This window comes from Anser brachyrhynchus (assembly GCF_964034855.1).
Source record: "Anser brachyrhynchus genome assembly, chromosome: 1".
NCBI classification, from domain to species: domain Eukaryota; kingdom Metazoa; phylum Chordata; class Aves; order Anseriformes; family Anatidae; genus Anser; species Anser brachyrhynchus.
The window spans coordinates 124,574,541-124,718,719 of NC_137694.1; the positions used below are offsets into that span (position 1 = coordinate 124,574,541).

The 144,179-nt window shown below is 39.4% G+C and overlaps 2 protein-coding genes across 15 annotated transcripts; one reads left to right on the forward strand and one right to left on the reverse strand.

The window, feature by feature from the left end:
• The first annotated feature begins 24,124 nt into the window (after positions 1-24,124).
• TAB3 (TGF-beta activated kinase 1 (MAP3K7) binding protein 3) lies at positions 24,125-70,370 on the forward strand. Of its 10 annotated transcripts, none has more exons than XM_080576270.1 (8): positions 24,129-24,397; positions 50,296-50,484; positions 52,080-53,214; positions 53,359-53,532; positions 57,260-57,420; positions 59,848-59,968; positions 60,680-60,763; positions 65,822-70,370. In XM_080576270.1, exons 2-8 carry the CDS (start codon positions 50,383-50,385, stop codon positions 65,968-65,970), a joined length of 1,926 nt encoding a protein of 641 aa, XP_080432396.1. In that variant the 5' UTR covers positions 24,129-24,397; positions 50,296-50,382; the 3' UTR covers positions 65,971-70,370. The 10 variants fall into 10 exon arrangements, 9 of the variants coding, with proteins under 9 accessions (XP_080432396.1, XP_080432397.1, XP_080432399.1 ...); XM_080576271.1 differs by having other exon boundaries at positions 24,130-24,397; positions 53,395-53,532; XM_080576273.1 differs by having other exon boundaries at positions 24,132-24,397; positions 53,455-53,532.
• A 27,521-nt stretch (positions 70,371-97,891) lies between these two features.
• GK (glycerol kinase) lies at positions 97,892-132,602 on the reverse strand. 5 transcript variants are annotated; one of them, XM_080589554.1, is made up of 21 exons: positions 132,374-132,602; positions 126,599-126,672; positions 125,864-125,970; positions 125,219-125,296; positions 124,131-124,210; positions 122,993-123,130; positions 122,147-122,256; positions 121,512-121,578; positions 120,354-120,371; positions 118,131-118,166; positions 117,399-117,466; positions 115,769-115,811; positions 114,821-114,901; positions 113,018-113,096; positions 111,112-111,208; positions 110,515-110,599; positions 107,500-107,620; positions 106,102-106,245; positions 105,071-105,151; positions 103,475-103,561; positions 100,191-100,351 (listed from the first exon to the last, which is right to left on the reverse strand). In XM_080589554.1, the coding sequence occupies exons 1-21, from the start codon at positions 132,449-132,451 to the stop codon at positions 100,338-100,340; spliced, it is 1,686 nt and encodes a 561-aa protein (XP_080445680.1). In that variant the 5' UTR covers positions 132,452-132,602; the 3' UTR covers positions 100,191-100,337. The 5 variants fall into 5 exon arrangements, with proteins under 5 accessions (XP_080445681.1, XP_080445683.1, XP_080445684.1 ...); XM_080589556.1 differs by lacking the exon at positions 132,374-132,602 and adding an exon at positions 128,821-128,840; XM_080589555.1 differs by lacking the exon at positions 120,354-120,371 and having other exon boundaries at positions 97,892-100,351.
• Between the last annotated feature and the right edge of the window lie 11,577 nt (positions 132,603-144,179).

Sequence of the window (144,179 nt, forward strand, 5' to 3'; positions counted from 1 at the left end):
GCTAATCTAATCACCATTATTCATTTATAATAGTATTCATGCTAGAGGCTACATAGTATACCTGTTTGTATTTTAATAGCTACAACAATACCTAAAATGATACAAAACTTGTTTTAGATGGACCTAGAAGCATCCAAAATCAGCACGTGATACAAAAGGAGCCAGTCTGATGTAAAACATATTGTAGATGCTTTGCCGGGATCTACCTCTTGAATCTCATCATCTGTAATTATGGAATAAATGCTTCATCCCAAAGTCTGCTTTCTACTTATCTTTCAGAGCCCTCTTTGAGAAGAAAAAAATCATAATCCGAATAGAACTAATTTGTGTTCTCTGTCTCCAAGGAAAAAGAATCTACGCTCTCCCACTTTTGCCACTTGGTGACAAAACTGAAGATGCCCTGCTTGCTAGGTCTGCTCATAAGCATCCAGTAACAGGCATTGTCACAGCTGCCCTCAAGTGTGACAAAGCTTGTTTGTTGTTTTCCTTTACCAAAATCGCAGTTTTACATTTGTAGTTAAAAATTTATGAAAAAAAAAAAACCCCTCTCCTCTCTTCAATCTTTTTATCTGTTTAAATCTTATGCAAATGACAGAGGTAATTACATAAATTACCAAGAGTGAAAACCGATGTATTCATTTACTCAGGGCTGAAAATGAAGGGAATGAATATTCAGAGCAGTGTGATCTAGCACAGTGTGAGGGGAAAAGGCTTCAGATAATCTGAATTAACTGTTTATAGGCAGCATCTTCTAGCTGGATCTTGCTTTTATGAGCAACAAGGTCAACTATTAGGTAGTTCTCACTGAGCCCAGCAATCAGAAGAACCAGTGAAGCACCAGCACCTGCCTTTCACCATAAGAAAAATCCTGCAATCCCCCTCCTAAATTCAGAGGATCTGGACAGCCTTTCCAGGAGTGAATAGCATTTCTTGCAGGAAACCCAGTTTCTGCCAAATTGGGTTTGGAAGCACTTCACTTCTACCTCCCCCCCAGATATTAAACATTATATTGATGAAAAAAAGCACCATTCAGAATCCTGCAGTTGAGAAGCTTTAGTGGTTTGGTTTTTTGTTTGTTTTTCATTGCATCTTTGCCTCTTGTCACAGTACTCAATGTTTTTCTTAGCTTGGGAGATCATTGTGGAACCGCCTTTGATGGAAAGGTGAATTCCCCTGCCTGATCCTACACAAACAGTGTTCAGGATTTGTGATGACTGATGTGGTATTCAAAAAAAGGCAAGGCCAGCTAAGTCATGAGTGAGCTTTATACTCCTGAAACAGTTTAGATTGGAAACCCTCTGCAAACAGACCTTTTCTATCTCAGAAGAAGGGTCTGTTGCTTTTTTCTTCTCATGCAATGCTTTGTGGTTTTGCTCCAGGGAAGATGCAGAGGTGAGCTGGAGCTGGCTGAATGATTTCAGTTGACTGGTTTCCATGTTTCCATGTTTCCTGTGTCATTACCAGGAGCCTGCCAGTATGTATTACCAACTGTAAGCACTTCAAGTGGCAAGGTAGATGAGATCTGGGTGAGAATTTGCGTGAATTTCCTACTACTGCATAAACTAGCTGTACAAAGCACTGTGCAAATACACAGAGGTGCAGCAGGTGGACTCCATTCCCATTTCCATCCCTTTAAAGCTCTCTGCAAGGACCCTTCTTTGGCATAGTAGCAAAGTTTTACTCACAGAAATACTTTTAAAGTTTATTTCATAGTAATACCAATGGGTTCATTTACATTCCAACAATTATATCAGGAACTTTAAAATACTGTTAATGTCTCTGACAAGGAGCAGGAAAAAGCATCATTTATTTGTATTCACTTGCTACTCCTCCCTTAATTCAAGGTGTCATCTACAGATAAAAACTGTTGCCACTGATTTCAGTCCTTCTATGACGCAGTAGACATTTACAGAGATCTTTATGCTGATAATCTTCTCTACATCCCACGTAAATTATAGCTTTTTATTGTTTCTGAATGCCATTCACTTACTACTGTGGATGCAATCTCTGAAAATGCATTGGTGTTGGCTATGCCTGTATTGTTGTAAATTAGGAAATAAACCTTGTATCTGAAATGAGGTGTTATTTGAACAAAATGTCACTAGAAACCTCTATTCCCCTGTTGCAAACTGCAAAATATTTTTCTGCTTATAATTTGAAAGAGTTCATCCAAAATTCCATGCTACCAAACATTAATTTCCTACATAGCCTGGTTTACTTCCCACCATGATAATTTGCTCAGTCATTATAATGCATGTTTATATTCTTGCCATTATATTAATACAGCCCTGTATTCTCACTACTAATGCTGTGACTACCATATTCAGAATACGTATTGTCACTAATAAGAAATATTTCTTACTTTGCTTTGTTTAAAATTTTTGTGCTTGAAGTTGTGCTAGACCACTTCAAGATTATCAGAATTAGCCACTAATCTGCCTTCTTATCTGTTCTGTCTAGAAACGTTTGTAAAGTCCAGGTCAATTTTATTCTTTTGTAGGTTTTCCCTAGTATAAAATTCAAAGTAGCAGACCAGAGTGTGCAGCCTGTTCTGTAGCTTCTCCTGCCCTCTGCTGGATGCAATGTTACAACAACTCCAATTTATTATCTTTATAGTTTGTGCTTGGTAAATGTGAGGAATTTAACCCCCTCTTTCTGCTTCTCAAGTGACTCCTACTATTTATGCACTCTCTTTCATTTGATCATTTATATTTGTGTAAAGAAAAAAAATAAATAGCTACTCTTTAACAGGAAAAATTAATTAGATTTGAGGGATTAGATTTCAGCTTTAACACACTTCTTGCTCATATTGCAGTTTCAGGAAGCGTGTGATCTCTCTTGTGTAAGCATAAGAGTACCATGAGGATAAAAATTGCATGTTTGCTGCCCACTTAATCGTAGAATAGCTTATGGAGGTCATCTTCTCTAAGTCCCTGCTTGAAGCAGGTCCAAAATGTTGCCGTGTCCCGTGGAGTTTTGAGTACCTCCTGAAGTGGAGATCCCACCACCCATCTGGTCATCTCTTCCAGCGTTTGACCACCACCCTCACAGTGAAAAAGGTTTTCCTTGTATCTGACTGAATTTTCCCATGTTCTAGTTTGTTCCCACTGCCTCATGTGCTTCCACCGTGCATCTCTGAGAACATTCTGGTTTTATTTTCTCTATACCCTCCCACGAGGTAGCTGAAGAGAGCAATGAGATTTTCCTTGAGCCTTCTGTTTAAGGCTGGACAAACTCATTTCTCTCAGCCCCTCCTTGTCTATCAAGTACTCCACTAGACTTTCCCCAGTACATGAATATCATTCTTGTACTAGGGACCTGAAAACTGGCCAGTGCTCCAGGTATGGTCTGACAAGTACTGAATAAAAAAACCTCTCCTGGCTCTGCTGGCTGCAATCCTGCTAAAACAGCCCAGGATACTATGTCTGGCTCACATTCAATTTGGTGTCTGTCGGGACCCTCGGATCCTTTTCTGCAAAACTTTCTTCCAGCCAGTTGGGCACCAGCCTGTGTTGGATCCCGAGGTTATTTCTCCCCAGATGAAGGACTGGGCAATTCCATCTGTTGAAATTCCCATCAGTCCATTTGTGTAAACTTGGTGGGGATGCACACTGCCCATTGCCCAGGTCACTAAAGAAGATCCTAAATAGTATTGGCCCCATGTTGAGATGGAGGTGCAACAGGGGCCGCACTTCATGCCACTGATCGCAACACCCTAAACTCATCAGTTCAGCAGTTTTCAATCCACCTCACTGTCTACTTATCTACAGCTGGCCCTGAGTGTATCAACCAGCCCCTCCAATTTTATACAGCCAATAAACATGCTGAGATTATCCTCCACCCTCTCATCCAGGTCTTTAATAAAGACATTGAGCATTACTGGTCACAGTAAGGTCCCTGAGGAATGCCATCAGTGACCTTTGATCAAAACCTACTGAGCCAAGCAGTCCAGCCTATTTTCCACTCATCTTGTCTGCTACTTATCCAGTCCATAACTCATCAGTTTGACTATAAGGATACTACATCAAGGTAAACATACCAATGTCTCTCTCCTCTTCCACACTACCAGTCATCTCTTCAGACAAGGCACTCAGGTCAATCAGACAAAATTTGCCATGAGCATTGATCTCAATCACCTTCTTGCCCTTCTTGTGGCTGGAGCTGGTCTTCAGGAGGATTTGCTAGATAATATTTCCAAGGATTGAGGTCAGGCTGACGAGCCTGTAGTTCTCTGGATTCCCCTTTTGCCCTTCTTGAATATGTGTATGACATTTGCCATTTTCCAGTTTTTCCAAACCTCTCCTTTACACCATGACCTTTCAACTGATAGACAACAGCCTTGAAATGATACCAGCAAGCTTCCTTAACAGTCTTGGATGCATCCAATCGGGTCCAGTGGACCTGTATACATTGAGCTGGGTTAAGTATTCCCTAATGTGACTTTATTCTACAGATTTTCTTCTAATGCTTTGCTTCCATAAACTGCTAGTAGGCCTGGGAAAAAGGGAGGCCTGAGGGTGGACCTCACCAGTAAAAATTAAGGTAAGCAAGGCATTGAATACCTCAGCCTTTTCCATGTCTCATGTCTCTAGTTCTCCTACCCCAGAGAGCAGTGGGCTCATGCTTGATTTTTATGTCAGTGCATTTTTAGAAGCTCCTCCTGTTGCCAGTCAAATCACTTCCAATTTTCATCACCAGCTGAGATTTAATTTTCTTATTTCCCTCCCTCCATGTTCAGCAAAACCTCTGAATGCTTCTCTCATGATTTTTAACACTACAGTCTCACAGTCACTACAGCCAAGGTTGCCGTCCATGTCTTCAGTCAGTTCTCACCGGTTTGTGTTTAGCAGGTCCAGCAGAGTATCTTCTTACTCAGCCCCTTGATCACTTGCATCAAGAAGCTACCTTCAACACACTCCAGAAATTCCCTGTACTGCTTGTGTCTCCTATGAATGCCACTATCCACCACTGATAGAATCAACACCAGTTGCCTAAAGGAGGTTTGAGTTACATCCTGTTCTTGATCACCAGATAAAGATGTTGCAGGTGTCTACCACAATCTCTCTCCTCATGCTGGTCTGTCCTTTAATCACTGCTCATAGCTCATCACCCAGCCACCCATCACACATAGCACAAACCTCCCTCACTGCATTTCTGTCTTGTCTTTCCTGAAGGGCTTCCTATACCCACCTGTGCAGCACTCCAGCCATTTCAGCTGTCTCACTAATGAGGTCATACCTCTCCAATGTGCATAATCTTCTAGTTTCTTTTCCCCTTTGCTTCCCCTGCAATACATATTTATGTATAGACACTTGTAATGGATCCCCAGTCATGCTGCTTTCACTGGGAAGTACAAGACTCTTCCCATCATGCTGCCACTTCCCCTCGCTCCCTGTGCATTCACTTCTCTATAGGTCATGATAAGCATCTGCCATCTTACTTAATTTCAAGCCCTCCTCACTAGGTTCGAAGCCTGGCTGACACTCTTGCTACACTTGGATGATCCAGATGGATCCTGTTCCTGCTTTGAAGTCCTTGATCCTCCAGAATGATTTCATGGGTACAGATGCCAAACTCCTGGCTGTGACACCAGCCATGCATCGAGTGTTCATCCACTGAAGGTACCCAATCCTGTCCCGGCCCTTCCCTTTCACTGGAAGGACTGAGAACACCATCTGTGCCCTATCCCATGCCATATCAACTGTTAATAACTGCTGGAAAACAAACCAAAACAGAACAAAAAACAGCAACAAAAAACAAACAAACAAATTTTTTTCGAGGGTCCATTATTCTGTACCCTTGACCAAGTCATAAACCTATGCTTTGCCATGAAAATGTTGGGCACAAAAAGGAAAAAAAAAGTTGTAACATCAGTGTCAAATTTTATAAGCATCAGCAAAGACAGAACTATGTTAAACATGATCTCAATTTGTGACATGCCTTTGAAGCTATGCTGCACGCTGAGAATGCTGACACCATATAAGTGGCATGTTCTATGCCCTTATCTGCACTGCTTCGCATACAGAATGAACAGGCAAACTCTTCCAGATAGATAATCCAAATCAAAAAGGAGTAAAAATATACCTACTTATAACCATGACATAAATTATCAAGGTTGTAAAGTTAAAAATGGCAAGAAGATTGCCTTTGAACTGAGTAAAACAAATCAATGTACTTTCCTCTTAATGTGTTTCCAGTTCTCTTAAAAGATGAGAATTTCCAGGGAAATCTCCTGTTTATTCTCATGTCACACATAGACTTGACAACACAAAGTCAAAATTCCATACTGTGACTCATTGCTGTAGTCAAGACTTACCAAAGCATCAATTCTAACTGTGACAAGTAGAGTCTTCGCTACCGATATGTCTTTTTGCCTATTTGCATTTCTGTTGAAGTCACTGTCAAGGATGTTATTTATTTAATTAACTGTCTACAGTTCATTTTCATCCATGTAAATGTGATTAATTTAATCTGGACTAAGTACATACCCACAGAATTTACTAAAACATTATTTCTGTCTGATGTCTGCTCTTCCATATGACACTTTGTCCTCTAATCTATATATTATTCTTCATTGTGCTGTTGCTTCTATTAAATTTTGTTTATTAAGTTTCTTTATTATGGTTACAGGTATTTAAGGTTACAAAATTAAATTGTCCCGCCACTAAGGTACTTCTAATATGATAGGCATGTAGAGAAGAGAGGATACAATGGGAACCAACCATAGGAATGATTCTGTTCTCAGTAGATTAGTAAAAATATTTACTGCTTTTCTAGCATTTAATTTGGATTTTCCACCCATGAAAGTACAATCACATCAAGCACATTTGCATAAACCAAACAATCCTTCATGTTGCCCACACTTTGATGGTAAAAGATTCATTATATTCACAAATGTGAAAAAAAAATGATGAAGGCTTTGACTCAAAGTTGAACGGGTATTTGTCAGAAACCGCGCATTATCAGGAGGTAAGAGAAAAGTGAAGTGAGGTACTTTCTGTGAAGGAAGAAGATATGAGGTGATGCTAGACATGGAAAATTCTGGCAGCGGGGAGTTGAGACATATGCTTTAACTAAACAGGACACTCAAAGCAGCACGTTCAGGATTTCTAGAAAACTTCAGAATACAAAAGCATACAAAACAGGTGAAAGACCCTTCTTAGCCTCCTGAAAAGGAGGTGGTTACTGAAGGATCACAGTTGCACAGACATAACCCTCTTTAAAAATGCTTGGGGTGGAGCTGGGAAATTATAGACCAGTTTGACCTTGGTGGTAGGCAAGATCCTGAAGATATTAATAAGAGATGAGATCACAAGGAACACAGACTGGGCAAAGTGATTAAAGGACATAATCTACTTGGATTTCAAAAAGGTATTTGACATAAAACTGCAAAGTAGATTAATGTACAATGTCATCAAGCATAACACAGAACGTGTCATCCTCGTATGAATAACGAGAATCACAGGTACACTGATGTTATCTGCAACTGCACTCTTGTAGGTAGTATGTTAACAAGTCAGATTCATTTCACATATAGGCTGCAGATTTATTACGAACACACGTTAAGGCTAATTTGCTGTCCTAAGGCTGCTGGTGTCTTTTAAAGATATACTGGACATATTTTGCTCTCAGTTACACTAGTGAAATCAGTAGAGTTGCCTGTCACCACATATGGTGACAGGATAGACTGGAATCCACCCTAGGTCACTTGCCTTTGCTTAGCAGGCATGTTTCCCATATTACTGGGTTAGAACCATTTTGTCTATTCTTTTTTTTTTCCCCAGTGCATTGCATGATTTTTATATTTTTTTTTACTGTTGTGTCTCATCAACACAGGTGGGCTGTTTGCTAGCATAGATCTACCACTGTGTGTGCTGAAGGCTATATGCATTCTGTATTACGTATTGAATTTTCCTCTCTGTCAAACTAGATTATTTTGATTTGTCAGTGACACTTTGGATTTACAGCAGTGTAGATGAGAGAAGAGTTTAGCTTACCCTCTGCAGCACTAAGTACTTGGATGGTCACTTTAGGAACCTGATTCTATATCCTTTGTATATTTATATCAATATAAATCCAGGACAAACCAGGGAAAACTGTTTCACTAATATAAATAATAATTTAAAAAACCCTAGCACTGAAAGGATTAAGTGTGTACTTTGGTCCACATCCCCTGAAAAGTCAATTGCATCAATTACAGCACGGGAGAATTTGGCTTATGCAGCTTCTTTACTGCTGATCCCTTGTAATGCCAAAAGGGAATTCCAGCTGTTACAAGTTGATGTATACAATATGTGAATCCAGTGTAAGTCTCCTTTGGAAACCTTGTCAACATCAATAGTTCAGGCCAGTATCAGCAACTGCAGCGATAGCTGTTCAGAACGGTCACTCCTTTTTCCACGTGTATAGTTGAAATGAGAAGATAAAGTTGCTGCTTACACTCGTGTTGTTACTTCAGTCGGTTATATTTATCTCATTACTACTAGAGAGCTTGGCAGTCTGCTGAAGCATGGTGATGAACGAACGTTAATGATAGCCGGGAAGCCTGTCCTGCTCCAGGTCTGTCATGTGAGCTTGAGGTCATGTGCAGCGGGCTGTAACATCAATGGAAGAACCAGAACGGAGCCAGCTGACCACTGCAGCCTCTTACTAAAAAATACTAGACAGCCACAGCCTACAGTCTCCCTACAGCAAGAGGCAACCTTATCGCTACTTCTGGTACTAGCAGAGGCTGTTGGAAGGAAACAGGGTGGAAGTGTATATACCAAAGTGGGGATGAATCTCTAAGTTTATGGGGGTAACGGAGAACCAAATCTGACTCAAATTTATTGACAGTCAGGTATGTGCAAGTTAAAATGCCATTCAGATGTGTTGTGTTGGCAACCGGGTTTATTTAAGCAGGGGTGATGTTGCACTGAAAGATGTTCTGAATTTGTTTTTGGAACCTGTAAGTCTTATCAGCATTTGGCAGTAAAAATGCTCAATTAAATTCTCTGTACATCGTAGACCTCATACAATACCACATCCTCTGGTTTAGCAAAACCCCACAACATGGGTTGGGAAAATGCACATTTCAGCTATTTGCATTTATCTTTTAGCAAATGATACTCCCCTTTTGTTGGATCTCCACCATCTGAGAATTTCTCAAAGGAAAAAGAAAGACAAAGAAACTATGTACTGGTGCTGCTTCTTGCCCTTGACACAGATTTCTTACAAAACTGGTCAAAGGTAGCCTTAGGGCTTACAGTTTGTGGCCAAATGACCTCTTTTGTGTGGATGAAATGCACTATAAAGGAGAACCTAACATTTATTATTATTATTATTCCAATCTTTCTGTTTGTCAGAATAGTTATAAGCTGTTATAAGTCAAAATAAGGGAATCTAGTTGCTAAGAGACTCTTGGAGATGACAAATAAACAAAAACCGATCCTTCCTCCATACACACACTTAAACAAGATTTTAAAATAACCTCTCTGACAACGTCTCTTTCTGACAATGTATTCAGACTGGCATTTCAGCCTTTTCCTATTCACTGGAAACCTGGCTTATTTCTTGGCTACTGTTCCTCTTAATCCTCTCCAACACCTTCTTGACAGGTACTTCTAGTTTTTGGTCATTCAGCTATGGTGGATTAGAAAGAACGTGGAAAGAAATGTGTGTGTAGGAAGTAATGGGACAGATGAACTCAAAAAAGATGTAATTATGTTACTGAAGAAAGATACAAACACTTCACAACCTAACAGAAGAGAAAACTAAATTCACTGATTCCCCAAAGCAGTGAGAAAATGACCACAGGTCAAAGAAATGGCACAACTTTTAACCTAGGACAGAAAAATTGAGTGGAGACAGGAAGAATAAGGTTTGCTGCAATGATCAGTCAGCTTCAAAGGCATGGGGAATTGTCTCCTGTGCCAGGAGGTGAATAAGACATTTTCAGAGAGCTGTGGCAGGAACAGCTTTCTTTTCCCAGGCATGAATGGCCTTTTCTCCCCTTCTGGGCAGCACAGTTCACCTCAATGAGTTATCAGAAATATAACCCAAAGTGATTTTGACCCCATCACAAAAACATTTTACATTAGTGCCAAGCTTTGCTGAGTTTTATTTCTTCTTACACGGACCTTGAATTTTATACAGTTATGACTTTAAACCCATGAGCTTTTTGACCTGAAGCATACAGACCCAGTCAAGCCCAGAATTCAGACAGCACAGAGACAGCATGAAATTACTTTTGTCCACCTTACTCTCTGCTGAAGCCTCCTGCAAGACGAAATACAGAATATGACCATTGTTCTACATTATTGGAATTTGAATTGCTAACCAAGCTGATGGTCACTTAGGAAGTCATTCTACAAGAATATTTGTTAAAAAGAAATATGAAGCCAGCAACAATATAAATATGCTAACATAAGAACTTTTTGCCTGTGTTCACCTTACAATTGCATGAGAAAATGGGTGCTAATTTCTAAATAGCTTACATGTAAAACTTTGTTTCATGGCAATGACCAAACTGCATTTTTTTTTTCACTTAACGCTTCTGTGCATGCTTAAGTGTAGTGGCTGCTTGTTCCTTTGAAGTCAGTACTGCCAAGCCAAGCCTGCCCTCTGTTTCAGATTGATGCTGCACCACCGCTGCTACCCCACAGTGGAAGCGAGTTCTCAGAGAACATACAGAAGCCCACGGTGGGGAGAGCTGCCCCCTGTGTTTTCTGTAAAGCTGTGGGAAAAGATGCATAGAGCTAGCAGATCACTCCCTCCTCATGACACTTGCTTCCCTGCGATGCAAAGTATTGTCCATGGAATTGCTCCCCTCTGGTGTGCTATCTATAAGCTGAGGGCTATGCTGCTGCACTGCAGGTTGAGCCCTAAGGATAGCACATTTTCTAAGTCCTGTAAAGGATTGCATTGAGGAAAGAGAACTTAAATAAAGCTGTGAATCTGCTTGAATCTATCTGTTTAGCCCTATGTGACTAATTGAGCATCTCAGAGAATGAAGGCAACCGAGGGAAGGAGGTACCAACTAGGCATGCAAATTAAATTGTTACAAAGATATGTGTTGAACAACTTTAGATAAAATGAATCAAATTACTATGAAAAATTATAGGCTGTACAATTACACAGACTAAAGATGCTTCTAATTACCCAGTGTTAATTATCTACTTAAAATACTTAGGGGAGGATGAGCGACTAGGAGATCTGTTAGGAACTATTTTACTGCTGTTTATTGTTCAGGAAGCAATTGCAGTATACGAGCTAAATTATCTGTTTTAAATGAACACTTGGAGAGCAAAATAAAGGTGTTTTGCATCTTCATGAGAAAATCTCTCAACAGAGCTACATTTTAACTGTACTGAAAAAATCACATATATGAGAAAACTTGAACTGCCTCCCAATTTATAGGCCAAATTCAGGACCTGGCGACATATATTGAAAATGCTCTGGTATCACTGAAATTGCAGAGTATGTAACTGAGGCAGGCCATTGACACACTGCTCAAAGAAAATCAGCCCATGCAGTTATTGTTGCCAGTGTGCAGTGGCTATGAAATTCTACAATTTCAGCTCAGAGTGTGTGTGTGTGTGTGTGTGCCCTACACACACCTTAACCCTGCCCTTTGTGGTTATAAATTATTCAGTATGGTTCAAGGTAGCAAGTGCTTACATGCAGACGCATGGCAGTGTAAGGACACAGAATTATTCCACAGCATTGTTAAATCACTATATTTACCTTAGAAATAGTTGCAGAACAAACAGAACTGGGATCTAACAAACCTAGTGAGAGGCTCAGGCTCACTGACACCAGCCAGGACCATGTGGGACCAGCAGTGCCCAGGAGCGGTGCTTCCTACACCGTGGTGGCAGCGTAGCACGGCCAAAGAGGAGACAGATGAAGACATAATTCAGACCAAAAAAAAAAAAAAAAGTTTGGAGAAAGGTACATATATGGAAAGAAGGTACTGGACAATACTAGACAATTTTAATGACAGAGCTCATCCAGCAAACACACACATAAACTGAGCCGACAAAGCCTTCATTTCAGGTAGGACTCCAGGTTGCTGTACTGCACGTGTGATGGTGAAAGGCCACTAACCTACACAGATCTCGTTATAGAGACTTTTCCTGTTCTTAGGCTACGTGCAATCAAACTTCAAATAAATCAGCCTCTGGTAAGCTTGACCTGGAAAGGTGCCGCTGTTGTGGTCAATTAATAATCTTCAATGAGCGTATTGCTCTTGTAAGAGATCCTCTGTGGTCACTCAGTTTCGGGGGCATTTGCCTGCCATAGTAAAATCTAGATAAATCTAGTAAAAGTGAGCCTGCTATCTAGTAAAATCTAGACTCTCAGCCTGATGACAACTGTTCCTGAGAGAACTGAAATGGAAATTAACAGTACAGTCATCTCTGAATTCTTCACTCAGAAGGTGGTGAGGCACTGGAACAGGTTGCCCAGAGAAGCTGTGGATGCCCCATCCCTGGAGGTGTTCGAGGCCAGGCTGGACGGGGCCGTGGGCAACCTGATCTAGTGGGTGGCGTCCCTGTATATGGCAGGGGGTTTGGAACTGGATGATCCCGAAGGCCCCTTCCAACCCAAGCCATTCTATGATGCTTCTATGATCCTGTCATTGACAACTAAAAACCATGTGGCAAATTTGCATTGTCATCAGGCATGGAAGAGAAAGCCCAGAAAAAAAGTTAGGAAGAAAGGTATGCACGTATATTCTCAGTGTGTCTTGCTTTTGATTCTCTTCTCAGATACCAAAAGTCAGAGCCTATGTACACCAGCTCTGTGGGAAATCTTCGAGCTATGTTTTGTGTAAATGTGCTCCTTAAAAATCTAAAAATAAAACTGGAGGTGACAGTTTTAAGAGTTAAACTCTGGAGACCGCATATTTTTCTGTAGTTTCCTAAAAAATAAAAATAACAAATGCTGGTTTGATTATTGTCGCCAAACCTGCCTCACCCTGAGACAGAATGGAACAACAAATCTCACAGCTTTTCCGAGTTATTGCAAGCTTATTGACTCCAGTAGCAAAGTCTGAGTGAAGCCGCAGGGCTGACAGAATTCAATAGGACAAATTCTCTCCTGGAACTGTCCCAGCTCCCTCTCTGTATACCTTGGCAGGCGCATCTTCTGGCCACAAGACTGGGTGAACAGAAGAGGTAAAAATCAGCCTCAGCCTCCCATCTGCTGATGGGTCCCAGAAGATTTATGGTGTTGCTAAGAGAGGCACGGGGCCAGGAGTCCTGCAAAGCCTCCGCTCCGGGGATACGAGTGGAGTTTTGTCTGCACTTTGAAGCTGGCTGCCTTCCCATGCAAATGATGCATGAGGATTAGCTTCTGGGCCAAAGTAAGTGCAAATAATTTTGCCTTGACTTGAATGTTAACAAATATTAGTCTCTCTGTGAGGTTTGAAAGGCAATTTTGAGAAGCAGCTATTTAGGAACCTTTGTAAGAGATCTAATAAATACAGTCAGTTTTCAAAATTTCCCATTGTAAATATATAGGTTGCAGCTCGGTTGTTCTCCCTTCAGATTTTTTATTTTTATTTTTTAATTGTAAACCTTTGCTTATTTATCCTCCTTGGAATTTTTTTCCCTCGGAATATATTTCTTATAGAATATATATAAGTTTCTTTAAACTGGACTGTACTTTCCAATTACCGTAAAACTGAATGGCCCTCTCTCGAAACCAGGCCCAGTATAGCCTGATGACTCGGGTGACAGTTTTGGAGTGGGGTCCCTGTTAACAAAGGTGAAGAGCATAATTCCAGCTATTATATCACCAGAGGTGCATTTTCAAAGGGGTAAGTAGCCTAAAAACAAACAGAACATTTTCTTGGGTACAAGGTAGACAGAAAAGTGACTTTCTATACACAAAGACATTTAAATCACAGTCTTCAATGGCGGTTCCATCAGCCACCATCTAATGTGAAAAATGTAACCCGTGTCAAGATCATCCTTTTGTGTTTTATTGCAATAAAGAATCGTGTGGCTCCCTTGTGGCAATTAATGTTAACAATGCAGAGCTCTCTGTGTTTGGAAATAAATAGCCACTTCTTTTTACAAAAAATTAAAATTATACTGAGAAAACAATTCTAGGGAGGGGTTGAAAAATGTGATTCGTTACAGCATCACTATCATTAATAACAAGTGAAATATTTACTCTAATTTATTTACTGTTTCACTTACTCTCCTGATATTATTTCTCTGAAATACAGAGAAATCACTTTCTCTTTTCTATTAATTGCAATGCAATAATAAACATTTTCACCATTTTAATTTGCATTCACTCTGTTTACTATTGTGCTGGCACAGACTTTGACACAAGGGAAAATATATTGCTTGGAAAGGACATTCCATTTCTCCAGTGGAAAGTTGCATGTCAGATTAAAAGGTTATTTAAAAGGTATTAGTTTCCTGAATTATATCTCTGTGATACTCAACATTCATTCTTTCTTTTCCCCCTGTGAACTTTGCTTAGTTTTTCAAACCACTGGACTGAAGGAAACTATCCACCTTAATTTTACCTGGTTATACAACTCATCAGAATTGTTACAGATTTCTTTCCTTTCTTTTGCTTGCTCTTATTCCTGGAATACCTGACAGAAGATTAATCAGAACCAGTTTCTACGCTCTGATAACCTATGTAGAGAAAACTACACAAGGCTGGACTGTGACAACCTTGAATAGTACACTATGTTTGCATCTAAGCTATGTATTTTAGAATAGTTCCCCAATTCCATAAAATTTGAGTCTGCCATACAAAACCAGTAGCAATAAATTCTTCCCTGTCTTCAGAGATTTTACTTCTTTTTGTTAAGGGGGAAAATGGCCTACTAAGTTTGAGGAGTGTTTTGTTTTAGAGAGAGGAAGGAGATGAATATTTTTATTACGAGTGTCTTAGTGAAAAAATTGTGACAGCGGTGTGTGTTTACATCTTTAATATTCTTTATATCAGGTCCTGTAACCAGCTTTTCCAAAACAAACAGTGGTCCATTGACCAAAGCAGTATCATAGATGCTTGATTCATTAAGAGCTTTGAGATTATGACCGAGGAATGTGTAGCAGCTAGAGAAAGGACCTCAGCCAAGAGATGGTCGTAAGAAATGGAGATGGTTTTTGCATCGGCTGTCTTCACGTTTCACTTCAATCAGGGTAAACCATATTGGAAGTGGTGGAAACATCTGCTGCTACTGATCCATTATCAGGAAGAAAGTGAGGATGCTTTTCCGCTAGCTGGAGATGAAAGACGTCCCACTTGGAAAGAAACACAACTCAGCAAGCAAGTTTGCTAACAAGTCAAATACAACGTATGACCTGGCATAACTTCGACAAATAGAAGCTACGTGCTTTCAGCTCTGCATGGCGAGGTTGCAAATGACTCTGCAAACTCCCACTGGCACATACCAGTCTGCAATGCCAAAGCTGCAGAAGGAAATAGTGCTATAAGCACAGAGATCATGTTGTGTGCAGTCCTTAAGAACCACCAATGCTGTCTCATGCCCTGCTCTTACCTCAGATTGTCATTAGACTTTTACAACATTCACAGATGTCACAGGCTGCTGGGAGTTTAGTGCTTTACTGATTATTCTCCTGAGGTGGGTGATTGGAACAGGGAACACAGTCACAGATGTCTTCAAAGTTAAGTGTTAGTTTATGCAAAACCAAGAGAACTATTTCAATAAAATGTTACACCACAAGCCAGGATCTTTAAAAATGTCTCAACTCTTCCTGAACTACCAGTATTCAAGAACCTCAGCCCTTCTCTACAAGCAGTCCTACCGACTTATGCAACTACTCTGGCTGTAAGGTGGTTCTCAGTACTAGAAAGGTAATCATGAACTGAAACCAACGCTCATGAAATTTTAACTGTTCAGTTACGGGGATCTACCTTGAAGTGTCCTTTGCAAGCTCCAAGAAGTTAAACGCTTTGTCCAGTGACTTGAGACAAATCCTCCATATTACCTAGCGGCACACGCAGGACATAAATTACATTCATCTCTGGCTGCTAACCCCGGCTATGCACTGACACCTCTGCAGCCTCTGCGTGGATGTCTCTACCACACAGCTGGCAGCACTGCAGTTGGCAACGCTCACATGAGCTTTAATCTAGTCAAAATCAGCAACAGGAGTAACGCAGACACAGCAGCACGCACTTTGTCATGGGCTGTACAAACCTCACAAAATGCGGCATGCATACATAGACGATGCTTGTAAACCCTCACCGAAGCCTGTAGTAATATGTTTTTATGACTGCTAAATTGCATGCTAGAGAGATTAAAGCTGGTTTGGTTATGCCTGATCATTTAATTTGCTTTTTAAAGTTACTGCAAGTGCCAGCTCAATAGATGGAATGTTGAAAGTGTTTTCTGGACATCTAATGCCCTCCCAATGCATTCTTGCTGCTGTCCTAAAATATTTTAGTAGAGACAAAGCCAATACATTCCACAGCAGACTGTAAAACACAATCAAAGCAATCACAGAACCAGACATATGATATATGAGTAGGAAATCCCCCAAACCTCATGTAAATACTTACATTTTTACTCTTATTCTGCAGCTTGGTTGCAACTTTCTGTAGTATTTTTGAGTATGGTTCAAAAATCATTTTCTATTATAACTGTGTATCTTTCCGGGAATATAACAACAAATATCAGAAGCACTTGCAACAGAGCCTGAGCACACTGCTCCTCCCCTCTAGAACAAAACACGCAGCTCTAACACCCCTTTGGTCTCTCTTGCCTGACAGATACGCATAGGAAAGAAGGAAAGAACATAAGAAACACTCAACTGTCAGGCAGTTGCACGTATGTTACACAGAACTTATGCATTCCTATAAGGACTCCATCATTTATCAGCAGCCCTGGCTACCAGGGGAGGCCCCAGTCATCTGGCAACTAGCAAATGTGATGCCCATCTACAAGAAGAGCCAGAAGGAGGATCCGGGAAACTACAGGCCTGTCAGTCTGACCTCAGTGTCAGAGAAGCTCATGGAGCAGATTATCTCGAGTGCCATCATGCAGCACTTACAGGACAACCAGGTGATTGGGCCCAGTCAGCATGGACTTATGAAAGGCAGGTCCTGCTTGACAAACCTGATCTTCTACCACAAGGTGACGTGCTCTGTGGATGAGGGAAAGACTGTGGATGTGGTCTACCTAGACCTCAGTAAGGCTTTTGACACTATTTCCCACAGCATTCTTCTCGAGAAGTTGGCTGCTCAAGGCATGTTGGGTTAAAAACTGGCTGGGTGGTTGGGCCCAAGGAGTTGTGGTGAATGGAGTTAAATCCAGCTGGAGGCCACTCACTGGTGGTGTCCTTCGGGGCTCAGTAGCAGGGCCAGTTCTCTGCAATATCTTTATCAATGATCTGGACCAGGGGATTGAGTGCACCCTCAGTAAGTCTGCAGACAACACCAAGTTATGCATGAGTGTAGATCTGTTTGAGGTAGGAGCGCTCAGTAGAGAGATCTGCATAAGCTGGACTGATGGGCTATGGCCACCTGTATGAAGTTCAACGAGGCTAAGTTCTGGGTCCTGCACTTGGGGCACAACAACCCCATGCAAAGCTACATGCTGGGGAATAGTGGCTGGAAGCTGCCCGTCCAAAAGGGACCTGGGGGTATTGGTCAATAGCCAGCTGAATATGAGCCAGCAGTGTGCTCAGGTGGCCAAGAAGGCCAACAGCATCCTGGCTTGCATAAGAAACAGTGTGGCCAGCAGGGCTAGGGAAGTGATTGTCCTCTGTACTTTGCTCTGGTGAGGCTGCAACTCGAATACCATGTTCTGTTTTGGGCCCCTCAGTATGAAAAGGACATTGAGGTGCTGGAGCATGTCCAGAGAAGGGCAACGAAGCTGGTGAAGGGTCTAGAGAACAAGTCTTATGACAAGTGGCTGAGGGAACTGTGGTTATTTAGCCTAGAGAAAAGGAGGCTCAGGGGAGACCTTATTGTGCTCTACAATTACCTTAAAGGAGGCTATAGCGAGGTGGGGGTCGAGCTCTTCTCCCAAGGGCCGAGTGATAAGATGAGGGGTAATGGCCTCAGGTTTCACCAGAGGAGGTTTAGGTTGGATATTAGGAGAAATTTCTTTACTGAAAGGGTTGTGTGGCATTGGAGTAGGCTGTCCTGCGAAGTGGTTGAGTCACCATCCCTGGGGATCTTCAAGAAACTTGTAGATGCAGAACTTAGTAGGATGGTTTAGTGGTGGACTTCAGTACAAGGTTAAGGGTTGCACCAGATGATCTTAGAGGTCTTTTCCAACCTGAATGATTCTGTGATTTTATGACTGGTATTTCATTTCTACAGTTGGGTTTTTCTGACCCAATCACTCTGACTGTACTTACTATCAACCATATCTGATATGATGTGGTAATCTGCTATCTGTCCATGTTTAGTTCACAGGATAAACTGGCATTGAGCAATGACTGGGCCACTGACAGGATGTGATGATGAGTTTAGACAAGCAGTCAGTGCAATTCAAAAGTACTAGCTGTGTTTCAAATGTCACACCTCAGTGAAAAACACGGGAACTGGAAATACCTCTCTGACACAACCAGATCACAGCAAAAATGTTACTCCCAGGTTGAATGGCCTGCAATCCACCAAATCATCCTAAGTTAAGAAATGCACGTGCAATCTTCTATCATGGTAATTTAATAATGTATCTTTTTATCTGTAAGAATTTCAAAATCCTTTACTAGCAATTTTCACATATCGCGTACTCACCAACCTATGTGTATCTATATAGTGTATATAGATAATAAATGATAAAATGGACTTATGCAACAGTCATTGTGTCCACTGCAAAAGTACAACCACATCTAAGATAAGAAAGGAGAGCTAAATTTATAGGATACTGTAGTCCTACACAATAGCACTGGCACAGAAGGAGAAAATGACACCAGTTTAAATTCCTGCTACTACAGTGGGAACTCCACGTGTTTCAAAACTGGAACTGAACAGAGCACCAAAGTTAATTACAATCAAAAATACCTCTAAAGAAATTAATCGTGTGTCACCCAAAGGATAAGTATATCCTTTTGTAGCTTTAGAATAAATATCACAAATCCTCTTTGAATTGCATTGTTTAAGCCTAACATAAATAAATGAACGATTGTGAAGGCGTATATGCAAACACCTCTCTTCACTTTTTTCACATTATATCCCGTTCAAATACCCGGAAAACACCTATGCTGCAACACTGACTTTATATATTTTATTGACTCGATTCTTCAGTGTTTCAGCACCAAGCAGTTCTCATGACAGTGACCATGTAAGAACTGCAGCTGTTGTAGAAGACTGTAGAAAGGAAGCCTTGAAACTTCCATGTGTATTTGAGCACACTTACAGAGAAGCTGTATTTCTGCAGAATCTACTTGCAAGCCACGGGCTAGAAATTTATAAAACAGTACAAACTCATTATGGAAATTGCAAAGAGAAAAATGGAGGCTGTGCTGCAGCTTTTCTTAGACAAGAACGCAAGCCAACTCTAAGGTGTGTCCTGGCACTAGCTCTAATTCTCTCTGCACTGTTGCTGCTGTACCCTGCGACAAAAGACTGTTCTCAGAACAGCGGCAGAGCTCTGTCCCGGCTTGCTAGCTGTCCTGGGTAATCAGCCACCGTGCTTGAGAATACCGAGATGCCTTGAAAACTTTCCAGCGTGTATGCAATTGTGACATAGTGTTGTACCTTAAAAGTGGAGAAGAGAGACAGAAAAGATCGTAAGGAGGCATAACCCCTTCTCATCTATTGGACAGAAGCCCATTTGCCCATGCACCAACAGTTTCACCCAGCACCGTTAGTCAGCCCTTCAGAGGGTGTAACAAATGACAGTGGCTTGGATTTGTACTTATTAAGGTAGAAAAAAAGTCCACAGTCCAACTTAAGACAAAGTAATGCAATTTTTGAGTGCTCTTATCAATCTCTCCCGTCTTTCTCACAGATTTTGATTCCTCAACTATAGTGTTGTTGTGTTTACTCAAACTCCATGATATCTTTGTTTGTAATGAAATTCTTGATCCCTTATCACTGTTAAAACAATAAACATTTTATATTGTTCTTTCAGGATCACATGGCTGACACAAATTTGAAATGGAAAAGCAACCAGAGTACCTAGTGAAGTCAAAACACTGTTATTGCAAAAGGGAAAGTACAAAGGGTGATGCATAGGTCCAAAAAGTTTTAATTCAATTTGAAACCTAGCAGATGAATTTTGTTCTACATGTGTTTTCAGGGAATAGAATTCACCTTTAGATGAGGATACATTCCTTAAAACATAAGGAAAGGTGGAGAAGTGAGGCGATCTTACAAACCTATGATGTGGGATTTATTACTGAATAGCTAGATGGTTTGTGAACTAAATGACATATCAGGACTATAATTGTCTATTTAATTCCATAGGCTGAATTAGAATTATTATATAATGGATGTCCTCCATTCTGAGCTCTCTTTCTACAGGCTTCCAGCTAAATTATTTTGTTTAGTCCCTTAAGTCTGTAACTGCATGCATGCAAGTAAACTGTCCCAGGGGTCACCAGGATTACTTCTAGTATACAAGGTATTATTTCAGGCCTACAGATTACTCTGCTTAGACTTGATCCCAAGCCAACGATACCAAAAACAGTAGCTTCTTACTCCTTACACACCTTCTTGCCCATTTCCATAGTGAGGTCTACTTCTGTACCTACAAAGACAGAAAATGTTGTTTCTTTTTGTAACTAAAAATATGACAAATGTATTTAAGGTTCGTTCTATTTATGCATCAACAAATAAAACCATTATATATCAGCATATTTCAGTGAGAACATGTATGTTACTGACCACAGTTTAACAGGGAGAAAGAACTTGCTTTGACTTTTTAGAACCAAGACTCAGTTTATAGCGCTTACATTAAAAAATCACTCTTTTGATTTGTAAATGGAACTAATTCAGCATAGGAACTATTCAGACAGAAAAATATGGAATACTACAGGTACATTTTATCACGATATTTTTCTGGCTGCAATTCTTAGGCACAAACATGCAGAAAATTGCTTTCTTCCAAAATAGGAAAAGGTATCTCTTAGATTTCTGTTCATAAAAAGGAAAGGGGAGCAGAACTAACTATGTTTTTGTTCTGCTTAAAATGAATGTAGCATAGAATTTAAATCCCAACCTGAGGCTTTTCAAAGATTATAGTAATAAATGCCACAAGCATTAAATTAAAAAACAAAACAAACAAACAAAAAACACCGTAAAGCCCAGGTGCATTTTCATCTACAAGTTATTATAGAATTGGATTTAACAATGAATTCAATTCTACTTTGAGTTACTGTTTTAGCAGCAAGAATCAAGGTCTATTTTTCAAAATTTTCACCTCATATACTGCATTTTTTGGATGGTGATGTATTTCAGGGCACTGGTGCACTGGTTCCCACACAGCTGTCTAAGAACTGCCCTGATTACTCAGTGCCAGCTCTCCTTGTTTCCAGCTGCTAAATCCCATTAGAAGTAGCTAAAAATACATTAAATACTTTCCTAATATTACTTTTTCATATAATCAGTTGTCACACGGATAACAGGAAACAGAAGAAATGGATCAGCAATAAAATGAACTACTTTGAGAGGTGTGTTCAGCAAAGCTAAAACACATAAAATCTTTGATTTCTTGGGTTACCAGGTACCTAATAGCCGTAAGGATTTTTCCCTAAATCCTTAAGCAGAGCCAGTGCTTCGCTCAAGATTTTAAGAAAAAATCCTTATGGCTATTATTATGATTAATTGTGAACTTTCAAAGCTGATTTATTTCCTGGAAGTACAATTCCACCATCAAATCTATGAACAGCTAAAGGCAGATTAAAAACACGATACCAAGTCTCTGCAATTCTGTAGGAAAACTGTTTTGAAAGTGACATGTGTGAACATAAACAAAGCACTTGCTAATGGATGTCTTCCATTACAGTCCATTGCAGAGGAAAATCATCATTTCCTAACAATTATAAAGGACTGGTGGCTGCTAAACTGAAAGGGAGCTGTGGAGCTTAGTCTTATGATTATGCAGTGGCTAGGCAAAACAAGATCCCCAGGAGCTGTAGTACAGGGAGCTTACAGACAGACAGTAAGGAACAGTAGCGAAAATGTTTGATTCAGATGTGGATCTGAAGGATCTGGAAGCAACAGAAGACAGGACGAATTAAGGCAGGAGCTGTACAACACAAAAAGCGCTCAACAAAGAAGGGTCAGTGCAGGGGCACAAAGACTCATCAAGGATCAACAGTTATGCACAGGGTTTTTTCTTACATATCAAGAAAGAGAACGGATAGACCTTCTAGTGCTATTAATTAGGTCCAAAAGCACCAATTTATACTTAGAAATTATGCATTTTTGCTGAGGAATGTGCACTTTAAGACTTTGATAATAGTTTCAAACATAGGATAAGAACTGATCTCTGTTAGATAACAGCACTGTTGCACTGAGATCTTGCTTCCTTCTGGTTTTGCATCTCATCTCTCCAAAAACACTAGTCAGGCTTGGCTGGCTTCCGATGTAGGGATTAGAATACAGGAATTCCTTAATTAACTTTACACAATCTCTGACACAGGAGCCAAGGCCTCAGCCTAAGGAAGATGACGTGAACAGTCGGTAATGACAATACAAGATGCATGCCGCCTCCTTTCACCGCTTCACCGTGCACTCCCCAGATTTTTACCAGCGAGGTAGAAGGTGGTTACAGGAGCTCTGCATCTGCTCTGAGTAATTTCAGCGCAGTGGTGTTCTGTGGCTCTGATGGTGATAAGTAAGAGAAAGGACTATGTAAGAGAGATGCTAACTAAATAAATAAAAACATTTGAAGGAGAAAAAAAAAAAGCGCAAATCATGGTTTTTATATTTATCGATCTTTATCATTCAGAAGCAGGCATGTTAGACCAGCTTACACAGGCACACAAACGGAACATAATCTCAAACTAAGGCCCAGTTTACGGATGAAAAATAAGCGTACACCCACTAAACCATCTGCAGTGCTCTGCCTGAACAGAGATTTCAGGCTCCACTGACGTCAATGAAAAGTCCATCCATCAGTCACAGCTGCCTGAAGCCTGTCCTCGGAGCAGAGGGATGCAGAACCGCTGCTCACAACAGCAGAGGATGACAAGAGTTTCGGGCAGGAGCACAGGGCATGGGCATTTTTATACTAACATTTATCCCCTGTTACATGGAAGAATTATTAAGAAATGTATTCAGAACTGTAATACAGCTGTTGTGTCCACACAGCTTATTGCTGGTGGTATTCACAAAACGATGCCCAATGTTTTGGTGACCGCGTGGAGCAGGCACTGATTTTAACCACGCTCATGAGGAAGTTTCTGAGAATGGAAAGTGGAGGGCGCCAAGGCCGCCCCTCACAAAGCCTCCAGCCACGTGAGGAGCCAGCACCGGGTTCCCAAAACCTCTTTTTGAGGAGAAAGCCATTCCCCTGCACTCTGCTCTGGTGAGGCTGCGCCTCGAGTACTGTGTTCAGCTTTGGGCCCCTCAGTACAAGGAGGACATCGAGGCCCTGGAACGTGTCCAGAGAAGGGCTACGAAGCTGGTGAAGGGCCCGGAGCACAAGTTCTGTGAAGAGCGGCTGAGGGAACTGGGGTTGTTTAGTCTGGAGAAGAGGAGGCTCAGGGGAGACCTCATTGCTCTCTGCAACTGCCTGAAAGGAAGGTGTGGGGAGCTGGGGGCCAGCCTCTTCTCACAGATAACTAGTGACAGGACTAAAGGGAATGGCCTCACGTTGCTCCAGGGGAGGTTCAGGTTGGAAATGAGGAGACATTTCTTCTCAGGAAGAGCGGTCAGGTGTTGGGACGGGTTGCCAGGGAGGTGGTGGAGTCACCGTCCCTGGGGCTGTTCAAGGCAAGGTTGGACGTGCTGCTTAGGGACGTGGTTTAGTGAGTGGCATTGGCAGTAAGGCGATGGTTGGACCAGACGACCTTGGAGGTCCCTCGCTTTAACGATTCCTTTCCGATGAAGTGCCCCCAGCTCCACAGCCGTTTTTTTTTTACCCGCGGCCACCCCGCCCCGCCCCTCCCGCTCTCGCGATGCCGGGCGCCATGCCGGAGCCGGGCGGGCGCAGGCCGGGCCCTCCCCTCGTCGCGCGGCCTCAGCGCCGCGCACTGAGCGTGCGGCGCCGCCCGCAGCCCGGAAGCGCTTCGCGGCGGCGCTCCAGGCCCCCCCCTTCCCCCTTCCCTTCCCTCCCTCCCCCCCCTCCCCGCTCGGAGACCCGGAGCGCGCCCCCCCCTCCCCAGCCGCCTCCAACGGCCGGCGCGTGCCGCCCCCCCCCCCCCCACCTCCAACGGCCGCCGTGGCGGAGGCCCGGCGGGGCGCCCAGGGGCCGGGCATGCGGCCGGCGGCGGCGGAGCCGAGCCCCCAGCGCAGCACGGTGAGGGGCGGCGGGGCCGGGGGGCGCACCGGGAGTAAGGGGGGGTCGTCCCCGGCCTTGGGGAGGGGGGGGAACGCGGCCTGTGAGGGAAGGGGGGGCAAAACTCGGGGCTTGGAGACCTCCCCGGGGGTCCTGGCGGGGCCGGTCCGCCATGGGAAGGGAAGGAAGGGAAGGGGGAGCAGCCACCGTGGTGCTGCTGGGGGTGGGAGGGCCCCAAAGGTATCGAGGCCGTAGGTGTGCTCTGCCCGGGCTCCTGTCCTGAGGGCAGGTCCTGCCGGTTGTGGGGGCTGCTGGGGGGAGAACAGCCCGGTTTGTGTGGGGCTGCTTTATCGTTATATCTGGGCATGCTAGGCAGATGCTACCCTCTGCCTTGGTGCTATACCCCTGCTGGGTGTTTGGCCCTGCGGTTAGTGCGTTTCACCACCGTTCAGACGTGACTTGTGATCTGGCATTGGCAGTTCTTTCCCCTGCTTTAGCAAGGAGAAAACAAGGCGAGGAAAGGCGGTTTCTCAAATGGTCTGGGAGCAACTGCGCTTTGGAGCTTGAGGGAGAGTCCCTGTCAACCAAAAAATAGCATGGCCCAGGTGTGCTGCGCTGCAAGGTGATGCAAACTGTAAAGCAAGGCGCTCTGCTCAGATAGATATGCATGGACATAGTTGTCTTTGAAGGCTTAATTAGTTTCAAGATGCCATTAGTAATGATTAATATTTATTGTATTGATTCTGACTTTGAAAATTAGCTAGAAAGTTGGCTATTCCTAATGTTTTTTCCATTGCTTTTATAGTTACTGAACATTATAGTTTGTCAACATGATGTTCTACAGCAGTTATCCTCTTCCCTTCTTTGTCCATTCCAAATAAATACTGCGAGTGGATAGGCTGACTGTTCCTGGTGGTGCACTGAGAGGTGTCTGGTATTTTGAGTGCTGCTGTTCACCGTTACTGAAATTGGGAACTGATTGTTTGTAGGCTTGTGTTCTGTAAGAGGTCCTCTTAGAATCACAGAATGGTTGGTCAGTTCTGTTTTCAGAAGGCAAAGCATAAAAGAACTCTTAAAATTGCAGGTAAAGTCTGTGTGGGCCAAGGTCCATGTTCTGGTAGCTTTAGTTTGGTCTTCAGACTTGTGGGAAGAGCACTGCTTTCCCCTGCCCCTTGTCAAGTATATTTTCTGTTAACAATTCTTCTTTTTATACAAAATATGTTAAATTCATTTCCTCTTAGCAATGAGAGAGGAACAGGATTCTTAAAAATAAAGTATTTCACAACATTTGTTAAAGTCAGCCCTTTGTCCTGACCTGCCAATGGTGTCAGTTGAGAGTAGCAGTCGTAAGAATAATCTAACAACTTGTATCAGTGTGTACATTCGGACTGTCTCAGTTCACTCATAAGACAGTTAATGTATCAATTTTTACACACGTTAGTAGAGGGTAATAAAATCAGCATCTAAAATCAGCAAAGTCTACCTTTAGTCTTAGGCCTTTTGGTTCAGGTACAGTGAGATGGGTAAGGGTGACGGATGCACACTCTACTTTATGATCTATTTTATTCTGGTTCGTGTTGTAACTTTTGATGTAGGTGACTGCAGATATATGTAAAGAGGATATGGTGAGATCTGTGTCCATTCTTTCTTGTTTTGTGTGTCTCATGGAGGCTCCTTTTTCTTTCTGTTAGTCATCATCTTGAAGTAGATAAAATGAATAGGTGTTGTGAAAATGGGCTGCCTTTTCCACCAGATTTTGGCGGTATGCCTGTACTGATACCTATCCGCTGAGTTGCAGAGGAATAGCAGTTTCTAATGGTAAATGATTCCTTTGAATTGTTCCAAGTGAATACATTAACGCGATTCTCAGTGTTATCGGGTAATAGCTTGTCTCTGTCCCCTCTCAGAAATCAGGTGGCACTTAAAGAATGTTTATACAGTTGTACTAGTCTGTAGATGCTTTCTCCTCATTTTGATCCTGTGATGATTTGTTTTGTATGTAGTTTTAAGTAGCATAAGTAGCCCCAAAGGATGGTCTGTAAAAGTATAAAGTGTTCTTGGTTGGGGTCAGAGTTGCATATTTCTATTATGCCTGCTTAGTCATCCAAGTTGACGACAGCACGGCATGTTTTGCCCTCGGTGTGTCTCTTTCCACAACTGTGAGCTGAAGCAGGTGTACGTAAGTATCTGTGCACGCATAAATGTAAGTAAAGGTATCTACAGTGACAGACTTACTTTTGTTACTTGGCACGTGTAAAGACAGGTGACAGAGGGAGAGTGAAACTAAGGGTTTGTATAAAGCCTCAGACTTCTTCATAAGCAACTTTTGGACTACTTTTGAATTCATGTGTTTCGAGTTACAAGGTAGAAATATCTGTGACTTGTGTTCTTGCAATGTGTTTTCCTGTCCTTATTACTGTTTTTACACAAATTGGGGGCGTAGGAGGGACGACACCCCGTAAACTTGAAACTGGTAGTGCTGTCTAGCACTGTAAACTGATATTAGGGGATTAATTTCAAATCTCTGCCAAACTTTTCTGCTGATACCTGTCTTTTTTTTTTTTTTTTTACAAGTTGGAGTTTCATTCAGTTATCTATAATAAGGTAGACTTTCTGTAGACTTATTTCTGTAGAGGCATAACAGAATAAAATATTGTCTGAAGGGTGACATTAGCTGTCTTGTGAAAGACCAAGACTCATATTGTTGAGTTTGTGTGTGGTGATGTCATGGCGGCAGTTTGCACATGTAAGCAATCTTCCACATGGGAAGATAAGAGTTCAGAAATGCTTGTTTAGTATTTTCTATGCAAATGTCAAAGGTGTTGGTTCAAAACATTTCCAGAATAGGTTCTTGTATCCTGGCAAACCTTAAAGTATCACTCGGTTATCCTTGTGAAAGGCTTTCAAACTGGATATGTTAATAATATGTCACAAATTTGTCTCCAGCTTAAGACAAAAGATGTTAGACCTGATACTGTTCTTGCAGAAGGTTCTGTAGTACCGAGTATCTTTTATGGCCTCCTACTCTGTATGAGGTGGAGGGTTTGTTGTCAACTTCTGTGCCGTGTCAGTCAGTGCTTCGGAGATGGCACTGTAGGACTAGTATCCAGGAGACTCATCTGCACAGCCACCAGAAAAGGAATCACTGAAGCCTTTTTATTGGCATGAGAAGCTGAAAACATCTGTCAAAATTCAGCATGCAATAAGATGGTGAGACAAATTACAGTGTTGCTAATAAACCATACAGATCAAGATAGAAAGAAACATTTTTTTTCTTGTTCTTTTTCTCCTTTTAAAGATGAATTATACAGGATAGATCACACGCAGTTGCTCAGTTTCATGTCAGAGCGGATCTAACACTTCAGTGTCCGTGCATCCCCTTGATTACTACTTCAAATGTCTGTTCTCCTCCAAGTGCTGCTTCATTACAGCCAGCATAGCAATATAGTACAAAAGTGAAGAATTTCATCTCCGTTAAGGTTATATACCGCTCTGTGTTCTTAAGAAGCCATAGTTCTTGGATTCCAGGTAGGCTTTTTTTTTTCTCAGGGCCTGAATTTAAAGCAGTGGTGTTCTAAAAGCATCTTCAATGCATTACTGGGTTCTGCCATGACCTAACTCTATCATAAGTAAAGTTACTTCTCCTTTTTCTCTTTTCAGAGGTTGTATAAAGCAGGATGGCTTTGTAAGGGAACAGTGAAGCTACAGACTAGAGTTAAAGGTCATTGTGCTGTAGCAGTGTTCAGTAGCCTATCACAGCTTAAGTATAGGTGTTTTGCTACTTACGTGTGGGCTTGCTGATGGATAGTTAAGAATGTTTTCTTAAAACGCACTTTTCAGCAGGTTGCTTGCAGTCAGTCACGTTCCGCACTTGATGTGCTTAATAAAATGCTCGCATTCCAATGAAATTGTATGTCCGCTAAAGTGTATATTAATTTGAAAAGTGGGTCAGTTTCTGTGAAATCATGGTAGAGTTAGGGATGCTTTTAGGAAAAAACAAACAAACAAACACTATCAGCATTTGTCTCAGATGTCGTGGCAGAAAAAAGTATGGATACTTTTCTAAACTGTTTTCAGTGTTGACTCTTCAAGTTTGATCATGAGATCCGCAGCATTGCTAGCATTTTAATCTGGTTGTAGCTTTAAGCTTTCCTTTTTCCCTTCCTTGGTTGTGTTCAAAGTTTTTTGGCCCAAAGTCCCATCTGTTTGAGAAATCTTTACTGGTTTACAATGTTATAGGCTATTGAAAATAGCTGATGAAAGGCTTCTTTTATTCTTTGTATGTGATTGCATTTGTCACACAGTACATAAATCCTCAAGTATAATTCTTTCTGTTTTGTGGGGAGCTTGTACACTGTGGCTTAACTCAAGCCATGGACACTTACTGCTGACACTTGGAAGAGTCAGGGATTTGTGTTCTGCCTGGGGTTATGGTATTGGGCATGCCATCAGCAATAGTTCGGAAAGGTGTAAGGGGTTCTCTGTTTACCCAGACTTCGTGCAAGTTCTGAAAGGAACTTAAAATTTGCCTTTCCCATTGATGTCTTTGAAGATCAGCTTGCAGGAGCAGTGGGCTGTGCGCTAGGTCGCTTGTGGAGCATTGCTGTTGAAATGTGCCTGCTTCGCTTTTCTGAAACTGTTAAGATTGTGTTGATGGAGTAGTGACTCTCACTGTAATGCTGCTAACATCAGGTCAAAAGTGACATATCCAGATAAGGCAAAGTGTTCATTTGGTACAATTTTACTCTGTTCCTTCATACTTGTTCAAAACAGTATGTTAATAGGATAAATTTATACTAACGAGCATTTCTCTATCAAATGTTATCCTTTTCTTCCCCCTGCTGACTTGAAGGTGGTTTAAAAAAACAAAACAAAACAAGACAAAAAAAACCCACTTCATTTTCTGGGTAATTCTACAAGAGTGCCACTTGTACAAAATCAAGTTGTTGCTTCTAAGTGGTCTGATAGTGTACAGATATGACTTTAGTAACCCTGAAATTGCTGAGTAAGTATTGTAACTGAACTCAGAACGCTTGTATGAGACTTAGATTTTTAAAAAGAGACCTTTTAATGCTTTTGTAGGTCGGCGTGAGTTTTGCAACTCACTACTAAGTTTCAAATGGACAGTGCAGGGCAACAGTTATTGTAGTCTGGAGCTCTGCTTTGTTTCTTGCTGCTAGAGCAGCATTTTGAAAAACGTAGTTGTAGAAGTTTGCTTACTGTTCCTTCTATATGAGCAGCAGTGTTCTGTGCAGGTATTTCAAAACAGGTCTCTCCGTCAGTCTACAAATGGGTCGTGTGTTGCGAGCTTCTGAGTAATTTATTGGAGTGATGTATGTGGTTTTGTACTTTCTCTTGCTTCTGTGTTGAAGACATTAGTCTGCAGTGTGTACCTGTGCCACTAGCAGGTAGCAGTGGTGAGATATCTCTGTTCATGTCCAGCTTCCTTTTGGTTTATTTTAGCTTTTTTTTGGTAACAAACCTGTTCTTTTTTTTTTTTTTCTTGGAATATCCAGTTTAAAGGAATAGGGTGTAACTGTCTCTGCCGTATCTGTTACAGTGCAATGAAGTTTAAAATGTCAGAATACAGACCCTCTTAACTGCAGTCTGCCTCTTTGCTTTTGAAGCCCTTGCTAGATACAGTAAATGCTGCTTCTGCTTTAGAGAAAGTTCCAAGTCAACTAAGTGTTCTACCTGCCAGTCCTTTTTCAGGCTTGGGAGTTGAGGTAAACAAGGCTGAAGGGAGCATTAGGCCTAAGAGACCTAAGTCAGATCAGGTTCTTTATCTGTCTTTAGAAAAGACCATCTACGGTATTTTAGAGAGAGGAAAAAAAATAAAGGGTCAGCAAAGTTACGTGTTGAAACAGAGTTCCTTCATCTAGGAGGAAGGGGTCTGTGAGAGGGAGATGAATGAGCAGCTTCTGTAAAGAACAACTTGGTCAAGTTTTCCAAATACAGGAAAGAAACCTGCTCTTCTAGCAACTCTGTAGAGCGAGCCTGGGTGTCTAGTTTTAAGTGGATGGCATCTCCCTGTACTGACATGGACATTGAGGGATCTTCACTGATCTTTGCTGTTGTTAGGCAGCAAGGCAGCAGAACCAACAACACAGACACTGCTAGTACTGTGACAAGCAGTACTTCTATTTCTGGAGGAACACACAGTCACTTGAAAGCTGCTTTTCCCGAACTGAGACTGCTTTCTGTAAAAGTTGTAACAAAAATGCATGACGGGTCTCCGAAGAGCATATGTTACCCAAGATGTGATCGGGGCAGGGAGGCAGCAGCTTGCATTGTTCCGTTTGTATCCACGCAGCTCCTGGGCTTTTCGTTTGCAGAAGCCATCGTGCAGTTTGTTCTCATGTATGTCTGCCTGCAGGTCAAAGGAAAGCTTTATTGGGTAGGTGTCTGATGTCTGGTGGAGGATTCTCCTCTTGGAAACAATGGAAAAGATGACAGAAGAGCTTCTGCTTCTCTCATATTTTAAGGAGTCCATACATTCTCAGAGAACATTCTGCATACTTTTTAAGGTAGAGGGAGAAAACTTTCTTTTTATTGCTGGTCTTGGACGCATTGAAACAATCCCTGTGGAAATTACTCTGTATGGACTTAATTATTGCAAGAACTGGATGGGGGGGAGAGGTAGTGTTAAGGAACTGGCAGAAAAGGACCAAAAGAAGTTGCAGCTATTCTTGCATGAATTCAATTTAAAATGAAATAAACAAAAACCCCCACCAAAGTTCTCTTCTTTTTTCCCCTCTATTGATTCCTGTTAAAATCTACGTGATACTTTTAGTCCCTCTTTCTATAAAGAAGTCTGAAGAAGTGTCCTAATATCTCATGGTTTTTGAAAGGTCTGAAAGGTAAAGCTTTTGTAAGAATATACAGAGTGCTAGAAGAAGGGCAAGGGGAAGAAAAAGGCCTAAGCTTTTATGATGGTCTTTGATTAAGGAGGGAAAAAAGTTATGAAATTAACATTTTAGTTTCTCTTTTTCTTGTTTTTTCGTTATGTGATAGAATACAGATTTGAGAGAGTACAGATGTGTCTTACAGTAAAAGCTGTGCTCTCATGACTGTCAAAAATTTCTTTGGGGCTACTCTGAATGAATTTGCTTGAGCAGGGACATTGGTATATTCTTTGGTGATCGTTCTATTCTCTTGTTCATTCAGAGGATGAACATTTGATGTTAAGATTTGTTAGTAGTAGTTCATAGTAAACCCTACTGGTATTTCAAATTAGTTTCTAAATGCTACTTTCTGAATAGAGCATGTTTATATACTTTATTTGCCACCGTTTGTTGTATTGCTGTCAGTAAGAATGCTTATGATGACTGCCACATGCTTACATAAGCTGCACTCATTTTTAACTGAAACTATTTATGGCACAGGCTATTTAGTCTGTTCAGAAAATGAAAACTCCACATGCTTAGGGGGAATGCACTTAGACTTGCTAAGACCTTTTTTTGTCTGTTTTCCTGTTTGTTTTGTTGTTGTTTTTTACTGATTTTTTTCCTTTTTTCTTCTTTTTCCCAGCAAGTATGGGGTAGGCTTAAATGTTTAGGGCAAGTTATTTCTGAGTATAGTAGAATATGTGAATTACGTAAACATGTTATATAATCGTAAATAGTCTTAATTTTTATTAAACTATAAGAAATCACAAGCAGTCAGAGAAACATGATGGTTTTCCTTATTTGTTCAGTGGGTCCTGTGTTGTGTAGCATGAAGATCCTAGCTGCTGGTTACCCCACGGTGAGTACAGCATGACACAATGCCACTAGAAGGCTGCCCTGCAGTCAGGCACTCCACAGAACATTTTTTGGAGTGGTGGTGGTGGTTTCAGCAGCATCTTCCTGAAAAGCAGTAAAATAGTTGTATGGCAATTGTATTAGTATTTAGCTGGGATTCCATTAACCGTTATTTAAATTGCTAGCTATAAAAAAAGTAATGCTTAAAAATTAAACGAGTTTACCAAGGTACAAACCTCAAAATTGAATTATAAGTTGTTATTAAAGATATATTTGAGTACATTAAGTTTGTTAGTTTTATTAAATAAGTTACAAACCCAAGATGATTAAAATACTGAGGAATTACTCATATAACTTTAAAATTTTCTGTTGATTAACTTTTCAGGAAGGATCTGTGAGGCTTGCAAACTTGGGTTTAGGTGTTTGACTTAATTCTTTCATGACTCCAGATTAAAGTCATATCACTGCTATGTATCTCATTGAAATACTAACATTTTTTTTTCCAGCATCATACAGGTATGCATCGCTTGCCCCCTGTTTAAGTTTTCTCTGTTCAGTGATTCTTGCTTGCTGAAATTCCTTCACAGCTCATCTGGATGGATAGGATAGCTTTGTTTTTTTTTCTGTGGTCCTGGCTAAGAACTTTTCCTGATTCTTGCAAACAAACAGACAAACAAACAAAAAAAGATGACTCAGGAGGGATTTCAGGGATGCTGAAACAGCCACCACCCTCTCCAAGGCTTGGGTTCCTGGCTTGCTTTAATGTAGGTCATTTGGATGTTACAGGGTACTGTACTGAACTGATTGCCATATCACTTAACCTTGTAAACAAGATTTCTAGTTTCCCATTTTCTCCAGTGGTCATACTGAGCATTTGAGACTTCCAGATACATTGGTCTCTTGAAAGCAGGCTGCAGCTATGAGGTGGCTCTACTATCCCAGACAGGCAGAAAGCTGCTAAAAGTGCGCACAGGTGTATGGGTTAGACTAATAACAAAACAGTCTAATTTGTAGCAATTTTTTGTCTTTACCTAAAGGAAGAGTCTGCTCCAGAGATACTCCTGGTGAGATCTCGTGATCATTTTGGTCTGACGCTGCTCTCCCCCTTGGCTGCCTGCTTCTGGCCCAGTGTCTTTCATTTATCCTGGCACAAGGCTTCACGTGGTTTTGAGGTGAATCAGAGAAGTGATCAGGGTTGAGCTAGTATTTGGTGGTTGTAAATAAGAGTTCAGCTTTAATAATCCATTCGCTGTTTGGTCCCTAAACATTTGTTCTAGTGCCCTCGGGAGGAGCAAGCAGACTAGGAAAAGGAGAAGCAAATTGCTGTATTTTTGTTGGATTAAAGTGATTATGAAACAGACCAGACTGCCTATGTGATAGTTTGCTCTTGTGGAAACACCCAATACAGCTGATGGTTTGCACCGTATCATTTTATGTTGATAAATATTTCCTAGGACAAAGGTTTTTTTGTTCCTCCAGAACTTAATTCCTCAAGTTAGAGGTTGTTTTGTAGCTAATGCTCACTTGTTTCAATTTTAAATGTTTTCAGAGTTCAACAACAGGAAAAGCCCATCTCCTTTTTGGGGATTGTTCTGTTGTGGTTTTTGTTGTTTGTTTCAGTGTTCTCAGCTGTGACTGACACCCTATGCTGCAGAGAAAGTTACAGCATTTGGATGTTCAGTATTCCTTTTCCCTTATAGCTGCCTATTTCTCTCTCTCTTCATGGAAGGGAAGTAGACTGCAGCTCTCAAATAAGCAGAGGCAATCTTAAGCTCCCTGTTCAAGAAAGTTTGTAAGAAGCTTGATATTTGAGTGTAGTTAGGTTAAATTTTTTTTCCCTGCTGTTAATTATTTTGCACTTCTGGCATTTGAGCAATTCTTTTCTTCTCCTTTCTTTCTGGAAATAGCATTCATAGTTGGAAGTTCTAATATTACAGATATTGCTAGTAAGTTAAGTTTTTAAGACTCCCAGATTTGTCCAGATTATATCTATTCTGTTATATAATGTTCTCTGTAGAGACATATTTGTTAACACCACTAATTGATAAAATAACTTAAAATATAAAGTAATAAAATTGAATTTTCAAATTTAAGAGCAGTTATATGAACAATTCTATAGATTGGGATGCATCATTTAGAATTCTTGTAGTGAGATTTCCTTTAATTCTTTGGCCCTCATTTGTAAAAGGTAATCATATGAATTTAATAAGCTGTTTGTTGTAATACGTGATTACAAATTCTCACCCTGCATGTAGTTTAAACATGCATGTTACAATTCTTTCATGATGGTGTTCAGTTATTGGCAGCTGTGATGTATGTACTAAATACTTTGCTGTGTAGTCGATACTACAGTGTTTGAACTTGCAGCCTTTTTTTTCATGTGCAGTCTGTTTTCTGGAACATGTTCAGTTAATCTGGGAATGTATAACTACATAAAGAATGTCTTTACTCTTCTACATACTTGGAAATTTGTTGATTAAGGCAGTGACTCATTAGGGTATTTTATCTGTGTCTCCAGTTAACTTACTTTTTAAGTATGTAGGAAGTTGCTCTTCTGATCAAAGTGAATGGCTGGGCGTGGAAACATGACAAATTATCAGGCAAAGTAATTGGTATCGGAGCATGTATGTACCAGGAGCTCAGTATGCCTTTTTTTTATAGGAGAACACTTACAAGTGTTCAAATTTCTGTGATTTTTGTTTTTAATTAACTTGAAAATCAGACAAAATCAGTAGTGAGAAGATAGATGAATTAACGGTAACCCCATAGGTTGAGTTGTTCACACAGCAGTGGAGAATTAGTGGGCCCTGAGAGCCCAAGGTCTGGTAACCAAAGTCTGAAGAAGTCACTGGGGCTGTTTGGCTAAGCAGAGGGTGTGACTACTCACACTGTGACTGCGGATTCAAAGCATCAGATTACAGTGTTATTTTAATGTATCTGGGCTTCTGAAATCTACACATCTGTAAGTGATAGGACAAGGGGTAATGGCTAAACTAAAAGAGGTGTAATGGCTAAACTAAATTTAAGATGAGATATCAGGAGGAAATTCTTCCCTGCGAGGGCGGTGAGGCACTGGCACAGGCTGCCCAGAGAAGCTGTGGATGCCCCATCCCCGGAAGTGTTCGAGGCCAGGTCAGACAAGGCCCTTGGCAACCTGGTTTAGTGTGTGGCATCCCTGCCCATGACAGGGGGGTTGGAACCAGGTGGTCTTTCAACCCAAACCATTCTGTGATTCATGCTGATTCGTGTCCTTCATGTGTGTAGGGCAGATGTTGTCTGTTGGTCATTGGCTGCAGGGGAATACTCAGGTGGCAGTGTGTTCGACTGATGGGGGGTGACTGCAATTTATTTTAAACCTTAGATTTTTCTGCTATGTAACCTTTTGTATACAGGACTACATTTGATTTGTGGGATGGTATGACCTTTGTTTTTTTCCCCTTTGTGTTCTCAGCAGATGATGTTTTTCTAAGGCTCCTGGGAGTTAGACCAAGAGACCTGTGTTTCAGATTCAAATTCGTTGTGTCTAAGTGGAGAGCTGGATGTGTTCCATGTTGTTTTGCTCTACAAACCATATGCATACTGCCAAAGCTGAACAGTAAAGAAATTGGAGATTCATTAAAGAACTAGCTGAACACTGTTATGCTTCTTTGCTGCAGCATCTAAGCAAAAAAAAAATGTGGTACTCTTACTAGGTGAAAGACAAAAGCTCTTGTAGCTTGCATCTGCAGCCACTCAGATTATTGGGTATCTGTTGCACCCTTTCATTTTTGTGAAGGTGAATAGCATTGAGTACAGCACAAATACCAGGGTAATTTTAGAGTAGTGTAAAGAACATTTCAGGCAGTTCTTTTGCTACTGTATTACCAAGTTATCCACAGGACCCTACATAAGGCAGTGGAGAAGTCTACTAAAAAGGGCTTCGCTTGTGGAGGATGCACCTACCTTGAGCTGCTGGACAGCATCTTGTTTTAGGCATGTGAAATAATCCAAATGTCTTGAAGAGTAGAGTGAGTTAGTAACTATTTTAAGTTTGGGCTGTCTTTGAGCCTTTTTTTTTTCCTCTAAAGCAGGATTATGTGGGTAGCTTCCTAAAAGGGAAATGAAATGAAAGCAGTTTATCCTACCAGGCTTAATGGAATACAGTAGGGCAGATCAGTGTGGAAATGATCTGGCTTTAGAGAGATACTGATTGCTTTAAGTTTTTAACATGCATGTTTAACTTGTGTTTGGAAGGATATTCTTGATACAGCATAAAAATAATGTTTTAAAAGCTGAAATTGTGGATCTAGACTGTTTGGGATGAAATGCCTTAAAGTCATACTTATTATTCTTGCAAGTTTCAGAAAATGTGCCTTGTTCATTTGCAGTGTGGTCAGATTTATACCATTTTTTTTCCTATAACTGGATCTGATGGAAGTGAAACCTGCTCGTAACTTTTTAGCATCAGACAGCCATGCAAAGTCAACTGTGGAAAGATTAGCTACTAGCAAAAGGTCTCTTTACCTTTATTTTTTTCTCCTGTAACCCAGTTTTATGGAGCCACAGACTTGTTTTAACATGTTCCTGCTAAAACTTGTGATTGCAGGCAAGGAGGGCTATAGCTCCATCTTCAGAAAATTGGTCTTTTTATACTCCATTCTACATTAAAAAGTCATGCACCATGAATTGTGTTAATCTCATCATCTGGCTCTGAAACTTTCTGGCCTGGTACCAGACCAACAAAAATAAACAAATGTGACTTGACTACTGTAACTTTCCTTTGCATACATACAATGTTAGGGAGTAATCAAGGTGTCGGGACTGTAAGTACAGTTTTCCTTAACCTACTGAAGTCATGACTTAAAGGTCTTTAAAGACAGGTAAAGCATGGTCTTTAGCATCAATTCGTGCTGGTATATAGCAAAGTGATTGAAACTCATAAAGCTTCTAATTTGGAGATTAATAAAATGTCAGAAAAATCAGTTTTCGATCCTGTCATCTGTCCAGGGCTCATGGAAAAGCATGAAAGTTACCTGCAGTGTGAAGTAGAAGTCAATATTATTGTGGAAAAGCTCAGTGTTGGTAGCTGTGCTTTTACTGCTGCTATCTGTGGTCTCTCAGCGTGCTCACTTTGGTATTAAAATACCTGATTTAGTGCCAGATTCTCTGTAAGGAAGAGAACACTCTGAAGCTTATATCAGGTAAAGCTGCTGGTTACTGCTCAAGTCCTCTGAAGCTGTGCAGGAATTTTGGCAGGAATGCATCAGTGCATCTTAGGATGAACAATTGTATTCGTATTCTGGTCTTTCCATTATCTATTTTGGCTGTCCTATTTCTGGCCTAAGATTATGGAACAAGTGGGTCCGAAATATCTAGACTTCCTCATGGAGATTTGCCATTGAAGCAATGCCACAGACAGGACAGCTACAGCTTTATCTGAGTGTTGATTATTTAACCATTACCCTACACCACCCAGGGTTCTCTCCATCAGCTGTAGCATAGAACTTGATTATGGAAGCTGCTTAGGAAAAGTCACAGCTTTCCTTCCACTGGACTTAACTGTCAAAAACAAAAATTGTATTGAATAAACAAAGATCTAATTTTAAGGTATTCTTCCCCCCCTTGCCTAAAGCGAAATAAAGTTTGATCTAGAGTTTATGTCACATACATATATGATGCCTGGTTATATCTATATAGACATATATATATGGTGGCAGATTAACCTTATTTTAACGTATCTTTTCTGTTTCACTAGGAAATTGGGTACAGGAGTTCCTCACGTGCAACGTGCCCTCAAGCATCTATGTTTCTATATTTGTGTATAAATAATATATACACATATTATTTATATATCTTAATATATTATATGAAAGTAAACATATATAGATAATATAATTAATGCTGTATGTCACCTCTTGTTGTGGTCTCTCCTTGTGACAGTCTTATGGTTATTCATGCAAAGAGTTGTTGGAATATATCACAGAATAGGCAAAGTCCATGTTACAGTTTGGTAATAAATTCTCCTGGCCTGACACAAGAGATGGGCGTGCTGCGTCACTTGTCTGCCATATTTTATAGCAATTAGTCATATCAGCGAAATGTAGGCAGTTGGTATATGAAAACATAATTCAAAACATCAAAAATGGAAATTAGTGTTTTCTGGTGATTAGAGAGCATTTGGTTCATATTTCTCTGCACTTTGTAATCTTTGCACTGCTCTGTATTGACTCCTGTCTCTTCTGTGTTTTTTCTGTGTTGGCCTCCTCCCTATTTCTGTCGTATTTTTTTGTTCCTGTTTATGTGCCTCTCCACTTCCCTCCTCTGTTTCCTCTGTGTAGTCATATCCTCCATTAGTGTGTGTTTGCTGTGGATCCTGAAAGCGGGTTTTCTCGTCGCTCAGCTCCTTGTTTTTCTAGTCTAGTGTTTTTCTTTTAGTTTAAGGTGGCCATAGTGAGGAGAGGCTGGTAGCGCTCAGGCCAGAAACAGTTGTGTAGGTGCCTGTGCTTCCCAGGACCCCTTTATTCTTTCTGCTTTGTAATCTCTCAGCTTGTTGTTTTGGGTGTAAGTGTTCCAGCACATGCAGTGCAGGGGCAGCCTTTACAATAGATGTTGCTTTTGGCACTACTGTCAGTTACATGGGCTGCTAATAAATTTACATAAATCATTTAAATTTAAACTAATTCTAGTTAGTTTCTCCTTTTTATCTCTGCATTAAAAGGAATGCTTCTTTACAAGTAGAAATATGTTATGCAATTGCTTTCTTTGTGGTGCAGCAAAATTTGAAAGTTTGAGACAGGTGCTGTTACAGAAATTGTCTGCATCATATCCTGTAGTGCTCTTCTACATATGCAGTTTTCAACAAAACAGAAATCTTTGGTTTCAGCCAGCGTACTTACCACAGAATATTTTCAAGGTTTGTCATATGAAAACTCATGGGATACATATCAGGAATCCTACTTGTATTGTTATTTTTAACTTTCATTTATGACATTATTGCTATTAGCCATCATAAAATTGTTGGAGGTATTTCAGAAGCAGGAAACCCGTTCATTTATTTGAAATGATTGGCTTAGAACTCTTTCTCTTCTTTCTACCTACTTTAATTTAAAAATAGTTTAATTCAAGCTTATTTAACAATGAAACTTTATTTTGGAAAGTTTCTGTTGCCATTAATTACCCATCCTATTGCTTATTCATAGCATGGTTAACTCAAAAGAGTGAATTTACATCTTGTAGTTCTTGTAGCTTCAGCTGACTCAGAGAGATGGCCGAACTCTTATTTCATTGTGAAATTGTTTGCTCTGAGCCACCCAAGTAAATCAAATAGCTGGTTCAAAATTGGGATGGTATACCACTGAATGCATGAAGTGCAGCTGTGTGCCTGTACGGAAATATCAGCCGTCTCAGATGACTAACCTGATTATGCTGCTTCTGCCCTGCAAATGGACAATAGTTTCTTTCAGTTTTATTGCTAGCAACCCATTTATTTAGAGCAAACATTTTAACAGGGAGAAGCCTGAATCAAAGGGTGAAGGTGAACAGAAGTGAGGGAGATGTTGAAGCTAATTATGTGAATAACAACATGCATGTGTAACAGTGGATTTGTGAGTGTAGTTAACTCTAATATTTTATTACTTTTATATGACAAGCCAAGTGACACATTTATATTCTTAGATCATGACTGTTGCCTTCAGTCTTCCTGAAACCTCTGGCTTGAGTGAATAGTAACTAGTCCGTACCTACTTTTGCAGGAGTTCAGTGTTTCAATTTGTGGAAGTCTCTTGTGGGAGGACTCGCTGTATTCTGACCAGTGTAAATGCATCTTACAACAGAGCCTGTTCTGAATGTCTTGCAAGTGAATGCCAAGTGTGGCAGTGAATTTGTGATCTAGGAGCAAGAGCTGATGCTGAGGATCACTTACATTGTGTAGGAGCTGCCAGACGTCTCCTTGGCTGGGACAGCGTTAAATTCCTGGTAGGGACTCAAGCTGGTGACCTGCAGACACCTCTGCCTCCGTAGCAATGCTCAGAGACAGGTATCCTACGAGGAAATTTAATGTCACTTTTGAGAAGGAAGCTTACTTTCTGGAGCAGTTATGTATTAAACAGTGTTCCAGTGGCTTTGCAGTTTGTTGGGCCTTGGCTTTTAGTAACTGTTAAACATGGAAATACAGATGGGCTGTACCATGGATATGCAGTAGACGTTTTCTGATACTGTTAGTACATGTTTAGTTTTATATATTCTTGGAAGGGAATATGTATCCTTTCTGGCTCACTTTGACTCCTAAAATAGGATGTAACAGCCACTTCCCCACCCCCCCACCCCATATAATTTTTACACTGCATTTAGTAGGGCCAACATTTGGAGTTTGTGAATTGGGAAATCTGAGAGCGAGCTGGTTTACTGCAGGATTTTTTCCAGCCGCAGCCTGTAGTTCACAGCTATTCAGTCAGCAATTGCATGTCCTGGCAAGCAGGACAATTCATCGTCCTTATAAATTTTGGTATGAACGTGATACTTGTGATATAATCTCATGATTATCTCTGTGACATACAAACTCAGTTGTTCTTACAACTTTGTTTGACCTGGTACTCTGCAGAACTGTTGTGGAAACTATTACTTGCTGTTTAGTAGCATTATTCCAGAACTGTCTCAGTGCCTTGTAAACCTACTGGGTTGTAACTGTTGTGTAGCAAGAGCTGCTTCTAGTTGCTTGGGGGAGTGAGAGAACCATACATTTCTAATGAAGCATTTCATTATAAACACGAGAAGGTTACTAGTATCTTCTTGGTAGTGGAATTACTAGCCAAGTACTTCTTAGCCACTTGCTAAAAGGATTATTATTTTTCCAGTTAAGTAGCCTTCTCATTATCCTTCAGTTCTTACTGTGAAGTAATTAAAAGTACTCTTTATTTTATGAAGATTTGACTGTATTTAGGGTTAAGATGATTTTGACTCCTCTCCTTTTGTTTCCAAAGCAGTGGAATAAATAAGTTTTCTTAGTGCCACATATAGATGCTACCTTAAAGGACAGAAATTTAATCAAGACCAAGGCCATAGAATAATGTATGACTTGTTTGGGAAACAAGATCTTTGTACTCTACATACTAAATCCTTTTCCACCTGGTAACATGCTGTCTCGGTGCCTGATGTTTTTGTTTAATTGGTGTCAACACTGTGACATTTTTGATGTCTTTTATCATAGATGGAAGAGGAGGAACAGTAGATAGATAATTCTAGTCCATTTAGATGCTGACAGCTTACAAGGGTGACAGACTATAATGAAAGGGAGAAAAGCAAAGCAAATACTAAAGCACACAAAGCAACACAAAATAGGTTCCTAAGAGGGAACAGTGATTGACTATAACTTCTGACTTTTTTCCTAGCAACAGCTGTCACTGAAATTCTTGCCCACAGACCACAGAAGAAACCTAATTATGCTTTAGTCCCATCCCCAGGCAGTGTCCCTGTTGTGCGAAAAATGGATTTCCTTCTTCCAGGTTTCTCTTGCCTTGGAATTACATGTTGCCTTTTGTGTGATGAAGACAAACCACATTGTATTTCCCCATTCCTCATTTATTGAATTTGTCAAAATAGTTTTCAAACATGGACAAAATTGATCATTGCATAAATGAATAAAAACAAGAGAAGGAATGTCTTCATTGTTTGACACTCCCGTTTTATCAGTGTGAGCTAATGGTATTGTTGTTGTGCTCGCTTTGATGAATTATGCTCCATTTCGGTACTCTGAGCTGTTCTAGGCCATCAGGTGACGCACCTGTGAAGCTGTTGTATGCCATATGTACAGGGAAATTGCGTCAAGAATTGGCAAGTGAGATTGTGTAACTTTACCAAAATTTAAGAGACCAATTGGTCAGCGATTTGTCAGCTTTATTTTTAGTTTTATTTTGCCATATACTTCTTTACTATGTTTCCCTTTGCCTTCCTGCCATCCAGGAGCTTTTTGAAGCTGTTGGCCTTCTTTCATACAAATGAATGAATGTTCATCATAAAACAGCTTGCCAAACCACTCAGTTGTGGTTTTTAGTGACTTAGCCAGTCATTCACTTCAGAGCAAGTGACAGCAGCAAGCTGAGCTCGGCTTTAAACATTGACTGCTTTTCTTTTTTTGCTCTGTGGAACTTACTATGTCTGTATGAACTGACAAGATAAGTTCAATTTTGTATTCCTTTCTAGCTCCGTTTCCAGGCTGTGAAGCAATGTACTCCAAAAGCTATGGGATATGTCACCCTGTAAATAAAAAGGCTTCTGTAGCAAATGGTCATTGTGATATATGTGGTGTGAGAGAAGTTTTTAGCTATATATAATCCTAAAAATTACCTGGACTGTTGCAGAGAAAAGTAATTCCTGTTTTTTGTGATACAACATGTTTAAATAGTGTGATTGTGGGCCTAAAAACAGGTGTGAGGAAAAACTGTTGTCTTGGAAATGCTGTAATAGCTTAGCTTCTTGTATTTGAGATTTTTTTAAAGATGTTTCAGCTACAAAGCTTTATAAAGTTGTCACATGGCAGTGAAAGTGTTTGCTTTCCTCTGCTGCAAGAGCAATCCAAAGTTGTAGCTGGATTGGTGAGTGTTCTGACACCTGTGGGATGGATTGGTTATTTGGTTTTATTTATTTGAATGGTTCAATAAATGGAAACTTAATGTACAAAACTGTTTGTTTTATTATTCCTTGTATCATTATAGTGTGACTTTAAACCATTTACAGCCAGTTGAATATTCTTCTGCAGGCACCTTTGAATTGAAGCCAACAGTGGTTCCAGAGGCTACTTAAGGATTAGAGGTGTGATTATGTGATTGCATCTGCAGCCAGGTCACATGCCAGGCGTGTTTACAAGGCTATAATTGGGTGTAGATGCCTATTAAACAGTAGGTATGTGTGGGATGGGATGTTAAAAACCCAACTTTTTGCTCAGTTGATCCTCAGTGCAAAGAAACTCAGTTTGAATCATCTTAAAACTTTAAGGTCTTATGCAAAATGTTACTTTTAAAAAAGTGCTTTTTGACACCTTAGCTGTGGTGTGTTTGCAGCCATTGTTAGAAGCACCACAGTAATTACACATCTCAACATCTTCTTGAGTATTGAAATACAGAAGTGGAATTGGGATGTGATCACATAGCATTGTAGACTTCCCTGGCCAAAACCACATTTATTTGTTAACACCACAATGTTAGTTATATCTATATATATATTTACCATGTCTAATTCAAAGTCAGTGCTTCCTAAATCTGTTGGCTGAGCTAATTCCTTTCTTGTTTTCTCATGTTTTACTACTGGCATGCAGTGTGTGTGGAGTATCCTAGCATTTGGAAGCATGTAACCAGTACAGTAGCAGAGGTAAAGAAAGTCTGAGTGTAATCATGGCAGAAGTACAGAGTGGGCTGCCTATATTCAGTTGCTCCTTTGTAGTTTTCAGAGAAACTTTCTATACAGAGTAATATTGTGGGCAGGTGACATGGAGTTTTAAGTAGTTTCTTTGGTTCTAGCCTCTTGCTGGTGGTGCCTCGCCTGCGCTCAGCTGTCCATCAGCTGTCTCACAGTGCCACAGCCGTGTGCTCTGATTCCACTGTGGACAGAAAGCTGTTGTGTGTGGGTTGTAACTTGCTACAACAGAACTCATCTCGCTGCTTTTTCATGCTGCCTCATATGCAGTGAAGTTTGGCATCCCTGGGGGACTGTAGCCAAAGCTCTGGAGGACTTGGGGATAACTGGTTTGCTCACCACTATTCTAGGAGCTCAAGTGGCTTTACCCCTAAGCACTCCTTGTAAATAGAGTAATTTATTGCAAGAAACTGTACTGAATGTGTTACCAATTCTTTACCAGTAACATAGTTTCCAGGGACCTAACTTGCCCATTTTTTAGTTCTCTAATAGTAATAAATGTTTTGGAGTAGATGTTGCATTTGAGTGCTGAAGGTGGAACAGGTGATACTTTGCCATTGGGAGAGGTGGGTAGTTTTTCACTCTTTCTTTTGCCATGGCTTTTAATAAAGAAACTTCTACTAAGTAGGCTAATCTCTTCAATGCACCTTGAATATCTTTGTTTATGCTAACGTAGCACAATGAAATCGCTTCTGCTGTTGGGAAGATAATAGATTACTTGGAAAAGGTGTTACGTGGTGTTCCACTTCCACAGGGGCAGCACATAGTTCAGAATGTGGATGACTTTTTTGTAGGATTATTTCCATACTATCTGATATCTTGAATTTAGCAATCTGGAAGGAAGTAGTCATGAAACATGAATGTAGTTGTTTTTAACAAGCAGTTACGGTTTTCAATTATATAGATAAAGGCATTTCTTTTATAAAATATTTTTTAGTTCTTAAGCACTCCGTGTACTGTGTTCTTCTAAACAGCTTTTCAGATTAGAAGTTTTTTTTAAATGGAGTAACTTCTTTCAACAAAATAAGTGAAAGTAAGTAGGAGAAATGCAATAACAAAGGTAACTTGAAGAACTCTTACTCTGTTACCATGACCAGAGAAACACAGTTTGTAATTGTCTCTCAGAGAGAGAATGATTCATAGCACATGTTACCAACTTCTTTCATTTAATAAATTGTGGGGGGTTGAGTTTGCCAAGATGCCAGGTGCCCACCATGCTGCGTTCTCATTCCCTTTCCTCAGCTAGAGAGGGGCTGAAAATACAAAGCAGCTCCTGGGCTGAGATAAGGACAGCGAGATCACTCAACGATTACTGTCATGGGCAAAACAGACTTGGCTTGGGGAAGATTAATTTATTTCAGTTATTTATTTCAATAATAACAATAGTGAGCAGTGCAAACTTAAAAAAACACTGAAAAGCCCTTCCCCCCAGTCATCTGCTTCTACATCCTCCCCCCGAGTAGTGCAGGGGAATAGGGACTTGGGGCTGCAGTCAGTCCCTGACACTTCATCTCTCTGCCACTCTTTCACGGTCCCTCCCTGCCCCTGCTCCACGCGGGGTCCCTCCCACGGGATGCCGTCCTTCCCGAACTGAGCCTGCGGGGGCTGCCCACAGGCAGCAGCTCTTCCAGCACTGCTCCCACACGGCTCCGTACCACGGGGTCCATCCATCCCCCAGGAGCAAACTGCTCCAGCACGGGTCCCCCACGGGCGGGCGGCAGCTCCCCCCAGACCCCCTGCTCCTGCGTGGGCTCCTCTCCACGGCCTGCAGCTCCGGCCCGGGGCCTGCTCCTGCGGGGGCTCTCCATGGGCCGCAGCCTCCTCCAGGCCACATCCACCTGCTCCACGTGGGCTCCTCCACGGGCTGCGGCGTGGAGATCTGCTCCGTGTGGGACCCATGGGCTGCAGGGGGACAGCCTGCTCCACCGGGGGCCTCTCCCTGCACAGGCCGCAGGGGAACTGCTGCTGCCTGCCTGGAGCACCTCCTGCCCTCCTGCTGCACTGACCTTGGGGTCTGCGGGGCTGCTTCTCACTCCTCACTCTCCCAGCTGCTGTTGTGCAGAAGGTTTTTTTCCCCTTCCTTAAATCTGCTCTCCCAGAGGCGCAAACATTGCTTATTGGCTCAGTTCTGGCCAGCGGCAGGTCCCTTTGGAGCCAGCTGGAGCTGGCCCTTATCTAACATGGGGCAGCTGCTGGACTCTTCTCACAGAGGCCACCCCTGCAGTCCCCCTGCTACCAAAACCTTGCCGTGTAAACCCAATACATAAATAAATTTAGCACATAAGACCGAGATACGTTTAGAATCTTATAATTCAAAGTAATAGAACTTATACTGTGCAGCCAGTATAAAGTTAGTTTAGCATAGCTTTGAAAACAAAATGCATGTTTTGGTAAAGTGATTACAAATGAGTGTTAAACTTTGTTCTTTTGTTTAAAGAAAACACCATATTTTTCTTTTCAGTATGATCTCGTTTTTATTTACACTGCCATTTTTTTGGTGAAAATATATTTATGTACTTAATCCAGATTAATGAAATTGTATTTTAGAATTTCACATTTTTCTGCTACATCAATTCCTGGCTTCACTCCTCAGTTCTCCCTCAGTCCACTACATGAGAAACAAGTAAAATTCCTTTTCGGGGAGAGTACTGAGACTGTTTTTGCTCTTCTGTGTGGCCCAGAACAGGAATAAAGGTCTTAAAATGCTGGCATCACTGTTACTTAGAAGTCTTACACCTAAATGCCAGAAGCGAATATGAAGAGGTATGACTTGTTGGTATGGGCAAATGATATTTTGGTAGATCACGATTAGAAATTACTGTCACAAATTTGGATTGTATAACTGTTTATTGGATTTGCTACTTTGCTACTGGAAATGAGTTTAAATGTCACTAAAATCCAAGTCGCTTTTGCTTGGCGAAGATGTTATGTATGCTCACTTCATTTTTGCTCCCTGATTTGTATCTAATATTATTTGGTTTTATTCTGAAGTTTCTATAAGTAAGATGTTGGTCATGCTCTACTGTTTTGTCCAGCGAAATTTCATGGTACATCCACACTGAAGTTCCAGCGGTGTTTAGACAGAGTATCCAGTGCAGGTGTTTGAAGGAAGTGCCCAATGAGCACTGAAAGGGGAAAAAAAGTCTCTCTCACACACACGTGCTGCATTCATGAATCTGAATTTTTTCCTCAACACTTTGAACAGCAATGGTGAACAAGTGAACAAAAGAGGAAAAGAACATTAATTTACAAAGGTTGGGTTGAGTTCATCTATATGTCATTCAATAAATCCATTTCTTGTCTGTAAGTGTCAGCATGCATTAGATTAGAAGTCAGGACAATAAAATGTAAGAATTACATTTGTGTAGTATGCTGAGGAAAAATTGAGGCTCTTTACCTGTTTGTACTTAATCCATCTGTTTTCTCATCCTTCTAATCTAAATATTAAAATAACCTTTTAAGATGAAGGAATTTGCTTAAAAGGTACAATAGCAGGGTGTCTTTTGAAGAGTTGATTTTTCTATAAACTGATTTGCTTACTGTTGTGGTTTGGTTTGGGTGGGGTTTTCCTCTTATCCTTCAAGGCACAACTACTGTTACACAACTCATAATTCATTTTAAATTGATGAGGCTTTGTGAGAAGCTGTCTCCTGGATAGCCTTTTGTGGGAATTTACTCAGGAATCGTTTCAGTTGTTGCATATATTGTAATTGCATGGTGCAATTGCATTGCAAGCACACACCATTACATAACTTATAAACTTTCACATTGTATGTATTTACCTCATTTGTTTTTCAATTGGTTCTTATTTTTGATGATTCATTTATCTTTATTTTAAGTGACTTAGTGTTTAAAAATAACAGTAGTAAAATAGATTTCCTTCTGAACACACTGTGGGGGAGTAACAAGATTATAGTAATTCTGGTTTATATTCATTCTTTTTGGTGAGAGATATCAGTTGTTTGGTGGAAGTGTGGACTCCAGTTTATTTTCTTAACTTACAAAGTTCATAAGTGACTTTTAGGGAGGAAGATACAGATACTGTTTTCCCGTCCATACAATTTAGTCATGTAAAAGGTGTGAAAAAATGACTGGTGGAATTGTTTAGGACTGGAGTAATGCTGTACATAATGCCCAAGTTTCACTAATGGCTGCCAAGGTCATTTCTGTGTCTTATCACAGCAGGACCAATTCTGCAACAATATCCTTTAATGCCTTTGTTACTACAGCTTCAGTGTGCATAGCAATGTTAATTTATTTCATCCTTGTGAGTTACTTTTCGGCTAGGATTTGGGTAACCTCTGCTCACTTTTGAAAGTTGCAGATGAAGTGACTTTTGCTTTCACTGCAATTTTGGGTTGTTTTTTTTTTTGATGTGAACTGCACTGTGAACTTTCAGTAATGATAAGGCACCTTAAATGTAGCGTGCCTCAGCGTGTCCCTCAGCACGTGCATGCCATGAAAGAGAATCGGAGAGTTGCTTTCCTAGTCTCTTGCGGCTCAGCAGGAGCTCCTGTCCTGTCTGCTCGTGTCTGTTGCAGCTCCCTCGTCTGCACTCATCTGCTGTTGTCTCACTGCTCTGCTTGCCTGGTGCTGTGCAGTGATATGGGATGTGAGCCTTTTGTTCCCAGTGGTTTGGGCCACTGAGCCTGGAAGCCACTTAGCCCGGAAAATGCTGATTTGGGTGTAGGAAGGTCAGACAGAATAGGCAGATGTGTGCCTGTATATGGCCTACATATGGCCAAAGTGAACTTTGTGGAGTTGACTGGAAAATAAATGCATAAATAAATAAATCTGTAGTTGTGCAGCCGTCGAATCCGTGGAGTTCTGAGTGTTTGTGTGTTTGTTCTTCTCTTCTATTTCAGGTTTCTTGTAGACTTTTCAAGACTAGAGGATTTAACTCTAAAATGAGAATGGAAATTTCTCTTATCCATTATTTGTGGTTAGAGAACTCTGATAAAATTCCTAGTTGGCTAATAACTGCCAATAACTTTAAGGGTTACACTTCTGCTCATCTCAAGTATTCAGGAAGTATTGGAAAAAATGTCAAAAGAAATGTTGGATTTAGACTAGTATTAAAGCATAGAAAAACATTATATGAAATGATTACAAATTCCCAGTCTGCTTTCTTGTGTTACATTTGAATTAATGTTTGAAGAGAGAAATAATACACTGTGATTATACAAGTTATATTTCTTGCAGTATATCTGAAATCACGGCAGGATAATTAAGATCTCGCTGTTTTTATCTTTTTAAAATTTTTCTCATTTATTTTGGAAGAGTGTGACGTGACAGGTGTAGTACTGGATACTAGAATGTATCAGATAAAACAGAGCAATCCTTCCTGCGAGCACGTGTCATTTCATGATTGATAATGTCATTTGAGGGCTGTCCACATATGTAGTAGCCAGATAGTGAAGCAGACTTCTGTTTCGTGTTGTTGCTGTTTTGCCACTTTTCAGTGAAAGGAAGTAATATTTAGGAAGAGGTAATAAAAACAAAGGCCTGAGTATTGAATATTTAAAACAATACAAATCCCCCCCCCCATTCCCCACCAAACCTTTTTTTTTAACCCTAAACCTGATGTTTTTTATTTCTTTGAAAACATGTTTTATTTTCTTGCTTAAGCAAACTAAGAGACTTTCTTAGGAAAGATACAGGAAACTGTAGGAGATTATTATCACTTGAAGGTGTGCGTATGTCTGGGCTGTTCTATTGTACTTTTCTAGTTTTCTATTAGGAGCTGAGCTAACTACTGAAAAGCCAGCTCTGGAGTATGTACGTTATGTACCATTCAAAATGCCACCAAGGCTGAGATGTGAATGTTTTAAATGGAGAGAAAACTTTGGCCTTAGACTAGCTAATGTATTACTTGAACACCCACTCTGCTGGTATCTTTCATTTTCATTTTTGAAAACACCTTTACATTCTCCCCTGTTAAAAATTCGGCTGAATATTACTGTTGGAAAGACAGAGGCTCTTTCATGTACCACCTTCATGCAATGTCCATGTGAATTTTTACTTAGACTTTAGCTCTTGGATGATTACTCCTATGATTATGAGCCACAAGTGAGGAAAGCATTTATTGACTCAGATTGTATTTGATGTCTAGCATTCCTTTGGTATTGTAGTTCAAATCGTGTATTTTTGCTGTTGAATGCAAGAATCCTGAATTTTTTTTTGTAACTAATAATGCTAATAATTAAAATAATAGGTACTTTACAACAATCTGAAATAGATTATTATCATAGGCCTAAAAAGGACTTACTAAAGTATGTTTTAATCCTGTTGTGTTTCACAAAAATTCCTTCCAACTCTTTGAATTTACAACAATGTAAAGAGTTAAGCCCCATTACTAGAGAATTATTTTTAAATAATTGTGCTACTTCTAGCCTGTTATTTCTGGCATAATGTGAATAATAAAGACACGCATGCTCCATGACCTCAGATGTTTCTAGAAACTGTTCAGATTCTCACTGGGAATAATATATAAGTAATCTGTTACAGTTCTGTTTTATACAGGCCAGGTTAATTAAAGTCATGCATATATGGTACCACAATGGGACCAGGTAAAGAACTGAGCTAGCACATTCCAGTAAAATGTTGTGTAGATATACCTGTGCTATGTTAAATGTTTTTGGATTAGAATTTGAGAAATTATGATTCCGACTCTCATGCTTAAGTCATTGGCTCTTTATATCTGGATCTAAAAATGTACTTGTCATTGCAGTTGGGGAAAGGAAAAAGAATGGTTGTGATAGCTTAAAAATAATTGGTTTCTTTTTCTTACAGAAAATGCCAGAAGCCTCAGAAGATCATAATCATTGGAAGGCCTGTTGACTTCCGTTTTTTGATAATCTGGAACAACATCAGTCTGGCATGGCGCAGGGCAGTCAACAACTCGATGTGCAGGTACTCCATGATCTCCGACAACGTTTCCCTGAGATACCTGAAGGGGTGGTATCTCAGTGCATGCTTCAGGTATGGTGAAGAGTTTAAAGGAGCTTGTGTACTTTTATTGTTGTAGTATGAAAACTTTTTAGTAGTCTACTTGAAACATAAATTCTCGTTCTTCTGGTTTTATTTTGAAGGAGTGGAAGACTCTGCTGTTTGCTTTTTTTGTTCTGTCTTCTACAGACGAGATGTTACCATTCCTCACTTGCATTTGTGTTTTGTTGCTGTTGTTTTATGTTTTTCTTGCTGGTTATTCATCCTTGCATGTGTGACTGTATGCACACAGGATTAAGGAGAGTGGCTAACAGGATGGTTATTAATGATGGCTTCATCAAGAACATAGGTACACTGGAGGAGGTTTTAGTACAACTCCTTCCTCCAAAATAAGGAACTGGCTTTACCTAAAAACTTAAAGTTTTTCTGTCTTCGGGGCATGGATGCTAAGGACTGTCCTTATGAAGCCTTGTCTTATGAAGGCAAGTGACTGATAGTGGCATTTAGCTTTTTTGAGGCTGATGTCTTGGGACTGTGGTTCTGGTTATTATTATAAGATCTGTCTCCCAGGTGTTCTGTTTTTAGATTTGTGTGATACATTTGGGTATTCCCACTGACCGTCGGACTCTAGCAGGGGAGCTTGGCGTGAGGGGGAAGTAAGCAGGTAGAAGTACCCACGGAGTGAGAGCCGTATAAACTTAAGCGCTGGACTGTTCTCTTTTTTTTTTTTGTCATGTTCAATAGTGTCTTCATCTGACAGGATGCTGAATGTCCATGTTAGTCTGGTAGTGAAATGAGGTGAAGTTTTGACGAAGTCGTCTTCACTTTAGTATTAAGAAATGAAGCTAAAATGGATGAAGAAGGGAGGAGTTCCCAATTTTACATTTGATTTGATTCATAATTTAATGTCTGTATATTCAACTGCTGGCATTGCAGAACAAATCAAACCCTTACAGGGGTTATTTGGTTTTCCCTTTGATGTATGAATAAGCCTTTTCTTTTTTTTAAAGCCTTGAGCCTGAAATTCTTTAAGACAGTTGAAATTATGTCATAATTATAAGGGGCCTTAGGGAATTGCCAGTAAACTTTCAAGCAACACTTATTTTGATTTCATTTATTTAATTTTAAGGTGCTAATTTCTACCTAGAGTAGCTGACTTAAAATGCTGTGGTTTTAGAATTTCAGGTAGAAAAGTACTCAGCTAAACTGTAAAATAAAGGTAAAACAATAAACGCATGGGTAAACACTAAAGTGTTACCTGCATCTTTGTTTGGACTCTCCAGAATTTGCAGTTTTGATCTAGTTTAATTTTATTTGTGTTATTAGAAATAATTAATTGTGCATTCCTGTTCTTTGCTTTCCCCAAATCCAGACTTGACTTGATTTTTATGTCATACTGTAGCTAGCATTACCATTGTATTTTGCTAGATGCAGCGTGAGCTCTGTACTACTTGCAGACTGTGACCTGGTAGGTATGATCTTTATTTCAAAATTCGTATCTGTGTCAACTACTTATGAGGTATGCCTATTAAGGCTTGATCGCAGCTTCATTTGAATGCTTGTTGAACTTTGAGCAGTGGCTTTTTCTTTTGCAATTTAACAAAATAGGTGTCCCTTCTTATTCCTAGAACAACAACAATCTAGATGCCTGTTGTCGAGCCCTCGCACAGGAGAGCAACAAATACTTATATATGGAGTACCATAGTCCCGATGACACCAGAATGAATAGAAATAGCCTTTTGCACATTAATCTGGGTATTCATCCTCATACCAGCTATCATGCAGGGGATGGAGCTCAACTTAATGGTGGTCGTACACTGGTACATAGTTCAAGTGATGGACATATTGATCCACAACGCACAGCAGGTAAACAACTGATATGCTTAGTTCAAGAACCACATTCTGCTCCCGCTGTTGTGGCAGCTTCTCCTAATTACAATCCATTTTTCATGAATGACCAGAATAGAAATGCAGCTACTCCTCCTCCACAGCCACCTCCACAGCCATCTTCCATACAACCAGGAATGAACACGTCTGCTATGCAAGGCCCTCCTCCCACGTATATGCACATACCTCGGTACAGTACAAATCCCATTACTGTTACAGTATCACAAAACCTCCCATCTGGACAGAGTGTACCCAGAGCTCTACAAATTCTTCCACAGATTCCAAGCAATCTTTATGGGACTCCTGGCTCTATTTATATTAGACAAACATCTCAAAGTTCTTCAGGACGACAGACTCCTCAGAATACGCAGTGGCATTCGTCACCACAGGGCCCAGTTCCACATTATACTCCCCGTCCTCTACCTGTGTATCCACATCAACAGAACTACCAACCTTCTCAGTATTCTCCTAAACAACCCCAGATCCCTCAGACGGCTTTTCGATCACCACCGGCATCCCAGTGTCCCTCTCCCTTTGGCTCTCCTCAGCACCAAGTTCAGCCTCCTCAGCTGGGTCATCAGAGTTCACATGTCTTCATGCCTCCTAGTCCTTCAACTGTCCCACCTCATCCATATCAGCAAGCATCCCAGACTTTTCAAAAACAAAGCGGTCACTCCGTGTCGTATCTTCCTCCTTTTGCTGGACCTAGTTTATCCAAAGGTTCCATGAACAAAATAGAAATTACAGTTGAGCCACCGCAAAGGCCTGGGACTGCAATGAACAGAAGTCCTTCACCAATAAGTAATCAACCATCTCAACGAAACCAGCACCCGCTGTATGCAGCCACTACTCCTCCTACAAGCTCTCCATCAAGAGGTATGTCGGGTCAACCCAAACCTCCATTTAGTGTTAATCCAGTATATATTACCTACACTCAACCAACTGGGCCTACAGGTGCACCAACACAGTCTCCTCGGGTAATGGTATCTCAGCCAAACCCAACTATTTTTAAAATCACAGTAGGTCGAGCACCGACTGAGAATCTTTTAAATTTAGTGGACCAAGAAGAGCGTACTGCAGCACCAGAACCTATTCAGCCTATTTCTGTAATCCCAGGATCTGGAGGAGAAAAAGGAAGCCATAAATATCAGAGAAGTTCTAGTTCTGGATCAGATGACTATGCTTACACTCAAGGTAAATGCTTTACCCTTGCAAATTGTATTATTGTAAAAGGCATTTTTAGCTTGATTTTGCTACTTGTTAAGAAGGAAATATCGAACCTGTACAGAGAAGAAGACAAATCATACCAAAGATCATCCAACTAGTTTGTGTTCTGTTTTTTAAAATTGCACTAAAATTTAGTCGAATACATTAAGGATTTCTGAGGCTCATAAAATTGCTGTGCTTTTGACAAAAGGGAATTTCTTAAGAGAACACTACAACTAATGAACGTATGCCATGTATCTGGTTGGTAAATTCTGTGAACCATGTCATAAATTTACATGTGAATTTTATTATTTTTTGTTTGAAGAACTTTGCAGTACATTTATTTGTTCAGTACTGGGTGCTTTATGAAACCTGAAACGCTAACTTCTGCAGGGAATTTTATTCTTATTTGGTTTAGATTGAAGAATATTAAGTGAAAGAGGAGAGAGGATTGCAGCTAAAATTGCTTCTCATGTCAATACAAATCGTGTTTTGTTTTGAAGGGTATTAAAATAATTATTCTGAAGAACTTGATCAAAAGCTCACTTGTTGCACTTAGAGTTTTCGAAGAGGAGGAAAAGCTTGGTAGAGAGATTTTAGGATCTGTATTCTGCTACATGGGGACAGATTATAGTTAGTCTTAATGCTATGTGTAAATATAGTTAAATAATTTACTCAAGAAAAACACAAAGTGGTGAAACCTAAACTTTAGATGAAAACTGCTTTTCTCAGGGTAACCAGTTTTCTAGATTTGAAACATTTTAAATGGAATAAATGAATCACTCTGCAAGTATTCAAACCAATCAGTTGGGGTAATGATGGAATGATAATCAGCAGCAGATATTTAAAGAATGTACTTTGTTTCTAAATTTGCGTTTGGAAAGAAGAGTCTCTATTCCTGCATTGCTCCTTCTAGGTTTCCTTTCAACTTGAGACAGCTGAAATAATGGTTATAATTCTGTTCTTGATTTGTTATTTTGCTTTCTGTTTATTGAGCTATTTTAATTCATCAACAGAGCTATTTTATACCTGGTAAACCCAATTAGAAATGTTATTTTGAGAGAACGCTAGTAGATCTGTAACTCAGGTCATATGCTTTCTTTGGTAGTGTTTGTTTTACAACTTCACAAAAGGTAGTCATTTATGTTTCACATAAATGAAGAAAACATGTTCTGAAATGTAGAAATCTGTTTGACTTCTGAATCTGTGTCTAGATTTCTGTGTTTGGAAAACAATAAAATCAGCTAGAATGTGCTGTTTGGGCTATCTGCTTTTGTGGTAATACCACATCTGGGGCTTCGTTAGCCTTTGGTGTTGCCGCACTGTGAACTCTTAATAGAAATAAATTGTGGAAGAATAAATGTTACACTCTGCTACCACTGCAGAGGCCTAAAGAGGAGTATACTTAAAAGCTTAATGTAGGGAATGTGAGGGATCACTTAATTTTCTTCTGAATATGAACCATTGTGAAAACTGTTACCAAAAATCCATTCTGGTGTCTGTACTTCTAATGTTTCTTTGTAGCATGAGTCAAATTTGATTAGTTGTACCTGAGGTATAATACCAAGCTATGTAATGAAGCCATACCCCATGTTAAGTTGGAGGAGTCATGCGAAGACAGGATTTGACTGTAATGGTGGCAAATCATACACCCTAGTACCAGTACTTTCTTTTTTTGAATTCATTCTGTGATCTCTTGAAATGTACTCGAATGACTTGCATTTACTTCAAAAAGTAGAGAACGGTTTTGATCAGTAACATTGGAACCTATATTGTAAAAACATCTGATGTTATTCTTTGGATAGGATTTAATGTTTATTCTTTGACCAAGAATTGGTGGATCCATGCAAAAACCAAAGTATAGTGCTGTTGTTTTGCACAGAATACTGACATCTGATAAAAAGTCACTTTATGCCCCTGCATTTTTATCTTCCCCCAGTAAGCTACCTCACATTGTTGCTTACTTTTCTATTTTTTTTTCCAGCAAGAATGCAAGTATGTGTGAGACTTTTTTTTTTTTTTTTTACTTTGCCTGTATTGGATAGAGGTGAAGAAAAGGGGCAGGTGGTGGCAGGTACTTTGTATGAAATATCATTTTTTTTCTAAGTTTTCTACAGTGTCTTCATGTATTCAAACAGTTTGCTGAAAGATTGTTACATGGACAGCATGCTTGTCTGAATACTAGCAACAAATTTTTCCTGTTTTTCTCTGTCCTGGTAGACTTTCATCAGGTAAAACAGCTAGGTCAAAAAGTGCTAAGCATCACACTAACAAACTTGGCCGATTTTGCATCATGATGAAATACTGAGGACACTTCCTGCAAAAAACTAATATCATTTTCTAGCTAGGCAAATTTCTTTAGCTGAGTGGCTGCTCAGAGCGCCCAACATCAGCTTGCAACTAGGAGTCATAAATTTCGCTATCATGACAGAAGTATGAGAAAATGGTTGATTAACAGCAGGGACAGGTGAGAGGGCAGCAATTTAGTTCTATTGTAGAATTAATGACTATGAAAGACCTGAGCTTCCCTTTCCCGCCCAGCTCTGTCATTTACCTCCCCACACCCCTTCAGGATTCTCATGTCTAGGCTATTTTATTGAAGTTCTTTAGTTCTGACTTTGAGCAATGCTGAATTTGTAGTATTGATAATTAAAGCACTCCCTGAAAATGTGATTGTCCCCCCCTACTCTGCCCTTGTGAGGCCCTGCTTGGAGTGCTGCATCCAGGTGTAGGGCTGTTAGAGCTGGTGCAGAGGAGGCCACAAAGATGATCAGAGGGCTGGAGCAACTCACCTATGAAGAAAGGCAGAGAGAGTTGGGTATGTTGAGCCTCAAGAAGAGAGAGCTCTGAGGAGACTTTTCAGTACTTAAAGGGGGGTTATAAAAAAGATGGAGAGCGACTTTTTACTCAGGCAGACAATGACAGGGCTATGAGGAATGGTTTTAAACTAAAAGAGGGGAGACTTTGATTAGATATAAGGAGGAAATTCTTCACTGTGAGGGTAGTGAGGCACTGGAACAGGTTGCCCAAAGAAGCTGTGGATGCCCCATCTCTAAAGGATTTCAAGATCAGGTGTTAGAAGAGGCCCTGAGAAAAGTGATCTAGTGGGTGGCATCCCTGCCCATGGCAAGGGGGTTGGAACTGGATGATCCTGAAGGTCCCTTCCAAACCAAGCCATTTTATGATTCTATGAAAAGCAAGGAATACTTAAATATTCCTTCTTATACTACATACTCTGTAATAGCACTGAAAAAACAATTCAGGAGTCTGAAGGCTAGCGTGTTGAACTGTTGAACAGTAGCTATGAAGTGTTATCTTCTGATCTTACCTCTGGTGTTTATTTTTTTTTGTCAGTACAGTATTAACATAACTAGATTGCTGTTCCATCCTCAGAAGCTGTCTGCTTGTACAGGTGCCTTTGTATTTTTGAGATGAGAAAGACCAAATGACAAAAAAGAAAAAAAAAAAAAAGAAGCATTGACCAAAATGGTAATATCAACTTCAAGTTACTATTTTTTTTATTTATTCTGGAAGAACTTTGTCCTAAATAGTAGTTCATTTGGCATGAAAGCATCTTCACACTGGTATTTGGCTGCATGTTTATGATCACATTCTTTTCCAGAAAGGTCACTCATGAATCTTACATATAAGCTAAGAATTCAGTTTTCCAGCTTTTTTTTTTGTTAGTAACTATTTCTTCCATGTGAAATGTTAGCCTTGCTTTTACATCAACGAGCAAGGATGGAGAGATTAGCAAAGGAACTGAAGCTTGAGAAAGAAGAACTTGAACGCCTGAAAGCTGAAGTCAATGGCATGGAGCACGATCTAATGCAGAGGCGGCTTCGAAGAGTTAGCTGTACAACTGCAATTCCAACAGTAAGCAATTTGTTAGTATTTTAATTCAAGATACAAATTTATTTCTTATACTTTCATAAAATAAAGTATAATATACTCCCATATATTTTGCCTTATAAAATCTTCAGTATTTGGAAAAGATTTTCTGTAAGTTCTTGGCCTGTAGTAAGCCAGTTCTTAACATTTAAGAAGCGTGTGTGTCCAGTTTTCTTAGGATTCACAACAGACCTAGTGAGACTTGTATATGTGTGTTTCTCTGGGCCACAGAACTGAATAGATAATTACTTTCCTACAAGTAATTTCCTACAAAACAACCTATAGAAGTGTATGTCCAAGTCTGTGTGTAATGTCTGAGCCATATCCAGCTCAGTTGTTGATACAGCTGGGCTTCAAGTTTTTTGAAAAGGTATTTCAAACACCAAAATACCTTGATACAATGAGTGGTTGCATCTCTTAGACATTCCACTTCCCATTTGGTATGTGTACGATGTGCCAAGTAACTTTTCACTGGCAGTGTTGGCTCAAGTAGCTGGCACCTCTCTCGCCTCTTGTCCCGTTACTTCTTCCTATCTCTGACTTCTAACCACTAGTGACTCTAGCCCAGAAATCTGTATGGCTCTGATAAGAGAACTCATCTGACTGAAAAATAGCTTTCAGTTTGTGCAGTTGTTAGCCAAATCAGTTCAGTCTTGTTCACTGTGCTTATATAAACAATACAGACAGATGTAGGCAGGAAAGCATACCATGCTTTAGTAACAGCATATATGCCGTTAACTGCTGAAGTAGTAAGTACATCTGCTGTACGTCTCATCTGTCTGAGGTATTTGGCATGTATGAGCATCCAGGGATGAGGTTATGAAAGCCAAAACCCAAATGGATTTGAATCTGGCCAGGGATATCAAACACAACAAGGGCTTCTGTAAGCACATTGGTGACAGAAGGAAGAGTATGGAAAATGTGGGCCCATTGCTGAACCATGTGAGAGACCTGGTTCCACAGGAAGGGACAAGGCTGAGGTACTGAATGACTTCTTTGCCTCAGTCTTTACCAGCAAGAGCGGCCTTCTAGGATCCCAGGTCCTAGAGACTGGGGGAAGGGCTAGAACAAGGAATACCTACCCTTGGAGGAAGAGGACCAGGTCAGGGAATACTTAAGCAAACTGGACATTGATAAGTCCGTGGACCCTGAGAGGAGGCACCCATGAGTGCTGAGGGAGCTGGCAGATGTGATTGTGAGGCCACTCTATGATCTTTGTTCAGTTGTGGCAACTGGAAGAAGTGCCCAAAGACTGGAGGAAAGCAAATGTCACTGCTGTCTTCAGGGAGGGCAAGAAGGAGGACCCAGGGAACCACAGGCTGTCCAACCTCACCTCATTCCCTGGGAAGGTGGTGGAACAGCTAATGCCAGAGACCATTTTCAGGCCTGTGAAAGACAAGGTCATCAGAAGTAGTCAGCATGGCTTCGCTGAGGGGAAGTCATGCCTGTCCAACCTGATAAGCTTCTACGAAGAAGTGACCAGCCTGGTGGACAAGGGGAGAGCCATGGATATTGTCTTCCTAGACTTCATTGTGGCCTTTGATGCTGTCACCCGTAAGTTCAATCCAAACATCAGGAAACACACTGTTACTCTGCAGGTGGCGAGCACTGGCACAAGATGCCCAGAGAGGTGGAGTTTCTCTCCTTGGAGATCTCTATAAGCTGCCTGGGTGTGGTTCTGGGCAACCTACTCTGGGTGTCCCTGCTTGAGCAGGGGTTGAGCAGGTGACCTCCAGAGGTTCCTTTCAACCTCAAATATTCTGTGATGATCAAGTATACCCTAAAATGGGATCCTTAGAGTTACGCCTGCATCTGTGTTGTTAATCATTGCTGCTAGCATTAGGAGCACTAGCATTTCAGTAACCTAAATGGGGTTTCTTTATTATATGCATATATATAGACTTGACTCTATTCATTCTTCCATTATGAGTAATTATTGTCATGCAGTACTGAATGATTTAAATATACTAGGCTAGAAGGTTTGGCATGTTGGAGCTCCTTTGGATGATGTAAATTGACTATTATTTGATAGTAATCAAATAAGGTCAGAAGCTTATATGAACTGCAGCTCGTATTTTATTTTCTGATCATTGTGATGTAAACTGATGTATCAAGTCGTCAGTTCATACAGATTTTTATAAGGTATGTGATTTTATACAGTTATGAAGAACTATGCCTTTTTACAAATGAATTTTAGTATTAACTTGTGTTTTTCTTCCTTTTTTTCTTAAACTTCCTCAAATGACAGTAGAAAAGTGTTTTTTGAGGAAAAATTGGGTGGCAGGGAGGGAGAGGCAGTGGAATCTTGGATGCTCTATTCAGTGCCTTGGTTATACTTAGTTTCTAATAAAGCTGTTAACATAGATAAACAATGTTATTTATATGTCGGATAAGATGCTGACTCTGCTACAGTTGCTATCTTGGGTTGTTTCTCCCCAGCCTGAGGAAATGACCAAATTAAGAAGCCTCAACAGACAGCTCCAGATAAATGTTGACTGTACACTGAAAGAAGTTGACCTCCTTCAGTCTAGAGGTATAGAACTGACAGGTTTTGAAAAAAACAATTTAAATACAGTGTATGCTTAAATGTGCATATTCTTCTTGGACTCTTTAATTAAAATTGAACTTTATCAATCTCTTTTTTTTTAACTAAAAAGATGTATTTTTCAGTTGCAACTTGTTAAACTTGACTTGGCCAAGGTAAATTACAATACTGAGAAAATAGTTACTTAAAAGTAACTTTATCGAGTAAATCTAAAAATAATACTTTCTAGTGAAGGTTCTTAAATTTTTAATTTACCTCTAATAAAGTGATACAAACCAGAAACACTGGTTGCAGCCAAGAAGTTGGCAAATATAAATCTGTCTAGGTATTTAAAATCCTTTCTGTGACAGAAACCTGACATAAATACAGTCAAATAGGTGTAAAAATTCAGTCTTCCTCTTTTTTCATTCTTTTTAACCAAGACCATGTCCTACAGAGTGATTTGAATTTTCCTATATTTTTAAAACAATACAGAACATTGAACTGGAGTTGATTGTTCAGTATGGGATTAGACTGCTAAAAATTACTAGAATCAATATAAAGGTGAAAATACCTGACAAAAGACTGTCAGGAAAAAGCTAAAATAGAGTGTAATAGTAATAACATGTATAAAATACGAAGTTTCTAGATGTTCATGTCACTGGTATAGGCTTGTAAATAACATTTGAATTTTGCTTTCTTATTTATCTCTTCTGACAGGGAACTTTGATCCGAAAGCCACATGTAACTTCTACGATAACATAGAGCCTGGTCCTGTTGTGCCACCAAAGCCATATAAAAAGGGTAGGTTAAAAAGCAAGCCTCAACTTGTTTTAACTGTACTGAGAATATTTTTTTCTTTTTTTTCTCTGTATAAGCCAAACCACAACATGTTTATGTAACTGCAGTAATCCTGGCTGCAGCTTGTTTTCCTCAGACAGGTTGTTTCCAACCAGTGTTCTGGTACTGTCTTGTTTGTAAATACTGTTATCCACTATTAGAAAAAGAGTTTAAAGTATACAAGCTCTTAACACTTTAAAGCTTCCTAATTATGTTTTTTTGAAATACTTTTAACCTAAGAGGTCTACATCAGGATTTTTTTAGCTGTCTTCTAATATGTTGTTGGGATTTTATAGTTTGAGATCTTTTATGTAAATTTAATTGGCAAGATCAGCTTTTTAAAATTTGCATTTATATTTTTAATTTAACTTGCCTGGTCATGCTTTCATTTTGTGTGCAGAGTAGGAGTTTCACAGTAGTAACCCTAAAGTTTGTTTTAGTGTAGCAAGAGCCTCAGATGTCTGAAGGACTATGATGGAGTATGTTTTCTCACATGGGTCTGCAGTTATTCCAGGGTCCCACCTGTTATAAGTTCATTACTGATTTCTGAAATTTTCTGTGCTAATTGTGTAGTATCTAGCATTCCTATCCAGCTTAGGACTTCAGATATATGTGCACGCAGGAGCTATGTATTTAGTCTTCTTGTTCAGTGGAGAATCGATCAGTACATTCCAGAGTGAATTGCTGGTCACCCTAAGTAGACACCTAGTGGCTGCATAGCTCAGTAGCACTCTGAACTTCAGTACACGGGTCATTTTGGAGTAGAATCCTGCCTCTTGTCTCAGGTATTTTTTGCCCAAGTATTTTTTTTTCAATTAGCTCTTGAAATCTGTTGAAAGAATTGCTTTCAAATGTTAGTGAATGTTCTTAAATACTTAGTTCTATGTACTATGTTCCTCTAAAATAGTCAGTCCAGGATCCTGTGCCCTGATATAGAGAAAACAGTGGTCTTTTCTCTGAAAATCTTATGTGATAAGATGTATACTACTGTCTCCTCTCACCGTAAATAGTGTGTACTGAAATTGCTAGTGAAAAAACTGCTGTATCAGAAATGTAACTATATAGTTTGCTTGAAAATGCAAATTTTATTTAAAATAAAAATCTATTTGTTAGTAAGCACTTCAAAGGCTTTTGCAGTTTAATTTTGAATTTATATAAGGAAACCTTTTTCCCCCTTCTGAAAAAAAAATTTTTTTCTCTTCAATGTTCTAAAATGCCTAGCATGTGGAAATTTAAAAGTAAAGGCCCAGAACTACTGCTCATCCATATACCAGTTAAAAAAAAAAAAACCACACAACAGCAATAAAAAATTGTTGTGTGTTCCCTGCACAAGTGCTACTGCGCAGTAAAGACAGTATCATCAGGTGGGCAGTGGCACAAAGGCAGCTACCTGGATTCGTGTTAAATTGCAGTGGTCATTTGGTTGATCCAAGGTATTTAGTGATGTTTGAAGACATTCTCTTGATTACACAAGTCAATTTATTATTTCAAAGCAAAATAATGTGCAAGACTTGTATGAAATAAGTGATTTTATTGGCAATCGGAAACTGTCTTGTGAGGATTTGTATGACTTAAGACTAGTTTCTGGGTTTTGTCTGACAATTTAATAGTGACCTGTGTTAGGGTTGGTATATTGTATTTTGAGCTCGGCTTTTAACACGGGTCCATCTAGTTCATTTTTTCCTGGAAAATTAAGTTAATGTTCAATTATATTAATTAATATTCAATATCCTTAATATTCAGTTGCTGAAGATGTGGGCAGAAAGGCAGGTATAGGCAGACAAGGGTCTGCTCTTTGCTTCAAGCTGGCTAGTGAACATGAATGAGGTCTTTGTGCTTACATGGCTTGCCTGCTTAGCAGAAATCTGTTTAGGCCACACACTGCTAATGTGATTGTGCAGCATCTGGATTGGAGAGGGTTTACATCTAAGCAAGGAGGCCATTTTTTTCACTTTTTAAGTATGTCTTTGAAGACAAACGTAGGTACTATTTGCACTGACTTTGTCATCGGCCTCCTGTTAGATTTCTGAGTAGATGATACTCAGCAAAGTAATATGTGAACTTTTGAATTACAAATTGCAGTCCTTTTTTACAACATAAGTTTTATTTTAATTAAGCTGTTTTACAGATGTCTGTTTAGCAGGTGGAAATCTTAACCTTATCTTCTAGGTATTTGTGCTAATATTGCTTGGAATATTAGCGTTATGTGAAATGTTGTGTTTCTACATCTTAAGAGTTTTTTTTCACTTTTAATAGATAGCCTGAGGTCTTGAAGTGTTGATTGGAGACATCAGAAAACCTTTTTTGGTTCTTTATGTGGGTTAATACCTAATGTATATTCATACATACGTACTGATTATATGAATGAGAACAGACTTAAGTACTACTTAACACACGTACATCCCTGCTGCAAAGCCATGAGAAAGTCATTTGGCCTTTTCCAAGGATCTACTTGGTAGAATCCTGTGGCAGAGAAGAACAGCCCAAGAATGCTGATTAGTATTTAAGGACCACCTTCCCCATGCTCAAGAGCAATGCCTCCCAACAAAATCAGGTAAAATTGCAAGGAGGCCTGCAGGGACATGGACATGAAACAAGGAACTCATGGCCAAGCTCAAACACAAAAAGGAAGTCTACAGAGGGTGGAAGCAAGGACAGGTAGCCTGGGAGGTATACCCAGAAATTGTCAGAGCATCCAGGGATGGAGCTGGGAAAGCTAAAGCCCAAATGAAATTGAATCTGGCCAGGGCTGTCAAGGACAACAAGAATGGCTTCTACAAGTTCAATGAAACACAGAACAGTTTGGGTTGGAAGGGACCTGAAAGGTCATCCAGTTACAACCCCCCTGCCATGGGCAGGGACACATTCTACTACACCAGGTTACTCAAAGCCTCATCCAGCCTGGACCTTGAAAAGGACTACATCACTGACAAAAGGAAGAGTATGGAAAATGTGGGCCCATTGCTGAACCACGTGAGAGACCTGGTTCCACAGGAAGGGAAAAGGCTGAAGTGCTGAATGCCTTCTTTGCCTCAGTCTTTACCAGCAGGAGCGGCCTTCTAGGATCCCAGGTCCTAGAGACCAGGGGGAAGGGCTAGAACAAGGAATACCTACCCTTGGAGGAAGAGGACCAGGTCAGGGAATACTTAAGCAAACTGGACATTGATAAGTCCGTGGACCCTGAGAGGAGGCACCCATGAGTGCTGAGGGAGCTGGCAGATGTGATTGTGAGGCCACTCTATGATCTTTGTTCAGTTGTGGCAACTGGAAGAAGTGCCCAAAGACTGGAGGAAAGCAAATGTCACTGCTGTCTTTTTCAGGCCTGTGAAAGACAAGGTCATCAGGAGTAGTCAGCATGGCTTTGCTGAGGGGAAGGTCATGCCTGTCCAACCTGATAAGCTTCTACGAAGAAGTGACCAGCCTGGTGGACAAGGGGAGAGCCATGGATGTTGTCTTCCTAGGCTTCATTATGGCCTTTGATGCTGTCGCCCATAAGACCTTCATAGAGTAGGTGATAAAGTATGGGCTGGATAAGGAGACAGTGGGGTAGATTGAAAACTGACTGAATGGCTAGGCCAAGAGGGTGGTGATCAGTGGTGCAAAAGTCTAGTTGGAGGCCAGTAACAAGTGGAGTACCCTCTGAGGTCAATCCTAGGTCCTGTCCTGCTTATCATCTTTGTTGGTGGTCTAGGTGATGGTGTAGAGTGTACTCTCAGCAAGTATATTTGTGGATGACACAAACCTGAGGAGGGTGGCTAATTCAGCAGAGGGCCATTGCAGCATCCTGAGGGGTAGTGACAGGCTGGAGAAATGGGCTGACAAGAACTTCATGAAGTCCAACAAGAAGTGTAAAGTCCTCCACCTGGGGAAGAACAATCCCATGCGGCTGTACATGCTAGGGGCCATCCAGCAGGAAAGCAGCTTTGCAGAAAAGGACCTAGGGGGCTTGTAAGGGACACAAAGATGAACATGAGTCAGCAATGTGCCTGTGCCTATAAGAAAGCTAACAGTACTTCTCATTGTGTTAGGCAGAGCATCACCAGCAGGTCAAGAGAAGTGATCCTTCTCTACTCAGCACTGGAGAGGCTGCATCTAGAGTGCTGTGTCCATTTCTGGGCTCTCCAGTACAAGAGAGATCTAGATATACTAGAAGGAGTCTGGCATAGGGTCACCAAGATGATCAAGGGATTGGAGCATCTCTCCTTATGAGGAAGGGCTGAGAGAGCTCAGACTGGTCAGTCTGGAGAAAAGGAGGCTCAGAGGGATATCTTATAAATGTTTCTATATACCCAAAGGGAGGATGCAAAGAAGATGGAGCCAGGCTCGGTGGTGCCCAGTACCAGGACAAGAGGCAGTGTTCTGTCTCAACATTAGGAAACATTGTGAGGGTGACCGGGAACTGGCACAGATTGCCCAGAGGTTGTGGAGTCTCCCTCTTTGGAGATTTTCAAGAGCTACCAGGATGTGGTCCTGGGCAACCCGCTGTAGGTAGCCCTGCTTGAGCAGGGGGGTTGGACCAGATGATCTCTAGAGGTCCCTTCCAGTGCCAACCATGTCATGATTGTGGAGAAAAAACAATCATCCTGGTTTTGAAGCAGGCCTATCATTTGATTTGATATTTGATGTTTTCTTCTGCCTGGATGAATGCTAGCAAAGATGTAGAAAATATTGAAGGAACTGATTTAGAAGTTGTCTTTCACTTCAGATAAAAGTAGGGTTATTGGAATTTAAGAGAGGGTAAGAGACTGCCGTATATAAATTTATCAGGTCATTCTTAACAGGAATGTTTCTTAACAAACTTTGTTTTAAGATATTTAAACCTTTAGCAGTATCAGTGACCTGACATTAGTGACTCCTTGTTTTGAATGCAGTATGGTTAAGTGACTCTTTACAGAAATGAAATCCTTTAAATAATTAGATTTCACAAACTGAATTAGAAGTGCTTTAGGAAAAAAAACCTTTTGTGTTATCTATGTAGAAATGTTTCTACCTTTATGTATAAGAAACTTTTTTTTTTTTTAGAGCATCCAAACAATTCCAAACAGGCTTCACGGACTCAGCCAAGAGATGAAGACTTTGAAGGGGCTCCATGGAATTGTGATAGCTGCACCTTTCTAAATCACCCAGCACTAAATCGCTGTGAGCAGTGTGAAATGCCACGATACACCTGAAAATCAGGAAGGGGCTGCATTGGGTTGAAAACAGGCTCTCAAGCCGACAGCTGTAGGAGAAGGAAACATGGGGAACCTTTCAGTCCATCTGCCCGGCCTTTGCCAGTCTACAATCTTCATAATGCAAGGGGTGGGAGAAACGTGTTAAGATGTTTCTGCTTGTACCACAGTAAAAAGAAATAAGGGTGAAATTCTTTCTTATCCTATTGCAGTGAACAAAGCAGAAAACAAAAGCTGAAAATGTAAAAGGATTAATTTCAGGAAGAATGTATGCAGGAAAGCAAATAACTACTGGTGTTTAGTCCTGTGGTTATAGTTACTGCTTAGTGGCTCTTTAAAAAAAATTTTTTTTTTGAAGTTATAGGACTTTTAGTAATGGTGTGAAATGTTACACTTAACCCGAAAAACTGAAGAGCCAGAGCTGATTTAACCTGGCCACAGCTAGCTGGAAAACAAAGGCTCCCTGTGCTTCTAGATTGTAAGCTACTGAAAAGGAAGACAGGTAAATGCAACCATAAATTTGCAAAGTGTACAAAAAAAAAAAAAAAAAGAAGGGTATTTGTAATTGCTGCTTTTTTCAGGGTAATTTATGTCTACAAAAAATTGCTGTTTGAAATAGTGACCTAAGGTGACTAAACGAGATACTGTATGAGTGTTACAGAGAGTTTAATCAGAGGTAGTTTTTTTACAATCCCTTTTGCTTGTACAGTGCTCACCTGGCTGTGTCAACACTGGTAATAAACTAAGAATGAATTCTACCATATTATGGATGAAAATACTACTGCATGCTTTCATTAGGCCATCGTGTTTTAAAGCTAAAAGTATGCTTTTATATGCACCAATTTTCTAAGACTGTGCTGTAGCAGCACAGTGACATATGCCAAACGCAGACTACTACAAATTCAGTTTGGAAGACTTGAGTTCAGCCATGATTATGTATGAGAAGTGTTTGTACTCAGTTCCTTAGGCCTTTTCAGCTTCCAATTTGTGGAGAATTCATGATGTTTACAGCACAGAAGGTACTTTGTGCCCCAGTTCAAAGTTAGCTGAAAAATAATTAATCAGTTAGCTCTTCAGTAAAGGTTTATTTGCACATTGTTAATAAACCAGCCTGTATAAAATAGCAGATGGCAAATCTTGAAAAAAATATACACTGCATTCTTTTTATTTTGGTCAGGAAATATTTGCCGTAGGTTGAAGAACACAAGACTTGCAACTGAAATCATACTGGTACTTTTATGCATATGATATACTGTATTATAAAGGTGATGTTCAATTTGAATGCTTCAGGTTGCTGTAATAAAGCACTCATTATTTGTGAAATTGAACTTGGGTTTGGGCAGCTGAATGATTGTGTTACAAAACTGCGACCGAATAGGATGTTTTGTGTACTGGTCAGAAGCTGATACAGTGCATTTGAGTTTTTATGGTGCAACTTCGTCAGGAGTCAGATGCAACCAAGCACGTCAGCTGAGTTGTGGTAATTGACTTTACAACTGTGAGGCAAAACGTGCTACCGAAACCTTAGCAGGAGAGATTCAAACTATTTCATTGTAAGTTGTTCTTAGCTCATGGCAACCCCATCCATATGGTCAATTACTACAATTCACTTGATGCGTGATAACTTGTTGAGCTGTGGTAGAACAATCATGTGTCTGAATCCTTGTTTAAAATCAAGCAGCGTTTTTAAGGGGTGGGTGGAGGAAAACTTATCTTGACTGCATTGCTGAATCTGGTGTCTTCTTTCCCTGCAGTTTATAAAGATAACAGTAAAAAATAAACTGTGATCTTAGATGAGGAAACAGTATTTGATCTGGCATTTTTCAATATGTTTTTGCACTAATTAAATCTTCAGCATAATTTTAAATAAGCTAAGAGATCTCCAGCAATCAGTGTATACCACAGATGAGCAAAACAAAGTCAAAGGCATCAGAGGTAATTTTTCTCGCATCCATATTATGCGAAGAGCTCATCACATATGGAGAGGGGAAAAAAATCAGTCTATATAAGATAATAATTTTACTTTTGTAAGTGGACATATCAACAAAACTGCGATAACTAGAAAACAGATGAGCAGAAGCATTCTACCTAGGATAAGCAGTACCATAGCTTTTACTGGTATTATGAATTACTCAAAACAACACCAGTAACTTAATGACTTCTCTATCATGATGCCTTTGCCTTTGTAGTATTTCAGTTTTCTATTCATTTGTACTTCCGTAGAAGTTCTGGAAAGAAGCATTTGTTTTTGCTGGAATTCCAAAATGATAGGAACTATCATGGCACTCAGCAAATGAGAGTAGGTGTGTTGTGTGTCTTTACTCTTGTGTCACTTTCTGACAGAATAGATGCTCCTTTTGAATAAAAATAAAAATGCATGCAGTCCAATCATTCCCTGAACTGTAATAACCACAAGTGCATGGTTTCTGGGGTTATGGAGACCTGCTAGTCTTAGTCATAACTTCACCAGAGGAAGAAAAAGAAGGCTGCCTTGACACCAAGATACTCTTTGAAAGACCAAGTGAGTGCCATTAAATTGCAAATGAATTCCTTTGTACCAATAATTTTACTCCCGTTTCTCACTTACTCTCATTTGTTGTTTGTACAAAAAACAAAGCAACAACAATGCCACAGAAAAACCTTCCATTGTGTTCCTTTATTTGTAAATGCTCATGCACAGACATTAATAGTAAAAACTTTACATGGTGCTTGAATATTTTTAGTTTCTTAGAATGTAAATTGTATTTTGAATGATGATTCACTTTCCTTCTGAAAGCAGGTGACGCTGTTCATACCCCAACTGAATTGTAGATTATGCCAAAAAAGATTGGTTTGTGTAATATTTATTGAATGCACATAAAACCCTAATGTCAGCTGGCATATAAAAATGCACTGTATTGTATAAAACTTTTGTGTGTGTATGTGTGAATGGTGGGATGCTGATGCCATTGTGTTGAGTTAATGCACTACTTGTGTTTTCTTTTTTCCTTAATGATTGAGCTCTCCCTCAACCATGCTACTAGATTGGTAGAATTTGTAACTGACTTGGACACTCAAATATTCAAAATTATTTCACTGTTCATTGAAATTTTATAAAGCTTATTTTATATCTGCTGTGCTATTAAGATAAATTCCCTTTAATTATAGAATACTTCTGTAGTTCTTTAAAAGTTTATTTAGAGTGGGGCTTGTGGAGGATGATTCAGAGTACAGTAAACCAAAAGAAATCCTGAACTTTGGATCTACTTTTAATTTGATGTAATTATTAGTCTTGTTTGGGTGAAGAGGAAAGGGTTGGGAAGTCAAGCAAAAGGAATTACTTTGTAAAATGTAGTCTTAGATCAGATTGAATTGTGTATCTGTGTGTCTGTGGTATGTGTGTGTTTCTCTTGAAAACTGGGAGGTGTGGTGAAAAGGTGTAATAATTCTTAAAAGAGCTGGTCTCAGTACTTTCTGATTATCATATGCTACTAAATCACATTTTTAAAAATACCCTCTCTTTCAGTTACTTTCTCTCTCCCAGTTATACATCTCTCATTTCAATTTCTAAATACTTTCACATTTAATATTGATTGTAAACCCCCTTGAAACTGAAATAAAAATAATTGAGTTGAAATGGGGACAAGTCAAAACGAAAACAAAAGAACATTTTAAAAAGAATGTGAGAAGATTAAATATGTTAAAAACCAGCTTGTCATCAGGATTGTATTTTAAAATTCAGTGATATACCCTAGAATGTGAAAATGACTATCCTGGCAAGAAGTGGACAGTTGGACATAAACAATTCATCAGCTTCTTTGGCACAACAGAACTCGTGTGCTCTATACTACAGTGACTCTCCATCCCGTAAAGAAAGAGGACATGCACAATAACACATCCCATAGTCAGTACTGTCTCTATGTGCTGCTGCGTTTGTTTCATTTCGAAATGTCAGCATTATTTTGAAGCTGGCCATGACTGAGTTTTGCCAGATTTCTTCAGTTTGGGGCTTTCATTGCTGTTTATGTCCATAAATATTAATGCGACTATTTTTCTTGGTTTTGAATAATCAGAAGTCAATGGAGTTAATGCAATATTATAATCCTGGATTTTCAGTACCTTTGAAAAAGATTTTAAAAAACTGTGTTCTTGAAATTTATTTATTTATGGTGGCACCAATGTATCTAATCCATATTTCCTGCTGTGTGAAACCCTGTTAAATTTTTTCATTAAAACAAGAAGACACGATCTTGTTTAATCCTGTATATATGGTGTCTACATTCTAGATTTGTGTATGCTGTGAATGAACTTACTACTAAGAGATGAAATTGTACAAAGGCATTCAGAGGCTATGCATGCATGGTACCTCCAGAAAGTGCATACTCCGAGTTGCAGATTCCTGCAAAATAAATTAATAAAACTAAGCAAACATCACATTCTGCATTTGTTCTTGTATGTAGTAGGAAACATTTAAAATTATAACCTTTTTGCTTTCATAATCGGATTGCTTCTAGTCTTCTGTTTGAGCCCACAGCTATAGCAAACTTATTTCAGTGACTTTTTTTTTTTAGGGGATTTTCTTATTTTGGTGGTCAACATAAGTCTCGTTAGGCAATTGCTGAGTATTCAGACAGGGTCCAAATCCTGTTTCTGTGATGGTGCTCAGGGTGTGTAAGCATGAGTCCCATTGAGATGATGGGTAGGTATTCTGCGCATCTTCTAGTGTAGAAACAGGACATAGGATGTTCAATGTGTGAAGAAGCAGAGTTCATCACAATTTCTTATTTTTGAATGGAAAATTGTTATTAAAGGAATAGCTTTATGCTATAGCAGATGATCACCTTTTTGTATTTTGATTGCAGTCATTCCTGCTTATCCTAGGCAGTACTGAGTATCTGATTACAGAAGTCTGTCTTCTGTTATAACCTCTAGAAAAAGGCACTACTTTGGGGCAGGGTGGAGAATTTGAATAGCATTAATCACTATGCAGACAATTTCTCTTTACGGATGTGCTTTCTTAATTGTCTTAATTTTATCAGTTCACTGTAATAAAAAACTTGAAAGCTCTGTAGCTGTATTACAGCTGTATTTTTTTGTTAATATACAATTGCAGTCATTAAACATTCTGGTCTAGCAATCCTACTGCAATATTGGTTTTGACTTTTTTGTCAGCAAATATAAGCATGTAGTTCTGCATTCCTTTTGCTAAATTTGAATTAATTTTTATTAAAAAAAATCGGGTTAGGTTTGTATATCAATCAAGCATTTGATCCTTTTACTTCAGAAATCACTGCAATTGAAAGATTTATTTATTATTTTTAGGGGGAAAAAAGTTTTTTAAAGTGTTAAGCTACCCTTAAAACATGCTATACTAATGGAGAACATGCAAAACCAAAAGAAAATCTAACAACTTGAAAGCAGCCACTATTCCCTTGTGAATTCCAGAGGAGGATCTGCCTGACATAATTACATTACAGTTTGTTTTATTCATACAAATTGCTTGGTTTTGACAATATTGTATCGTGTCTTGAACCTGTGGTGGTTAGAAAGATGATTTCTGTTGTGATCTGGTAAGTATTCCAGGAATTAAATGCTGCTAATTGTTCAAGGGGATCCATCGTGCTGGGTAAGTACTGTATTTTCTTAATTGCTTGCTGTCTGATTGCAAATACACTTTTTGGAAGGAGGAAACGTAGATAACCAATTTCATCTAATAGCTGGACTCAAATTATTATATATTAAATAGGTTACCTGAAGTTTTGTAGAAACCCTGTAAAGTTGTTGGAGAAGGGCCTACACTGATTTTTAGATTGAGGGTTTTATGATTGTTTTAGTTTGACAGTAAACACAGGGTCAGACCAGTAAAAGCCTCTTCTGGCAGAAGTGACACTTATTTTACAAAACATTCTTTCTTGGAAACAGTAGTGTTGTTGATTTAAAAAATGAAGAGAAAATAGATGCATCAGAACTCCACTCTGCAGATAATTTATTTCCAGGTAGTCAGGACTTAAAACATCCCAGGTATTTGATAATTTCACAGGTTCAGCTTTGAAGATTGTGACAGATTAGTTATCCATTGTTCCCACACCATGAAGACCTTGTCAAAGTTGATAGGTTTGTTTAAAAACAAAAGAAAAAAATATATTACTGCTTTCGGAAACAAAGATGAAAGCCCTTTGAATGAGACACACACAGTACAGATTTTTGAAAATTTTTTTTTTTTTTAAAAGGTTTTGGGAAAAGTGTGGGGATGTGTACCTTCATGTTGGGCACCTGGCAGGCAGTCACTACCACAACAGGAAAGATCATTGGCCTTTGGGGAAAGACTGAAAAACACCAGGACCAAATACTTCCCCTCATGACACTAGAGGAAGAGTTTGAATAATGAGTTGAATAACAATTAAATGGAGTGCTATGTAATTGGCCTGCAAAATATTCTCATCTAGCAGTGCACGTATTAATGCATGTGTTAATTACAGTATTAAAACAGACAACATCAGATTTTTTAAGGGCATAATAACGAGATCCTTTTTTGTTTTAAATTGTAGCAATAGCAAACATTAAATGTGATTCAATGTTCACATAAATGACCCATCATATTTTCCTGGTTCGTTACATTCTAGTTTTACTCCAAGATAAAACATACCCTCCTTTGACTAAGCAGCATCCCCAAGTATTTGATTGTTTCTTGACTGATCTTGCCTGCTGCTGGATAGCAAATATTTTCCAAATTTTCACCTTCCAAGTCTGTAACACTTCCTGGTGCACATGGTCACCTTGTGAGTGTCACTGTATCTCCAGCAACATATCTGTAATTGAAGCAGATGGTGAGAAGTGAAAGAATCTGACTAGATTTACGATGAACTTCTGTGACCTTTATCTGCTAACTCTGCATTTGAGTGCTTAACAGCTGCATGCATACTGGACTTGTCACGAAGAATGCACTTCATCATTGAAATGTTATGCTGAGACATTATTTCGGCAGTGGTAATGCCTGATGCAGCTTGTATCCTGGTGCATTAGCTGCTGTTCATCTAGAACTTCTGGGTGGTTTCCCGCTCCCAATTAAATCCTGTACACAAGCACAGTAGCTTAGCTGCATCACTGCTTTTTTGATTGGTTCTTTCCTAGGTGGCCAGTTAATACCTCAGTTCGGTAAGTTTTTGTTTGTTTGTTTGTTTTGTTTTTTCTTCTAGTGAGAATGAGATGCAAAACCCTACCGTTTGTTTCTTTACAGTGTCTGTTTTTCTAATGAATCCTTAGTACAAATTCTATGTTTGTGAGACCGTTTCGAATCCTAGCTATGTGCTTTCACTATCTGCAATTAAGAAGCAGAATTTATTTTTCCCTTCTTCTCTTTTTGATCTGCCTGGATCAGCTGCAAAGCTCAGAATCCTGCAGTCACCTGGATTGCTAATCTCAGAAGGGCCGTGTCCAGGGGCACCCTTCAAATACATTTTCCTCACTGGGAGGCAAAGGGAATTGGTGTACTGTGTTGATACTGTGCCCACCATTACACAGGGTATGATCCAGTTGAGAAAAGGGCCTTCTGGAATAGAACTTTTCCCCCTGCTCCCCCCTCCCTCTTTTTCCTTTTTTTCCCTTTTTCCCTTTTTTCCTTTTTTTTTTTTTTCTTTTAATGTGGTTGTGGTCTTGTGCTTTACTATTTTTCTCATGCAACTTCACAGTAGCACCATCATTCCCATCACAAAACAGCTCTGTCATGCCTGTGGTAGCACAGACTCTGAAAGACCCTGTGTGTGAGAGGGTCAGAGATGAGTACGTCTTGGTGGATGGTCGTATCCTGCATGCCTGCACTGGGAAATTTTAGACCTGTTAAACCTGAGCCCAGTGGAGCTTTCTCCCTCCAGGAACCTGCTGCCCTGGAATTTTTCTTACGCGCTTAGAGAAAACTTGTCAATGTTGTATGGTGCAACGAGCGGTACGAGCAAACCACCACAGAAGAGATGTGGATCAAACAAAAGGGTCGAGAGGTTCCTTAGTACAGCCTTTGCAAGGTTGTCAGAGGCTAGTTCTCACTACTGGGGTTAGGGAGAATCAGTTTATTAGGGCCCAAGCCTCATGCATTCAGTCCTTCGGGAATATCAGGCAGCGCGGATACAGTATATCTCCAGCAAGGAGACTGAGAAGCCATTGACTGAAAATACGAGGGTATGCAGCTACTCTGGTGGGCCAGGTGCTGGCAGCTGGGCAGGGCGGGGGGTCGGGGCAGCCCCTGGAGCTATGTCATGTCTGAGTCCGGCTGTGAGGGACCCAACTTGGATGTGTGCTTGTCTGTGCTCCCTGTGACAGGCCTTCGTCCCAACCAGCTGGAGAGGGGAAAGGAAAGAGAATGCTGGTGCTGGTTGTGTTCGTTTAAATGCTGAGTGTATCTCTGTGGACGTGTGTGCCCATCTATACATATGCATGTGTAGGTATTGCACCCGTGTGTGGGCATATACGTACTGTGAACGCGTGTTCAGCCCTGCTGCTGGTCTGACCCGGGCGATGGAGCTGCCGTGTCCTTGTCTCCATCAGGCTGCAGGATGTGGCACCTCTGAACAGCTGATATTGCATAGCAATAGAAATGCACTTTGGGAGATGCAGTAGTTCAGGAGAGCGTAGCATATAAAACTGAGGAAAGAGTCATAACGATAACAATGACAACAGAGTAATAGCAGGATGTTACACTAAATATGGCTAAATTACTAAAGTATATTCTGATTGCTACATGAGTTATCTTTCCAACAAGGAAGAAAATATAAATGTTTTCATGAGCTATAAAAATCACTGCATGTGTGAAATTTCCACATGGTATTGCCTGGTCTGAAAATGAAAGCAGGTTTATTATAGCAATAAATGCAGTGTGTGTAAATGTTTCCCTGTAGTTTTCAAAGCTGTTCCTTGAAACTGGAAGTGAAAGATAACCATGCTGCTCTTTTTCCGACTCAGAAATTCTGCTGACATCAAATTTGTTCTACACGAGAAACCACTTTGAAAGAAATTCTCTGTCTCGACAGTTTGGAGACCTATGCCTTACCCAGAGGAAATAATTTACTGTCTCCTGCATAACATTATTTTCTTATCCAGATTTTTCTAACTCCTGCAGATATTCAGATCTTTATCATCCTGCCACTCTTGAGATGTACATCACATCTTATTTTTCACCTGCCTGTGCAAGTGGCAGTGGCCGTTTCACCAGCCTCCTGCAGAGTGCTGATCCCATACTGAAGCTTTACTGTGTGACAAAATTAGGCACATGTGTAATCTAGGTAGGATTAATGATCATATTAATTTATTTTGGGAAGTGGTCACTACTGTGGCTGTTCTGTTAGGACTCTGAGTCTCCAACACTGCCTTGGGCACTGAATCATCTCATCATCCTGCTCAGCTCTCGGACTGGGGAGCGACCCATCCAAACTACCTCTTTGGAAACGTTCACCGTTTTGTCAGTATCGACATCTGACAGAGCCCTTATAGGTGACTTTTGCCTTTTGTTCTGTGCCTGACTAGAAGACAATATTTTAGACCCACTACAACCAAGCGTGTGTGTCCTGCTGAAATAAAGAGAATCCTTTACCTGCATCTGGTTTTGTAAGCATGTTTTGGCAGATCAAGATTTTAGTGACAAAACATGAGAAACCACAGCCATCTGCTATTTTTATTCACTATACTCAATATTCACATCAGAGGAGAGTTAAAACATCCAGAGAAAAACTATATCTTGTTTCTTCTATGTAGTTATTTATATGAAAATTGTATTTGAGCAGTTATTACTGGAAGGCAACCGTCAAGAAAAAAAGATAAGCGCTTAATACTCTGTTTATTGAGATTTTTTTTTACATGTCTCCATTCAGTAGTAATGGGAGGAAGTTTTCTCCATCCTAATTCACCTGGAATGTTTTATATGACAATGCAAAAAAAAAAAAACAATACAAAAAAAATGTTTTCAGCATAAGTACATCTAAAGGAATATGAAAAGCAAAATCCTAACTTTATAATTATAACAGCAAGTAACAAGCTGAACATTTCATGTAAATTCATTAAAATGATCTTTTCTTCATTATTTTCCCTATCTCTGGGAGTCGATAGGTGGATGTCCAAATTCGTCGGTGATCTGCTCAGACCAGGGGATGCAGCAGTGCTGAGCAGAGAGGGGTTCTGCAGGGTGCAGGGGTGGCAGGGAGAAAGGGCCAAAGTAGGGCTCTCCAGGCCTTTGTACATGCTGGTTGATGTGCCCGGATCTCCTGGGAATCAGATATAAATTCAGTAACCTCAAAGCTCATCATGCCTTTAATATTACATCTTACTGAGTTTGTTTTTTTGTTTGTTTTTCCTTCTTTAAGGTAGGGATTTTGTGCTTAACTTTTTTATTAGTAGAGGTTGTCCTTTCCTTCACTGTTAAAAAACAACAACAACAACAACAACAACAACAAAAAACATCTATCTCACAAAGAAGAGGGGGAAATTTGAGAAGAAGAACATTTTCCTCTTAACCTGAAATCAATAGAGAGATGTGATGCTAATAATGCACAGTAGTTATCTGAGACCACAGCTAGAAATAGATCCTTACCCACTTATTTATGACCCTCCAGTCATCATCCCTGAAGGTATTTAAAAGACGTGCAGATGTGGTGCTTAGGAACACGGTTTAGTGGCAGACTTGGCACTGCTAGGTTAGAGGTTGGACTTAATTGGCTTAGAGGACTTTTCCAGCCTAAATGAATCTATGATTCTACGATTTGGATGGCCTAAATGAGATTTTTTTACAAACTGAACCTCGTTCAGTTTTTAGCTTTCTAGGTTTCTCAAATTATACTAATCTGTCTTCTACTTGTGTTGAGAAACCTCGATATTAGTGAATGGGAGCACATCCTTCTGTCAGCAGTTACACTGAAAAATCTGCATTTGGGAAGTGTGCAGGAATCTCGATAAAGCTGGGCCTTCCCCTGTTGCCACAGCAAGTTCTGTGATGAGTGGTCGTCCCTTGTTGTCACAGCAGCGGCAGTGCCGGTATTCACATCTATGACCCCCAAAGGCAACGAGGAAGGCCAGGTATGGTTCCAGCGGCTGAGGGAGGCCTATCTCAGAAGTGCTGCGAGCCTTGCTCCTGGAGACCGAGGCACGGAGGAAGGAGAAGCGAGGCGAGCAGCACGTCCCAAGGCCGCCACCCCAGGCTGGCCGCCCAGGGCTGTGCAGGAGCCCGCGAGTGCTGGGCTCCTCTCCTGCGTGCTCCCTGCAGCCCCCTTGTGTGGGGTCACACCCAATCCGCCAGCACAGGGCCTGCGCAAAATTCTGTTTCCTCCCCTTTGATGTTCTCCTACAAACCTCACAGTAAGATAGTGGGGGTGGGGAATGAACATCAAAGACAAGTAACACTTGTATTTTATGTTGCTGTTTTGCTGTGTCTTGTGACAGAAAAGTCTCTCAGGTTTCTTTCTTCTTTTTTTTTTTTTTTTCTTTTCCCTATCTTCTGTTTGTCAGTTAAATTTGTCTCAATAAAAAGAACAGTCCTCAATGTGTCCCGCTGTATAAAAGAGCAAGCAAATGCCTATAAAATCATCACTTCCTCTCAATTTGCTGCCTTAGTACTAAAGATGAACTTCTGTCAACAAAGACGTGACCAGAAGCTCTCCTCATTGGTACTTGCTCCCTAAAAATGAGAATATGCAGTAAAAAGAAGTATAACCAGCAGGTTGAGGGAGGTGATTCTCCTCCTCTGCTTTAATGAGACTCCATCTGGAGCACTGCGTTCAGCTCTGGGGCCCCCAGCACAAGAAGGACATGGACATATTACCCTATTAGAATAAGTTCAGAGGAGGGCCACAAAGGTGATCAGAGAGCTGGAGCACCTCTCCTACGAAGACAGGCTGAGGGAACTGGAGTTGTTCAGCCTGGAGAAGAGAAGGCTCTGGGGAGACCCCATTGTGGCCTTCCAGTGCCTAAAGGGGGGCCTACAGGAAAGCTGGGGAGGGACTCTTGGTCAGGGATTGTAGTGACAGGACAAGGAGTAATGGCTTTAAACTAAAAGAGGGCAGATTTAGATTAGATATAAGGAAGAAAATCTTCACTGTGAGGTTGGTGAGGCACTGGCAGAGGTTGCCCAGGGAAGCTGTGGATGCCCCATCCTGGAAGTGTTCAAGGCCAGGCTGGACGGGGCTTTGAGCAACATGCAACCTGGGCTGCCTGTGGTGGGGAGGTTGGAATTGGATGATCCTTAAGGTTCCTTCCAACCCAAGCCACTCTATGATTCTATGAACATTATGTGATTTATTATTAAGGAAATAGTATTTTATAATTTTTTTGGGGTTTCTTGTTGCCTTCTTACTTTTTCATGTCGTCTGTGCTAACTTTAGGTTGATAGATAAAGAGTATTTCTATCTCATGATTTCCTAACATTGTTATCTGTCAACTGAAGAACTCAGAACACCTGTACCTGAAATGTTTTTCTGCACTCTCCTAGGTTTGTTGACTGGCCATCATATCCCTACAATGGCAGAATCTTCAGAGGAGATAGGCAAGATGGCTCTTGAAGCCCAAGGAAGAACAGAGTGAACACAGCTGTTGTAAAGGAAGAAGAACTTATCTCAAAACCAGGGGGACTGGAAGAGGGCTTTTTCAGTAAATAAATATCTGTGTGAGTTGAGTGGGTCATGGATTGCATAAATGGTCTTACTTGAGTTCACCAGAAGAGCATGAATGTCTTCCTGAGCCAGCCAGGCCAGCATGGGGGAAGTGTCTTAAGTGGCTCAGCCCAACACTGAGTGCAAACACTGAGCAATCAACAAAACTAACTTGGAAGAGAGCAACGGGCTTGTGCTGGCTTCAAGCCACATACTCTGTCCTGGCATTAGGGATGCCCAGCATCCTGACAGCAAGCATATAGAGACTGGTAACGAGAATCACGTTTGTACTGTCATTTAGCCATATTGCTATTGCTATATTGTGCTCATGTTGTGATCTCATCACTCTGCTACATCAAGATCCCATGTAACATCAATTATCTCCAAGTAAGTGAATTAGGTATTAAAATATTAAGCCCTCCTACTGTGGGCTATCTGAAAGAGCCTGGTCAGAGAGTACTGGGCTCTGGCAGCTTGCCACTGCTCTCCCCATGGGGCTGTTAGCTGAATGGCTGTTCATTACCTCAGCACTAACTAATCCCCTCTCTGATCAAAGTTGACAGACTACTTACCAAACAAATATACAGGGAAGGAGAGATCAGCTGAAAGAACAAGTTGACTGTTGCTGCATATAACAACAGATTTTTTCATCTGCTTTTAATATTATTTTGCAATAAATTATGATTAAATAGCCTTATTTTTCTCTCTTTCATCACCTTGACCTCAGTTTCTTATTTATTTATTTAATTGTTTATTTATTTATTTATTTATTTTTCCTATCTGATTGGGTGCACACTGCAATTGAATTTATTTTCTGATAGTCAAGGGGGTTATGTTTCTCAGACATGATCCAATGTGAACAATAAAACAGAGTTTGGACATATTCTCATAAAAAGTGATGATGAAGATGCAATGCATACCTTCCAGACTACACAGGATCCATGTTCACGAGCATACTAGTTCATGTATAAAGGCTTATTTACTGGATCAGATCTATGGACAACTGCAGCAGAAAACTATAGTGTTTGGACAGGTGCTGCAAGATGGCTGTACCAGTTTTCACTGCTAGGTGTATCTGAGGTTACTGCCTCCATAACTGATTGGGAAGCCAGCAAAGATCAGCCAACTGCTGAAGAAACAAAGTGCTGGTATATGGCAGCATCTTTACCAGTTCCTGTCATTTCTGAAATGGTCACTTGAGTACACTTTGGTCACAGGAGTGTGATCAGGCAATAACCCATTCCCCAGGTCAGTGAGAGGCAGGAGACCGCGCTGGGCTCTGCAGAAGGTGGTGTGCTCTTTCTCACAGAGTCAGCAACGGGAGGACTGAGAAATGGAGAGCCACAGGTAACAAGGGAACATGCAGCTAAAGAGCTGGGGTGGGCTTACTTGGTTTATTTAAGTAGATTAAACAAATTTAGTGACATTAAAGGTGATATTTATCTCACCTAAGCTTAGATGGCCACACAGGTGATGTCTATATCCGCGCTACTCATTTTGGGTCCTCTCTTAAAATGGAGAGCAGACACAGGAGCAGCATTCACCTAGCCTGTGTTAGTGGTCTCTTGTAAAATGACACATATTTCACCCTAAAATTACCTCTTTCCCTTTGCAAGTAGAAAAACAAGCCACCCACTTCCTATCAGTTGAATCCTACCTCAAGACTAAATTATATTCCTGTTATTGTAAGCTGCTTCTTCAAGGGTCATAGGTGTGAAGTGCACTCACTTGCAGTGGCTGCAAACGGGGAACAGAGTGAGGTAGAAGTAGTGGGGGCATTTGGATAACTTCTGTCTGCTGGGTCTGTGTTTGCAGTTACCAAAGTCCAAAGTGCAACTGCTTGCTTATTATGCACATGGTAACAATAAATCATTTTTCCCTGAATGTGTCATGTCAAAGAAATAATAACAGCATAATAATACCAAACTCCTTTACTTGCATCTGTCTTTGTGTATAAACAGTCACCCCAGGCAGGATATTTTTTTCTGATTTCAGTTCGGTCACAGATCCACTGTGAAAAATGGGGAAAGTAAGATCAGAAACAGCTATATTTGTTTTGTTACCTCTTTGGGAAAACAACAACAAAAACAGCCTACAAGCTAGTTGTCTGCCCGCCTCTCATTTTCAAGTTCTGCCCATTTAAAAACAGTGTTGCAGAAAGACCATTTTTCATTGCCTCTTGTTTTACCCCAGGCCTGTTGTACACCGGAGACTCAGAAAGGAGCCTGTCAGAAATACATTCTGCTCTACCTTCTTTTGGAGCCATTCGCACCCTGTGGGGAGCTGGCACAGCTCTGTTTGATTCATGTAAAAAAAATGTGTAAGGTGGTCAAATGTGCAGCACTAATTGTTATCACTACTGAAAGGTGCAGTAATAGCACCGAACGTACATCTTTCAGTTTTACCTCTCAACTTTGAGTGGGCTAGCATGCTGATGAAAGCCCAGGTAGTCCTTTAACATGTGACTCTTAGTGGTCAAGTTACATTTTTTCCCACATTGCGATAGTACAGAATTTCTTACAGGTTCGTCACAAATTCCTTTCCAAAGATTTCCACCATGTCCTACAAAGCAGCTGTATTATCATGTGCTGAAATGCTGGCCCTTGCCTTCCAGGAGGAGCAGGAGAAAGAGGGGGAGAAGGATCCAAGAGAACAACAACTATGGATATGGAAGAAATTATAAGCTAATACACACTCATCTTTATCATCATGACAGATTTTTGAAAGCAACAACATACAAATTAATCTGAAATGATACAGGCGTGAGCCACTGTGATGTCACATGTAATGTTTTGCTATTGTTTCTTGCCTTCCAACATATGGATTTTTGAAATTGTGTTATTAAAGTGCAGTTAAATCAGTGAATTTAACAAAGAGAAGCTACCTATAAATGAAGTATTCATGATACAATCCACAGGCTAGATAATCATAGCTGTTTTGTTTTCATCTAATAGGAACATCTAGATAGTCTTACCTGATGCTTACCTGCTCATTAAGCAGGCTGTTTGTCATGGCATAGTGGTGTGTGTGTGTATGCGTACACAAATATAACATCTGTGCTACTGCCCTAAATTAGAACATCTAAGAAAATGAACAGCAATCTTATTTCATCTATTTATGAAACTATGAGGTCTAGATCATGACCTCATAACTAAAATGGGGCTCAAATGTTATGGCCTATGTTTTCCTTCCACCCATTTTAAAAGCAATGTCTGCAATAAGATCTGTATTGAAAAGTGTAACAAACCTAGATGTAGCATTGAGCCCTGTGCATGATGTGCCATCCGAGAAGGCAGCTCCAGAGTACAGGGTCGCTCTTGGGCCGTTCCTAGTGTAAGGAGGCAAGGAAGCAGAGGAAGTTACTGTCGTCATCCTCATTTCAGCCTTGATTCTGTCGTCCAGCTGAGCATGCACCTACATGGGCACGTCCACTGCACAAGAAGGTACAGCCACAGCTTCGGTGGATGCCCACTAGCAGGCTTTAGGCCAGCTAGATGGCTGAACCTACAGCTAGCCGAGGCTTTAGCAACCACATGTGAGCAACTGCATAGGTAGCCATAGCAATAAGGAATTAACCTGGGGTTGTCTGATATGTTTGAGAAGCAGGAGACAAGCTTGGGAGGGTATCTGGTGCTGGAGACAATCTCTTGCTATTTTTTAAAGTCATCTGATGATATCTGAATATGCCCTATTATTGTAATTGCACAAAACAATATAGATCAATGTAATGGATTTGAAACTTTTATCGAGAGCTATTTATTGCTGATGACAATCCTTAACACACTTTACAGGAAAACTTATGAGCACCCATTAACTGTGGTGTTCAGCATAGGTTCAATATGCACTCTTGAAACATGTAAATTACAGTACTTAAAAAGATTTCTTTGCAGAGGGAAATGGTATTCAATAGAAACAAGTAGTTTTATGTTGAGAAGTTAATTTTATTTTATAGTAACGTATATAAAAAATCATCTGTAACATTAGTGCAATTTCTTATTTCCAACACTAAGATGCTTTCAAATAACGGAAACTCATTGAAGAGTATTAAAGGAAAGATCTCGTTAGAGTTCATGTATATAACATGCCTTTCAGTAAGAAAAAAAAACATTTTCATGTCTACATCTTCCACAGATTCCAATGCATCCTTTAAAATCTGTTATTTGTTTTGACAACTGAGACTGTAAACTTTGAGAAAGGTACTGTATACGCAAGTCTTAACACAACAGAGTATGAACAGCAAAATCCTATGCTGAAACATGGAGATGACTTTATCTAGTATAAACGTGATGACAAAGCATTTAAAATAAGGTTGAATATCATCAAAGTAAATAGCAAATACTTAGCAGTCTATTTATTTTCCTTTTCTTCCTATCTGAAATAATATCATTTTAAAGAGGCCTATCTGAAAATCTATTATTTCTAAAAAAGATAAACAGATAAACAGTATCCTTCAAAAATTGTAGGAAATCAACCCATACAAATTAAAATTTCTCCATTTTCTCTGGGAAAAAAAAAAAAGCAATCATATAAGATATAGTAAACTATTTTCTAATTAGAGGAAAAGAATTTATATATATATTTTTTTTTTTTTCTCTAATGAGAAAGTAGAAAAAACTCCACAGCAGGTTCTATATAAAATAAAGAGAATAGATGCCAGAAGAACAAAACAGAAGCTTTGGTTGTCTTCCAAGTCCACTGTAGCTCTATTTCTTTTACTGCTGTTTATAGAATTACTAAAGCAGATATTCAGCATGAAGCCATTTAAAAATTTCCTATGTAGAGAGAAAGTTCAAATGTAATTAATTTATTTTTCCTCACCTGAAGCCTCTACACTACATTCCATTTCTATTAACCTAGATAAAATTGAAATAAAAACAAAAGAAGAAATTATAGATACTGTACTATTTTTAAAATTCTGATCATTTTTTACCTGTAAAAAAGAAGAAACATGGACTAAAACAGTGGTGGCAGGATTTTTTTTGGTTGTTGTTGTTTAATCTCCACGGCTCCCCAAAATAACAGACAATTAATTTAGCCAATTTAGGCTTGCTTTAGTGCCAGGATCCAGCTGGAGCTATTTAATGCCACCTTCCCAGGTACACCCAGGCACTGTCAGGGGTCTGGCGCACTGCAATCCTGGACAGCCTTTCATAGCGTGTTCCAATTAGTCTCATTCACACAGCCAGAATTTCTAGCAAGTATAGCATGAAATGTGAGTGAAGGCTTACACTTCAAATTCCCTGAACAATTATTTTTTCCCCAGTACAGACATTTAATCCATATTGAGAAAAAAAGTGTTATCTGGAGCAATTTATCACAATGCTGGGAGGCTATTAAAGGAAAAACTGTCAGGAAATGAAGTTAGAAAGCAGAATTATATAGAAGGATTAATTTGAGGATTTACTTGCTCTTTATATACTATTGTATATTTAATACTGAGAGAAGATACCTTCTTCCCCATGGAGACAATGTAAGAGAAAAATAATAATAAAAAAGTACATTAAAGAAAAAGTTTAGTCCTGAAACAGAGAGGGAAATGAAAAATTGGCACCAAAATGAATATGAGCTGCTAACAGAAAGAGAGAAAATAATATATGTATTCTAAAAAAAAAAATCTGAACAAATGAAAAAACACTTAAATGTAAAGTGTAATTAAACAGAAGGCTGGTTGGCAATCTAATATAGATTAAAAAGTCAAATAAATAATGCACAATGGTGAAGTGTTTGGGCTTAGCCAAGTTGATGGATGAAATGAAGACGGTGTGTCCCAAATACAGTCCCAAAAAATAGAGATACATCAGAACTGCCAGAATAACCAGGAATAAATCAGATACTGTACATTTTGTCTTCTAGGGGCTGGACTAACCAACTAACAAGTTACTTCCTAGCTAATGGTTTGATATTACATTACACTACTGCTTAGGTTGTCCTCAGCTCAAATAAATACTCTTAAATATTTCAATGCCTCAAGGCAAAAAACTCAAATAAAGTAAAAAGCTAGCCAAATAATAATAATAAAAAAAAATAAAAAGGAGAGAAAAAAGATGAAAATAAGAAAAAAAAAAAGAAAGAAAATTTCAAGCATGTGCTCATTAATTTCACCTCACTTGAGGCACTTTGGCGTCCATGTGAGTAAGCATCCCTGTGGTCCAACCCCCCGCCAACCAGCCCTTTCCCACCCTGCAGGGAACGGGACCACGCCGGGCTGATAGCCCAGATCACGAAGGTCCTAGCTGCTCTCCAGAGGGGACTTCTCTGCTGCACGGGACGGGGCCCAGGGCAGTGCAGTGACAGCTTTGGAACTTCAGAGGCCCTGAACCTTCAGAACGCCGAAATGCCGCCCGCAGCCTAACCCGGAGGACTCTCAGAACGTTTTAGTCAGGAGGACTCGGCCCACGTTGGAGTGAGTTGTTCACCTCCTGGGAGAAGGCACACAAATGCACAGGCTGTGACATTTCCTCAGGGAAAGGGGAAGCTTGTAGCCTCAGGCCTGCATTTGATCAGCGTGTTTTCTTTTGTGGTGTCTCTGGTTAGTTTAGAATTTATTTGTGCCAGAGTCCTACATATAAACGCCACGGGTTCAAAATAAAATTGTAAAGAGGCTGGTCATAAATCTGCCAACAGTGGGATTTTGGTTAATGATAACTGAAAAGCTAAAATAACAGAACATAATAAATGACCATTCTATGGTAGAAAAAAAAAAAAATCAAAAAGAAAGGGTTATGCATGAACTCTCATAGGCAGTAGTAGAAACTTCAGATTTGTTGTCGGGCAGCTGAAACTCTCCTCACATACAATGTGGAAATAATAGTTTTCCAAAAATAAACAGTCACTATGACCTTGAGTAACAAATATGTAGCTTTTGAGGATGGCAAAAGTCCTTAACTTTTCAGGGTTGCTCTATCTAATTCAGTAATGACCTGCAAGTGCCTTTCAAAGGAGACATAAAAATCAATACTGAGTTACAGAAATTTTCTGGTACCTTTCCCATTATTGATTAAACTCTTTTTAGAATGTAAGGCAATGAAACATTTATTACTTTTTTCAAACTTTCTTTTTCCTGATTTTTTTTTTGTCTCCCTTTTTGCAGTCCTGTCTTTGCAGTTACTAATTTTACTTTGCTTCAAGGCACTCCATATTTCAAAGAGTCTGTGATATGAGGTACATAGCAAGATTTTCCCTACTTAAATTTGTTCTAAATATTGTACTGAGTCTTCTAAAAGGTCGGTCATTTAAAAAAATACCACACAGGCTCTGCATATCTGTCATTCTCAGTCATCAGGGAACCCAGACCTTCTGCCTCTATGGGGAAGAGGGATTAAGTATGCAAATTGCTCAAAGTTGGTTTCTTAGTCTGAAAACACACACCTACATCTTTCCTCTTGAAACTGATAACATTAAAATACAGTTAAACAAATTAACTCCCCCCCCCCCCCCCCCCCCCGACTGGAGACATTTCTCTGGATCAGAGCTATTGCATCCAGCACTTTGTTCTGAGCATTATCTTTCTGCACTTGCCTATCCTGAAAAGAAGAAGAAGAAATGCACAGTCAGTGGAAACTAAAATCTGTTCTTATCTTTCAAACTAGAAGTAAAAGATGGGAAAAAGCACAAGAGGAAATACAACAAAACTAATGACCGGAGAGGATGCTGCCCCACAGACCAAGAAGACATCTTTCAGTATAGAAATATTTATTGAGCTTAAATCATGCTTAAATTATAAGTAAAGTAGTGAGATATATATATATATTTTAATGAAGCTTTTAAGATAAAAACCAGCAACATGCACTGACAGTTTTGTTCAGTTGCAAAACTGAGGTGCCATGTATTCACCGCTATTAAGGACTTATTACGATATCTATCCTAATTTTTATAATTCATCTTTTAAATACTTATACAAAATACAATTGAAATAGACAAAAAAGCCCTCAGAGCACAGGCTATGTTTTGGACAGCATGTATCCACTTGTGGTATCATATAAGGCAGTATCGAAACCTGTACCAATTTCAAACAAGTTTCTGTGTTCAGCCCCTACCCCAGCACACCAAGCTATATGTCCTGCACAAGTTCATGGTGACCTGCCAGAGCAGATACCAGCAAATTGATGAGTTTAGTTTAAGCTCTGTCTTCCTTCCATACAAAAGGTGCAGCCATGTTTCTTTGCTGGATGGAAGGAACTTGTAAAATGTTGGGAAAGCGTTTATGTGTCTGTTAGAATTAGAAGGTAATAGCTTTCCTTTTTCAAAAATCAAACTACAGCAGGCATTACAAAGTTTGCGTAGTCAAATCCTTCCTCATCATGTTAAGTAAATATATCAGCAAACGCTGAAATAACTGTTGCTCTAAAATGGGTGGGTACTAAAAGTAGGTAAATTTTTCAGTGTGCAAGTTAGTAAAAGGTGTAGCCCAATATGCACAGAATTTGTAACAATTGCTCCTGAAGAGAAACAGGCTAAGTCATGCATGGACCACTGCTGGGAGAGGTCTATGCCAGGCATAAAGGGTGGCTGGAGCAGGGAACGGGCTGCTGCTTCTTCCTTTCACAGTCGTGGAGTTGTCATAGTCCTCTCACAGCAATCCTCAGCTCTACCCCGCAAACACGAGTAAAGCAAATGAGGAAACGGGATGCTCGTAGGGTGCACATGCACAGGTGTCTCCAAAAACTCACTCTCCTTATCCTACTGAAGTCCCTAGGATGACTGGGAAAATGCTGTAGAGATGTATATCTGTCTCTCCAGCTTCCCCTGAGCCATGAGAGACCCAATGAACTTTTGTTGTTGTTCTTGTTGTTATTGTTTTATTTTTTTTTCTTCTATATGCACGCAATTGTCTGTTGTTCAACTATTGTTGGACAATAAAGATATGCTTGGGCACTGGCAAACTACTACTCCTACTGAAGTAAGCAAGAGGAAAGCATTCACCTTTTCTCTTTTTCCCAGTTCATAGCTTGGTAATGGCAAGATGAAACCATTCCTTTAGAAGTAGTTGCCATCCAGTCAACATTTGGACAAGTGCCCAGGTCCCTAAATCTTCTCCACTTATTCCTGCTCACTCTGAAGAAGTTTGAATACTTGAGAATGTTATTAATGTGCAAACAAGACCTGATCCAGACCCCACTGATATTTAGAGATCCTGTCAACAGCCCACTGCATAATATTTATCCTGGAGGAGCTACATAAACAGCGCTTGCCTGATTTTAAATGACTAATCATGGCTTGGAATAGCAATATTCTCATCAAAAATTGCTTCTTACCAGCAATTAAGTACTGTGTTTTTAACTGCCTTTGGGGTACTTTACATAAGCACTGCTCATTAGCTCCATCAGGAACAGCAGAAACAGAATGAAGGTTATTTTAAAACTAAAATGAGCATGCAAGAAAACAAACACTTGGGCTCAACACCTCATCTGAGGCTGATGGGTCATCACAGTTAATATGCAGTATATCACCAATGCAATATGAATAATCCATGTCCCACCGTGCAGTCTGGAGACAATAATTACGAGGATTTTACGTACTTATCCACCTACTCACATTTTGATTTTAGAGTAGTCTGTAATGTCTTGCATTCTAATTAAAAAAACCTTTATTCACTGTTCCTCCTCGCTCCATGTCAGAAAAAAAAATTAAAAATTAAAACCACAATTAAGGTAATTATTCATCACTTTACAGATTAAATCCTAAAATGCAGAGAATATGATTGCATTAAAAATGGGGAGTCAGTAAAATAAACTCCAGCTATTTGATATATTACTACTGTACGAAACACTATTGTGTAAGTTCCTCTTTTAACCCTTCACAAATGGAAGTAACAGAAAAGTAATTCACCTCAAGCGTAATAATCCTGATGTACTCATAGTACTCTACAGAGAGACCAAGGAAAGGTACATGGAAATGAAGAGAAGAAAAGCTCTAGGGGGCCCAACAGACCTCCTAAGAGCTGTCTTCCAGAGTTCAGTCAGAGGAGAGAAATACGCCGCCAAGCCCAACAACTCAAATACTGTTTGATTTGAGAAATATATTTTTTCTTCTTCTTCTTGAGCTTGAGAGAGATATAAAAGATTGAACTAGACTGTCTTTAAGGTCCCTTCCAACCCAATCCGTTCTGCTTGCATGAACCTCTGTCATGCCATGCGGAAGGATGCACGCGGTGACTGAACCTCTGTGGAGCCGTCACTGAGCTGTAGCCTGAGCCAGAATCTGAGAGGGCTTGCTGAAAAGCAAGCCTCCTGTGAAATTTCAGTGTGCTGGGCCGACACCACCTCTCCAGCCTGCCCCGACACTCAGACTGTTTTGCAACTTGTGCAGCTTTGTGGCACGTCAGCGGGGAGGAGGGAGGCTCCAGAGCTGAATGCATCAAGGTTTGCAACCTGGGTTGAAGAGCCAGGTTTTGGGTATGGATAAAGAAGGGAATGCAACAGCAGATGTAACCCCTTCCGAGGCACAAGCTACAGCTCCACCTGTGGGGGAGCTGTGGGGCTTCATGGGGTATTTCTAGCTCTTGTTTTTTGCTCAGGTGGCTCATGCAGAGGAAGGGGATGTGCTCTGAAGGAAAAGTTGCTGAATGTTACCCACCACTGTCTTGCTTGACAAAATATAGAGGGAAAAATCTGAAAATAAAGTTTCTTTTTGCAAGAAAGCTGTAATTTGGAGTCTGTTCATGTAGAACAAGAAAACGAAACTATGGCTCTGACCCAGATGCAGAAGGGACTGGGGAGGAAAGGGAATATGTTCCTGGAAAGTGGAGCAATGAAAGCACCACCTCCCCTTCCCAGCTGCTAATGATATCCAGCTGTTCTTCCCCACTGAGCATATCACTTTCCTCCCTCTGAAAGTTATGGTAATGCATTTTATTAATCAGGAAGGAGTTTGAAGTGACTAATATCCACTCATGCAAAGACATTTCAGCATGGTATTTTTATTCTTTTCATTCCTACTCCATCAGAAAAGCAGCAGAGTTAGCCGTGTTGAATAGACTTACATAATTAATGCAATTTAAGCCCTGGCATTTTCCACTAAAATCTTTTTTTTTTTTTTTTTTTTTTTTTCCAAGGTTTAATTATAAAGCCTGGTTGATTCATTTTATGTATTGAAATAAATTTTAATTAAAACCTTTGTAGTTCCTTAAGTCAACTTACTTTACACAAATTACTTGATAAATTTGACAAATACGTACAACTACATTACTCTGGGTTTTTAAATTGTTTTTATTTTTGTCAGGAACCCTAACGAGGGCAAATGTCACCTGGGCAAAGGTGACGTGACCTGAATGGCTGAGTGTGAGTTGTCGTTGGCTGCCACATTGATTAAACACTCATTCTTTGACCAAACTGCTTGTATCTGTCCCGGTTCTGGTGCTTGGGATGGACGCCTTGAATGAAAGCATCACAGCCCCGTGGTGTGACCTTGGGTGAATTCCTTAAGCTTATTCTAAGAATGGTGCGGAGAGGGAGACTCGAGGAGACTCGAGGAGACTCGAGGAGGGGAGAGGAGGGGAGAGGAGAGGAGAGGAGAGGAGAGGAGAGGAGAGGAGAGGAGAGGAGAGGAGAGGAGAGGAGAGGAGAGGAGAGGAGAGGAGAGGAGAGGAGAGGAGAGGAGAGGAGAGGAGAGGAGAGGAGAGGAGAGGAGAGGAGAGGAGAGGAGAGGAGAGGAGAGGAGAGGAGAGGAGAGGAGAGGAGAGGAGAGGAGAGGAGAGGAGAGGAGAGGAGGGAAAATAAAGGAAAGAAGGTGTCTGGAGGGGATCCAGAATGCCTGGCTATCAGACAGCTGATCCAGCTGCAGGCTGCTGATAGAGGACTGGTGTCCCTGGATGTTGGTTGCCCAACAACTGACAGTGGGGTTGGGAACTCTTTTGGTATCGAGCAGACGGGTAGCTACCCAGGGATATGGCATTATCTCAGCGGCACCCTGATACCAAAAGAGACAGTCCAGATTCAGCTGGATTTAAGAATCTACCTGTGTATGTGGTGCATAAGGGTAAGAGAGAAGGACTTTGTCTGCTGCCCGTGCACGGCTTGCTTTGTGACTATGCAAAGGGCTTCTGCTTGTCATACCGTCACCTGGGCACCTCTAATTACAAATGAACTGAGCTTTCCTGAGAAATTAATGCAGACAACATGCCTTGTTTTTAATTATAAACAGGTGGTACTTTTCAGCAAAGGCTGAATTAAGAAAGCTAAGGCTGTGATTAAGAAAGCTAAACCAATTCTCTGCTCCTTTGTTCAGAAAATACAATTTATACTTTAAACTCCTAATCAATCAAAAACTTCAAATTTGAAGCAGAACTTATCATAACCATATGGAAGCTTTTTGTATTACCATTGTTTATAAACTAACCAATCATTTCCAATTCTCTCTCAAGTCACTCGTGGCATTAACTTAATGCTAATGTAGGCAGTGCTAGCAAATGATGAAAATGGCAAAGAAGGAGAACAAATGTATGTTTGTTGAAAATGAACATATTAAATATTGCACCTGTGTAAATGGCTTTTGAGTGCAAAACATGCCTTACTTAGTAAGAGTCCCATGCATGGCCAGCAATGTCTAGTTACCCAGCTGATCATACAGCTTTAGTTTTAAAATTAGGACCACATTTCCTTATCATCTGCTCTGGTAGGAAAATGACAGTGGTGACAAATTTATTTTTTGTGTTTTGGAAAACTTCAATCATATGTGATAGGAGCAAAGGTCAATCTAAGGCACAAAGGGGACTGAAGGAACCAATTGATGCACATATCCAAATAAAGTGATACTATAATTTGATTACTATTTTTTTTAACCCTTGACATTAGCTTCTTTCTCATATTTTTTAAAAGTTTGTCTTCACTGAAGAAATATTACTTTGAATAGACTATATTTATTCTACCGTGTTTAAATTAGAAGCACTCTGTGACTTGGCCTGAGCACTGAGCTATTAAAACTGTTCTGATAAGAGTCTGGTTTAGTCCAAGCCCAAGATGCCAAAGCTATTACTGCAAATGCAGGATTTCTTAATGTGCAGAAATGAGATAACAGTAAAGCAATTTTGCTGTGGTAATACAGAGATTTTAGATCAGTCCCCACCTAAAATACTAGTGTTGCCAGTAAAAGCACAACATTGCCACTATGTCTGATGTGCGTGGGTGCTAAGATATCAACCAAGCAAAGCATCCTTATACCCGTGGGTAGCACAGCTGTGCTGGCAAAGGGCTACAGTGTGGGCCTGATTGCAGCACTGAAGTTGGAGCTGAGAGGCAATATTTGAATTTATACAAACACAAATATAAAGCGTATCAGATGTGTTTTTTTTTTTTTTTTTCTCCTTAATGCTCTTTTCCTGGCCAGAGAACAAAAAATATTCTAACTATTGTCATGATGTAAGCCAGATCCATAAAACAAAAACAAACAAACAAAAAAAAAACCCTGTAAGATGCTATCCTGAATCCCAACAGGTACTCAATGTGTGGATTTCAGTGCAACTCTTATTTATATCATTCCTCTGCATATTGTGTCTTTCAGACTGTAGCTATGGACTGTGGCTGCCTGTCAAAATGCAAAAGTTAACAGTAGCTCTATAAAGGCAGATAAGGAGTGTATGCTCTGAAGAAAACATCTTTAACATACGATGTTGCCCGGCGTCTAGGCGCATGGTTACATGTGCTCTGACTGCTCGCCTTCCTGTTCTGGAATAGGAGTGCCTGCATTGACACCGAGTCCGGACTCAAAGAGATAAAGAAGACGACCAAACCCAAAACAATAAACCAATGTCTGTTAGCAGCCTTCTGGATGGATATAAAATGCCTGCATTTTTGCCAGGGCCAGAGAATAGAGAAGGCTGGACAAACAGTTTCAGAGATGTGGGTTACATTAGGGAGATTAAACAGAATCTGCAGGATCTAGAAACAGGTGAAACAGCAGGAACAGCAGGCAGCAGGGAAATCTGAAAAGTGAAATAAGGACTTTCATTTATTTCTTTCTTTTAATAGTACTTAGTTTTTGTTCTTTTTAGATGTGTCAGTGTTTAAAAAATTTCATAAAGTCCATAATAAAATGACAAACCAGGGGACACAGGAGGGAGAGGGAGAAGTATCTTGTAGATAGAATCACAGAATGGTTTGGGTTGGATGGGACCTTAAAGATCACCTGGTTCCAACCCCCTGCCATGGGCAGGGACACCTCCCTCCATAGCAAGTTGCCCAAAGCCCCATCCGGCCTGGCCTTGAACACCTTCAGGGATGGGGCATCCACAGCTTCCCTGGGCAGCCTGTGCCAGTGGCACCACCTTCTGAGTGAGGAATTTCTTCCAAATATCAAATCTAAATCTGCCCTCTTTTAGTTTAAAGCCATTCATTACTCCTCGTCCTATACCTACACCCCCTTAAAAAGAGTCCCTCCCCAGCTTTCCTGTAGGCCCCCTTTAGGCACTGGAAGGCTGCTAAAAGGTCTCCCCAGAGCCTTCTCTCCCCCAGGCTGAACAACCCCAACTCCCTCGGACTGTATTTGTAGAAGTTCTCCAGCACTCTGACCATCTTTGTGGCCCTCCTCTGGACTTGTTCTATTAGGGTAATAGCTCCATGTCTTTCTTGTGCTGGTGGCTCCAGAGCTGAATGCAGCACTCTAGGTGGGGTCTCACGAGAGCAGAGTAGAGGGGGAGAATCACCTCCCTTGACCTGCTAGTCATGCCTGTGCAGAAGTTGTAGTTCAGTGTAATTGTGTAATTGCTAACGAGTCTTTAGAAAAGTGCTGCACAGAGAGACAAGAACTAAGGACAAACAACATGATAATGAGAATCTGTGCTTTTATGTACTACAAAACCTTTAACATCAAAATAAAAGTTATAAAAAAGACATGGATCCTAGTTGCATATGTTTTCTTTACTAGGGAACATCAGCTCATTTCAAAATCTAGTTAACATTCAAGATTAAAATTCTATAGAGCAAAAGAAATTTCCTAATTAGAGTTTAACAGATATGTTGTGCATTTGGACTATTAGACCGATGTGTAACCATAGTACCAGATCTTCATGACTTTTGGGTGAAAAATGCATAACTTTAGTAGTCTTAGGGTAATTTCTTAAAAAAAAAAAAAAAAAGTATTTCCACATTTTTTTTTTTACTTTATTATTAAAGAGCACACTGTCTTTCCTCATATGTTTTTAGTAATACATATTTGTTGCAAACTAGTTTGACAGTATGATATGCAGCTCATAAATAAGCTGCTCTTAAGCCGATGTTACCTTCCTTTCTAGCATAAGGTAATACAGCTGTGACTCATGTCTTTGCATAAATATTTAAATTATGATTTCAACATTTTCATTTTGAGGATACTGTGCCAAATACTGCTGATAGCTTCAGCGGGTGCTACTTTGAAAGGCAAGTGGGAATAAGTGATTTTATTTTTTAACGAAGCTATTACAGAATCTTCCAACAGTTTCAGATATTCAAGGATATTCTGTAAAACAACACCACCATACTGTTAGGACCTTCAACTATGCTATTGCTTGTTATATCAATCCATTGTTGTGTTACACCGGGTTCTGAACTGCAGAAATTCTGGTAGGTTTCCTCTACCTTTCGTAAGAGCTTGTCACACACACTGAATAATAAAACCATACCTGCCTATTCTAATATACAACATCCCTCATTTGCTCATCAGTTGGGACTCAGTGTTTCACATACTCATGAATAAAAACAGATAATCTATTTCAAGATTAGCAAATGAGATCTTTCAGCACTATTGTAATATGTTTAATCTAATGAATTAATTTATTTAATATAAAGATTTCCTTTAATTAACATTACCAAACACTTAGTAGTTTGACAAATCTCACCCTGTGTACTTTTGTTTGTTGGTTATTATCAGCAGCCAAACAAAAAGCAAGGCAACAATACAAAATGATAGCATGATCTGAAATCCGTTGCTGGGTATGATAGCTCCTGAAAACTCTGAGTCTGAAGTTGCTCAATGAGTTGTTCAATGAGCTGAAATCCAAACAAAATCTCTGAGTGCTTACTTTAAGGCTTATCTACCAGAGAGTCCCAGAATAACGGCATGTGAAGCGGTCTGCACCTCCTTGAACACAGGCGTAAGAATATAAGCCCATTTCCTGCAGGGAGTGTCTTATAAAGGCTTGATAATATGTGTCCTGAAGCTTGACAGACATGATTGTTATTTACAGTATATTAGAGTTACCATCTTGTATTTCCTTTCATAATGAAGGAAGTGTTCTTGCTTATTCCAGGCAGGTCACTATTTCTGTCTTTTCCCCTTTTTTATTGAAACAAAGGCAATTAATATTTGTGTAAGCATCCTCTCAACTGTAAGTTGAATCCTGTTGTCAAATTTTCAGTAATCTGTTCAGCTGTGAGAAAACATGCGAGAAAGATGGATAGGAGCTATGTAGTCGGAAAACAGCAAAAGCACAGAGTAGCTAAAGTGAAATCCTCAAGGATCCTGAAGCTGTTTATGAAGTGGAGGAAATGTGGGTGCTGTCAAGCACTCTGACTAACCCATCCTATTTCCAAAACAAATAGAAGACAACTCCTTTAGTGTTGGGAGGGAAAAGCACTAGACAGCAACAACTGATCACCAAAGCTGTTCTCCTTGAAAGCTCTTTTCTGGCTGCCCAACAACCAAGAAGCATTATGAGGCTATCAGACTCACCATGTTGCTGGCTCTACAGTTCTCAGAGCACTCCATCCCCACAGAACTGAAAAGTAATGATGCAGAAAATCCTCCTAACCAAAGTGTTTGGGATTTCAAAGATAGTCAGAAAAGGAAACCCCAGCTCAGCAGCCCATGGATTTAAACTAAAAACAAACAAACAAAATCCACATACAAAAAGAAATGACATCTGAACTGATGTCTTTCCATCTTCCATTACAAAAATATAAGGAACCCATTTTTTTTTTTCAACTACAATGAGGTGTGGTGTCTTTGGAAGCAGGTTATGCCATGCTTGCCCTTTGGACTGCTTTGAAGCACCTGGTGGTACAATCGCCTATGCAAAACTAGGTATAAGGCTACAATAATCAGGAATCAAAAAAAATCCACAGTAATTCTGCTTAAATTCACACCAGCAACTGCTTAAAAGCTTAGCTCTCAAAATTAAAACATGCAAGAAAATAAGCCCACACAATAGGGCAGACTCCTCCAAAACAGAGATGTACATAAGATAAAAAGTAATAGTGCTGTTTGAGCAATGTTGAAATACAGCTCAGGGTGAATACCGATTCATACAAAGCAATCCACTTTTGTCTAAATAAACTAGCATTTCCTTTTCCCCGACTTTTAATGCCCTCAGCATGCACCATGGACAAACTGCAACCGACTTAAGCACAGACCCATGGAGCAGCTGAGGCTGGAAGGCAGCTCTGGAGGTTGTCCAGTCCAACGCCTTGCTCAGGGCAGGGTCAGCAGCAACAGGTTGCTCAGGGCTGTGTCAGTCAGGTTTTGAAGGTCTCCAAGGATGAAGACTCCACCACCTCTCTGGGCAGCCTGCTCCAGCGTGTGACCACCAGCAGTCAGAAAGTGTTTTCTTATGCTTCAGTGGAATTTCCTGCATTTTGGTTTGTTGTCACTGACACTGATCATGTCACTGGGTGCCATCAAGAAGGGTCTGGCTCCATTGCCTTTACTCCTTGCATCAAGAATTTATATCTGAGCTCTCTCCAAGCTGACCGGCCCCAGATCTCTCAGCTTCTCCCTGTATGACAGACAGATGCTCCAATCCCTCAGTCATCTTTGTGGCTTTTCGCAGGACTTACTCCAGTGTCTCCACGTGTCTCTCACACCAGGATCCCAGGGCTCGACTCAGCTCTCCTGATCTGTCTCCCTCCACCTCCAGTGACACTCTGCCTGATGCATCCCCGTGTGCTGTTGGCCTTCTTTGTTGAAATTCCATGTCCAACCTGGTGTCCAATGCCCACCTGCCCACAGTGTCCAGCAGGGCCCTTTCTGCAAATCTGCATCTCAGGTGGATGGCCCCCAGCTGGTGCTGTTGCCTGGCATTATTTCTTCCAAGGTGCAGGACTTGGCCTCCCCTTGTTGGACCTCATGATGTTCTGACAGCCTGTTACTTCTGTCAAGGAAAAACCATCCCAGCAGCATTCCCGTGTCATTTCTGAGCTTTGAAGGGTGACTCTCCATATTCCTGCCCTTATCTCCAGGTATTACTGATGTGTATTACTTCCAGAAATAGAAGTAATGGCAACAAAGAACAACAACCACCAAAAAATCATACTGGGTTTCTGTCACACCTCTTAATGGGAAGGTATTCCAATAGCTATAAACTCAGGCTTCTTTAGATGGTAAGATTATGGCTTGGATGCTGATGTGGACGTTAAGAATATACTATATTTTATATAGTTCTAATAATAGACTAAACATTGCATAAGCTTTTGTTGAAAAAAAAATCTACCTGTAAAGTATTGGTACTAAGTACACCACGAATGTTCTCGTCTCTTAATATTCATGAAATTTCAGTATGCTCTTGTGGAGTGCAGCTAAGGGCAAGGCCCTAATTTTGCCATGTGAAAGGAAGTCTGGAACCTTACAAGCAGATATTGTCCAATACTAAGTAATAACATGTTACCCAAAGCTTCTGTGCTGATAGAAACAATCAGAAATCATTTAAATATATGACTCACACAACTGATTTTGACACCTGGAATGAAAGACTTTGTAATGACTGTTGATGAAGGCCGTGTCCTTGGTGGAATTATGCTGCAGCAGATGTGTAGAGTATAATTTGGAGCTACATAGTGACAACAAAAACGAGTCTGGCAGGCACACTCCATAAATGCACCCTGCACATGTATGCGTACCCCCATGCTTCTTTCTCAAAAGAAGAGAAATACCACGTGTTTCTAGAATGAAAACACTGCTGGGTGCGCTATTTCATGTACAGTCCCTGCCCCAACTTATAATGACCTTTTAATCTGTGTCAATTACCAAAGAATGGTGTAAGACTAAACACCAGCTGGCCCAGTGGCACCACCACTGTTGTTTGAAACCTTCATCTCACACCTGCGTTAGGACTGTACTCCCTTTCACCATTTTACTTGGTGAAATTTACTTACAGCTTCCTGCTTTTCCACAAGTTCCTCTGCATTCATGAAAATGGGAGGCATTTCTAATAGAACCTCAAAACTGAATAGATCACTGAACACCAGAATGCACTGCTGGATGTATTTGATCCATACCTCTGAGCAACTTAGAGCATGTGTCTGTGATACTTAAAGATGGGGCTCCATTGTTTAATATACCTCAGTATATACTAATGTCTCGTGTAATAAACGTTAATGAAAATGTGTCTGAAAGATAACGTGGAAGAATAAACCGACAGTTTAGATCAATTTATTTATGGCATTTTAATACCAAGTTAATGCATGTCTCAAGTAAGAATTTATAAATCTGGTAATTTATAGAAAAAATAAATCACAGCTTCACAAAAAGCTAACTTTCAACAGTTTGCCCCCCCAGCCCCAATTTACAATATATTTCAACTGTTGGTAGAAAGTGGTGTGAAATTCTTAAAAAATATTTGCAACAGCAATTGAAAATAAAATTATGATATTTACTCAGTGAAAAAGTAATAGGAATTGTGTTTCCCAGTAAAAGATATATCAGAAAAGCAGCAAAAAGTCCTCCTCTTACTTATTATGTGCTACCTTTCCCCCGGCCACATACATCACTGGCAAAGGCAACACTTAACAGTAACCATTCCCAGGTTCAGTACTTCAGTGTTTTTGGCAAGAAGTCAAACTCAGAAGTCCAGTGCTTGAGGTGTATGCTGCCCTTGCCCCGTGTGCTCCGAAGGCTGCTGTTCCTTGGTGTAAGATGGAATCAGTGACAGCTCAGAGTAAAGGTAGGGAGTATAAAGATTTTCCTATGGGTTCATGTTCATTTTTCACTCTTTCTTCACCTCTCCAATACAAACTGGAAAACTCAGAAATTTTAATTATTACACCTCACATTTGAGTTCTTATACAAGATGAGGGATTTGAATGTTGGTGTTGTATTTTCACTTATGCACAAAAATCCCTTCTGTTAAATGTACACATGCAACCACAGGAGGAAAAATGTTCCTTCTCTAACTTAATTAAAAGTCACATTTTCAAAGGTCATTGCACTTGATAATAAAAAGGCAATTAATATGCATTTGATATTAAATATATCATACAGACCTGAACTTCTGTGCAAACCACTGCTTCAGACAAACACATATTTAACATTTTTTTAAAATCTAAGCCTCTAGTTAAACAAAGAAAAACTTTTAAAGAATATTTTTCAAAGACAACATTTTTTTTAAGAACACACAAAAACCACTCCCTTTAACTCCTAGTGCATTTAAACACCTCTTTGTAATTTGTTTTGAGTTTCTTCATGTTGTTCCCACATTTAACCTTGCTATCATTCTATACTGATCCAGTGACATGATACAAGAATACGTTTTCTCTGACCTACCCAATAAGGCTGGCATTTGTCATGCTGTTGGTACAAACACGAAAGCTGAAGGTAAGATTATTGCCTCACTCCTTTACCTGTGGAAGATCTAAAGTTTCAAAGTGGACGCAACTCCGTTTTCACTCCTGTTGCCTGTGAACTCCAATGGCCAGTTTCAGGTGCCAAGTGCTTACAATTCCAAGCCAGGGTTTTGGGTTGTCTCTGCATATTTTGTGACAACTTGCTGTTAAAACTATGGACATGGAAACTGAAAGGGAGATTTTGGTCCCTGAGGTATACTAAATGACAGCAAGAACTAAAGCACTGATATTTAATTTGGAGTGGACCCTCTTTAAGGAAAACTGTTAGCTTCAACTTTCAAATTTTAACAAACAATCACTAAAAATACCCTTAAGCAGGACAACAGAATATATGCAGTATTGGTCAAGAAAAAGTACACCGTACAGAGTAATTTTAAGAGTTTTCAGTTACTGAGGACAAAGAAGCTGTCCTGTGAATAGCATGCTGTATCAAATTTGTCTTTCAAAACACAAAAGGGCAAGAACATGAAGCACGGCCTAAACCAAAACGGCCATTTACTCCTACCTCTTTAATGTACAGTTACAGGACTTAGTGTCTTAAATACTTAAAATTGGCAAACTGACTACATATGCCAGAAGCCAAACCAAACTTTTTAAGTCTTTAATTGATTGTTTCAATAGTGCTCTGTTTACCATATCAGCAACTTTTTCATTGCCAAACCAGTGGCAATGTTTCCTACCGATAATATATTTTGAGCTAGAGATTAAAAGGTTAGTACCATTGAAGGTGTTTCAGACCAGAGGTGACTAAAATAAAATATCTTTGGCAACCACATATGTATGATAGGTAATTCACAGCAGCTGGAAAAATTGTAAGACGTTTACAAAGTCCCATAGTGCATCATTAACTTTTTGCAGTGTGTTGTATAAAGTACCAACCCCTGAAAAGTTTAACTAAACATCTGAAGTCACCTCAGAAGTTGCAGGGTTTTTTATGCCAACTTTCTCAAACAAAGCCATGGCTTGTGAAATTTTAAAGGATGATGGGATATAGTCCACACAAAGGCCTCCAGTGCAGTTGGAGTTGATGGGGAAGAGAGGAGAGTAGTGAAGGGCTGAATACTTAAATTTCAATGTACCACAGGGAGGTAGCTCAGGGACTGACAACAGATGTATTCATGAATGAATTTAGTCACACAGGTAGTATCATCACACTGGTGGTGGAATCTTTTCAAACAATAAAACAAAATGAAACAAACAAACAAAAGTCAGCTGTGTCCAGAGAGTCCATTATGTAGTCTCATTTATCGTTACCTTAAAATGAGAAAGAATGTGCATTAGTAACATAGAATTTACTTTAAACAATTTTAACACAATATAACAAAGCTAAGTGATAGGAAGAATTCAGTATAACCATCTTGTGTTTTCAGTTAATGCAATTATAAATTAGATGAATCTTGTGACACAAATGCAAATAAAAGCTAGCACTTAAGTGTGTGGGATGTGTATACAGCAGAAGAGGAGAAACCACACTAAATAAGATGGGTAAACTTTTAACAAGGAGAAGAATTGAAGTAAGGTACACTGAGCTATTTTTTTTCACGAATATGAGCTCAGTTTTCAGAAATTTTGGAAATATTGCAACTGATTTGTGAACTGCATTGTGATTCCTATATGTAAATTAGTATGCAATTCAGCAGTAACTGTCACAGCACAAGGAATTTAAAAGAAAAACAGATTTTTAAAAACAACAACAACAAAAGGGTACTTAAGCAGGAGGCATATGATATTACTATCAGCACCGATACCTTACTTTGTGAGAATAAGGTCAAAGAACTTTGTGTCTCAGATGTAGCATAATATCCCATTTATAGCCAGACCTCTGGTTTTATACCTCATTAGAGAGGTGCCAACTTAAGCATGCAAAGGCGTTTCTTTAAATTTAAGTCTAATAAAATATAATGTCACTTTAATTTGACCCTCACCTCCCCCAAAAAAGTACAGCTACAGAATATGTTGAAATCTCTCAGGTATCCAGATACAAAAGTAGTGTGAAAGACTTAGTGGAATCATAACATAAGGACCCCAGTTGCTACATACAATTTGCTTTAACAGTGAAATAAAACAAAATATTAACTCTTTCTCCACTGGGGGAGAAGAAAGAAGATCATAAAAGAAAGAGCAAGTAAATGACCTGATTTTGATGAAATTATGAACTACAGTATTGTTCTTCATATTCTGTCATCAGGTTCTGCACGAAAAGGCAGTTAGTTTAGCAGATCCCTAAATGGGTTTTTGCTACGTTAGTGTTCTCTGTTCTGCCACAGCAGATTTTTGCTTCACATTTCAGCAGCTGTAAAAGCATGGCCCAGACCTACACAGACACGTTCGACAACAGCGCTGCTGCCATGCAAGACTTACTGCTGTTTCAGCACATGAAGGATGAATTCAATCCTCTGTAGATTCAATCCTCAAACTTACTATACTGATGACTGCATTGGAGTTCCATTGTTTTGTTAAGAGATAAAATGGAACAAATTAATTAATGGAGTTACAGTACCAAAGTTAGAAGGAAAGCCTGGTCAGCTAGCTCTGGCTTTTAAAAGCAAAAGGGCATTTACCAGAGAAAACGTCTAAGGGGGTGGGTGGTGGTGGTGATGCAGCCCCGCTCCAATCAGCAACACAGATTCAATATGTCCTAACATGTTCTACCCTAACACAGATGAGCAAAACTACAAACAGTACATATCATCACTAATTCCACTCTTGCTTAGACACCATAATTAAAAAAACAACAACAAAAAAAACCAGGAAAGTTAGAAATTTCTTGCAACTTCTCCTGTCCCCAAGCTTACCATGTAAAGAATATAACAAAAATCCTCAATTGTTACTGGTTGAAAACAAGGGCAAAAAAGGGCTCTGAAGGCAAGAGTGAGGAGCCAAGATGATTTCCACTTGTGGGGCAGAAAGACACTGGCAAGCTTAGGGAAGGGAGAAAAAGATCTGTTTTTATGAATTCCCATTGTGTAAGTTTAGATACATATGCAGGTTACTGATTAGTTGTTTTCACAAAGCATTAAGCCTGGAACTTAGGTAACTTATCTGCCCTCTTGATATTGATCTTCCTATTATTTTAGGCATCCCCCATGTGCTCGAGAACCTGATCTGGAATTAATATTCAAGTTGTTTAGTTCAGCTTGTTAAAAATTTACCCACTTATTCACAGTTGGTTTTATGTTATATTTCATAACCAAGATTGTTCTCATTCACAGATGTATTTCAGAGTTAGTACATCAATGTCAAACCATTTGTTCAGTGTGATTTTTAATCAGCATTTGTTTAGTTTGATTTTAGTTCTCCTATAAGCTCAGACAGTCTCTTCCATGCAAGGAAAATTACTATTGAACGGTTAATTCAGGCTGTATGAGTAGAGACAAGCATTATCAGAGGAGCATACTAAAGTTCTCAGCTGTCTAATTAATACCCCACCCCTCAGAAAAAAAAAAAAAAAGAAAACTAAACAGTAACTCCAGAAAACCTTACTAAGAAGCAACCATGGCTATGCTGTAAAATATTTTACTTGGGAAGAAATTTTGAAACACAGTGGCAAAGAACAAATGACATCAATACAAAACTTCTTACCATACAAGTAATCTTACTACAATGTCTTACTGCTAGCATAAGTAACTAACACCATCATCCATCCATATTAAGAACTTTCTTTTAAAATAAAACATATATTAATAGGTTGAAGATGCACCTTCATTGCATATGCACACAGTCCCTTTTTCCCCAGTTTTTGTAGGTAGGTTTATTGGTGTCTCTTCTCTTTACAAAAAATGAATTCAACTTATCCATTAAGAGAAAAGTACTAAAAGAACATTCTGTAGATTAAGCAGATGAAGATTCCTAACCATACAATAGCTTCAAGGGTGCCAGAAAAAAAAGATGGGGGAGATACACAAAGCCTTTCAGGGACAGAAGAGAAGTCTTCCCTTTATTTAGACCAGATCCTCTAAATAATTTAAAACGTTATGAGAAGAAATAAAAGATGAAGGATGGAACCGTATTCTAATTGCAATGCGCAATGTAATGCAGGCAATGCAAAACTCTGCTAGGCTGCTCCAAACTATCCAAACTATATTCTGTTTATAAACTGTGTACAGTCGGCATAGCTAGACAAAGGGAGAGGATAGTCCAAGGTTTCACATGCATCTAACAATTATGAATTTCACAGCACATAAAAATGAATTCAAGAAGGCATTCTTTGTTCCCTTAGGTTCTATGTGACTAAACACCCTTAAACACTTGTGTGCATGAACAACAAAAAGCATCAGTCATTTTTGCTCAAAATAAACAGTGGAATATAAAAAAACCCACAACACTTAAACTAGTGTAGACAACTTTTAAAGTGATCTAGTTCAAATAATAACTAACCTGAGACGTACTTTGCTCCGATTAACATTACCATGCTACTCATAATAAAAAAACCCAAGGGCAGACTACAGAAGATACTAGTGTCACCTGATGTCATCGAGGGGAAGATGTTTCCAGTCAAGCAAATCAAAAGAGAAATATATATATAAATTGCAATATATGTGTTAAAAATCATATGAACAGCAAAAAGTAACAATTGCAAGAAAAAATAAAACAATTTGCAGAAAAAAATAAAAAAGTTCATGCAACCCCCCCAAAATAATTCAAAACAAGCTCTCAATAAGAGTTCAAAACCAAATTCCACTGTTAGAACTATCTAGGTGGAGACCATTTCTAGTATTCTCCAATCTTAAATGCTCCTAGCAGGCATAGGACAGTTTCAAAGCTAGAACTAAGAAAATTAGCATTCTTCCCCTGGTATTAAAGTGGATAATCAGTGAGGTCAAGTTTTCATAAACATAACCCTTTTCACATTAGCTGAAGAACAAGATCTAGTTTTATTTTCTGCAAGGCAGATATTCTGAGCTTCAAAAGGAAAGAATAATAAATAATACACACATCAAGCACTTGGGATTTGGGGACACATAACAGAATTTAGATATAAGGCAATTAAATCATGATGCATAATACTGAAGTGAATCTTGTTATTCATGATAAATTACCAATTTCCCTTCCAAGCATCCTTGAGAGAATTGTTTGTATAACTACACTGTTAAATAAAATACTTACATCTACATACAGGATGATAAGAGAAAAAAATTAGTTTTAGCTTTCATCAATAAAGTAAGAAACTTTATGCAGCTTGAGGGCTGCAGCTGTGGGTTCTGGGGATAGGGTTACATTCTGAAGATTCTTAATCTTTTCAGTAATTTTTCCAAGAAAAGTGAAATGAAATGGAAGTTGTGTGCTGTAGGCTGATTCAGGCCTAAAAACTTATCCTGAAACAGTGCTAAAATATAAACTCAAATTATAGATCATATAAGACTGCAGACTATTCAAACCTGATAAATGGAAAAGTCCCCTACTTCAAAAGAAACATCTTTTTTAGTCCCTCAAAGTGTATGTATATACTGTGTGAACGATAGGTGTATGCAGTGCTTCCCTTTATAACTTCTAGCTCTTAGTCCTTGCGAGTCAAGCAGGTTTTGATGTAGTTAGCAATCTCTCCTTCCTATACAGCAAATAATAAAGCCAAGATACAGCAAGAAAAATCACTGGATGAAACTCTCCTCTTTTTCAACATGAGTATAAGAAAGTTTATAAAATTCTTGCACCATCTTCGAATTAAGCTGTATCTCTTTAACAGGAAAGATTTTTTTTTTTCTTTGTAAACCATCACCATTCTGTGGAACCTACAGTTAGTCTGGATTTAATGTCTTATGTTTTTAGAGACCTACAAGATATTGCTTGTGTCCTCCTTTCAAGAGGAAGACCTATCTATATCCTGCTTTGTTTCCACAGTGTTTTTAAGTAATCATTTTCAAATCATCAGAATAGTCAACAGATAGAATGAACAGAAAAGCTCACCAAACTCAAGATTAATTACCTAGGCTAGTTAGCTAATTAATATTTGACCTGTGTTAATGTCTGTTTTACCGTTTGAAGGAGCTTCAGATGTCTCCCAGCCCATAGATTTCATCACGGCTTTCTTCCATCTGGCATAGCGATATTCACTTTCTGAAATAGAGAAATCAGCAAACAGAAATGTCTGTCAGTGCCTATGAATACAACTACAGTATTAAATAAATGTTTTGAATTAATTAAAAGATAAACCCTCCAAACAACTAAAATAACACAATTATGCACAGTGACAAGAAATAAACTTTAAAAACAATTTTCTGCATGTTCTCCAATTAGAAGATATACAAGTAGGACAAAATGAAGCAATTGTTATTCATGCATAAGCCCTTCAGTGTTGAAAATACTGTCTTGAAGACGGGATCATAGCAGTAATTATAATCAAAATGGTAAGACAAAGTTCTTTACAAAAACAAGAAGAAATAATTGAAAAGGCAAAAATGTCATGCACATGGATTAATTATGTCAAGTATATGCTTTTTGTTTCTAGAAGCATTTAAGAATGATGAAAAAGTTAACTAAAAGAATGATCAGTGTAGGCTTTTTAAAGCCAAATTAGGAGTCTACCAAAAATACTCTCTGTCCTTTCTACATCTGTGAAAACTCAAAAATGCACAGGAACTTTAGGAGACATCTTTCTCAGTAAAAATCTTTCAATATTTCTTTGATTTTACTTCCTGTAAGCCAAAAAAAAGCTATTAACTGCAATGCCAGGTGACAAGCTTCTTTAAAAAAGTAAACCAAACCAAACCACCAGAACAACATAAAAAACCCCATCACATTAAGTAAACAGTTGACACATTCCCTGATGGAGCTATGTTGTTTTAACCTTTTTCCAGTCCTACTAGTCAATACATGAACAAAACTGCAAGTGGAATGCACTTTTTCCTAAACCTAACACTACTAAGCTGATTTTTAACATTTTTGAGGATATTTACATACAGCTGTTTTTATACTGGTATGTCAGACTGCAACAAAGAATAAACCTGATCTTTTGAACATAAAATAAAAGAGTTCACAGGTTCCTGCAGAACATTAATGGGCTTTACCCTCTGGGTTGATCTGTGGTTCAAATCGTTCACATGTCACTGCTGTCAAATCTCCAGGATTCAGACTCCAAATTCCAACTCCTTCTGCAGCTCCTGCTGCCATAGCAGCTCCTAGAGCAGTTGTTTCAGGCATTGATGGCTTTACTGAAGTAAATCAGAGAGAAGGCCACGATGCTTTTTACTGAAAGTCAACTTGATGATATCAGAACTCCAGACTTACATATGTATCTAGAATGACACATATTTTCCTATGGCTGTTATATGAGCTTCCCTTAAGTTTACCAACTACAAACCTCATTTTATTGCCATTCACATGATTATGAAGTTAACTTCAACTATGAGTCTTCCAAGTCTTCGAAATACCTCAGATAACTGCTTCCCTCAATATTGAATAGTGGGTGGCACCCCTGTCCATGGCAGGGGGATTGAACTAGATGATCTTCAAGGTCCCTTCCAACCCAAGCCATTCCATGGTTCTATGAATCACGTAATTGCTCATTTTCATACCATGTGCAAGGTTACTGACCACCACCAGTTTCCTCAGAGTACTTCTGTTAATAATATGACATTTTGTTGTCCTCTCCCTCCCCAAAGCAGCAATTACTGTTTTAGTAACCCATGTTGTTCTCCTGCTCCAGTCACTTTGTTATTAAAAGCATCTATATTTAGAAAAGGCATCTTAAAAGAGGTTACACAGCTGTACTTACTAGCTGGTTTGCCTTCCACAGGTGCTATAAAAGACCAAACCACCCCCAAGATGTAAATCTGTGCCATTAACTCTACAAATGCCTGCTTTTCTCCTTCAAGAGGAGAATCCCTTAAAAGCAGGTTTTATTGATCACATCCTTTCAAGTGCTAGCTATGAAGCACTGACAGTATAAGCCTTGTGCATTATGTCTTATTAAAGGCAAACTATAGTAACTCTGGAGTTAAAAACTTTCCACTGGCTTGCTATTGCTGAAGTGGCTCACAAGTTTATGTAGAAGAGCAGTGGAGGTGCAAAGTTCTGATTTATCTCTGAGCAAGATTCTCAGGGCTGACATGTTGCACGACAATGTAAATTTCACTGATTTTAGAACTGTTGGACAGTTAGATATTGATCAGACAACTTTAATATCATCACAGTGCTACAATATTTCAACATGAGAAATGAGTCAGAGATGCTCTAGGAAAATGAACCTCAAAACTTGATGCTAGACCTAAATACTTTTTTTTCTGGAAACAAAACAAAACCAAAATACACCCTTCCCATCTCCCCCCCGAAAAAGCAACATTCTCAGCACTAAGAAAAGCCCAGCAAAAACAACAACAAAAGGCATCAACAGCCCTCGTTAGCCATTACACATGAACAGCGTTTTCAGCTTTAAAAAGAAAACAGGAGTCATAGTTTTGTCTTACCTACTGGAATACAGAGAATGTCTGATTGGAGTTGCATGAGAACTTTGTTATTGGTCATTCCTCCGTCTACTTGCAACTGACTTAGTGGTATCCCACAGTCCTTGTTCATCGCATCTAAAATCTGAAGAGCCATATATGTTACAATTTAATTGCAGAAAAATCTCCAAATGCAAAACATTGATAAGTCAGTGCCTGCTGAAGAGTGTTAAGTAGGTAGGTCTCCTTCCCTGTACATCGAGAGGCCAAAAAGGAGGTAGTGACAACACAGTTTTGCTTAATATACAGCAAGTGCATTCAATTTATCACAGAAATCCTAGTGTAGGAAATGTTTCTCTATACCTAGCCTACCCATTGCATATATGGTCTGAGAAGAACTTTGGGGAAAAAAAGCAACTGATGACCACTACGAACTTCATTAAAGCTAACGAGGAAGTACACAGCATCATCCTACAATCATCTATTACATGGAGAATATTGTTTTTTTAAGGTTTTGTAAAAACAGTCAATTAAATGTATCATTTACATCTTTTAATGTCATTATATAATACTTGATGATAGGCATTAACTACTGCAGAATGATTTTTCTGTCATATTGTAAGTGTGCTTTTCTCCGCTCTAAATAACATAGCAAAATACACAAACAAGAAACTACAGTGCATTCTATGCTATTCTGCAGCTCACAAAGTACCCAGTTATACAATCCTTACTTGGAATTCAACATGTTTCTATAAACGAACAAACGGGTAGGTTGGTAAAGTACAGAAAACTATACAGAGATGGGTTATACAGTAGATTTTATTTATTCCCAGAAAGTAAGTCAACAAGGAACGAAAAGCATTGCCACACGATAAATAATAGTTAAAAATTAGAAGGTAAAAGGCCACCTTTCATTGTGGCAGAATCTGTACATGGGTCTGCACTGTTCAATACATTATAAATAACCAAGAATACAGGATATATAGCGGAGCACCAAAGTTTACTGACAGTACTAAGCTAGTACTGCTCCCTACACCTTGTTTTCTTCACATGTATCATTTTATACTCATCTATACCGAATTTCACCTGTTTTTTTTTTTTTTAACTATTCAGAACTTCATCAGTGCCTCTTAATCTTAGCTTTACATATACTGCTGAAGCTCTGATTTTGTTTATTACTCTGCAAGAGCATGTTGAATCATACTACGCACTCAGACTAGAAGTCTAAGTGCAAGATATAAGTGCATAGTATGCACTTAGATTAAAAGTTTTTGACTTTGACTAAAAAGCAAAAAGAAAGATAGAATCGAGGAGGTGATGAAGAAACAAAACAAATTATGATCATGCTGCTGCTATCTCTATTGTAGCGTAGTTAGATTAAGAGCAAGGTGTGCAGCAACTGAAAAATGACTTCTTTTTCCATAATACTTTCTGAGAGAAAAAAAATAATGTAACGGGTCATCTGTCTGCACAAGGAAGGAACTTTTGGGAGAAAAAATGAACAGAAGCTTAGAAGAACTGGATGGCACAAACAAACAAATAAACAAAAAAAACAATGAATAGGAATTTTGAGTCGTTTCCTGAAGGATACAAAAGACTTACATTTCAAATAGAATTAAACCAAAATGACTTTGCTTTTGAGAAGACAAAAATAACAATGTGTCTTGGAAAAATGTGTGTTTTCTGCACATCTGTAGGACTTAATCTACTAATTTAAGCATGTCCAGAGACCTAATGAGGCACGCCTACCACTGTGATATAAGTACATTGACTAAAAAATAAGGAAATAAGGAAGAGTTAGATAAATTCAGTTAGTTTCACCTTCAGGTTTGAAAGCTTTATTCCTCACCCTGCTACACCCAGACACATGCCATCTCTTGTTACATTTGCTACAATCCTCTGCAAGTCAGCTGAGATAATTAATCCAACAGAAAAATAGCCCAGCAAAACAGGGATAATTTTTTGCTGGAAAGATCATTGAGCTGTCACGTGAGATGGAATGGATGGGAGGAGAGACAAGGAAAGAGGAGCAAGAAAACAAACCAGGCTATCACTTTAGTTCGCTGTAACTTTACCCTGACTTCTAGTATCAGAATTAAGAGCTTGCTATTTCCAAGCTCCTTCCATGACTTTCAGAGGACTCAGAGGCTGTTAACACAGCTTCAAAAGCAGATGCCTTGGTGAAGTTTCTAGCTGTCTTTTTTCCACAGGAGTACTTCTTGCTTTACTCATTGTTGCTACAGAAACAACAAGCTACTTTCCTCATCTCACACAGTTTCAGGTGGGTATTATTTTAAAACACATAAGTTTAAATAACATAAATTTAAAACATGCAAACATATTAAGGTTTCACTGTTACCCTTTGGGGGCTATGACTTTCATTTTGTCCTGTGTTTGTACAGAACACAAGAAGCATAAAATGCTAGCAGATGGTGATATAAAGATTTTAATGCTCAAAACATACTGATATCAAGCCCTTTGATTTGGTTGAAGGATTAATTTATTGTGTGAGAATGTAGGTTTGCTTTTGCAGAATGCTGACAAATGCAAAAAGAGATGTGGGCAAAAAGTGAATGCAGATTTCCCTGGATATGTTTGGTGCTCTCTTGATTTAAATAATTTTTGTTCTTATGGAAAGCAACATCAGCCATATCTGTCACAGCAGATGATATAAAATGTAGTCTCTTCTGTTGTAGAACCAATACAGCATTTCTGTTATGGCACTGGCCTTGTCATTTTACTGTTTGCATGTTCTGCCTCTCATAACAGTCATAAATATGTTCACCTTATTTTAAGCGCGGATAAAAAGTATAATTGCCACTCCAAAATAATGTACCACCCAGCCAGATCATTCTAGCTAAGTTCACAGGAACAAACCTTCAACACTAGCATCATGTAAAGAAAATAATAGCATGGAAGTGTGATATGAAGCATCTGATCATCTTCATTGAATCTTTTTAATCCTCTCTCTTCCCGAAGAGTTACAGTCACTGTTCTCATACTAATTTACAATTAATTTATGAATTAATTTGCTTTTACCTCTCGTGTTTGAAAGCAGACAGCTTCTAGTGCAGCAAAGGCGATGTGTTTTTTATTTGTAAACTGAGTAAGGCCACAGATAATACTGTTGAATAGAGGAAAAAACAAAAACAAACAAAAACAAAAAAACAACCAGAGTTAGAACATACATCTTTACTAGAAAATCCTAGACCTAGGTCTTCTAATTCAAGTCTCATTCAGTTCCATTGTATAAGGACTGCTTCTTAACATTAAAAAGCTGGTTTCTTTTTAATCTGAATTCCCTCATTTTTGTAATAAGCTGTTATCATGACAAACCTTTCAGTGTCCCAAAGTTTCCTGGTCCAAATGTTTTCTGTGCCCCTCCCCCTCCCTTTTTTTTTTTTTGGGTGGTGGTGGTGATTAGGATGAGTAGCTGAGTCAGCTCATCCTGCTTCTCCCAGTAGCAGTTGCTGTTTTGAACAGATTAAATACAAAACAGAAACAATGGTTGCTTGAAGATAAGTCAGAGAATGTTGTATCCAGACACACCAAAGGAAGAAAAAAAAAATCTGGTACCTGTAAGGATTTGTGACATAATTTAATCTTTCTGCAAATGTAGTTTATTCAGAACCTTACCCCCTTGCACTGGGTTCCCAGTACGGTGCATACAGTCCTGAAAATGCTGGCACAAAGTAGCAGCCATAAGAAGTCCCCGCTTCTGCAGCCAGTTTTTCTAATGCACACACAAACAGTCTATATTTAGCTTTTTACAACTGCACCAACACTTAAAAATGACACTTAAAGATGTTATTAAATAGGGAAAATATTCAGAATATGTTAGGTAGCTACAAAAGCAATCAAGCCATGTACCATTAGAGTATGCAACTAACTGCCACTCTGCTTCTCTTTGACTAGCTGTCCATATCCAACAATATAAATGGAAGATGGGGCATGGGGGGCTGTGGTAAATGTAAAATCAAACTCCAGAATCATTTACTTGATATTCTGATCTAGATTCTGTGCGGTTTTCAAAGGGTATCCTGTGGGTAAAGAATGTTACCTTCAAAGCTTTCCAAAAGGTCACAATTTACTTGCATTTAAGCCAAGGCAAGAAAGTGAAACTGGATCAAGACCAAAGGGAGTTAAGAACTAAATTCCGATTAATTTCAAATGGATTTAGAGTTCTAAAATCTCATCTTAAGAATACAATCACATCCAACTACAAGAAAAAGTGAAGTTTCTTAATATCTGAGTAGTAACTTCAGATATCTGAACTCCTCAATATTAAAACGTATAATTTTAAAAGCTGTATTAAAACAGCCAAAACTACAGAAGTTAATGTGCAGCTCCTTCCTGTAACAAGAAAGGAAAGTAGATTTTTTTTCAGCTTTTGTAATTTTCATGTTTGCATTGATCAAAGCAGAGCAATAGAGAAGAAGGTTAGGGAAACTTATTCAAAAAGTCTTCTAAAATGGTACTTTCATACAAATTCCACATAAAGGAGTGAAGGGAGAAGGAAGGACATCTTCAGGGAAAAAGAAGCAATGACTGAGTCCCACATGATTTTAGCAACATTGACAAATTAAAGTTCTTGAAGTTCCTACATGTCAAAGGTCTAATCAAACTTGTGAAGCCAACAGTTACTATAGTGTTTCAACAACCGGCTAATTCTAGTGACAGTAGCTTATGTTCTTCTATATGGTCTGTCAGGCTTTCTCATAGATTATTGTTTTATGAGTTTTGCTTAGTCTCTGAAGCTTTAAGTCAAATTTGAATTGTACTTTTTCCACTTTTCAATAAGATATCAAATTATTAAAAAAAATGTAATGAGTTACTTTACAGTCCAAAATCTTGTTATATCAGTCACTTTCAAACTGTTACAGTTGCATGTTTCTGATTTTTTTCCTTTTTCAAAATTTGGTATATTCCTAGTTTTTATGTCACAAACAAGCTTGCTTTAAGTTCAGCTCATGCAGAAAACATTAGCGACCCAAATACTAAAGGATTACTGTGTTCTTTGCCGAAACAGACTGCCATCATCCACAATTTTTTAAGAGACAGCTTTGCAAACTGAGGTCTCTGCATCAGTAGATACAAACCCTTCTACATAAATCATTGCATACTTAGAGCCTCAGGTTGTCATGTCTGTGACAGGAAAGAATATGTATGATCTAACATGCTTTGGGTTCTGTAATAGAGACTTAAACACTCTTGATTCTGGAAAACAATATTGTACAAAACCAGGATACTGTATGTCAGTGCAGTATCTTCCTGAGTGTGTGCTTGCTACAGAAAGTTGGCAAAGGGTTTCAAACACCTTAGTGATATGCTGTATGAAATATCGGTGAAAAATATCAGTAAGTAGTGATTTCATGGGTGCAAAACAAATCGTTTGAACACAGCAAAATATATGCATCTTTCAGCTTTTCTTTACTTGAATATTTTGAGCTTTTGTTCAACAATAAAGCAGTTGTCAGAATTCAAAAATTTATCAAGACAGTTGACAACTTAAAATTAAAAGCTCCAAATTGCAAATACTCACCTATTTCCTGTGAAGTCTTAACGATACCTAGATTGTCCCTCAGCCAACGAACAACGGCACCAGCTATTGCAACAGATCCCTGAAGAAAATAAAATCACTATACTTGCATGCAATTTTTCCATGGAGGGGAGTTACCTAATTTCGTGAGCAATCTTCTTGGTCTCACTAATTTAAGGACAAGTAGGTCCAGTAGCCTCAGCCTTCTTTTTATAACAAATTAAGTTTTTTATGCTTTAATTTTAAAAATAAGACTAATTATAGCTACAGCCTAAGTAAAAATGCCCAGAGAGACAGAAAATGTAGGCATTTTCATTTGTCAGTAAAATTCCTCTATTGCTTCAGCAAATGGCCCTGAATGGTTCCATCACATCACAGATGAATGACATGGCTCCCATCTCACACCAAAGTACAAATGGACTTCTCTACAAGACAGTTTCAAGTCTACTAGACTAAGCTTCAAGTAAACTGGAAGCAGCATTACATTTTCATTCAGAGCCATTGCTATAAGGGAACAGGGGTGTTTTCTAAACAGCTAGCTATTACAGTTATAAAATAGAGGGATGATTAAAACAAAAGGCTAAAGCCACATTTCTTGCCTCTCTGCAAAGTGTCTTATCCACTAAATTGTAGACAATTCTAGCATGGATGCCATAGAAGAAAGAGCACTTAATAGCTTTGGTTGAAGCTATTTCTTCAGACAATATCATTAACGACTTGGAGATGAGGAAGAAGCAAAAGTGTGCATACAGAAGTCTGAGCAAGTGGAAATTAAAATCACTCTCAACACAGTTCCAAGTCCTTTCTTCAAGTACCTGGACTAAAACCAAAACAAACCTCTTACACACCTTCATAAAGTGAAACCCCCAAAGTTGCCAGAACATGGCAAATAAAAAGCTCACCTTTCCTTAGGGAAGGAAAAGGAAATGAGCACAACCTCCCACATCCTGGTAATTGTAAGCCACAAATTATTTTCCCAGAGAAGAAAATCCTGTGTGTTGTCTTGGTCTGTTTGACATGAAAAACATAGGCTATCTTCAAAAGCTCGATTGCAGCAGGCAATTCAGTACACTTCTTGAAAGTAACTATTAGATCAGGCCCACTGAACAACATAGATGGAAAAATATTCATTCTACTGATCCCAAAGAAGCTTTGGTGCCAAATATGTGCCAAATGGCTCCGTGCTTCAGAAGCAGAGCTTTAGAACAATGAAATCTTGAGTAAGAGTGAAAAATCCAGTTTTCTACAGAATTTGGATATCCTCAGAGTTGTGAGGAGAACTGAGGAACTAAAGGAACTGGAAGTAGGAACCTGATTTTGAGGTAGGTAAAAAGGGCTTTACTGTTTGATGAATCTTGTCCCAGAAATTTAGCTTAGATTTTTAAGTTAGAAGTAAAAAACATTTGAATGAAATAAGACAAAAGACATCTAGTCATGTTTTTTGTTAATAGAGGATAGTTGATAGTTGAAACACTAGTACCAGAACTTCCTCCTGTTTAAACTCAATCTTAGTATGAATTTTTGTTTATTTATTAAAGATTTAGAAGACTGTGTAACTGAAAAAGTGTTTCAGCCATTATGCCAAGAAATGCAATGTAGAAATATTTTTATTAGATTAAGTGATCTAGATTGGAGGTAGGATAACCAAAACAACACACAAACGTTGAAGCACACAAGATACAACAAAAAGCTATTTTAATTTCTGTGCAACTGAATAATTTCACTGAAGATTACAGAAAGATACTAGAAAACAGAAGTAAACAAAAACATGTATCGCTACAGAGAGGAAGAAATTACTGTACTTACTTCTAGTGCATAACAAACAGGTTTGTCTCTGCCCAGTTTGTAAGCTATTGTGGTTAGAAGACCATGCTCAGAAAACACAGACTAAATAGGGAAAGAAGAAAGAAAAGGTGAAGCATGAATACAGGCAGAAAATATTTAAATCGGCATATGCAAATGATAATGAAGAAGAGACAAAACCTTTACTTAAAAAAAAAACATATATATATATACACAAAATGTTTAAACAAAGTAAATTATTAATGACTCTACAAAAGTTACATAAGTTTAGTCAGGCATTGGAATGGGTTGCCTGGGGAGGTACCATCCCTGAGAGTGTTTAAGGAAAGGCTGGATGTAGTGCTTAGGGACATGGTTTAGTGGGTGACAGTGGTGGTAGGGGGATGGTTGGACCAGATGATCTTGGAGGTCTCTTTCAACCTTAATGATTCTATGATCCTATAAACACCAAAGATAAAACCCTTGGACTGCTGGTTTTAGTTCTAATTTCCACAAGCTGCCTCAGATCTTTCCAGACTCTCTATAGCAAAGAAATGGGGCTCTTCGAGAGATATGAATGGAAAGGAAGCCAAAGCTCTGCATTATTTTTTCAACTACTAATAGAAAGAAAAATGTGAAAAGAAGAAAAAGAATAGCCAAGACAAGGAACAGAGCATGTGGTTAAGTAACACAAGACTCAGCACTTTGTGGGTGAGGTTAAGGAACATACACAAGGGAAAAGCAGGGAACTTGCTATGAAAAGTTCATTTTGCAGCTAGGATATACAGTCTTACTGAAACACGTTGAACAGATTTTTACTTTCTGTTCTTTCATATTTCAATATTCATTTTTCCTTACGTCTAGCAGTGTAATTGTTGCTTATAAGTTTAAGAAATGTTAATTTACAGTTGTGCTCAAGTATTTAACTGAAGAGCAATAAAAACAAGTGAAAAATTAAAAAATGCAACTGACCTTCTGACCTGTATTGCACAGCAAGAAACATCCTGTTCCATACCTAGCATGAAAGCAAAGAAAAGTTAAAACAAGGATGTTTGAAGGATAAACAATTACTGCAATTCCTGAATCCACAACTCCTTTGTGGAGAATCAAGACACCACTTTTTTTTTCCCGCATTTAAGTTTATGTTAGCATTAACTGATGACAAAATCATCCCCCCCAAATTAATTTAAATGCAACCTGAAGCTGAAAAATCTAGACCTACACCTCTCTCTCTGGTTATTTCTTGTATAGTACTTATCATGGAGCAGATAGGGCCAAAAACTAAACATGAATTCATCCTGGGTGGCAGTGTTTACTTATTTCAATTTAAGATGATTATGAAAGCCACTTTATAAAATAAATATTTCAAAACATCAAATTCAAACTTTTAAAGGTGAAAATTCAAGACACTGCATTCCTGCCACAAAGAAGAGGGTTTTATTTAAACATACTTAGTTCAAATATTTCTAAAAGTGGCATGTTTCTCATTTGAAGACCACGTCACATGTATGTGTGCATACACACATACAAAGACACAGTTTAATAAAAGGAATACAATATACTCATAATCCATGCTAATTTATTCCAACTAATTATTAATTCTCAATATTTTTTACACCCTGAAAAAAATCAACAACTTAAACATAGTACTGAGAAAGTCCTCAGTTATATTTGGAGAGAAAAAAGATAACAATACTACAAATAGGTTAAACATTCTCATCTGTTATCTAACTTTTACCATTTTCTTTAGAAGTTTTTTTTTTTCCCCAAAAGTCTCTCGTGTTATAAAAATGTTTTTATAAAAATACTTTGTGACAATATTGCTTAGAACAATGTTTGTTTTAATAAAACACAAGGCTACCAACAATTAGATTCGTGTACAAATATAAAAGATAACATGAAGGTTAATTTGCAAGAAGTACAGATTATTGTGCAATTAAATCTGTGAAAGTCCAGAACTCTGTATATTCCTACATGCTCTGTTAGGCACACAATTGTAAATGAAACAGTAAGTCATTTAAGCAAAGAGCTTTTCCTCAAATGAATGTTTGATTACACCATTTGCCTGATTTAACTGATCAGCTGTTTTAAACAAGGGAAACTAAGAGGCTGAGAGCTAGGAAAATAACATTTTATAATCTCCATATTGATCTAGACACAGAATGAAAACTAAGCACAGCAACCTAGAGGTTGCCTTTTCCTATCTAGCAATAGTCTGTTTTTTGTCATTGAAGTCTATGCAATCTAACTTCCATTGCCTGTATTTGTTTAACTTTAGCTTACTCAGTTTACATTACCCTAGCAACTGCTATAGTCGGTATTTTGGAGAATTTTAAAAGGAAAAACCTTCTTTCACACAGAGGTATTTCCTCGCAATGACTTTGTTCCAAAGTATACCTCACAAACCATTTCACTATTTTCCCTATTTCATTCAGAAGTCAGTACACTGTTTATTTTGTAGGTCAACACAGTCAAAAGGTAGAGCTATAGTTATGTCATAACTACAAAAGTATCCGGCGGTTAGGTTGAAAGAGAACATAACACTAAATTCAAAACAGAACAGTGACCTACTGTTTATCTTACAACTTTCATCATAACTTACGTGTTTTTTGCCTGCCCATCTTGAAAACACATTTGCCCAACAAGAGCAGCAGACTGGTCACCCAAGCACTGAAAAAAAAAAAAAAGGAATTTTTTTTTTAGCAAATGTCTGCGCATGAATCGCATTCATGAACAAGTACATGAATAGATATATTTAACTATGACTCTAACCTATTAGGAGCACCCAGGTAATTGAAAGTGAGGAAAAATCCATAGAGATAACCTGTGCTTATTATTACTCTTCCTTTTGTAAGAACTGCAAATTAAATGTATTATGGAACTTACGGTGAACAACTTAAAATTGAAATTTACTATTTTAATGCATATTGGAGAAAAAGCTGGGAATCTGCCCCAAATTTCTGGATTACGTATACGCTGAACTACTATTACATATAAAGCAGAGCTCGGTTCCATTTTGTTATGCTATTTATTTAGATTCTAAGTTTCCAACATAACTAGACATGCATTAAAGTTGACAGCTGTTTTTGCATAGCCAGGCCTTATCTTATTAATTTACTGGGTTCTTCATTATTAAATTCAACCTCAAAATTTACTTCATGTAAAGGAAATTTACTTCATATGAAGGAAAAATAAAAAAAAACAAAACAAAACTGGAAACCATCATCTTAATTTGTAGCAGGATTCACCCTTCTTAAAGCTTTTTCCAGTGAAGAAATGCTCCTGCAGTATCTACCAGGTTCCTATGCCAGAATTTTAGTTGAAGTTGACTCACCCCAGAAATTGGTACACCTGTCAAAGCTCCAGATTTCTGAATCACAAAAAGAGAAAGAAAAGCTCCATATTAGCTTTCTGTGAATAGAAATTTCAGGCAGTCAAAAATAAGCTAAACTTTTATTTTAATAGGGAGATGCAAATCCTGGATGCAGACAAAACACATGAAAGAAAGGCTAAATCATACAAGAATGGACAGCCGCTTAAAAACAGTGTCACTAATACTGTAGAATTTGCTTTATAGTATCCATTTAATGGAAACCGTTACAGTTTTCAAGAGAAAGACTTCAATACAAGACCAACAAACTCACAAAAGACCACAAAACCATACAGGTTTTTCACTGAAGGTCCTCTGTGTAAGCCAAATTAAACTTAGTTACTTTTAAGTCTGCATCCCCTTGATCCCTAAAGTCTAGACTACAGTACTTCAGGTTCACCTTCCAATTAACAAAAAAAAAAGGCTAAGAAAAAGCACAAAAAGAATAGAAAAATATATCCCCATTATCCTGTTATAGCCAAACATGAAAGATAACTCAACCTAAGAATAAAAGCAAGGAAAATGTGTAGATAAGCTGAAAAAAAAGGGGGGGGGGGGAGGGGGAGAAGAAAAAAGCAAGTTGTGATATCACTGCTGTTTATACGGTATCACATATATATATATATCTATCACTTATGCAGTTAGCATGTTTCCACAATCAGTGCTGAGGTGGCAGAATCATGGTACTGTCTGGCAAAAGGCAGGACCCGATTATCACAGACAATAGTTTAAGCAGTAAAGAGACTTTTTTTTTTTTTTTTTTAGTATTTTAATGCTTCTTTCAATTCTGACAAAAATCTCTAGTGAGAAATGGAAGATGGCCACAAGATATTTATAAAGGAGAAAGTGTCCTGGAGAAAAATACTTTCTGGTAGGAGCAACTGTTTGTCTAGCAATTTGTTGCATAGAGCAAACAAGGAAAAAAAACAACAGATACATCACATAAAGACAAATTTCTGGGAGAATAAAAGTCAAGTGAGAGAATTAGGAAGAGAAAAAAAAAGTCAATCCTGTTAAATTATGTTTATGAAAAGCACAGATTCCAATCCTGAACATAGCATATGTTAACTATATTTTAGTAATATTAAGGTTGTAGTAATATTAAGATTGTAGAAGCTGGAACTCTCTTCTTTTTATATCACTTAAAGAGAAATGCATTGAAGTTGGTTTAAAGTCAGGAAAAAAAAAAAGGAAGTAAGATTTAACGCCTAAAGGAAAACAGAAGGATCACGTAAACAGTATGGTTGAGTTGATTGCACATTGGACTTGAGCTTAATGCAGCTCATGCCTAAAATAGAGCAGGAAAGGGTCACGGACTACTTGGTTGAGTCGAATTGTACATTGGACTTCAGCTTCATGCAGCTAATGCCTAAAATTGTATACTACCTCAATAGTTCTAAAGATAATTTTTTGAAATTATAGTGTACAGAAAACCAGATACAGTGTAACATGCAGCCTGTGTCAAGTTTAAAATGAAAAGGTGCAAAACAGTAAAGTGAGTAGAAAAAAAGTGACTGTGATGACACACTAGGCAAAGACAGATGCCTCATTTTAAGATACAGCATTTCAAGGCTCATACAGAAATTCTTCCAAACACTACCACATATTTTTTCAGTTGCATTCTTGCAGTAGGTATCATAATAAATCTCTATCTTGACAATTTTTACCTCTTTCTTTAAAATTGTTTCTTTGTGGAATTGTGAAAATGAATTTTCAGTGAAGCCATGCAAGTGCATTTCCAATCTGATTTTTATTTATTTATTTTTTAATTCTCATTTCAGTTGACTGGAATTAAGGTAATTCATTTTATAGATGCACTAAAAACCCTGGCATGAATCTAATGTTTCAATATAATAGAATTAATATTTGTAGACAGAATGGCTCAGTTTCCTCATTTATAAAATGAGAAAGCCAGCATTTAGTAGACAGTAGCTGTATTTTTGTGTTCGCTGTGAAAAGAAATATTCCCCAGCCTACAAATTAAAGCAAATACTTACATAAAGATTACACTTCAGAAGCAACTTTGACATGAGCACATACTGTAATATCTCAAATTTGGAAATACTTGCCAAATTTATTGGTCTAGAAAGCATGCTTTTACTAATACTAAAAATCAATGGAAATGCACAGCACCTGAACAGAGTGGATAACATAGAGGTGGTCAGCCTAATGGAAGCCTCTACTCACCAGGCTAGGACAGATTTTCTAGTCAGCAAAAGGAAGAATGAGAAAAAAATGGGAGGAAAGGGGAAGAGAAACAAAAGTTCAAATTTAAAGTGACCAATGACCAGCTATTCTGTTTCAGTTGCCAGGTTGTATCTCCTTTTTCATTACCACATTGCCTAGTATTTCATTTGCCTCACTCATTCAGCTTAATACAGCTCACTCTCATCTGACCATTTGCATTAGTAAAAGTTAGTAAGATTTCTAGTGGCATCATTTTTGACAGATTAGCAAAAGTACTTACATTTCAGGCAAATTAGAATTTCTTTTTAAATAAAATTTTAATTTGTGTTAATTACAAAATGCTTGTATGTTCTTAGTAAGCAATAGGGTAAAATACCATGAAAAAATGTGAAACCACAACATCTAGCTTATCCTATTCTCAAGCTTTAAGAATAAATTAGATGTCACTTTATCAGAAGAATTGGTACTACACATCAAAGTAAACTTGAAACCTCAGGCCAATGATAACAAATCATGTTTTACTCCTAAGTTACATTCACAGCTCCACTGGGAGCAGTGCAATTAGTGTAAGAGTTCACAATGTTGTTATTTTTTTTTTTTTAAACTGAAGTTCTATGTAAATATACACTGCAAAAGGAGTTTATTAAAAACAAAAGGCAAAAAAGCAATCTTACGGTATCACTTGTGATCTGCTAGTTCATAGAAACTGACCAAATTCTACCTTCAGTTATATGGGAATAAGACATTACACACTTTGTCCAGTCTTCTTAGACCATTAAGTAACTTTCACATATTTTTTTTTCAGTTGTACAAGAAGTACAAATACGGTGCCTTAATAACAGCAAGCTCATTACTTTAGATCTACTGATTACACTTTGCAACCTGATGGGTAATTTCTACATCAATAAGTACTTGTCAACAACTTGTCTTATATTTATCAAAAACCTCTCTCATCTTGCTTTGCTTTTTTGACTGATATTTAACTTCATATAATATCACACAGGCGATAATGACATATTACTCACAAATCAAACAATACTGGTCTAGAAAAAGCCGAACAATACCAGTCTAGGAAAAGCCATTAGTTTTAATGAAAATTCTGTCAATCAATATTGATATAATTATATTTTACAAGATCAACGTCACAAGAAAACATACCATCAGGCCATAAATCTCAGATGAGCTTCGTACTTTTGGAAGTATTTCCATAGGAATATCAAAGAACCTGAACACAATACAAAAGAAGTTATATATATGGTCAGTGATAAATCACGAAGGGTTCTGCATTTATTTTCTTAAATAAACATAAGCTATAAACAAAAATAGGTAACTGATTTCTAGGGTTTAATCCATCACTATATGTTTCCCCACTTCTTACATAATGTGACACTGAATCAGGGAGTAAAATGAGAAATATTTGAGTATTTTGAAGACATGTCCAACGCTTTCACATGGGAAGTCTTTGCTCTTCCAACACTATCTTTATAATATTGTTATTAATTGTAACTGACTAAAAATTTAATTAAGAAATAAACAAAATATTAAATGCCATTGTTTCCATGCAATAGTCCTCTACTGACAGAAAAAAATCAAGGCTCTGCTTTTTTAATTAATCCAGATAGTTGGATTTTGGACATTTGGAGAAAAATGAATCTTAATTATTAATGTTAACAGTAAATACAACAGTAATAACTGACTGTAGTCTCAACAACAAATTCTTCTATTAAATGTTTCTTTACATATCACTTACAGAATCTACTTAAAGAACAATATAACTGAAAATCTGAGCTTACTGGCAGAGCTCAGGATCCCAATCCAAGGAATGAATGTTGAACAACATCGTTCTACTGGCATTGGTTACATCTGTACAGTGAACACCTCCATTCTTCCCACCTGTCAAACACTGAATAAAAAAAACACACCTGTATTTGCCGTGAAAAGATACATGTTTACTTCAACAAATTACAAAAAAAAAAAAAAAAGTAAATTCACAAAGCTTTCAGTCTGGGAGTGCGAAAACTGATATTTCTGCAACAACTAAAGGGGAAGACTTAATATAGTGGAATTAAGGCATGGAAAAGATAGTATGGGTCCAGCAGTACAATAGTAAGGGTACTGCAGTACCTCTTGGATTCTTATGTTGCAAAGGTGGCTAATGCATCTTTCTGAAGTCCAAGTTTTTTGAAAGGCATAAGCAACGTTTTACAGAAAGTGGGAAATTAAAAGTAAGCTTCTACAAAAAAACGTAGTGCTATATGGACAGCACAAGCTCATTTTGTAAGGAGCTTTAATGGAGTTTCGTTAACAGCTTGTAACAACATCACTGTGTGATCAGTGGGCATCATGTGATACAACGCTCCTGCTAGGATCCCATCTCTCTGCCTAAAGTTGTGCTAAAAAACAGGCTATATTCAGCAAGTGAACTGGTAGGAGACAAAAAAATCCCTTTTTCTAGATGAAGAAAAGTATGAAATTGGTTAGAAAATTATGATTAAATATTATTACAAGCAGCCTGTAAATACTCAAAATTTGGTTCTGTCTGTGTCTTCAGGAAAAAATGCTTTTGTAATGAATTTGTGTGGTATGGGAAATGGAAATTCATTTTACAGAAGAGTAATAATAAACTCATAAGTACATACCCATATAAGCCATGAATCAATAGTCCCAAACATTGCTCTTCCATTATCAACTGCTTGCCTAATCTCTTCTACATTATCCAAAAGCCACCGAAGTTTCACTGCACTAAAGTAAGTGCTAAGTGGAAGACCAGTCCTAAACTGTAAAATCAAAAACATAAAAAGAAACAAATAATCAAAAAAAAGCATTTAGAGATCATACAAAGATCTTTTCAACACATACTACAGTTAAATATAAAAATAGTCATATCAAATGAAAAATGTAAGATTCAAAAGTCAGATAACTTAAACAAACTTGTTCTTTTAGTAAGTATTAAGCATACAATAAATCTAAAAGTATCAAAAACAAATGGCTAGTGCACTAATGGACAAAGATCAAAGCTGATCTAAACTCAGTACAAAGACCATTTACGTGGAAACGGTTATTTGCAGAAGTCTGGTCTCATCCAGGATATCTCCATGACTAGACAGCAAGTAAAGTAGATAAAAATGAACAACATGACACAAGAAAGATGGATTTTGTATTCTATTTGAACTTAAAAATCAAATAAGTTTACATGCTCTCTTACATCCATTTTGTGGCTAAAATAAAATATATAAAATATAAAATATTTACATAATCAATCAAGGAAAACATAAATCAAAGAATTTTGATACCATTCTGCAAGCATTTATTTTCCAAATTCTTATATATACTCTTATTAAGGAAAAAAAAAAGGAAGATTTTGCTTTTCATAAAATATCTCTGCAGTTCTCAGACTGGTTATAATTAAGTTCAATGTTATGGCATACGATGAAAAATGATAATATTTCATATCAGTAAATGATTTTTGAACTTTTTTTCTACTCGATCTTAATTTTTTGGTGTGATATTTAGTGATTGGATAGGAAGTGCTCGATTAAGTCTTACAAAAGGTTACCCAATTCTCTAGTAAGAATATGTAAGGACTATTATAAATCTGTTCTGAGTCTCAGATCAGTAGATAGTATTATGCATTTTTTAAAATTACTTTACAGCTAAGAAGGAACTAGAAGCTACAACTGACTGACTTTGGGGGAATTTTTCAGCAAAAAATCCCTAAAACGTTATATACTGTAGCAATAAGTATCCAGCTGCTATTTAGTCTGTAATATCTCTCACCTTAAAAAAGGATTTGTTGTTTCCTGGAATTCTTTTAAGAAGCCTTTCAACTGTTGACTGGGTTCTCAGGTCAAGCCACACTACAAACATGAATAAAATGAATTAATTAAATGATCTAACACACCCATAGTGAGATATGTAAGCTGCTTTTACAAAATTAGAGCTCTTGGCAGTAAATTCCTGTCTTTATTTATTGCTTTCTTTTTTTATTTTTTTAACACAGCTGAAAGAATACTGTATTGCCATTCTATTTTTAATGCGTGTTTGTGGGGGAAAAAAAAAGGTTGGATACACTCATTTGATTTAGAAAAACTAATGATTTGAAAAGTCAAACAGGATTTTCCACATAATAGGATATATACTTTTCTCTACCAGAGTATAAGCAAATGACTAATACTGCTTACTTTATAGCAGATGAGTGTCATTAAATTGGAAGGTCAAAACAAACAGCAGGTTGATTATTTACTATAACATGAAAACTTTGAACTAAAGTGCTATGCCAGAGCTATCACAGTACAGCTGAAGATAAAGCTGTAAACAACAGAGGAAAACATAGAGGAGTCCTGATCTTGCAATGATAAACTGCTAAACTAAATTGCCATAGGCTAAGAGAAACAATCTAGACAATTACCATTTCTCAGCTGTCAATCTCAAAAGCCAAGGTAAATTATTTTTATACAAATACAAATCAGTAAGTATTAATTAAATCTACTTAACATGTGTTTCCTTTAAAGTTAAATCAAAGTTAAATCAAATCCTGAAAATTTAGTAAGCTCCTTCATTTTAACAGAACTGGTTGTGCATAAGTCAGGACTTCATGACACGCTAAGGATGTACAAAACCCCTTAGGAACACTGTTTTTTGTTAAAAGACTATTAAGTGATTTATTAAGTTATTAGGTAATAATTAACAAAATAGTCTTTTTCAATTGTACTTGTGTATACAACACACAACTGATGACACAGATCTCAAACACTCAAAGAAGTCAGTAGGTTATGTCACAATGAGATCTGAAAAGAACTAGGAAAGCATTTTTCTACAACACACTCATTCTACAATGCTACATATTTAGAAAGTATAGCAGTTACCAATTGCGTTATAAAGAGGTTCTCCAGTGATCTTGTCCCAAACCACTGTTGTTTCCCTCTGATTGCTGACTCCAATGGCTTCAGGACAAAATAGAAAGAAGTATCCTTTTCAGAAGGTTTGTTTTCCTCTTTTTGGGGGTGAGGGAGGGAAAGGAGAGGTGGAGATGAGGGACGAACAGGTAAGGAGAAGAGGAACGTAAATGGGAAATAAAATGCTTCCAACTTTTTCATGTTACAGTCTAGAAAGATTACTTCTATTAACTGTCGATTCATCTTTCACTGCTTAACTTACATGCTCTAAATCTTTTTTTTATTTACCACAAACTGAGACAGCACCAACACTGACAGGTAAACTAGTTTTCTCTCAGTAACTCCTAAACATTTTACATTTCAGAATTTCTTCATTCATTGCCTGTCTCTGTGATTTTGTAAGATTGGTTAAGTCTACTCTGTAGATTTTGCATTGCTAATATACACGAACAGCCTCTTTTCTCATTACTCCTCCCAAACAAATGACTCTCAGTAAGAGTTAACATTTTCTTTGAGGCTAGTGCATACTTTCTCCTTATTGACTTAAAAAAGAATCTGACTTGCTCAACTATGAGCATGTTAAAGTCATGAGTTACACTTAAGGATTGGAAATACCTTTTATGTTAGTGATGTCTATGTTCAGTTGTTGCAGTTTCTCACAGGTTCTTTCCACACATTCATAGACTGACTTTAAGATTTCCTTTGGATCTTGTTCCACCCATCTTGAACAGTCAATAAAAATGCACGTTTTAAAAAATTACGGTTAGGAGGAAAAAAAAAAATCAAGTCTGATCATTTTGACACAATCATAATTACAGAGAATGGTTTACATACCTATAAGAAGTTTAACGATTTTCAAAGCATTTTTAAAGAGTAAGCTGTATTTTCATAGCAAAACTATCTGCAGAAAACAAGAATTTTGTTTTGTTTCATCCCATGCAGAGGGCTTTGGAGCAACCAGTAAGTCAGTTAACAAAATGGTAGGTCAAACAAACAAAAAACACCTCAGAGAACAAACTGTGCCATCTCTATGGACTAAGCTGAAGAATATGATTAAATTGCAAAAATAACCAGCTTTACCACTTTAAATGAGACCGCAAGAGAACATGTTAATGATTGGTCAGAGTGAAAAACTAAGTATTTTTAGTTTACGTAACACAAAGCACATACTAGATGCCTAAAGTAGTTATATTATGCCATTTTTCCTACCACAGAATCATTTATAGTGGATAGTACGTTCTAAATAGTCATTTTAGATCATCAACTTCAGTTTTGGTCATTCATACACAACAATACATATGCTCTACTGAAATGTCCATAAATGAATAAAAAGTCACAGAAAATGCATACCCTTCTTTAGGGAATTTCTGCTGTATCTCAACCTGATGGTGACTCAAGAGCTCCGCTGTTTTTGCATTAAACACCTGCAAATAAATTACACAATTTAATTTTCTATGAACACAGAAGTTTAAACAACAATAAATAACATTTGTTCTTTGCAATAAATATAGTGAAGTTATAATTGATAGCCCCTTTCTCATCTATCAACAACTACAAAAAAATATCCATAAGCAGGGTTCAGGTATTAGGATTTATGCAATATTTTGGCAAGCTTTGCTGTCAATGATAACTGTTGAAATCCTGATGTTCAGAAACATTTTAGTTACATATTAGAATTGTAGAATAGAGCAGGCTGGAAGGGACCTTTAGACACCTCTGGTACAACCTCCTGCTCAAAGAAGGGTCACCCATGGGTTTAAGACCAAGCTGCCCATGGATTTTTTCCAAGCAGGTCTTGAAAATCTTCAAGGATGGAAACAGCACAATCTCTCTGGAAAATGTTAAAAGTTAATTTTTCCACTCTATTCCCCAGAAAAGAATTCTTAAAGAGGTCCATGTTCTTCCTTTTCCGTTATCACCCGAGAGATTACACAGAAAAGCACCACTGTATTTTTTCCACTGTATTTACTTAGCTCTGTTTCACCTACCAGCTCAGGCTTGACATGAAGCTATCCTAGAAGAGGGTAAGCTCTGTCAGTACTGCATGCTTGCAAGGAATTGGTATAATTGGATAAGGGTCTTAAAATGCTAAGCAATACAGTTAATAGGAGAGATTGAGTCTTGCATGTATGTAGCAAGATATTTTTACTTGAAATTCCCTTTATGCCAAAAGCATAGTAACATTTACTAAGGTTTTATAATAAAGATAGAAGACATTTTATTGAACACAGGTATAATATGTATGTGACTTATTAGCAATGTTAAATATCACTCAGTAATCATTCACCATTAATCATTTAGTACTCCTTGAAATAGGAGGTAGCACATAAGGATCCCTGCTCTTAGAAGGAAATAAACACAGATTCAACCAGACGAGGTCATTCATTAAACCTAGAGTGTGTGACCTGCAGATAATAAATGGTGAAGCCCTAGCAGAGCGAGGATTTTGCCTCCTTCTAAGTAAGCTGTTCTAGCAGGAATAATTTCTCAACAGAACCAGTAAGACTACAAACACATGGATTTTTTTCATGCCCATAGAGAAGAACTAGGTAAACGCAAACTCCCAATCCAACACAAACAAAACCGCAAGCTTCTGACATCCTCAACAAAAGCAGCAAACACTCCCTGTACCTCTGGGCAAGGGACTAAAAAGTGTCGCTGAAAACAATACCATGTTATATAGTGATAATGGAATTATGATACACAGAAGGAAGCTAAACATGAAGGAGACATTACATTTAAACCCATTAGAAAATGGCAAACAAAGTAGTAAATAAGCAGAACAAATTGGAGCTCTTGCCCACCTCCACCAGGCTGTAGCCAAAAAAGAAAAACTGTCCTTGTTTCTCTCTGACGGTGGTGTGAGAGAAATAGGTGACAATGACTAACGCAGATAAGGTCAACACATTCTTGTTGAAACAGGTTTGAAGTGTATTTCCGTCACTGCTTTCCTTCCTTTCATATTCATTAATAGCTGATTCCAGTTTATGATAATGATCTCTCACTTCTCATAGGGGAAAAAAAGTCAAAGTCGGTTTTGCCCTAACTGTATCAGCAGTAGATACAGAATTGTCTGGGCCATTTGGGCATGTGGAGCTATCTTGTGGCAGAGATGATCTGATGGAAGGCAGTGAAAACATCTAGAAATGTACCGAACGCTCTGGTGAGAGATTAAGGCAAAAAGAGTAACACCCTCCTTCCTCTCCCAGCAAATGTATCATACAAAGAAGTAGAGCTAGAGTTTTGACTCTCAAAACAACGAAGCAGAGAAGGAACACCTATGTAGCTATGTTGTAAGGAAGCAAGCAGACAAACAGAAAAGCTGATCATTTAATTCAAGCTGTTTCTAGGGTCTCATCCATGACAACACACTAAATAGTGCTAACAGTTGCATGGCGTTACATTCACCCTTTATCATCTTAGTGGAAAAGAATTCAGATCACCCAGCCCTACCAATTTTCAAAGAATGAAAAAGAACCGTGAGACAAACAAACATGAGGCTCATGTAAGTGATGAAGAAGCTGCATGGCTGAAAACGCAATAAACAGTGACATATTTTACAAGTAACTTACCATTACTTACAAGCTTTGTCGCTCCTGATAGTCATAACTCTACCTGCAGAAAAGCTACTTCAGTTAGCCTATGCTGTGTTTTCATGAGTTTATGTTAAGCTGAAACAGCTATGGCTTTGTAGGCCAACACGCCCAAAGACGGAGTTTTGAAACTGCATTGAAATCAACCCAACTGGGGAAAGGATGACAGAAACAATAATTCCACCCTTAGCATTTAACTAAAATTAGCAAGCAGGCAGGCAGATTTCATGAATGAGCACAATTTAAATTGTCTCAGAGAAATTATCTTGCTTGGAAGTCTCCTGTCAAACAGCTCCTCCCCTCCTCCAGAAGCACTTATGATTACGGGAATAAAAAGCAAAACCATAACCCTTTTAAGTGATAAAAGCTAAGAGTTGGGGGAAAAAAATAAAGCATTTGCAACATTTTCAACTTTCTTGTTAGCTACGTGGCCAATTTTTTTTTTCCCCCCAAAAGGTTGGGCTACTTAGCGGAGGAGCAGAAGAGATTCCCTTCTGTAGGGTAAGCCCAATGGATACTAAGTGTTTCCTTAAGTAAAAGCTGGTTCTGTTTACTGAAAAGAATGGTTATAATGTGATACAATTTTATTTGAAGTGTTTCTTCTGGATATCAAGGCAGAAAGAAAATGTGCAGGGCATGGAAAAAAAATAAATCTGACTGACTGATAAACCTAGGACTCGGAGTACTGTAGGTGTACTTCACTGTATTGACACTTCATCGAATATTTCAGTTCTTGCTGTTCTGGGATAAAATACCGGAAAGGCTTTACCCAGCAAATACCTTTCAAGAGATCAGGCAGAGCCATTAGCTCCTGACCCCAAGGCTTTTAGCAAAAGTAGCAGGAGTTACAATGGATTTTAATGATATCATTCTTGAATAAAATGGAATATGATAGATGCAAGTATTTGATGAATGTATTTGGCAAAACATCTAGATCAGAATTTAGTCACTCAGGTACAGTTGTTCAGCCTACCCCTTTTTCCTCCAGCTTGGTATCTTAAGAAAATGAGCTGCAAGCAATGGTGATGGCACTCAACGCACTGAGCTCTCCCCAGTAACTCTGATCCTGTCATCCAAGTTCATCCCAACTTAACAGGAAAACTGAGAACTCACACAAGGAATGACGGTTTCTTTTGCAGAAAAAAAGATCCAAATAAAGGTCCTCTGAGGGCAAGGCTACAGCATAAACTAAAACTGTTTGTGTGCATTGTGTGTGCTAAGGATAAACAAGGAGTGGCAGTAACAGAGATGCAGTTTCCTCAGTTCTGGTGCTTATTTATCGTCGGCCAGCCTCATTCATGTAAGCAGGAGAATCTCACAAATCCTGGCTTGTGTCCATACATAGAATCACAGAATAAGTAATGCTGGAAGGAATCTCTGGAGTCCTCTGGCCTGACCCACTGCTCAAATAATATTAAATTTAAAATTACACCTAGTTACTCAGGGCCTTTTCCAGCCAGGTGTTAAGTACCTGCAAGGATGGAGATCTGTCTTTTTGAGCCCCGATCCAGCATTTGAGCCTAATGAACCTTTTGTTCCTTGATTTATTTGAGGTTTATGTTGCTGTAACTTGTCTTTGTTTCCTGTTTTCTTTTTCTGTGCCCCTCTGAGAAAAGCCTTGTTATATTTTCTCTACACGCAGTGTTTAGATAGCTAGAGACACCACTTCCATGCCTCCTTACATTTCCCCTGGACAAACAGCCCAGGGTCTCCCATCCTCACCCTGCATGTCATGTGCTGCAGCCCACGAACTGCATTAGCGAAACTCTGCCGGACTAAACTCAATTTTTTGGACTCTCTGTTCCTCTGAGGGGGGCAAAACCAGACACAGTGTTCTCAGTGCTGCCATGTAAGTGGCACATAGACAGGAATAATTAGTTCCTTTGACCTGCTGGCTGTACTCTTCTTAATGGGGTTAATCTTCACCGCTGCAAGGACACACGGCTCTCTCATGCTCAACTTGCTGTCCGGCAGAACTCTGGATCCTTTTCCACCAAGCTGCTTCCAAGCCCTCTGTCCCACGCGCTAGAGTTTGTTGAACTTCACGACGCTTCTGACAGGCCGCTTCTCCACCAGGAATTCCAATCAACTGCTCACCTGCAAACTTGAGAGCACATCCTGACCCATCATCCAGGATGCTGATGAGAATACCACAGGGTATCAGCCCTCACTACCAACCCCTGTGGAACACCACGTGGGAATTGGCCACCACCATTTAGACTGAACTGTTGATGCTACCCTAACCACACTTTTCACCCAGACATCTTTGGGCTCTTCAAAATCTTATGTCCTCTGTCTCAAAAGTAAATAATAAAAAAAGGTAATGGCTGTACAGTACTAGTACACTTTCTTAAAAAGAAGGAAGTAAAAAGGTATGGCCTCTTCTTTATTTGAGCATCTGAATCCCTGAACAGAAACATACTTCATGTCAGACAAAAAACAACTAACAGTATAAAAACTGCTGATGAATGCAACTAGTGCAAGGAATTTCTTTTTAGCAGAACTTGTATTCATAAAAAGATCTTGAGTATAAAGTTCAGAGTGTCACTTTCAGTTCTACTAGTGTTAGCCTTGTAGGCTAAGAAAAAGAGTTAACTCAGCTGCATGTGTAGAGCAGACAGAATTTATTTTCAGGCATTACAGGGAACTTTTCCAATTATTTTTTTGAAAAGGGCTCCTGACTGGCATTCCAGATAGCCCGCTGGTGTCATTTGTCAGTTTGGAGTTTCTCTCCACCCCTAGATCTCTGCTTTGTCATTTGACAATCCCATGAAGGTCGTGATATTGAGAAATAACGGTAACACAGGTCAAGATACTCGGTCTCCTGCTTCGTGAAAGAAAATTCCACATGGGGGAAGCATATCTCATTCATCTTCCCAGTTCAGTACTGTGCACATTTGACAACATTCCCTATCTGGTTGCTACCTCTATGTCGGTTCCAGAACAGAAGCTATCACCGGGGCCTATGTCAAATTGCTACGACTTATTGACTAGGAGACAGGACAGCATGCATAGAGATTTGCAAGCAGGAAGCTGATCTAGTAAGTTAGGTAGATAGTAATGACATTAGTTACTGTCTATTGCATAATATGGAAATGACTAGAGCCTTAGCCTAGAGGGCTGTCATTAACCGCCCCATCCTTAGACAAGCCCGTCCTCCCCCGGTGCTCAGCCGGGCCCACCTTCCGCAGGGTGGGCGAGCTCAGCCACCTGAACGCCGGGACGCGCCGACACCGAGACCGGAACTGCAGCAGCCGCCCCAGGAGGCCACCACAGCGGGCTGGAGCCCGGCCGGTGGGGCTTTTACACACGTTATCGCCCCGCGGCCGCCCGGAGGGACCTCCATCCTCCCGCATGCAGCAGGCCAGGGGGGCCCTCGGCGCCCCCCCGCCCCTCCTCGTCCTCCTGCGGGGGCGGCAGCCGGGGCAGGGCGGCGCTGCCCTTCCCCAAGGGCGAAGGGAGGCCGGGAGGGGACCCGCAGCAGCGTCCCCGCCCCGGCCCCCTCCCCGCGCGATCCCCGCGGCGTGCTCACCAGGAAGCGGCTGGAGCTGGTGCCCTGATCGATGGAGCCCACCAGCGGCCCCAGCGCCACGCGGTCCGACGCGGCCATGAGGGGGCCCCCCCCCGGCTAACGGCCAACGGCGGCCGCCGCCCGTCCCCGCCTTGCAACGGCCGCGGAGCGGGCAGAGGCGCCAACGGCCGCGCTCGCGCTGCCCGGCCGCCCGCGGCGCGTGGCCACCGAGTGAAGCCGGCGGGCGGGGCGGGGCCGCCAGGGGGCGGGGCCAGCGGGGGGCGCTGCCGCGCGCGTCGCGAGCCCGCAGCCAATCGGCGCCCGGGGCGCGGCGGGGGCGGGGGGCGCGTGACGGGCGGTGCGGGGGGGGCCGCTGGTGGCTGTTGGCGGCGCGAGGGCAGCCGTTGGCGGCGCGGGAAGGCTGAGGCGGCTCCTGAGGGGAGCCCGGGGCGGCTCCGTGTCCCTCTCCAAGCCCGTTTCTGTCCGGTACCGGGCAGCTCCGAGGGCTTGTGAGGCAGCCACCCCGCCTGAGGCAGCCACCTGTGAAACGTTGGCCGCAACGGGGCCGGTGTCGCTTCGCAAAGCTGGTCTCTGCATCCAGCAGAAATACTGCCTTCAAAAAACAAAACAAAACAAAACCCCATGATCTTGGTCCTCCGGCCTTCCTACGTGGAGGCAACTAGTGCTTCAAGAAAAACCGCTGGTGTTGCAAGACCCGTGATCGAGTTGCAAAAGCTAATAATGCTGACTAAAGCATGTGAGAAGTTAACTAGTGAAATGTTGCGGTAAATCGTCCTCCGCCGGCTCCAATTAAATAGATTTGTCTTTGTTTCCCGTTGGTGGTAGTTGTCCAAAGTTGAGGTATTTTGTCAGAATACGGTCAGACGCAATCGGATTGCTGCTGCTTGGTAGTATTTGGTGTGACATCTGATCCAGTGCTTCCAGCATACCATTTTTTTTTGTCTGTTGGCATTGGGGCACCTTGGCATGGATGCTAAGGCTCTTTACTAATGTATAATAGATAGCAAATGACTTAGTTACAGCCTGTAATTACAAAATCTGGAATGAGACAGATAACAGTTTAGTAAGAAGTTGCGTGTTTTTAAGAGTTGGAGTAAGAAAGCACTGGAACCGCTTACTAAATGTTATGAAAGATTCTCTGTTACCCTAAAATGTTTTAACCACGACTGGTATTTCTTCTTAAAATGTCAGCTACAGTTCAGAGATTACTTAGCTCTGAGACTTTGATTCTGCAGCCCATAGAGAATGACCAGAGGCAGGTGGCGCAAGGAGGTGACAACAATCCTCTCTGGCTGTGCAGGAGAACCCTCCAAATTCTCCACCTGTCAACTCTCACAACCTACACTGCAGGCAACCTCTACGCTACAGCCACGGGCAGCAACCACAGCTGACTTTAAAAAGTTTATGCAGGGCTACACCATCTTCATACAGACTAACAGCTCAGGGAATTAATCTCAGAGGATCTTATTGAAGTCTAAATTCATCAGTATAATTAGTATGATTTTTGTATTTTCTTTTGCTTCTTTTAAAACCTGCCATATGATGTTTTGAACCTAAATTTTAGCTCGAGGTAAGACATAACTATTTTCAGCAAAAGTTGAGGTCTCTCAGGATCCAGAAAAGGAGGAAGTAATATCATGACTGATATTTATGCAAAACATGAAACACTACTGCACCTATATACAATTTATAGAGATCACTGAGTTACAGAAATTTCCTAGGATGTGCAAATCTACCATTTTCTTGGGTATTCTTTAGCAGTGTCTCTGTATTTTCACACACCTGGGAAAGGAGAGATGGCAATGATAACCTGTGCTGTTTCTTTACCCTGCAGCAGACTCTTGATTAAGACAGACAGAGAATTTTGGCAGACTCTAGTAAACAGAGTGTCATGGAGAACAACTTAGCTAGTCTTCCTAGCTCATTCAACAGAATAGTATAATATGAATATTCAATAGAGCAGCGTACTCTTTATCCTTCAATGTTTTTATTTGGTGTTTGAACACTTTTATTTTTCTTTCCCTGTGGTATTTATTGCTTTATAGTTGAAAGTTGCTCTTTGCAGACCTGTCAGTACAGATAGTGGGCACTGTTCCAAGGAAGCTGTTTGCAGAGGAAGGAAGGGTGGAGCTGCGGCCATACCTCTGCGGTGAGATGGTGCGAGGCTGCACGCAGCTCAGATATTGTTAAAGGAATTAGCTTGGTAATGGAAGCGGTGTGCCTGAAGGAGCATGAATATCTGTGTTTCTCCACTTCTGAGTATGTATAACCCCACTGGTGGTTTTGGATATTTTCAGGTAACGAACATATTTGATGCACATTCATTAAGCACATAAATATTTACAATACATTTTTCCAAGACAAGTAATTTGTTTCCTAAAGAACTGTTTTCAATAGCTAATAACGCCTTCCCCTCCCCACCCACCTTTTTTTTTTTTTTTTTTCAGTATCAGCAGAATGATGGAGGGGTGTTGGTAATTACATTCTGCTCTTTCTGGCTGATTCTTCTTTATTGACCTCAAGTTGAGGACAAAATGTGACCGTGTCAGGCTACTCCAAGCATGTGATACTGTGTGAATTAAAGAGTGGATGCCAGACATCCACATGTCTTTCCATTTCGCCTGTTAGTGACAGAGAGCTCGGCTGGCTGAATCCTCATGTGCCTTACTGATGTCTGATCTTTGTGTTCCTGTAGGAAGAGCTGAAGGGAAATATTTGGAATTGGCCTACAGCAGGTGTACACATAAAGTGTGAAGCGTGCCAGGATCATGAGTTACGCTGTTGCATGTACCCTTTTGCCTACTGGGAGCATGAATGATACATGTGAGATTGCAGATGCTTGCACGTTTGAATACATTCAGTCTCTCATGCCACCCCAAGGAGCAAACACAAATAGATCATGACCTTGGTTGCCGGTGCCCTCGCATTTACGTATGTGGTTTGCAGCACTCGTATACAGGGAGCCTTTCCACGGATATAGAGGAAGCTGATTAGAACAAGCAACTCTGTTCTCTATCCTAGGCTTATTTTGGAAGGTGTCCACAGTGCTCTGTCACCATTTGGCAAGAACAGTTTGATTGTGAAGCCATGACTGTTGTGATGCAATAGATGTCTTGCAGGATGCATTTTACTTCTGACCTGATATTAAACAATAGTTTTCCCTGAATGACATTTTATATTTAGAATCACTCTCTCACTCTTCAGACCCTGAGCAATCATTGTTGCAGTTACTGTCTCTCATGTGGACAAAAGCAACAGCTGGATGAAGTAAATTCATACTTGAATTTACAATGAATGCCACTTTGAGAAGTAGTTTTTCAAAACGGAAAAATCAGAAAAAAGAAAAAAAACCACAATTTTCATATAGATAAAAGTAAACATTCTTGGGAATTAAAATGAATAATTCAGAGAAATATAAATATTCATTACTGGTATAGTAGCTACTCCATGCCTCAAAATCCTTAACTCTGAGGTGCTTGGTCTTCTAGCTTCCATACAGAAATTATGGCTGCTTACTGCAAAATTAACTCCTGAGGGAGAATGGACACTGCATCGAGGAGAAGCATTAAATTTGAGATAGTTTTCTACTTGTTTCCTTAGATGCTATATTTTGCTGGCTTTCTTTTTTATCCTTTCTTTTTTTTGTATCCTATTTTTCCCTGTCAAATGAATTAATCTAGTTTGTGCTCCATAAATGGATGATATGAAGACTGCTTCACATAGACTCATCCTATTCTTCAATTTGACTTTCAAATTAGCAAAGGCAAGGCAATTGCTATTCATACAGCGCATCTTCTGACATATATCTTTTTTTTGCACTTGATATTAGCAATTTAAGCTTATTTTTAGAAATATCTATGTATAATGATAGGATTAGAAGAAAAAAAAGGTTGTATTTCTCTAAATATTAATATTTGTCACTTTTCTATGTAAACCCAGGCTCAGAATTGAAATTTTAGCATTACATACTCTAGAGTTTGGTTTCCATCTGTGGATATCAAAAATTCCAGGACAGCTGTAGTGAAACTATTAAGAATTATCGAAGGAAGTTGTATGAGAACCTGGAAGCTATCACTACACTGGATTTAAAGAATTTCTGTTAATTCTGCACTAACCTGAGCTCTTGCATCATGCAGAAGAACTAAAAATAGAAAAGGAATATTTGAAGTGAGAAGCATCATACAGAAAAGGAATATTTGAAGTGAGAAGCATCATACAGTCCAGAATGATAGTGTTGATTGAAATATATAATCAAATATATGCTATTTTTGTAGAAATATATTTAATTATATTAAGGAAAATCCATTTTAGTGTATTTAAGGAAGCACACCCCACGCTTTTGGTTGCAATTTCAGTTTTGTTATTTCATGCTGAATTGCCAAGCAACATCCAGAGAAAGGGCATTAAGAATTTAATACTGATTATTCTATGGTGGTCATGGCATTTACCCAAGTTAGTTAGAAGGCCCCAGGATCCACGTATTTCTTTGTCTGTGAACTTCAAAAGCTGTTGGTGTATTGGCTCTACGAAACCTCCTGCAGCAGTGTCATGCTCCTAGCATTTTTTTTACAGATATGGAGAAAGGTTCAGAGCGGCTGCATTACTAACCAGTGGTCACGCAGCAAATGCTTAGCAGAGCAGAGGTAAAGGACAGCTCTCCCTCAGGTCAAAAGGCACTGCATTCCTTATCCGCTACATTTCTCAGGAATCAGTAACTGCATTCCTGTTGACCTCAGAGAGAGCAGGGCTGAATTACCTAATAATAACCAGCAGAGGCACGATTCCACAGGGTAAGCTGAGCCAGCAGCACATAGGTACTAAAAGAATGCGTGTTTACTACTGCCATCCAGTTCCTGCCTGTGCAGTTTCTGCTGCTTGTGAAATGGGTCTGGTTTTTGTTGGATCCCTTCTTGAGTTGTCTGAGCTCATTAACATGGCAGAGAACAAACCTAGACAAAATAAAAGTGGATTGTTTTCTGCCAAGAAGCTGAATTGGCTCGCTTTCTGTGATGAGTGCCAGAGCTGGTGCAAGAGCAGAAATTTCCACAGCTAGGAGCATGGGAAAGGTTAAGAATAAGTAGGAGATGATGTGGAGGAGATGAAGGACAGGATGAAATACCAGCAATAGCAAGCTCTTACAATGCCACTGCTCATGGACCTTCAACCTCCATATCATCACATTGAATGTCAGCTATCTCTCAGGACATTCTGGAGATATGAACAGCTATACTTTTGTCAAGAAACTGTATCATCTGTTTCTGAGAACAACTTTGATACATTGCTATCTTCAATTTTACATATATCTACATCAGATATCACAAAACCAGTGTACCTCTGTCATGAAACTGATGGGAGAGCTCAGCTATGTAGAGGTCTTCTGGAGATTCTTCATGCCCTGATTATATCCAAAGGCAAAATGAGGCCAGCTACTAGTAGCTGGAGTTTTTGGGGGACTGGTAGATAATGTATGAGAAGAGGCTGTGAAACCTGTGTTTGCTCAGCTGTAAGAGAAAGCTGAGGAGACATCTTACTGCTGCCTTTACTGCCTGGTGGGAGAGTATAGAAGAGGTGGATCCCATCTGTTCTCAGAGGTGCATGATGGTAGGACAAGGGGGAACACACACCAGTAGGAACACGTGAAGTTCTGGTCAGATGTGCTATAAATAAGCAACAATTTTTTTCTTTTTCTTTCCCTCACAGTGAGAAGTGTCAAACACTGGAGCAGAGAAGTTGTAAAATCATCATTCAGGATACTCAGAATGCAACTGGACAGGGCCCGAGCAACCCTGCTCTGGTGCTAGTTTGAACGGGTTGGGCCAGACCGGCTAGCTTCCAGAGGCTCCCTCCAGCCCATGTGATTCTGTGGTTCTGCTTTTTTTTTTTTTTTTTGAGGTTTAGTCCAATGAACACTCATGTTGAGTACCTCTAGCTCTGCTCCCTTTAACTTTATGACAGGTCCATAGGTACAAGTCAGCTACATACTTTCAGTCCCTCTCTATAATCTAGACAAAGAAACAAGTTGGAATATGAAGTAGAGAGAGAAGAGAACATGAAGCAAGTGCACTAGTGGATTACAGATCTCAAAAAAAACCCACTAAGCTGCAGTTAAACAACCTCTTTCTTTCCTTCAGAAGTACTGCATGTCAGTTTTCATGTGACAAGTCTCCAAGCAGTATCTAGAATGTGCTTCAAGCAAACAGTGACCTCAGGACTGCTGCCACTACCTGAACCATTTCCAAAGACTTTAGCAATTATGTAGTGCTTCAGAGTCTAAAGCAGTTTAATAAAGACACCTGAGGGGGGTATTCTATGGACTGTGAAGATAAGAGACAGTTCTGAGATCATTCTGAGACAATCAGTCACTGATGTCAGCTTTGCCTTAAATAGCCAAATTAAAAATAACCTCTGTAGGGCTGTGTGTTAGCAATGGGACAAATGATATTGGAGAACATCTAAAGGTTTTGAAATACAAAAGGGGAGAACCTCACAGAGACCCAGGGAGTACAGTGATTCTTCTGTTTTAGAGACTGGAGGGCTGGGAAAACATAGTTCAAGCTTATCTGCTAGTAAATATGACTACATTCTTATGCAGAAGCGTGCCATGTGTGTGAAGGGATACCCCATCTGAAAAACAGACTTGTTAGCGATCTTCTCTAAGTGCCTGAACACTGTTACTTTGCAAACACAACTGCTGATAACTGGGGTGATTACTTCCATACACAGGTCATCAAGGACTCAGAAGTAATGCAAATACCAGCCTCAGATTTCACAGCGTCAAGGAATTTCTCACCAGAAGAAGAGCATAAAAAGTGCCTTTGCTTCAGTTTTTAACATTTCCATTTTCAACAGCTGAGGAATAGGTAGAAATTACTGCTAGATTAATAGCTAAACTGATGCCTAACCTCTACTCTTCAACCTAAGCAGATAGTTCAAAATAATGTAATGAAGAGCTAGAAGCAAAGCTTGGTATGGTAACTGAATCGCATAGATTTAAGATGAGCTGCCAGATTACATTTTTCCTCTGTTTTTATGGCTCTAATCTCTTTATGCATTTTTGATTTTTCTAGCTATTTCCCCAAATGAAAGAAGAAGGTACGTGTTTAAACAAAACCTCTGTCATGCCAGCAAGGACTTGATATTTCCAGTCCACTGCTTTTGCAGATCATGAAGTAGGTATGAAGAGCCCAGCAGAGCCAGACTTTTAGGTAAAGGCTTTCTAGAGAGATTGGGTGAGGGATATTGTCATATAAACCTTGCTCAGTGTTTCTGACTCCTCCAGCAGTACTGAAATATTCGGGAATACCCTCTGTGAGAGATTATGAAAAAAACCCTGAATCTATGTCGTGAACTACCTGGAAGACTATGGGCTCTGTGCGTAGGGTGAGAAATCCTTTCTGATTGATATGGGAGACAAACAGGCCGCTTTCCCGGAAAAGCATTGTTTAGAAATGCAGAGAAAGGCTGAGCTTCACACTGTCCGGGACTGATCAACACCACTGTCAGAACTGAAGAGGCTGAACTTCTTGTGTGAGAAGCATCTGTGCTCTGATGGAGCTTGCGTTCTAGGAATAGGAGACCCCCTGACAATCCTAGCCTTGATTTCAGAAGTCACCCTGACCCTGACCCTTTCCTTTCTGAAGGGAGCAGTGACAGTATTTTCCTGAAAAGCTGTACTGAGAGATGTAAAATTTCAAGTGTGATTCTAAAAGATTCTTGGACACCGAATCTTGCAGAAAACCTGAGGGTACGTGCTGTAAGTCCAGGAGAGGCTCCACAACCCCTTGTGCAGCAGTACTAGCTAATGGGGCAGGAGTTTGGTATCAGTGATGCTGGCAGAGCTCTAAATGGTTCTGAGGGCTGAACCAAGCCAAGCTCTTGGACCCTTCTTTCTTCTTTTGCTTCTCCTTCAAGCCTTCACTGTTATTATCAGAAGGCTTTGAAGCCTAGCCTAGAACCTCCTGAATGGATGACCAAAGAAAACATCTCCAGGAAAAGGAGATTTGGAAGGAGATGTCACACAGAATCACAGAATCACAGAATCATCGAGGCTGGAAGAGACCTCCAAGATCACCCAGTCCAAACTCTGACCTAACACTAAGTACTCCACTAAACCATATCACTAAGCTCTAAATCTAAACGTCTTTTAAAGACCTCCAGGGATGGTGACTCAACCACTTCCCTGGGCAATGTCAGATGAGGATGTCTTAGTTTGACTGATGATGCCAGGGTCCGAGGTCCAAAAGGACTCATTCAGAGTAGTGGATCTTTTCTTGCCAAGGTCTGACACTGACAGGATGGCACACACCAGCAGCTATTCCTGAAGCTTGTGCTCTCTATTTTGGAGTGTCCTACGTTCAAAGAAATACTGACAGATGTGTAAAATACAAAAGTTTCTGTGCATTGAGACAGAAAAAAACCTCACTTGCTATCTCAGCTTGCAAATACACCCCAGTGTGGACACCAAAATGAACACCAACCTTTTAGAATATCCTGAAAGCTGTTCTGCTGTGTTTATTTAAGAATTGAATTGGATTTGAATTAAATTTGGAAGATGTGTAGATTTCCTTCTGAGATTGCCAAGGTAGAGCACCAAAGCTATGCTTATGGAAAACAAACAAACAAACAAACAAACAAACAAATTCTAGCGAGAGAGAAAATTCTCAGATTTGGAATCAACTAAAATAAACTACAAGGAAAAGACCGGGATGGAGTTTACCAAGCTATCAATGAAGTTATCGAAGTTATCAATGAAGCTGACCAACAGAAAGGTGTTCTTGTGGAGTGAAGAACTGAGGTTGTGAGGTAAAAAAAAAAAAAGAAGAATTAAAAAAAAAAAATTAGAATATCCTAAAGAGACCAAGAGAGAGTTGTAGTCAGTAGATATCATTAGGATATCATTAGGGCAAAAAGCCCAGTTACCCAAAGAGAAAGAAGTGGATATGCTGACTGTTCTTCAAGGACTGAATTTGACATTTTTGATGATTTGTTGTGTGCTTTCTGAACATCTGCAGAGACTACATGTCTTAAACATTATTTAGGATACCTAATCTAAAGAATGTACTTTCTTAAAGTAAAGGTGGAGAAGCACAGCAAACAGAAATAAGAAAATCAATTTGTCTGAGAGATGACCTGCACACCACACAGTCCTGGTTGAGCAGAGGAACCAGCCGGCTGCAGTCAAGGAAGGCCAGGGTAGTGCTTGTGTGAACTTCCCATTCTCTAAGATCCAGCTGCATTGCAACCAAGCTCAAAGGGCAAGAGAGCAGGCCAGAGGCAAATTTAGGAGATTTTATTTCCCTTCAGTGACAATAAGGTAATACTTACTTATGAAGCATCGCAGGGAACCAGCGCGGTCAGGTTTACATACTGGATTCTGAACCACGCGTGCTTGTGCAACAAGAGGTGTTTGTTACAGGTTTATATACACAACATAAAGGTGGCCCCACCTGTGCCATCAGGTGTGGGCTATCTCAGTAGGTTATTATGTGGTTCGATACATGGTCAGATTGTGTGAATCCTGTACACTGGCTAGATGGTTTTCCGACAGCAAGTTCCTGTTTTTCTTGAATGTACCTCAAGACATAGTTTCCTGCTGAAGTTTCCCAGGGTAACTTTCTGAAAACTATGGCCCACTGTAGTCATGTGCGGTATTCTCTCATGTTCTGGAGCTTTTGCAATTTCCGTCTACCCAGCAGTGGTTTACTAGAAGGATATATTTATATATTCATATTGCAGCTACTTGTTATTGACTTCTGCCTAATTCCAGTAATGCTCTTGGGACATTTTCAGAAGAGTGCTTTGGTTCCAGAGAACCATAGAATTGCTCAGGCTGGAAGGGGCCTTCAGGATCATCCAGTTCCAACCCCTCAGCCAATCACAGGGACACCACCCACTAGATCAGGTTGGCCAAGGTCCCATCCAACCTGGCCTTAAACACCTCCAGGGATGGGGCATCCACAGCTGCTCTGGGCAACCTGTTCAGTGCCTCACCACCTTCTGAGTGAAGAATTTCCTCCTAATACCTCATCTAAATCTATCCTCTTTTAGTTTAAAACCATTCCCCCTTGTCCTGTTGTTATCTGATTGAGCAAAAAGCTGCTCCCCATCTATTTTTATCAGCCCCCTTTAAGTACTGAAAAGTTGCAATGAGGTCACCCTGTTGCCTTTTCTTCTTTAGGTTGAACAGCCCCAGCTCTCTCAGCCTGTCTTCAAAGGAGAGGTGCTCCAGCCCTCTGATCACCTTTGTGGCCTTCCTCTGTACCCACTCTAACAGCCCCACATCCTTGTGCTGGTGGCCCCAGACCTGGATGCAGCGCTCCAGGTGGGGCCTCACAACGGCAGAGCAGAGGGGAACAATCACCTCCCTCGACCTGCTGGCCACTGCTGTTGATGCAGCCCAGGATGCAGATGGCCTTCTGGGCTGCAAGCACACACTGCTGGCTCGTGTCGAGCTTTTTGTCCACCAGAACCCCAATGCGGGGCTGCTCTCAATGAGTTCTTCTCCCAATCTGTACTCATGTCTAGGATTGCTCCAACCCAGGAGCCGCACCTTGCACTTGGCCATGTTGAACCTCATTAGGTTCACATGGGCTCACTTCTCAAGTTCCCTTCTGACCTGGATTCCAAAGCACGGGTGCTTCCCATGACCTGAAGTTCCCCTCAGGTCATGCACTCTTCTGCATGAGCAGAAGCTCCTTAGGGGCAGAGTTGAGAGCTAGGGTGGAAACTGCTCCAGCTGCTTGGTTTTGATCTGCCCCTGTTTGTGAGTAATTACTATAAGCACATTCACTTCTAGAAGCTGAGTTGATTCTTCTATGCAATTTAATAAAATTCTCGTAAGTATAAAAGAGCAATTTGTATGTACGTGCTCTTTATTCGGAGTATTAAGCCAAAAGATATTAGGGGCATAGTTATAATCATAAGACTAGATATTCAGATGATGAACATCAATGTAGCAGTATTAAAATTCATCTACTTATTGCAGAAATAGAAAAGTTACATTTCTAATGACATTATAATGCTCCTATTCTTAGCTGACTTTGTTCTGTATGAGACTGTATTTTTGGTATAATAATAATACAAAGAAATTTAATTGCTACCCTTAGCTTCTTTTATACATTAATTTTTACCATATTATTTCATTTCTACCAGCCCAAGGCAACACACTTCTCAGCTGCATTTCTATGCTATATTTATAGTGGTTTTCTTTCCGTTCTATGCAAAAATAGTTTTCTGGTTAATGACCAAGAGACTGCACAGCATCTCTGCGTGCACCACAGCTGAATGTTTCAGAAATACTTCAGAAAATTCTTGCTCTCCCCACAGTCAGGTGAAGATTTTGCAGTTAATTTAAGAGGGAAAGGAGACGGGCATTTCTCCTGTGGATGACCTAAAATGTGCTTGGTGTTCGTGTGGGTGCTTTTGCTTTCTGTGTGTTGTTTTATCGCTGCTTACTTAAGAAACCAGATTAAAGTTTTAACATCAAAATACATTTTTCTGGGATATCTTTGCTTACTATCTTTGTTTGCTGTAATTTGGTAAACAAGATAAGCAATAAGTAAATAGGCAATCCTACTGCCACAGTGCATTTTGTACAAAGTTCTCAGATGATTAATAGTGGGACATGTGAATCTGCTAAAACAGAAAAGGACAGAGAATATTAGATTAGATGCTCGGAGGCATCTGAAATGTAGGAAAGTACAGTTCCAATTAATTCACAACAATATTTGAAATCATGACATGAACTTTGAAAATAAATGGTACTAATACTAAACAATTATAATTGTAATAAATACTAATGATAAGT

What these genes read in the sequence shown, in the direction of transcription:
- TAB3 (XM_080576265.1), top strand. Translation starts at nt 50,383, where the DNA reads ATGGCGCAGGGCAGTCAACAACTCGATGTGCAGGTACTCCATGATCTC. An exon ending in TATCTCAGTGCATGCTTCAG is followed by an intron (nt 50,485 to 52,079) that starts GTATGGTGAAGA and finishes TCTTATTCCTAG; the next exon opens with AACAACAACAATCTAGATGC. An exon ending in GTACAACTGCAATTCCAACA is followed by an intron (nt 57,421 to 59,847) that starts GTAAGCAATTTG and finishes ACTCTGCTACAG; the next exon opens with TTGCTATCTTGGGTTGTTTC.
- GK (XM_080589554.1), bottom strand. Translation starts at nt 132,451, where the DNA reads ATGGCCGCGTCGGACCGCGTGGCGCTGGGGCCGCTGGTGGGCTCCATC. An exon ending in AGACATCACTAACATAAAAG is followed by an intron (nt 125,297 to 125,863) that starts GTATTTCCAATC and finishes TTTGTCCTGAAG; the next exon opens with CCATTGGAGTCAGCAATCAG. An exon ending in ATCTGAAGCTCCTTCAAACG is followed by an intron (nt 103,562 to 105,070) that starts GTAAAACAGACA and finishes CGATGACATCAG; the next exon opens with GTGACACTAGTATCTTCTGT.